The sequence below is a fragment of the Python bivittatus genome, unplaced genomic scaffold (genome assembly GCF_059951505.1).
Source record: "Python bivittatus isolate LINGU-HERP-01145 unplaced genomic scaffold, Pbiv_v1 ctg000060_np1212, whole genome shotgun sequence".
In the NCBI taxonomy this organism is placed as follows: Eukaryota; Metazoa; Chordata; class Lepidosauria; order Squamata; family Pythonidae; genus Python; species Python bivittatus.
In genome coordinates, this window is record NW_028277044.1 from 5,299,017 (window position 1) to 5,443,195 (window position 144,179).

Sequence of the window (144,179 nt, forward strand, 5' to 3'; positions counted from 1 at the left end):
AAAGAGAGAGAGAGAGCTCTCTCTCTCTTTATAACATTTTATATTGGTATCTGGTTGTTTTCCTATTTTGATTTTCAGCCATTCCAAGAACCTTTGGGGCTGATCTGTGATTTGCAGTGCTTTAGGTAGATGAATGAATGTATGCTCCCTTTTCATGCAGAGGCCCTACACAATGCAGATGATGGGCCCTGGAAGCCTCAGCAGTAGCAGCACTTGGAATGAGTGACTGAATCCAGAAGATTCTCAATGCTTTTTTAGGTGATCCATAAATGGCGGTCCTGGTAATTCCTCTGGATAGAATCACACTCCCCCAAAGGAATTGATTGTAATCTGAGGACTGGGCCCTCCTGGACTCACATCTCCTGTTTAAAGAACAGGTGAAGGCCATTACTGAGGAATCTTTTCCTAGCTTCATTTGGTGTGCCATTTGCAGCCTTACTTTGACAAGGTTCTTTGGCAACAGTAACTTACTCCTGGATCACAATGTTCTTGGAATATGCAACATACTTTGGCTTGTCAAGAACAAAGCAGACATGGTGTACCAAGGGCAGGTGGTGGGAACATTCCACCCTGAGTGCAGGCAGTATGGGGGTGCTGTTGAAGATGACAAGGAGGCTATCTGGAGGTTTGGTGGCAGGTATGGAGTCCTGTCATTGCTGATGGCACACCAGTCAGGTGTTTGATGGTTGGCAGCATGGCACTTCAACAGAGAAGGATCCAGCAGTGCTTCTGGGCCTCCTGATGTAATTCAGCAAGTACCTAGTCAAATATACTAGGTATGCAACTGAAAGTTACCAGACTGCTGATGGGACATCCCTGCACTGCAGATAACACTGATTTTGAGGTTGTTGCATTGTCTTTCCTATCAGCTTCCAGACATAATTCACAATGTTGGTTATTACTTATAAAGCCCTTTGTAGGGCAGCACCAGCTTATATCAGGCACTGCCTTGCCAAAGTCAACTACACCCATCTAATCAAATCATCTTGAAAAGGTTGGCTGAGAGAATGTCCTCATTGTGAAGTTCATGGGACTCTCTGAAGACCCTTGTAATATGAAACATACTTTCCCTGGCACCTCCCTTATGATATCCAATTGTTACAATCTTTCTACGTCGTCATACATTTACATCTACTTGATGGGCTATGAACACATATCTCTGTATCTTTCCTTGGGTAGCTGATTTTATGTAGTATTAGTCTAGATATTTTGTGTGGATTTTTTTTTTTTAATTGCAGATTAAAGAAGAAAATAGGTGGATCATATTTGAATGAACATATAGGAAATTAACATGGACCAGGAACAGACATTTATTCAGCAATTACAGAGAACCTGGGGGCATTTTTTTTCCTTCTTACCATTCTATTAGGGCCAAAACACAGATGGATGAAATAATATTAGCCAAGGGCACTTTTGACACAATTATAATACTTGTGGCAGAAGCCATTCTTTCTAGCTGTATAGGCAGTGAGTATCTAACCAAAACATAAAATAATGTAGTCAAAATGAGTGAGTTTTCCAAGTTCATTATGGAAGATGGTGATCAATTCAATTCTGAAATCTGCAATCCACATATATGTCCAGGAGTTATGAATTTCTCTCCAATCCTTAGATCCAATCCAAGCTGGGAAGGTGAACTATAGTTCATGAAAGCTTATGCCTTATAATGTGTTAGTCAGAAAAGGTGATACCATTTTTTCTGATTTTTGGCTACCAATATGGCTTTCCTTCTCCAAGGTTTCCTATAGGAGAAGAAAATTTCTTCTATAAGAAACTGTAGGGCAGCTTTTGGCATGATCCTACTCAGAGCTTTCACAAATGTTCCAGGTGATTCAAGCACTTGAACCAAGGCACTGCCAATGTTGATTCATCAACATATTCTCTCCACTCATTGTTTGCAAAGAAACAGCTTGATGAATTATCTTTTCACCTCTCACTTGAATCCCATCCAAAACAAAACAACACATTCCCTTTTCCCAGCAGCACATCATATTTGTCCTCTTCATGTTTGAAGGATTATAAACGGTCATGAGAAAAGCTGATGCATTTTGCACTAAGCCATATTGAGAGATGAAAGGCTTCACAGTGATTAACAAGATTTGCAATCATTTATTTGACAAGGGCTTCTCTTTTATTTCACTATATGGGCTCTATGGTTATTTAAGTGGGCTGGGCGAGGGTCCTCACATCTTGTTTATACTCACGCTGTCTGAATCAGACCTAGAAAGTCCAAAACAAAGTTTTATAAGCACCCAGAGAGAAAGCAAAGGAGGAAGTGATTAATCAATATTGGGCAAGCTGAAAGCAACTGTTAACATTTGGGACAATATATATGCTTTCTTCAATGGAAGAAAAAAAAACCCTTCATTAATTGGAAACTTCCTGGCAACAAGAACATGAAAATAACTTGCATAACCCAAATTAATGAATAGTGATCTGTGTACATGCATAAAGATAACTTACAAACCCCAGCCTAGTGGATGATGTTCTGATGTTCATGTGTTCTTTTCTCTGTAAAGGAAACAAGTGATCATTATCCACACCTTGGTGACATCCTGTTGTACAATTGTAACACACTCTTGAAAAGTGTCTAATGTTGTCGCTGGTGTAAAATATGGCAGCATATCATCCTAGCTACCATATTTCATATATCAAACCTTTATTATTGTTGTAAGCTGCCCAGAGTTGTGTTTCATAAGATGGGTGGCCAATAAATAAAGTGAAGCAAGGTAGAGTGATCATATGCCTGTGCTGAAAGATCTGTGATGGTTGCCAGTTGCGTACTGGGAGAAGTTTGGAGGTTCATGGAAGCATGGATCAGAGCTTCCAACAGCCCTGATATGGACCTGACTAAGGAGTCTCAATTTTAAGGTGGGCAGAGAGGCCCCAGGACAGGGCCTTTCCTGCATTGCTCCTAATCTGTGGAATACATTCCCCCAGGAATTGCATTTTGCCTTTAATCTGTTAATTTACCTGGTTTGTAGTTCTGTGGGAATCTCTGATTAGTGTTTACATTTTGATGAGAAGAGGGAAAACTTGAAGCAGAGATTCACACAGAAGATTCTACTATCTCTTCTCACTGAAAGTGACTGAATTATCTAAGAGCAACTCATACGAAACAAGGTAAAATAAAATGAATCTCTTTCAAATGAAGCAAATGAGAACTAAAACTTGGGCAGGTTTCTAAGGGAGAAAGTGCAAATCATGCAGAGAGGCAGTGGGCAGACTCTTGTACTGTATAGATGGGTAGTTCAAACTTATTGGACATTTTATAATGTTCGTAATTTTTTATGAGTTACACATTACTACTTTCAGATTTTCATCCTACAGATGGATGCTTATGCACAATTAAACCAAGACAGCAGAACAGAGCAAGCTGCTATGCAAAAATGGGAAGATATGTGAAGGTAAGAATTTAAATAGTACAGTATTCATCAAAGAGCATCCTTGGAAATAATTCAAACAAAATTTCAAGGCCCGCTGAGAAGAATGAAGAGTTTTCCAAAAGGGATATAGGCTAGAGCATGTGTTTGTATGCCAAAAATTCTAGGTTCAGTATTAGGCATTTTCAAATGCAGAGACCATACAGAGCTTCTGAATAATCAATCTGGACAATTGTGACCTTGATGATCCCTGTTCTGACTTGTTTCCCATGCTTCTATGTCAAAATGATGATCTTAGTTGTTTGAGATGCACAATTTGAACTCCTCTTCCAGCCAGAAGTTGTCTTTGATTAGAGCCAATTAAGATCTAATTAAACTACAATGGAATTAACTTTGAAGTATATTCCCAGTTTTGGCAGTTTCCTGATGTATGGAGTTCAACTCCCAGAATTCTCAGCAGTAATCATGATGGCAATTCAGGAAGTTAATGCCAGCAAATCTAGAAGTTGCCATGATTTAGAAACACTGAGACGAAAGAATATTCAATAAGTTTTATTTCAGTAGCAGAGAACAAGCTACATAACTCTTTCACTGAAATTAGGAAGATCATGCTCATAATACGTTTTAGTGAGCAAAAAAAGAGGGAAAAAGGGACAGAGTTATGACTGCTGTTTTTTCTCCTACCAGCTTTAACAAATCAACATCATCTTCAAATAGCTCCTTTTTGCATTTTGCAGCTAGCTGTCAGGCAACTAGTTACCTGCTCAGATAACAGAGCATGTAAAAATATGTCAATTTAATACTAATAGTAAGATTTAATCATCCACACAATCTGTCATCAGCTAGGAATCAGTAACTCTTACTTTTAATATTAAATTGTCATATTTTACATGTTCTATTATCTAAGCAGATAATCATGTCCCCCCCCCCCTTCTTCCTTCTATTGAGAAAAAGAAGATTGCCAATAACCTTTCAGTAGTAATGCTTCTGGAAAACTAAGTTACAAATCTGGGTTTGGGATAAGAAAATGAACACAATATTCTCAAATGGCTGCAGAACAGCTTTATATGACATGATCTCCTCATTTTTTAGCCCTACCACAACCAAGAGATTCATATCCTGGTTTTCTTTTCAATGTTTGTTTATAGTTTTGGCAAAAGCATGTGCTGCCCAATTCCAGTGGCTGTAGGCAATTTACAGAAATAAAACCAGAAATCCTCTTAATACAAACTTGAAGGAATGGTAATGTGGAAGCCTACATAAAATCCTTAGATTGCATGTGAAAGGTCCGTTAGGGCTGTACACCCTTTGCACAGGATTCCAAAGAAGTTCATGAGTACAGCATCTTTCAGCTGTTCATGGATGCCTGAAAAATACTGGGTAGCTCCAATGAATAGCAAAAAGGTGCTGTGCTCACATGAGGTCTAAAGTGTTTCTTCTAGACATTTTCTAATTATTATAGAATAGTCTGGAGTTATTTACAAAACACTGTTGTCAACCATGTGATGTATATACAAATATGCAAAACATCTATGAATACATGGAACCAGTCAAAACGTATAGTTTGGCCTACATACAACAGTAATGAAAAATATACTGCATTCAAATAAGCTAACACACATCAGCCGTAGGCAAAAAATTGTTTCTCATTTTCTAACAGCTTCTCCTATCTCTTCACAGTTTCAGCATACACAAACACACAAATATCCAGAAAGCCATGCTTGCTTCAAACCAAAAGACTAGGCTTATCAACACATTATTTTTATTTATTTATTTAATGGCACTTTGCTCTGCAGCATAATGACAGTTTTGTGTTGTGGTTGTTGTTCAAAATCTTGAGAGTGTGAAGAGTTTGATGAGTAAAAAGAAAGGACACCACACTGGAAACCCAAAAAGTTTCTGCCAAGGGTATAGACCATGCATTTTTATCTAATTTCCTTGTCAAAAAGGCTTATTTTGCATTTCTCTAGGTTAACAAGCTTTCATCATTTTCCTTCCTCTCTCTTCTGCAGTTCAGATACTACCTGAATCACTCTTTCTCCCTCAGGGAAGAGAACATGCTACAGGGCTTATGAATGTAGATTAACTTAAATAACCCAAACTTTTCTATCACCATATTATATCCTAAATAAAGCTTATATTTATTTTCTTTCAGGCAAACACGAACCTCAAGAGTACCTTCTTATAAAAGATACATCCTTAACCTTAGCATCTCTCTCTCCACACAGTATTTTTTCTGTACTCAGAAAAAGCAGATTCATCTGCTATCTAACAACATTTCTTTCACCATAAATACTTCTATTTATCTGAAGACCAAAGAATATTCAGTCAACAGATTCTTGTTGTATAATCCATTTTTCTGTTTCCATATAAATTACAAGTAATTACAAGTGGTAAGGTCTTTTTTTAATGCTGGTTCTCCAGAGGAGGAAATGAATCAAAATAGCTGGGTAGGTCAGGGTGAAACCTAATAATTCTAGAAAGATTCAGGCTGGAGGAGTCTTGACAGATTAAGAGAGGTAAGACTACAGTCTCTCTCTCAAGTTCTGTTATACTGCCTGATCGATAAATGGAGAATGCTAGGAGTGTATGCCAAGAGTAGACCCTCCCAGCAAGATTGCCCAATGCATGAAAATAATCCCAGCTACCCAGTTCAAGTAAGCAGACACCTCTATAGGGTAGCAGCAATAAAGGAAAATGCTGGAGGCACAAGATCATTTTAGTGACAACAGTGAAGGCATCATCTCATATTATGTGGGATCAATTTACCAAGGAAACCACATGGTAGACAATATAAAGTGAGTGAAGACAGAGTGCCATATGATGGGCCCTTATATAGCATTTCATATGCTACTGAGGGGGACCTGGGGATTTTTCAGATTACTAATGGGGTTCAGGATGTGATTAAAGCAAAGCCTTCAGGACATCTAGCTGCTGATGCTGACATGCGGGAGAAGAACATCTGAAGCTCCAAAGACAGTATTACAGCAAGAATGTGGAACTTAAGAAGCATGACCATGGGAAAGTTCAGCACTGGGAAAGATGAAATGAATTGACTACCTACTGACATCTTGGACATCAGCAAATCAAAATGGAATGGAATTGGACACTTTTAGCAGAAGATCATAATACTTACTATGCAGGACATGAAAAACAAACAAAAAATGTGTTGCTTTCGTAGTCAGGGAGGATATAGCAAAGATAGTTCTTAGGTACTATGTAGTCAGTGACCAGATAATAACACTTAGATTTCATGGACAACACCTTAATATGATGATTATCCAAGTTTATGTTCCAACAGCTGATACAGAAAAGAGTAGGTTGACTATCTTTAAATGTTTCATTACTTTTTAAAGCAACTTATTTCCAAAGGAAACCAGATAAAAATGGAAAGCATCTGACAACATGCAATACTCTGGTTTCTCTTCAGATCATATAAATCTTTCATAATTCTGACTTCAGTCCTATTCACTTTTACATTAAACTCAGAAGGATTTCATTATTAATAAAAATACTTAGAATTATACTTACAATAATGAGACTCTGTTGCTTAACTTCTCTGCTTAACAGTGCTGTTACTTACAAAATAACAGTATTAAGGATGGGAATGCATGAACATAATCTAAATGAACTTTTAATTCATATCATATTTTCTTTTTTAAAAAAGTTTGTAAAATTAAGCAAACACAACAAATACTTGCACTGTGAAGCCAAGGCAATCCACCATAACATCAGTCAGTGATTAGTTTTTTATTGCTTCTTGTCAATTTCTTACTTCAGAGCACAAAGTCACAACTCAGAGGCAGCAGCTGTTCCAAACACTGCAAGTAGTACTAATGAAGGAGATAAATCCATGTTTACTTGTAAATATGCTGAAAATCACCTGCTGAAATTCCCACCACTCCAACAAGAATCTGATGCAAGTCACTATTCTTTATTTTCATGCCCGGATGAGTCTTACAAGAAAAAGTACAATGGCACTACAGAAGTTTTTTGTTTCTGTTTTTATTTTATTTTTATTTTTATTTTTATTTTTTTGTTTGTTTGATTTATTTATTTATTGGTAAGACACCCAGAGTCACTTTGGCTGAGCTTGGCAGATGTGGGTGTGGGTGTGCGTGTATAATAAATAGCAGAATGTACCTGAAAAACAGATACTTGTGGAATATATGATTGGAGAAAGCAGATAATTGATGAATTCCTGAACTAATTAACCTCTCTAGCCATTGCTTAATAATCCAGACCAACAACTGTCAGTATTTTTTTTTTTTTAAGTGCAATTTTAGGCTGTATTGATAGGTACCTCCCAGCTAGATGGAAGGAGAGGGATCCACGGGGGAGTGGGGGTGTCAAAAGATGGCAGGCACAATAGCATAATTGAAGACCCACCCTTTTGTACGTATATTGATGCCACACATATAGAAAGGGGTGGGACTTCAATCACACTGCCACACCTACGATCTTGTCTCTTTTGATTTCCCTTACAGATCCTGCTAGGTATAAGCATCTATCTAATCTTGGCTGATTTTGTAAAGCTAAACCAGGTCAGACCTGGTTAGTACCTGGATAGGAAACCTTTGAGGCATAGCAGAGTTTTGTATGGTTCAAAAATGATTTGGGGGAAATATTTTCATACCTTTAATAGTAGAGAATATGTGTAGCTCAGGGTTAGATGTTGGGTTCTTGGTGTTCTCTGAGTCTGGTTGTTTTTCTGCAGACTTTTCATTACTAGGCTAGGTAACATCAATGCACAACCAACCTCAGAGAATGCCAATTTTTATATCTTTTCCAAGTATAATACCTCTCTGCTTTTTCATTATGAGAGATTATTTTTTCCCCCAATTCCTCAAAGCCTGGGCTGTGGTGGGGAGGGATGTAGTGGGGCTCTTCTGCTGCTTTAAGGAATCTATTCATTAAAGTTATAATGCAACTCTTAAAGCAGCAACATCTCTCCCCCCCACCCCCCCGTCACCACCACCACCACCACCACCACCACCACCACCAGGCCTGCATGGAAGCCTGAAAAAAAATTGGGCTGCTTTAATAAATAACTGAGCAATGCCGTGTTCATGCTAAGTCTGGAGCATGATTTCTGAATCTTTTTCAATGTATTGAGCAGAAACAGCATTACTACATTCTTCTATAAAAAAAAAGACCGTTGCTTCTATGCGGTAACTAAATGATATTTACCAAAGAAAGTTGGATGTGTTCAGTGTTCATTTCTATTCATATAATTAATTTGGTCAATTTGAATAAATAATTGTTGGTGCATTCAGTCTCAATAGCTGGTAGATTTTGGGAATACTTATAATCATATAATTTTAAACCGTGTGGTAAAATTCTTTAAATCTCAGGATCTTCAAATTACAAATTCTTGTAGTTATGACACTGATTAGAAGAAAGAATATAGTAGGAGGGAAGAAAAATATTCTAAACAGAAAATCATTAAAACCTTTCCAGCCCTGGTTTTACATTTATATTATATCTTTGGCCTGTGATGATGAAACCAATCAGGTTGACAGTAGGCTTTGAGAAACTGGGAAATCCTTTCAGTATATTTCTTTTTATCATAAAATTAGTTTCTCTGACCAATGCCTTCTATTTCCATTATTGTATAGCGTGTGTAGCAGACCTAATATTGATTATGAAAGGCCTAAATGGGATGAAAAATTGGGTGACAGAATGCCAATAAAAATCAGATTAAAGTTCTGAAATATGTATGGTTGGTCTCTCGTAAGAGTATTCCTCTTATATGTAAACTGCTATATAGCATTTCACAAATTTGATTCCCTCAAACTTCTGAAAATTTAAATCTGCTATGACAAGTATTATTAAACATTAGATTATTTTTCATAATTATCAAGTATGCTAATAAGACAAAAACTTTACTACTGAGGGAAATATTCCTCTTGGCAACTTGTAGTTACTGTACCATATCATAGTTCCTTTTGGAGACCAATGGCAGGGACAAATTATGTGTTTTTTCTATGAAAGAAGTAATAATTTAAAAAAATAGCCACAGAAACTCATCCAACCAATTAAAGCCAAAAGATTTCCCTGGAGAACTTTTACTTAAACTGTAATCTTAATGAACTGATTACTAAGAATGACTAAGAATGTCATTTCAGAATGGGATTAAGATCATATGCTTTTTTGATGACATCTACTCACTCATCACTGCAGACAGAGATTGCAGCCATGAAATTAAAAGACGCTTGCTCCTTAGGAGGAAGGCTATGGCAAACCTAGATAGCATATTAAAAAGGAGAGACATCACCTTGCCGAAAAAGATCCGCATAATCAAAGCTATGGTTTTTCCAGTAGTAATGTATGGCTGTTAGAGCTGGGCCATAAAGAAGGCTGAGTGCCAAAGAACTGATGCCTTTGAACTGTGGTGCTGGAGAAGACTTTTAAGAGTCCCTGGACTGCTAGGAGGTCAAACCGGTCAATCTTAAAGGAAATCAACCCTGACTGCTCATTGGAAGGATTGATAATAAAGCTCAAGCTCAGATACTTTGGTCACCTAATGCAAAGAGAGGACTCTTTGGAAAAGACCCTGATGCTGGGAAAGATTGAAGGGAAAAGGAGAAGGGGAAGGCAGAGGATGAGATGGTTAGATAGCATCACTGAAGCAATGAGCATGAAACTGAGCAAACTCAGGGAGGCAGTGAAGGACAGGAAGGCCTGGCGTGATATGGTTCATGGGGTCATGAAGAGTTGGACACAACTTAACAACTGAACAACAACAACTCACTCATCATATGAACCTTAAATCAAGCCATTGGTTTGAGTCATTGGTGATCTTTATAGAAGGCATATTCAGTGTAAAGTCTTAGCAGGATCTACAACATTTCTTGTTATTTGTGATTTTCTTGAATGTTCTGAATAAAGCAAGAATGAGAAAGATAATGTGGTAATTCTTTTGCCAGATTTTGGTCCTCAAACAGGCCATCCTCTATACAACTGGTTATTTTCAGTCTTATGTTACCTCCTTTATAACACAGGTAGTCCTCATTTAGTGACTGACTTGTATAGCAACCATTCATAGCTACAGCAGTGATGAAAAAGTAACTTTGCAACCAGCCATCACATTTACAACCTTTGCAGGCCTGTAAAGCAAAGGAAAAGTTCATAAGCACAGTTGTGGTTTCATTTAGCAACTGCTTTGCTTAACGGTGAGTTGCTGGTCCCAATTGTGGTCATTAAATGAGGACTACCTATATTGTGGAGTCATTTCTATGTTTATGCTTTGATTTTTTTAGTGCAAATCACTTGTAATGACCTATTACAAACAAACAAAAAGTTGCCTGGTTAACCATGACAGAAAACTATAGTAACACAATATTCTCCCAGTCACTGCCATGCCTCCTTTGGGCTGAAGAAGAAGAGGTGGTTTGTTTGTTTGTTTGTTCTGTTTTTAATAATTATTGGTGAATAAGGTGGAGTATCATCTCACATTTGCTGATAGATGAAGATGCTTTGGAAAAACAAAGGAATGAGCAAGAAAATTTGCTGCTGCTTGAGAAGAGCTGTTTGTCTCTTATGAATTAAAATACCTAAACCTTTTCTTTCTATCCTTGTCCAATTTCCTCTTCCTTCACCACATCTGCTTCCCATTTTGTCTCTTCTCTTCTCTTCTCTTTTCTCTTCTCTTCTCTTCTCTTCTCTTCTCTTCTCTTCTCTTCTCTTCTCTTCTCTTCTCTTCTCTTCTCTTCTCTCCCTTCCCCTTCCCCTTCCCCTTCCCCTTCCCCTTCCCCTTCCCCTTCCTCTTCCCCTTCCCCTTCCCCTTCCCCTTCCCCTTCCCCTTCCCCTTCCCCTTCCTTCCTTCCTTCCTTCCTTCCTTCCTTCCTTCCTTCCTTCCATTTTGGAAGGAATGTTATTTTGGAATGTTTTTGCATGTGTGTGAAAGAATTATCACTGCTCTGTTCTGGTAATTTTGCAAATGTACCTGATTTTGCAAGCAGTTCATTTTAATCAGTGACTATCCATTCCATTTATCTTCCTTCCTCCCTCCCTCCCTTTCTCTTTTTTGCTTTTTATCCTGGACCTGCCTGTTTTTGGAGCAGACCTTCTAGTTGATATACACAGACTCATACAGTATCTATATGCAGAGTCATATACATTGATTGGGCAGGGAATCTCCAGCATTAATTTCAGCTGGCAATAGCAATCCTAGGGGACATGTTGGTTAAAGTGGTCATAGCAATATTATTTTCAGTATTTTATCTTTATTTTGTTTTTTATAGGGAATTGTCTAAAATTTAGGGTCATCTTTTTGGATAAATGCCATGATAACTGAAGCCATAGTGTTGGTATAAAATATTGTGTGCTTCAATCCAGGGCGCATATTCTGTAGATAAAGTAGAAAAACCAAAAAGGCTATTGTTTGTTTGTTTGTTTAACTTGCATGCCACACAACTTCTTATCCCATATTGTATATCTTTTAATAAATAAGTTGCCTTCCTCAAGAAATCCATGTGTTCTTCATTTAAGTTGCTCAGTTCAGTTAGAACACTGAGAGACTATATTAACTGCACTTTCCAATCTTTTTGCTTTTCCTCTCTTCTATATGGAGTTTTTAGCATCTGCCCAACAAGTTCCCAATCATTAATAACTGTTCCCCATTCAAGGCAACAATCATAACCCCTCTCATAGGTAAAATGCCATAGGGTCCAGAATCTTGCACAGATATGATTTTAGAAATCATTAAAAAACTATAGTTGAACAAGGTGAAAATAGATGATTAGCGGCAAATTATAAACAAGAGGAAAATTAAAGCTAAAATTAAGCAATAGTGGCTACTTTCCAAAGTTTTCTTGATTGTTATGAGATTTGAATAAGTGACTTTCTTATTATAACAGTTCACTCTCTTTGAAACTCTCTTACATCAGCTTCCAAAATGTGTCTTCCCTGAAATGTGTATTACATTTGATGGCTTTCCAAAAGCCAAATTAGATAAAATGTTAAACATTGGTGAATGGGGACCACATGGGATTCTTAAAATTAGTTTCTAAAATAGCCATTCAGCATCAGCAGAATTGAGGCCACAGTCCCATAGAAAATTATCTATCACCACTGCTGCGCTTGCAAGCTTACATTCGACTTAGGGGAAAAACTCTATTAGCTCTAATGGAAATCTGCCTTTAGGGCTTAGTATTAACTTTAGAGATATTTTGGGGTGAGAAGACATCATATCAGGTAAGCCAGCAATTTTGTCATGGGCCTGGAGGGACTATGGCAGCGATGTGGCATCATAGATGGGGTTCTTGGCTATGTTTTTTGGCTTTTATCTTTTTTTGGGGGGGGGAGGGGGTTATTGTTTTAGGATTTGGTACTTAATGATGTCTGTTTTACTAGATAGTCTCCTTCTCATAAAAAATGCACTGCCAATTATCTGTGTTTTGCACCAAATTTCCACTGTGTGATCTAAACACAGGGGCTTCAGGAGCCATGTGGCCTGGAGACTATTGGTTCTCCTACCTCAAATGGTATTGATCCTGCTCTTTAAGGATGATTTTAAGGAATCAAAAGCATGCATATTCAATCCTTCTGTGTGTAATGTCATGTGAAGTTTGGCAAATGCTTCCCCTGTTTCTGCTTGTCAATGCTGTATTGCTCCCAGCTTCTTTTTAGATGCTCAGGAGGGCATTTACATTCCACTGAGTAACATACAGTTCCCCAGTGCACAAATAAACTTGAAAGTATCTAGTTCATGCCCAGGATGCGGTAAATTTTCTGTTGTGTTGTCCTGGTATGGACTCAAGTTGCATAGCTCTGTTCACTGTGGTCCTCTTTTTTTACATATCACATACATATTTAAAATAGCTGCCTCATTTCTCTCTTGGAAGAGATAGGAAAAAAAAATCAATTAGTGGATTTTATTGAGTACGAAACATACATGACTAAAGGCCTTGGTTTCTATCACTCTGACAATGCACAAGGGAGAATTTACATATAAGGCTTACATTGTCGCTGTCAAGAATCAGAATAATCAGTCTGTGCAAGCATCTGATAGTTACTCATACTACCTATATAAATTCCTTTCTCTCTCCCCGTCTCCACCATTTTCTCTTTGCTTTGTTAGTTGTAAGAACCAAGGTCTAAATCCTTCTAAATTTCAGGCATAGTAGATAGGAAGTGTTCTTCCAATTGAATGAAATGAAGCTATGTTAAATATGGCTGTGGTGCCTGAAAATTTGTACAGATACTGGGAATGGGGCTTGCAATTGTATTTAAGTATCCCACTTGAAATACTGATGGTACAGTGTCCTTATTTATTATTATTATCATTAATAATAATAATAATAATAATAATAATAATATATTCTTTATGTGATATATTAAAATGAAGTACAATGATAATTGACAGATCTAACAAACTCCCTTCATTACCAATATCCTTACTTTTCTGGGTAGACAGATATATTAATCCATTTAATTAACAGAATAAGCACTTTTATGTATGTGTGTATATAAGTACAGTGTGTGTGTAGGCATGTGTGTATACAGTATGTATATAAACTTAGGGGGAACAACTTTTTGCACTCTCAGAATAGTGGGTTTGACCAAAAAACAAATAAAAACAAAACAAAACAAAAGCCTAAATTATATTTTACTTAGGCTAGAAACCGGGAGACTGGGAGTTCTAGTCCTGCCTTGGGCACAAATCCAGCTGGGTGACCTTGGGCCAATCCCTCTCTCTCAGCCCCAGGAAGAAGAAGGCAATGGCAAATCAATCCCTCCCCCCCCAAAAAAAAATTGCCAAGAAAACTGCAGGGACTAGTCCAGGTTGTCGCCAGGAGTCAAAAGCTGACTTGCAGGCATCAAATAAATTATAGGATAGAACAGCTATTGGCAATCCTCTAGTATACTTGTTCTGCTTTTATCCAGCAATCTGTTGCTCCTCCAATGTATTCTTTTTCTTCTTTGTTTCAAAATACCAAAGCAGAAACCAAAATCTGCACCGATCTGACAGAAACAAGAGAATTTATGCAGTTGATTTGTTCGTTTGTTTTTAAGTTTAATTGTTGTTGTATTTGTTGTAATCTCTGGAAACTGTATCCACTGCAAGATCTATTTTCCAAAATGTTTGTATTAGAAGTTAACATATAAGTCTCCACTTGGTTTTTCCATTAGCTTTTCTTTCAGAGTCTCAAATACTCTCATATTATGATTAACTTACTTTAATAGCATGATATCACCCAATCAGTAATATTTATCAGTAGTAAAATAAAAGACTTGGGCTGGGGGGGGGGGAATATCCAATCATTTTACAAGCCCATGAGAGATATCACAGCGAGATAGACTGCAAGTAAGTCTAAGTTTCAGTTCAGCTCACCTTTAGCTCATCTTTGGCATTTCAGACTTCTTCCTTTCTCTTGGCATTGTGAATGGAAGAAGTGTTATGAAGCTCCAGTTATACATGGAGTGCCAAGACCCATGGAAAATGAACTTTCCTGGGGCTTCTGAATCTCTGGCAAACTGTAAAACTCAGAAATCCAGGTTCTATGTATATGTTCAATGACATCACAGGAAACAAGATGCTGTTAATTGTTCCTGAATATTTGGATAGGGAAGGGATGACTGGTGGCTGAGAGCTGGCAATTACCAAAGCAAAGTTCTGCTACTGTTATTGCATGTGACAGCTTTAGGAAAAGAAAAGAAAAGAAAAGAAAAGAAAAGAAAAGAAAAGAAAAGAAAAGAAAAGAAAAGAAAAGAAAAGAAAAGAAAAGAAGTCACATTCATCTCCCCTCTGCATCACAGATTTGAAGGTGACTGTTCTTCCTAGAAAAATACCAGCTCAGCATTAGCTGTATCAAGCTCAGTCCTTGTGACATTCAGGGAAACTTAATTCCTTCCTGCCAGGTGAAATGATAGCTGAGAATGCAGCGGGTGTATCTATGATTTCAGGCAACAACAACGACAACAGTTGGCTTATCTTTCTAGAAAAAAACTTGTCCAGTATTATTGGCTTTATATCTGATATGTTCCTAATAGGATTTCAGGAAATCTCCAAGTTCTATACTCTGCTATGTGGCATAGTAAAAGGTTGCTAATGAAGGATAGGCAAGGGATCTCAGTAGAAACACCGGCTTGAAAACATTTGTTCTAAGGTTTAACCCGCCTTCGTCTAATCAAGAAAACCAATGAAAAAGAAAGTCTACTGGTTTCACTTTGACTGTTTGATCAAGAAACACACATCTTTACTAGTTATCACTGAACAAAGGACTCTTATATTCCTGTTAGCCTTAGACTGGTTTTCAGCAGTGGTGCATTTCAGGCAAATAATTGTATGGTATCTAGGTTTTGGAGACTTTTAAAAACATTCTATAGGATGTTCTGTTTACAAATTATTTATTTCCAAGAAACTGGGGAAATCATAGACAGCTTGCCATGTTAATCACTTATAAACATGTGTGTTCCATGACCAAACTGTCAAGATGGCAATGGTAAACATTTTTTTTCTATTATTTTGTACAAAGATGCATACATACACACTCATCCCATTATTCCATTCTGCATAAGCAGCCTTATTCAGAGCACAGAAAATGACTGAGAAATAAGAAAAGTAAAAGCATGATATATAAAAAAGAAAAGGAAATATAACTAAATATATTTTACACCACACCATTCACTATGTCTCTCCATTCCTCTATGCCCATACAGTATACTCTTCCAAGGATTGTCTTTTGCTCTTTAAATTTCTGGCCTCCATCTTTCTTAGGATCTTATCAATTCCATACAACCACAACTTCCCCTTACTCTCAGTCTATTAACTCTTCCATCACACATTAGTTTTTCTTTTTCTTTTTTTTAATATTTGATCCTCATTCATTCTCTCTATATGGCCAAACTAGTTCAACATATTTCATTTGGGCAGGTCACTCACTTTCTCTTCACTCATCATTTATTCAATATCTATTTAATTTATGACCTCCTGCTCTCTTTTTTTTAATCACTCCATTCCCACTGCATTCACAGGCAGAAGATATTCTCACACATAGCCAGTTGGCTTATTTTAATAGACAGCCATTTCTCTCAACAGATCACATACTACTGACTATCTTTCTTCCACCATTTGCACATTTAAAAATCCCATTTCCCCATCTTTTAGTAATCATGTCCCCAAGGCTCACTAATTCATCTACTCTGATTTTTTTTTTTAACCATTTATGTATAACTGACTAATATTCATTCCATTTTTTCTGTCAAAAAAACCTACCTTATTCTTTGATACATCAATTTTCAAATCAGTTCTTTTCATGCATAATATAGTCTGTCAAGCAAATAATTTAGATTCTCAACCAGCAACACAACATCTGCATTCAAATGTATATGTATATTTATTTCCCCAACTGTCACATCTCAAATGCCACTGCAAGAAAATCCCTATATGCTTACTGTATCTATAAATATATTACACAACCGAAGATTCACATATCCTTGTTTTACTATCTGCTTAGGGTTTAACCATTTATTAAACATTCCATTGATTCTCATGCATGGTTTACTCTCATCATATACTGCTCTTAACACATTCAGCAACTGAACTTCAACTCCATATCCATTCAGAACATTCCATAATTCAATCCTCTTCACTTTATCATGCATTTTCTCTAAACTGGTAAAAGTTAACAAATGCACAATAAATGTTCATACATGCATTCATAGATTACTCAATAGTCTGCTGAAGAGCAAAACTCTGATATGTCCCACCACCCCATATAAAGCCACATTGCACTTTCCAAATGTTGCTCATGTCATCTTTCACATTTTTCCAAACATGCTTAACAAGCTAATTTTCTACTTGTTTTAGCATGTGCTCTCATTCCTTTTCCTTTCCCTCTTAAATGGGGGAACAGTCATAGCATTCTTCTAGTCACCAGACACAGACACTACCTTCACAGCTTTGTTAAACAAGCTGTACAAGCAAACCACATCCATATTTTAGCATTTTACTACTTAGATTATCTACACCACCAGCCTTATGATTTCTCAATATTATTTTGAGCTTTTATGGCTTCCTTTAATTAGTCCCCAACCCCTTAGACACTAACATTCTTAGCATTCTTTTTAATTCCACTCCTCAGTATATCACCAACGCTCCTAATCCAGCTTAACAACACTCCTTCTAGCATTCCCTCACTTCAGTTTCATCTTAATCATTTAATTCCTTTTAAGCTACCAACATAGATAAATGATTACTTCTACTAATATATGAACTTTATAGCAATACCAACCTGTGAGTAAGATGTGGTCCCCAAGGGCAGCTAACCAATTCAATTGCAATAGCACAGGGAGTAAAGCAAGGTTGTATTCTTGCTCCATTACTTTTTAATTTTTACATCAATTCAGTCACACTACACCACAAAAATGGCAGTTTTCACTCACCAAAATTAGCTGATAGACACCTCTCATTTCTCCTCTATGCCGATGACATGGTTGTTCTGTCATTATTTGTGGCAGGGATGTCAACAGCCCTTAGATCCTTTGCTCAATATTGTGAAAAAGAAAAATTGATGATAAATTACAACAAACAAAAATTCTGACATTTGACAAAAGACCTAAAATTCACAGTTGGCATATAAATAGCAACAATTTCAAGCAAGTCAAATGTTTTAACTGCCTGGGAATTATCTGTTATTCCTCAGGACACAGAGACCCACACTTGGCCCACATATCATAAGTTGCCCAGAGGAGTGCCAGAGCTACACTGTTCTTTTATCTCCCTAAAGGTGTCCATTACTTTCCAGCCACCCTAAAACCTTTTGAGGCAAAAGCTATGGCACAACTATCATATGGGATTCAAGAGGGGCCTTACACTAACCTAACTGCAGCTGAAAGAGTACAGTCCAAGTTCTTAAGATCAGTCATACCAGTCTCTAGATGTGTATCTAACACAGCTTTAAGATTAGAATTAGGAATTACAAGGATAGAAGCCAGGATCTGGATCATTATTTTTAATTATTGGCTAAAACTACTCTTTAATCCAACAGGCCTGACATCCCACAGTAACAGCAATAATTTGCAATCTACCTGGAAGATATCCATTAGAGAAAAACTGGCAGCCTGTGGCTTCTCTAATGAGGCAGTACAAAGGATGGGATATGGCCAAGCACATATGACTGAAGAAGAGGATCCTTGATACAGGATGGCAACATGACATTAGTTTAGCACCAAGGCTACATAAGTCTCGGAGACTGTCTTTTACCACCAAACCAGGTGATTGGTGGGAGCTTCAAACTTCTGTAAGAAACTTACACAAAGAAGGGAAATGAGAAGTTTCCTGAAAACAAAGCCTGCTAGGAAAGGCATTCTCTGCCAGGCAACTACAGAAGTTCAAGGCGTGAGCATTTTCAATTACACTTCTAATTACATGCATTAAACCAGGGACAAGCTAATCAGTTTCAGGCCTTTGCATTTTCTAGCTAAGCTGGTCTACTGGTCAATCAACTCATTTTAAAAAAGTGGGGGTAAAAAGTAGCAGTCCAAACTGGACTTCCAATCTCCCTCACAATGAAAAGATGGAACAATAGGGACTGGATAATCCTGTTCCTGCAGGAAAGCAGTAGAATAATTGGAGCCCCAAGTTTGCTGATGTGGCGTATGTCATCTCAGGCCACCTTCCTCATGTATATCAATGCCCACTTGCACAATCTGGAGGTGGAAAAAGAAGGAAAACGTGAGTTTAAAAATAGAGCATCTAAGGATACAGAGATACAGGTGGCGGCATGCAGGTAGGTCCTTTAGAAATGGTTAGTGAGCTATTTTTGTGCTAGGGCAAGGAGAATGTGTGAATTTGCCTTCAAAAGATAGAAAAGGTATTGGCTGGTGACCTTTCCCCACACCTCTGCAATGTGCCATCCTCTTCTCCTTGAGGAGGGAGAAAAGCATCTCTCTTGAGAGACTGCCCTCCCCACAGTGTTCCTCTTGCTGCACTTAGAAGTGAGGCTAGCAAGGTTGCTGTCTTCACACAAGGGGCTAGGCAAGGTCTTGAGCCCAGCAATATGTTCCAAATTATAAAGAGAAAACTAAAACATTTGCTATTGGGAACAGCTGTTGGGGAGTGAGGAAAAGGAATGGGGAAGGAAATTCTGCCTGCCACTCTCTCCTTCCTCCCAAAGCACAGATCTCTCAACTTCTTTACTCATCTCCCTTTCACTAACCAAGCACAGATCCTTCTAGCAATAGTAGCCTCTATCCCCAGAATTTCTAGAAAAAAAAAGTTATTCTAAGCCCTTTGGAAAGTATAGAGCAATAGTGACAATGTGGTTGCAGCAAGAAGCCCCATGGCTGGATGGGAGTGGGTCACCCTGCAATGGGCCAAATGGAGCCCAACAAGTCACTGACATCTCTCAGTCCCCCTCCATACTTCATTGAATGTCTCACAGAGGACTTGTTCTGTTTTCCACTGGAAAACGTCACTTTCCTGATGGACCTTCGATAAGGTCTCAGCCTGACTCAGCGACAGGATGGCTTTGAGCTGGAGGCTCCTTTGTGAAGAAAGGTCACAATGGTAAACAGCCCATCAGAACCAGGGCAGGAATGAACCTCATGTTACAGCCTCAATCATACCCATGCCACATGTACCATGCACCAATCTCTGCTAACAGTAAAGACAATACTGGTGTTGCTTTTATGTGGTGGTGCTGATGCTTCGCTATAGCCTCCTGGTGGAGATCAGGAAGGCCCCTCCTGGTTGGCTTTCAGGAAAATGGTTAAAAATGGAGTTACGTCAGAAGGCTTTCTCTTAAGCGTAAGCCCTGTACTCTGTTTTACTTTTTTTTTTTTTTTGCTTATTTGTTTGGTTGATTGGTTGTTTACTTGTTTGTATTGTTCTTTTAGTTGGGTGTTTTATGAAGTTATTTGTCTTTTTAATCCTAATGTAGATGTTTTAATTATTGTTATATATTTTATAAGCAGCTGAGGTTATTCAATTGATGATGATGATGATGATGATGATGATAATAATAATAATAATAATAATAATAATAATAATAATAATAGCAGCACCAGCACCAGCAGCCAGTATAGAAAATAACAGAAAATAAATGTTGCCTAACTTACACTTACTCTTTTCATGTTTCTGTAGAACAAAGTAACTCTGAAAGAGTAAACACTGAATTGATTTGAAAGTGAACTGAGAAGAAGAAGAAAAAAGAAGTAATCCTAAGTTTGCTTTGTAAATTGGAAGGAAAATTAATAGGGAAAAAAATAAACAAATGAAGTTGCTTGCAGGGAGATCTAGAAAATTAAATATTTACATTTTGGATGTGGAATACCTAGGGTAATTAACACCATGATTAGCTTGATTATAAACTTGTAAACATAATAGTGTGAGAATAATTTTATTTAGAAAACAATAGCAGATGCTTGGCAAAGTAACTGTGAGCAATATTATAACTCTTTTTTTTTTTTTTAATTGTGAAGATTGACTAGAAGGAGCTCAGCAGCATGTAGGTTAATATGTTGAACTCTTCCTAACATACTCACAGATGAAACTATCAGTTTTAGAGGAGCTGAAGATGGCTACACACATCGTGGAGGTTTCTTGCCCTCTTCACCCTCAAAGCATTCTCAAAAAATTCCTTCACCCATAAAGATACATTTATCTCAGTTTTCACTGCCAGCATTGGGAATCCTGGTTTTTGGAAAAAGAGAAGACAGCATGAAAAACAGGGTTCATAGTACACGGCTTGATGAAGAGAAGACTAATTAATGTTGTCTAAAGTCATATCCTTTGTCAGATCCATAATGAATCTTAGTTGAAGTGTGTGTGTGTGTGTGTGTGTAGGCATTCTGTTACTATAGTTTTTTTCCTGAAAAGGTTTTAAAGATATTAAAAACCCCACATAAAAGGAGAGAGAGAGAGAGAATTATTTTATTTTGGCTTCTGAGCCCAAATACTCAAAATATTCCAGGCATGGGAGCCAGAAACCCCCCACTGAGAAGTTTAGTTTCTTTTGCTTCATGGTGAAGATACTTTCTGCTCTCTTTCATGGGCTCTTTCCTGAGTTGGGTAGGAGAGTTGCAGCCAGTCTAGAATACTTTGTGTACAACCAGTGGGAGATGTGTAGCACTGCTCTAGAGGATATGATACGTGATACTTTCAGCCTCAAGAGCTTCTTCTGGTATCAGATGTGGGGCTTTGCAAGCATTGTATATGTATGTGCTCGCTAGAATTAGAAGAATCAATACAGCAATACAATGAACATGAGATATGTTTTTTTAAGTTTTCACCAATCAATCAAAATATAAAATATGGAAAATTGGCATATTGTAAAGTGAAATGTCAGCATGTAGAATTTTTCTTATTTCCAACAATGCCTCTGAATTCCCAAACGGATCCCCAAAAACTGGTGTGTGTGTGTGTGTGTTATAGGTGCTGCAGACTAAAACTTTGTTTAGTCGCATTTAGATTTTATAGCATTTCTAAATAACAAATCAGAGCCACTCTACCACACTAATTATTTCACTGGCCTTCAATGATCTTGAAGCAAATCAGTCATCTGAAGTGGTTCCCTTTGATGCTTTCAGCTGGAGGTGTCAAGGAAAAGTAACTTGCTTTACTGCAGAAAGATACTACCTCAGAGCAGATCACTTGACAGGAGTTGAAGTGACCCTGTGAACACTGGTAAGGCATGTGGAAGTGACTGAGGGCTGGAAACAGAAAAGATTAGTCTAACCAACTTGTATTCTCTCAGAACTCCCAACTAGTGTGGCCAAAGCACATGGTTAGGGAAGACTAGACCAATAAAAAGAAACTGGCTAACACAGAAAATATGTTTGATACACTGAAGTTCCTCTCACAATGGTAGGAAGCAATCTGGGTCTATGCGACCTAAGATGATGTAACCAGAAACTCTCTAAATGAAGCTATTGCCCTTCTTTTCACTTTTTTTTCTTTTTTACACTTTTTTTCAATCTAGAAGCCATGTAAAAAGGAGTTCATTATTAGTGTCTCCATGAACTTAGATCAAAGAATATAAACAGGTTATAATCTTGTTGATGAATGGACAAAGTGTATGCCACATCAAGTTGAGTTCCTGGCAATCCACATTTTTTTTCTTTCTTTCTCTTAAAACCAAACAGTATTAAACAAACCACCATCATCATATTTTTTAACACATTTTCCCCTCATGGTCTGTATCCTTTTCTTCCATTGCTGAATTTAAAACAGACTCAAAGTGTCCTGTCATCCAGGCACTGCCGAAACATTTACCGGCTTAGCTTTGCAAGATGGCTGCATTACGTGCCTTCTGAATGTGAAATGATAAGCTGACTTGTTCCACTGTGAGAGATGTAATGGTTTGTCATTGTGCATGGTGCAGTTTATATTCTTGTCTTATTTTGTATTAAAATAAACCAACAGAATCATATGCATCTGGTAGGCACATTGCAAGGGAAGAGAAGGGGGAGCAACACCATCACTGAGGATGAAAAGAAATTAAAATCATGTTGTGAAATGATAAAATACTTAAAGCTCATGGAGGGGGTGGGGGTGGGAGAGAGCATTCTTCTACAGTTTGGCACCTCTTGAAAGCAGACTGAAACCTGAAAGCTCATCGGGCTACCTGACACTTTACAAGAGACGGAATAGCATTATTTAAATACATGAAACAAAGGCAGATAATAAATTAAAAAGAAGGGGAAAAATAAAGGTAGCATGGCGAGGCTGTTCATTATCAGAATTAACACAGGCAGGCTCTTAATTTAAAAGAGCATGTTGATAGTCATTAACGCAAGCAATTATGGAAAGCTGTTTGCCTCCTCTCTTAACTAGGAGTTTCACAGGGAGTCACTACAGTGCAACATTATGGTTCGATTCTCATTACACTTTTTATTCTGAGGAACGAACTGGAGTACAGCTTGCCTGGTGTTGAAATTTGATGGTCCATAAATGGCTCTGCAGATTTTTTATTGACTACTAATTTTTACCTACCCAATTTCCACTCATAAACTCAGCTTTTACAGCCATGCTATATGCGATGGTAACAGGTTGTGCTTCGGGAAGAGGGCTGTAGACTGTAGAGTGGTAGAGTCTGAATAGGGCACAAGGGAAGTGATGAATTACCCCATGCTGACTGTTTTTCCCTGTCACTGTTTGTGTTGCCCGAGGACATGTTCCCTCAAGCTGGGCTCTGAAAGTGTAAGTGAGCAATTTGGAGAAAGTTGCTACAGAGAATGGCATTACAAAACTGCATGTTGAAGTGGAGCAAGGCATTCTCTGCTTTGAGTTTCAGATTTGTCCCCTCTCAACACATTTACACAAAGAAGCCACTTTACTCTAACCTAGAGGTCCTTTATACTTAGATTTACATATGGGGAAAAATGTGGCTGTATTATAGATCAGGGTGGATGAATTGTATGCAAGTTCATCATCCATTTGGGGTATCCAGATCTCATGACTAAAGCAATGTTAGAGAAGAACAAACCATTTCTTCTCATTAAAGTTAGAATGTTAGCACTGTGAAAAAAATATTAATAATAAATTAATTATTAGATTTAAAAAATTAAGGTAAATAGTATCAAGAAAACAGGTTGAAGATTTGGTGAGTGATCCAGATATTTAATGTGAAAAGCAGGAATCTCTAAATGTGTCTTGATATTTTAGCTGCAAGTAGATGGATACAGAGACAAGAAAATACTATGCTAAAGTACTAAAGCTTAGATGAAGAAATGACTGCAAATTAAGAAAGCAATTAAAATTCTGTATAATATTCAGGAACTTCCATACAGTGTTTCCATACCAGTTTCCTGTCACAAACCATACATTGCAAGACAAGAGAACCTGGAATTATGGAATGCTACTACAACAGTAGACCTAATGAGAGGGGATATATGAAACATATGAGGGAACTATGGATGGACAGGAGACTTACATCCACACTAACTGAGAAACAGTTAGTTACCCAATTCTTCAACATAGTGAAGAGGAAGCTGCTCTCATAACATGAGATAGACCAACTACACATTACATCCCAGACTCAAGAAGCCCTGGAAGTACAACTGGATGGGCAGCCAACACCTGAAGCTGGAACATCACTGCCACCCCCTCCATTATAGAGCACAGCAGCTGATATGAGGTATAAGAAACTAGCTACAGCTAATCCTCGAGACTGATTACCAAGGTTCAGTGGAGAGGTACCATCAGATAGTATGCTAAAAGATGCCAGTAGAGCCCTCCAGACAATGCCTACTACCACCATAACCCAAACCAATGAACTGGTATGTGCTACAGCCACTGTAATCCTTGAGAAGTTTGGCTACATGATCAAGAAGAACAGCAGTGCATACCCCTCTCCCCAGAAAATGAGGTTGGGGACTAAGATCAAGGCAACTCAGAGAGAAGTTAATCAGCCAGTGGAACTACAGAAGGATGTGGAGATCAAGGATAAGACTCAGCATGAAAAAATGCAAGGGACTGACTATATCTGAAGCCTTAGAGACTGCTAAATTAAAACTCACAGCAATGGCTGCCAGGCTAAGGAGATACACTAGAGAAGCAGAGGCCAAGAAGATAAATGCCCTGTTCTCCAAAGAACCATCCAAGATGTACTCCCAACTGCAGTGCAACCACACAGTAACAGCAGAACCACCAACAGAAAAAACTGAACAGTATTGGAAGAACATTTGGGAGAAAGAGAAGACACATAACACCAGTGCAAAGCGGCTGCAGGACCTGAGAGCAGACAATAGCAATCTCCCAGAACAAGTACCAGTCACCATAACAGTAGCAGACATCCAACAGTGGGTCAAGAACATGAAGAGCTGGACAGCACCTGGCCCGGACATGATCCACACCCACTGGCTAAAGAAACTAACAGCAGTGCATGAATGCCTAGCTCCGAGCCAGATAGGCTAACACAAGGAAGGACAGTGCTGATCATGAAAGACCTCCACTGTCCAACTACTGGCCAATAACCTGCCTCATCACAACTTGGAAAGTCCTATCTGGTATCATAGCTGCCAACTAAAGGACCATATAGGCTAGTACATGAGCACAGCTCAGGAGGGCATTGGGAACAACATCAGAAGCTCAAAACACCAGTTGCTCATAGATAGAGCAGTCACCCAAGACTCAAGGTCTAGGCAGACCAATATGAGCACAGCCTGGATTGACTACAGGAAAACCTATGATTCAATGCCACACATATGGATCTGTGAATGCCTGGCACTATACAAAGTCAGCAGGAAACTAGGGACCTTCCTCAAGAAGTCTATGGGACTGTGGAATACCACACTGGAAGTCAATTCAAGACAGCTCACACAAGTGGTCATCAAGTGTGCCATATACCAAGGTGATGCACTGTCCCCACTGCTGTTCTGCATCGACTTGAACCCCCTCAGCCAGATAATGACAAGGACTGATACAGATACAATTTCAAGAGTAGAACTACCACCAGCCACCTCTTCTACATGGATGACATCAAACTGTAAGCTAAGAGAAAACAAGATACTGACACGCTGATCCACCTGACGTGGAGCTACAGTGAAGACATTGGGATGTCATTTGGACTGGAGAATTGTGGCCAGATGGTAGTAAAGAGAGGGAATGTAGTTAAGGCTGATTTGGTGGAACTACCCAGTGGGCCATATAGCAGACATACAGACCAGCTACAGGAGCAAGATCCATGTACGCCCTGCCAGTCATCAGATACCCAGTGGGTATAGTGAGGTGGCCAAAGGAGGACATGGAGGCTGCCAATCTGAAGACCTGGAAGTCCCTCACAATGTACGGCGGTTTCCACCCCAGGCCCAACACCCAGACACTGTACACCAGCCAGAAAGTGGGTGGGCAGGGTCTGGTGAGTGTCAAAGCCACTGTCCTAGATGAAACCCAGTGCATCCAGGAGCACATCAGTAAGATGGCACCCAAAGATGAGCTGCTGAGAGAATGCCTGAGGCAGCAGGAGACATGGGAGGAAGTTCAAGTAGAAGAAATGCCATAGCAAGACAAGACCCTGCATGGGATGTAGTTCCAGTTCCAGACAGGCAGGTACAGGCCAATCAACCAGACACTGTGGTAGTAGACAAGGACCAGAAGACAGCAGTGGTGATAGATGTATCAGTGCCAAGTGATAGCAACCTCAGTAAAAAGGTTTATGAGAAGCTGGAGAAGTACCAGGGCCTGAAGGAGGAACTAGAGAGGATATGGAAAGTAAAGGCCAAAGTGGTCCCAGTGGTGGTAGGAGCACTTGGGGCTGTGAGTCCTAAGCTGGGAGAATGCCTCCGACAGATCCCAGGAACAACATCAGAGCTCTGTCCAGAAGAGTGCAGTGCTAGGAACAGCTGAGATACTACACAGAACCCTCAAACTCGCATGCCTCTGGTAGAGGATCTGAGATTGAGGAAGACACATACCACTGATAGGGATGAGAGGGATTTTTTTTTTTTTAAAATATATCTCAGTCCAAGGAGCAGCTATCACTGAGGAGAGAGAGAGAGAGAGAAAGAGAGATGTTTGTGTATGTATCACACACACACACACATACTTTAAAATCACTGGTTCAGATCAACTTATGTTCTTTCATTATAATTTATAACTCGAACCCATGAAATGTCCTTTCTTTGAGTCTATTTAATGTAGTACAATGAAATGATATGATTCCTTTATCTGGAATCCTGGACATTTCTTACCTTACAACTAGAACTGAATAGAATTTCAAAAGTTATATGTGCCGATATTCACCACATTCTTGATTGAATACTGCCACTTGGCAGGTGGAGATGTGAAGATTGTTTAATTACACATCTTTCAGCAACCAATTACAGTCTTTTGTGATTCAGATAAACCGAAGGATAATAACTATATGGTGACTTATATTTAATATAGGCTCATGCACACATATTGCTCTGCTATTACTACCTGCTGAGTTTTAAGCTCTACTATCTGCTCTATTTAGTCATAGTGGGTTTTCTTTACCTTTCAGCATGAAGCAGTCAGATAAAGAACCAATAAGTGTTCCTTAAAGTATTGTTGTATTTGCCTTAGCTTTTGTTACCACTGATTACATACTGTTTTGTGAATGTCCAACTATTTGTGACACTAACCACCCTACAGAACTCCTGGAATGAAACACTTGTCTGTAATATAACATAGTTTTCTCTGTCTTGATTACTTTGAATTAGTTTCGGATATGACAAATAACTTTAATGTTTCTTTAACAACTGGCTATAGCTTTCCTGAACAGACAATTCTAGGATGAAGTGTTGAGTATATGAAAAATAGCACTTGTATACAAAAAGAGGGTGCTGACTAAGGGTGAGACATTTTGGAGTTCCACAGCATTCCATGGGTCAGTACTGACACAGTGCCAAATAACTACTATTTTACTTCAAATATTTATGTCCCATCTTTCAGCCTTAGTTTCAAAGGCAACTACGCTAAATCCATGCAAGAAGCAGAACCGATAAAATTAAAACCATAATGAAAAGTAAAGCAAAGGCCATAAAATTGAAACAAGGTTGGGTTTTTGTGCAGTATATAACATAAACGTGAAGTGTGTCCTAAAGAGTAAGGCCTAGATCCATAAGTCCTTAAAAAGTCCTACAGTAGATATCCTTAACGTCACACATTAAATAAAATAGTTTCTTTAAGTGTCTGGTACTTTCTCATTCCCTACAATAGTGAACTTCTGTCCTTATAGATTTTATGGGCTTTGTAATATTTTCTTGCAAATATTCAAAACTCATGGATAAAGCGATTTTGATATTGGTAGCAATGATGCATTTGCACATGCTCAGCAACATTGAGTGCCTAACCAGCTGGTAGCACTTACAGCTTTCCTGCCTAATGGGCAATGAACAAGGATCATTTCTACCACCAGAACTCCCCTTGCAGTTGTGAAGAGTTTTTATTTTCATTTTCAGGAAAGAGGACAGCACTATTTTGAAATGAAGTCAGATTCACAGAATCAGGCATGGCTGTTTCGTGTATATGCACATGTATGCACATATATTGGTCCCCCCTCCCCGCCTTTTTCCCCCCTAACCCAAATTCTTGCCTCCCTCTTTGCTTGAAATATATCAAATTTGGGAGCATGATATATAGATAGACAAATTCTGTTTGCTTATACTGTAGCTACAGTGAGGACTGCCTGCTAAATGCTACTGTCCATCTCTTCATTAATAGTACATTATTGCTATAAGCATCCATGAGGAGAAAGACCAAGGGCAGAAATGATGAAAGACACATGATCAGCAAGATTTAATAAATGGAAATAATGATGAATTATATGTGGTTTTCCAAACCTGCCAGTGGGTGCGCAGAGCTGCTCAGCAAGGGGGGACATAAGGAAAAGTGCATAATGATCTCATCATGCAAATGCCACGATGTATGTACTTGCATGATACATCGGGAGACAAAGACATAAGGACAGACTTTTCAGGATGACATCACTGCAGGAATGTCAGTCTGGCATCAACAAGGTTTGCTGCGGAAGTCACTGATTATGACATCTGTGGTTATTTAGCTTAGATGGGCAGATTGATGGGCAGACTCAGTGTTGCCATTAGGATGGAAGCTACTGATTTTCTCTTGTTATATATCCAAATAGATACAGAGTATACATCTTGGCAAGTGTGCCCCTCCATAAGTCACGATCTGACATCAGGAGAAAGAGAAATGTTGGCATGCACAGCGCACTGCAGAGGGATATGCAAACCAAATGTCACAGTTTGATTCCTGGAGAGGAAAAGTTACTCAGCCACTTCCTGTGTGCTGAGTTATGATGCCTGAGTGGGGCTAATGTTTCTCTCCATTAGTCAGACCCCTTGAGGACAAGTCCGGTTCCAGACAATATATTTTCAGAAGAAGTCATATAGACCATAACAGGTTCAGAAAAGGACAGCCACATGATCAAGGGATTAGAAACTAAGTACTTTAAGGAGACACTGAGAGAAATTAGTGTTTTTACCTTTGAGAAGACAGCAGGGGAAAGAGCAATAACACTCTTCAAAGCACATAAAGGAGAGTTACTTAGAAGATAGCGGTGATCTGTTCTCTGTCATTCCAGAATGTGGGATACAGAATATTAGTCATAATTTAAAGAAAGGCAGATTACACTTAAATGTTAGGAATCGATTTAATGGCTATTTGTAAGGTATGTTTTAATTTTTATTAAAGCAGGGAGTTTGCTTGGAAGCCCTTCCAACTCTATGTTTCTGTAAAATGTACAGTTTTACCAAACAAATAATTAAAACACAACTATTTGTTTTACAAGATACAAAGATATTTTATCTCATAAGTGGAAGCTCTTATCTTGATCAGTGTCTTAGAAGGTGTACTCAGATCTGGTGAGTGCTGTAAAAGACCTCTGCCTCATCTTACATCACTGAAATGATATTTGTAGACATCTTTGCTTGCATGTTCCTTCAGGACCCTGGCTCATGGGGAAGTCAACACAGATGCAGTTGTTGATGTGCAGACTTTATGCATGTAGAGACATTTTCCTGCAGATATTAAAATTCAGTGTGCCTGAATGTCTTGTGGAGTCTGACATCACTTGAACAAAGTTGACCAAAGATAAGCATTTATGCAAAGCTTTCATATGATGCGTATTCTACATTTGAGAATATCTGTGAATAAGGTTATAGTAATGCTAGAATAGTGAGAAGTGGTGATGATAGCTTTTTCTAACTATCTGTAACTTGAGTACCAGAGTGATATTGGATTTCAGTTCCCTGGATTGTCAGTCAGCGATGTTTCTGTGAAAGCTCAACTAAACTATGGCATGTTGTAAAAAGGTAGAGCAGGGTTACCTTTAGAAAGAACCCTACAGAAAGACTGAGCTAGTGGAATAGATTAGGAAATTAAGATACAAGATCCAGGGGAGTCATGGAGGAAAGGAGGTTTAAGATGTTATAATAAACTAAAAGTAACTAATGTGAGGATTAGAACTTCAGAAAGAACACATTAAAGAGAAATTTAAGCATTTAAGAAGAATTTTGCTAGATCATACTGCATCTAATCTAATCCATCATTCCCACAGAGCTTCAGAAATGAAAAGCTTATTCCAGCTTCATGTGAACTAGAATAACAAGTTCAATCTGTGGCTTATGTGTAGTTTTAATGCTGTCGTCCTGCATGTAACACAAACAACAGTAGCTGAGAGGATTACTGCACATTTTCCAGCTTTTTTGCCCCATATTGGTATTAACATAATTACCAGTTGTATTGCTTCTAAAATCTCCACTCCTCTGGGAAGGCAGAATAGAGTGAACATTTCTGATAATGGAGCAGCTGTGCTATGTGGGACCAGGCCTAAAGGCACTCTACTCATAGGATAACTACCAGCAGGATTCAATGAACTGAAATAATTACTAATGAATTATATGTGATTTTCCAAACATTTATATTAGCATAGCATGCCAGTATGTTTACAAGGGTGCTTAATGCAATGGGAATGAGTTTATCACAAGCTAGGCACACCATCCTTTCCACAGTAGGCAACAGTAAATGGTTGCAGGCTTAGTTTCTGATAATAATGATGAAGCCAGGCCATCAGAAAAATAGTGAAGAGGGACGAACACAGAACAGCGTCTGTACTGTGTCCTTACATAAGTCAGTCCTGTTAACAGTATGTATTTCACTGCTTTAAGGTCTCCCCCCCCACCCCCCAAGTAGGACATTGTTGGTGTTAACAGTGATCTTGATGAAAGTCGTTCCTGGCTATTGCCACAATCTTGGAAACCAGAAGGAGTTCCAGGAGCAGAAGTACTCCCATACCTAACCCTTCTGGGGTTTACTCAGTTCGGGGAGATGAATTGTTTCTCTAGAATTATCTCTCTGACATATACTGTACACACAAAAAGAGCTCTTCAATTTTACCTAGATAGAGCTTCAATTTAGTATACTTCACCTAATCCATTACTATCTCAGGAAAGCTTTCAGGGAACCACACTATTACCTGGATTATATCACAGAAAAATAGCTTTAGTGCCATCAGCATACATATAACATCCAGCTTCAAATCATGATTAAATCAGTACACTGTCACTTAAATATATTGAAAACAAACCTTCAGTTGTTACTGTTGATGATGGATTTGTCTAGTTTGTTATCTGCTGTGCTTTTTCCCAAGTTCATTCTGTCCCAGGCTTCAGTCCAGGTTGGCCATACTTAAAAAGGGATACGCTGAAATGTGCTTAGTGGACAACGTAATCATGATTAACAAGACTTTTGATCTCCACAATCTACTGTAAGCATTAGTAATTAGTAATTCTGAACTCATCTTTCTGAATATAGCTACTGAAAATTGAATAGAATCACATTTCTTCCAATATTGAAATCAACAAGAGTCAAGCTTGACTTGAAGATGAAAATATACATATCTACTGTACATAAAAGCCCATTTCAGGGAGTACATTACAGGAAGAAGGAATTGGTGAAAAATGCCCTGTTTTGCCCATGAGAGCATTCCATAAATAAAATTCTGCTTGGAGCAGTACTCTGCTTCTGAATGTTTTGGATCTACCTTTTTTATATGTTATAGAGTTCTATTATTTATTTCCCTTATGAATAGCAAATATGGCAGAGAAAATTCTGCATAGATTTGGCTTCTTAAAAGCAAGGCATCAGCCTGCTATTATCAAAGTACAAGAGTGCTTGATGACACAATCAAGAATCTCCATAATTCATGTTGATCGTACTATTTAGAAGATATAATTATATGGAATACTGAAATAAATGATAGGAAATTGTCTGCTTAAAGCTCCATATTTATTTAAAATAGAGTGATCATTGTGCTAATAAACTAGCTCTATATCTTTGTGTCTTATTTTACAAGGAATTCTTATGTTCCTGTAATTTCTGTCATTAGATTGTTAATAACCTTTTTCTGGCATTATTTCTTAGCTCTTTAATAACCAAAGTGTTATGAATGCTTTTATTGGTAAATCAAAGCCAAACACAAATAAAGTGGCATACATAATTATTTCTGTTTAGTAAAGAAAGATCTTGCAATTCCAGAGCATATAAGCAGAACTGCTTAAGGGGTTAGTCCAATAGTGGTTTAATTTAACTAGAAAATTAAACTAGAAAATGGTAAAACAGCAACAGCACTTTAGATATACAATGTAAATTAAAACGTGGAGCATTCTCTAGTGCAAGGAGAAGTATATATGCTAATGTCATATCTCTCAACTATGTGCAGTTTAGACAACAGAAATAAGATACACTAAAAGTGTTTGTGATGGTGGTGGTGGTGGTATCGGAGAAAATTGACAGTGTTGATAGTGCCAAGAAGCTGCAAAGTATTTTATCCAGCAGAAAAGGATTGGATTTTTTGCTTTGTTTTCATAACAACAGTATTAGAAGTAAAATAGAGAGCTTTATTTTTTTAAAAAAAAAATAGAAACAGGTTCTTCATGTTGTAGAAATCTATGTTTTATCCCTGCCTTGGGCCCTTGTAAGATAATGGAATATCACATATTGGGGGTTTTATTGTTGGTTAGGTTTCTGGAAGAAGTAAGAAATTGAGAATGATAGAAGATGAACAGGAATCAAGGGATGAAAAAAATGGGTTAGGAGTGAATAAATGTTTGTATTTATTGTAACAAATAATAAAGTTAGTTACTATTTTTGAATAATATTACTGCTATTAGCATATTTCAGAAAGGCATCCAATATGTTTTAAACTTACACCAAGTAATCATTTTTATTGCCCATTAATCAGTGTTAATTGTTATGGATTTCCTGGCCCATGAAAACAGCCAGTTAATGGCTAACTTAACATCAGACAATGACTGGATTCACACACAATGGTAAGCCATTACAGCTAGTTTTACAATTCGTGTTAAACCAAATGGAAGGAAAAAATGACTTGGCATTGTACTGATAATCAGTCCATTGGATTTAGGGCAATAATTTATTTAGAGACCATTAGATGAGAATATAACCAAGCATAAAGTAACAATCTGCAGTTTGAATTGATTCCTTGTTTGACATATTCCAATCCCACACATTTATTATCTTATTGCTTCAGTGCAGTTCTGTAAAATAGTCTGATTTTCCATATACATGGGAAGTAGAACTATTTGAAAAGATTAGTCTGATCAGTACAGAATAGATTTAGAAAGACTTTGCAGGAATACCATCTGATATACCAATGAGTTTCAAATCAAAGATGGGAAATCTGTAGAATTCAACAGGCAATATGTGTAAGGTGTATGATATTGATTATCAATCTTTGTGGAACAGAAGACACATTTTGAAGAGTAAATTATTAGCATTCTTATGAAAAGGCTGCTAAAATAGGCATGGCCAACTCTAAGACACCTGTCAGCTCCACTAAGTAGACCAGACCAGAAAATCAACACCACAGAAAGAATAGAGCTCTACTTTATTGAGACTGGCTATAATTACCAAATCTTACACATCAGATTGTGCTTTACCTCCCCTCCTTCTTATATCCCAGAACTTCAGGGAGAAGCCTTGATGAGCTGGTTCAGAATTTTATCTTGCTTCCCAGGACTTGAAAAATGTTTCAGTCCTCTCTGCTTATGAAACAATTTTGGCATCTTTCTGTGAAGGTCATCTCCCTTATTCTTACAACACCTACTGATCTGGTCAGCATGCTTCCAAACAAAACCCAGCATTGTAGCTGTCTGCTGTTTTGGTTTTCTGAAAATCCTTCTGAATTATATTCAGTACAGGGCCAAATGATTTCTTGAAAATAAACCTATACTTGAGACTAGTGCTTTGTTAGTTTCTCAATTAAATTTGTTTTTAATTAGAAGAATTTTTTTTAACAAAAATCAGGTGAGCCATGAAATCTGTTTCATACAGAGGGAAGGTTCTGCAGCTGCGTTGGCATCTGAAAGCACCAACTGGGAAAGCAGAGTACTGTACACGATATTTTAATTAGATGTCCTAGTTTCCACACAGTGATGATAATCATAGGATTGGTCTAAAGAATAATATTTCGAAGAAATTTCAGAGATTAAGCTGATTATAGTGATTATAACTGATGTGTATACCATTGTTTATTGTTGATCCCCACTTTTGAATTAATCTCTGAAAAAAGAAAAAAAGGAAAAAAAGAACTGGTATCAGTTTTGTCAATTTAATACCTGCAAGAATATGAAAGAACTTTTGCTAGTCCAGGTTTTTCACCATGGTGAAGATTCTTAGTTTTTAGTGCCTGGTGAAGCCAGATCATCAAATCTGGTAAATGATTATGGGTCCAAATTTAGGCAGAGTTTTCCATCTTAACTGTAGTACTATAATGACCCATTTTTCAAATTGTAACTACAGAAATGGAAAAAATACTGAATACAAAAAAGAGAAAAGAAATGCATGAAAAACTATAAAAACAAACAACAAATTGTTCAATCCACAAGATCAGTAGTAAATGAGAAAGTAACTTCACAAATAATTTTGAGTAATTTGTTTAAATATTTAGTATAAACAATCTTTTGGTACTAATTATTTTAAGCCAGTATACTCTCCTTAGCAAACTCTTCATTGTTTGTTAGTAAGAGATGAATGAGTAAACAGAGGATTCTTTATTTGATTGAATAAATTAACTAACAGTGATTTAAACATGATTAATGTTGTACGTATGCTAACAGGATAATAGTGATTTGAAAGTCTTGTCCAAATCCCAGGAAGCAGGCTGTGACATAGAAAGAAATCACAAATATGGTGAAATATGTTCAAATCACTAGTACAGAGATGGAAATAGTACAGAGGATAAAATAATTCACCAGGTATACTGAATGGTATTGTTCAGTGAAAACCTAAAATATAGTCCTAAATACTAGGACAGGGTTCTTCAACCTCAGCAACTTTAAGATGGGTGGACTTCAACTCCCAGAATTCCCCAGCTAGCCAGGGTACGTGAGGCTAATGCTGATTTGGGCTGAGAGGGTCACCCAGTTCTAGCTTCTGTGCCTAAGGGAGAACTAGAATCTGGGTCTCCCTATTCCACCTGTAGCACCTTAATTGGCTGGCTGTTTTAACTATATTGTTGCAGAGGAGGTTAATTAAAAATGACTAATTAATCATTTAGTTGTTTTTATACACAATTGGAAATCAGCTTGATTCAATATGTCACATAAATGATTGATGGTTATACTGATGATAAGTGACACAGTCAGAGTACTATATAAGATTATTTTGTATGTGAGAGTTTTCTGTAGAATAATATGATTTGGGGAAAGGGCCTGGGTTTTAATTTGTACAGTTTTGTTATATTCTAAATAATAGGATTATTTCACTCATCAGCTAGTACACAAACATGAATGATTGGTTTAATCTTTTCCTCCTCTCAGATTCTGAGTAATTTCACAGCATTTTGAAATAAATAAAAGAATAATATCTAGATTTCTCTTCTAATATGTGTTTCTCTCATATAGATAGGCAACTATATAAATGTGACATATAAATAATATAATATTGTAATGTAATGTAATGTAATGTAATATTGTCTCTAATTCAAGAGGCTTTGGGGCATTTCTTTCCCTTTTAAAATTTTTGTGTGTTCCAGTATGCTCTAGAAATAATAGATACCCATAGAAACAACCAGCAATCCTATGTTCCACCAGCTAACTCTATATCCTTCTGTTAAGTGAAAAGCAGAGTTTTACTGTGTCAAGACTGAATGCATGGAGGACTGTTTGACAGCTTGGTCATCTGTAATAGCCATGCTAAAGATGAGACTGTGTCCTAGTTCACATATAATACAGCAGTTGAATGCTTGAAATCTCACAAGATCGAAGAGAAGAGAAGAGAAGAGAAGAGAAGAGAAGAGAAGAGAAGAGAAGAGAAGAGAAGAGAAGAGAAGAGAAGAGAAGAGAAGATTATTGTGTGTCACATGATGTGGCTTAGTTTATCAGAAGATTTCATGCAAGGACAATGAAATCTAATGATTTGTCAATTTAACAAACTTCTAATTAAAAAAAAAAAAAACCTGGATGTCAATGGATGCTGTTTAAGGTGCTGAGCTTCCAAATGCTGGCAGTGAAGCCATCATGATGTAGTGTTAGAGATATTTATTTTCTTAATGTGCTATGATCAAGACTAACTAAAAAAAAAAGCCAACTTGCAATTTAAGACAAATATAAAATCCCTCCAGGATACACACATACACACACACACACACACACAAACTACAGTAATCCTTCAATAAATTCTTATTAGCTTATTTGAAGTAATTGATAACATAAGATGACCAGCTCCATCTTCACATTGGTCTATGCATCTTTGCTGGATACTTATTTAAATTATTATTGTCATTGGTCACACAATCAGCCAGATGTTTAGACTGGATTTGGCATTTTTATCCACTTATTGAGTCCTTCCCAAGGACCTGGGATAGGCAGATGTTGTTTGATGGTGTTAAAGATATCATCACAAAATGTCAGCTGTTCCAAGTAAAGCTGCCTTTTGCAATTGACTGATGGTGATTTTGTCAATGTGGATGGTCTTCAAGTGGTGCATTGTTGTTGCTGTTGCCACCTCCAAGAGTCATGTTACAGAATAAAGGGATAATCTACATGGAACAGGCAGCAGAATCACACATGTGCCACAGTCTCCATTCCCCAATCTCATTAGGGTATGCTGTTTTAAATCTAGGATACTATATTTTTCTCCAAAAGCGCTGAAGGAAGGACATGAAATTGAGCTAAGGATAAAGCTCTTTCATGGGATACAGTGGTGATATTATACAGTACAACTAAAAAAATTTTGGAACTTCTGCCTGTCCTTTCTTCAGATTTTTAGCATTACATGACAGACATCTACAATAGTTTGAATTACTTCCCCACCATTGCAGAATAACAAGATATTATTAAATGTGTTAATGTGCTAATTATGTCTTGATTTCTACATGTATGAATAAAAACCTGGAAAAAATTAAAAGCATACAGTATGTATGTTTTCTACAGATAGATTATTTCATGGTACAGTCCCAGAAAGACAGCAAAGTGTATTTTTTTCTAGTAAGCCTCTTGGATTCTACTGAGTCGGTATATGATCTCCTGTAGGAGGGAGAGAACCAAAACTTCATTGTTTCTTTTCTTTCTTTTTTTTTAAAGAGACAGTTTGCCTACCCTTCTGAAGACAGGTCATTTAATTTTCTCAAGTTATCTGTTTCTTATCAAGCTTACCAACCCATACTTGGTTAACACGTGTTTTATTTGGAATCATTTATTTTCTCAGTGGAAGACTTTTGTTACTCAGAGAATGCATTATTCATGTTCTATTTCAATAGTGATAAAACAATGCTGTGATAGCTGTTTGTGAGATAAAAGTAAATACATGTGCTTAGAATTCTGAAAGGAAGAAACAGCTTTCTTTTTAGAACCATTATGAACTAAGACTGAAATCTAACACTTCGAAAGAGGCTGTTTTTTTCAAAGTTAAAGACTTCAAACACGCAGGTTCAAGTGGGTTCTCATCTATACTTTTAAGAAAGAAAGGGCAAGGGGGAAAAAACCCCACATATACACCTGTACCAGTGGTGAGGGATTAAAGGGATCAAATACTAGAACAATAGAATCATATTTATACTAAACTGCAAACTGAAGGAAAGGATGAAGAAATGAAGACAAGGTTCAGCGCATTAATGAGGATGTGTAAGAATATAATTGCTGACACAAATGTGTAAGTAGAAAGCATAGGACAGCTAAGGAGGTTATGAAGTATAGAAAATTATCTTCTGTACCTATTAAGAAGAACCAAGGGGATAAAGTTAATGTAGTGTGGAGCTGCTTAAAAATGAAGTTGGTGAGACCTTGGTGTAAGAAATACAACTGCATGAAAAGATGGGGAATATTTTCATAACATATTAAGTAAAAATATACAAGGTAAGGGTTACAACAACCTATATTAATTATTACCAATTTCCAGTGTACCATTTATCATGTCAATATTACTATCTCCATTGCCCATCACAGGTGAAATATTTTCCATCCCCTGGGTCTCTAGTAGCACCAGACTTCCTTCCTTCCTTCCTTCCTTCCTTCCTTCCTTCCTTCCTTCCTTCCTTCCTTCCTTCCTTCCTTCCTTCCTTCCTTCCTTCCTTTCCTTTCTTTGACAGTGGTTTTAATAACCATGTCATTAAACTGATGACAGTCAGAATTCAGAATAATTTACTGTAGGTCATTAATGGAGCCCAGTCACCAAGTAGACAAGATTTTGTCTTGTCCCTTTTATGAATATTTGTGCATATTTTCTAAATAAATGCTGTATTTCTCTTTTGTCCAGAGGTATCAACAGATGTTCTTGATTATAAAAAAGATATTGGAAGCTGGTGCTTTGCTTTGCAGTAAGCCAGCTTTTTGTTTATTGATTTAGCATTAAAATAATCGTTTAAAATTGGGTGTGCAGGGAACCTGGTAGGTATAAAGAAAGTAATTGTGGCACCATATTGCTTACCACTGGCCTAATGGGATCAGCATTCAGTTGGAATATTGGTTATACCCAGTTGCCTTTTGATAGTCCCCAAGATTGATCAGAATTTGATGGGGAAGGGGAAACTTTGTGTATCCATCAGCTAAATGTTGCACAAATGTCATCATGATTATATTAGAATAGGGGAGAAAACCAGAAGACTGGGCAAGAAAGTTAAACACACATAGATGGAATATTGCTGCCATATATGTAACAAAATGGTGTTAAGAATCACTATCTTATTGAAAGGTCCATAGAACACCAGTATGTATGTAATAATATTTACAGCATGGGTAGGCAGTCTGAAGGTTGCTTATAGTCTCCCCAGAAGCCCCCAGGGTGGTCAGAGCTGGACATTTCAGAACTGTTCATTAAAAAGCAAAATTTCCAATTCTGAGAGTTGCTATCCGCACATCTGGAAGTCATCAAGGTTGGAGGAGGCTAAGAAGACTACAGAAAAGAGATGAAGACTTCTGGAGAAAGCTGGAGAGCATGGGGACCCTTGCTTTTAAATTGTATATTTCTGATTAGACTGATCTTAACAGCTTAGGTTAGAGAAGCAAGCAAAAAGAAAGAAAGAAAGAAAGAAAGAAAGAAAGAAAGAAAGAAAGAAAGAAAGAAAGAAAGAAAGAAAGAAAGAAAGAAAGAAAGAAAGAAAGAAAGAAAGAAACTGTATGTATGTATGTGTATTCCAATGCTGGGTTATCAAAAGGGCAGGATGAGGGGGGGAAAAAAAACATTGAGAGACTAATTGCATGTCATTTTTAAGGATATTTATGGAACCCTATTTCCCTGTATTGGTGCATTTATTGCCAAAGCCTTGTGACGTTTATTGGATCCAATTATAAAAACCATTACAAAATAAGTCACATTCAGGACAAATTGCTTGCCCAGCCACTTTTCCAGAAAGCTGTGTGCTTCTACAGTAAATAAGGCTTGGAGCTTGAAAGTTTTGTTTTTCCATAATATACCATCTCATGGACTAAGAGTCCTACAGCGTATTCTGCATAGGCAAGAGGAGGGAGAGCTGGGATAAAGACAAAGCATCATCATTTTCAACCATGTGAGTGCGAGGAATAGGAAGAGCTAGCACTGTTGCCAGGATCTAGATCAATGTTTCTCAAACTTGGCCACTTTAAGTTGAGTGGACTTCAACATGCTGGCTGGGGAATTCTGGGAGTTGAAGTCCACACATCTTAAAATTGCCAAGTTTGAGAAACACTGATCTAGAGTCTCAAAATATGTGTAATTGCATATATAAATCACATATGCCTTCTTACCTTTGGTCCGATTCAGTTCTTAGAAGAGGAGGAAAGTAAGCATGAAAGACAAAACATGTGATATCAACACACAGATGCTGCACGTGCTTGTGTCAGATGGTGGGCCACAAATAAGATCTCACTGCAATCGTGTCACCATGTTAGCGTATTACAGTTTTCTGCAGACATCACTGTCTCTTAGCAGCGTAATATAACTCAAAATTGTATTATTTTAAAACAGTGTAATCTTCAGGATTTTTCTGTGATATGTAACTATAAACACAAGACCTTGTTATAGTGGGAGTTATTCAACCTGACCAAAAGGCTAACTGATGGTCAATAGTGCTCTTACATATAAAGAAAATCCCCTCTCACCTCTATGGGTGGTCTGTGTCTTTCCCAATCTCGGGTCCTCTACCAGAGGCCTGGGAGCTTGAGGGTTCTGCGCAGGATCTGAGCTGTTCCTAGCACTGCACTCTTCTGGACAAAGAGCTCTGATGTTGTTCCTGGGATCTGTTGGAGCCACTCTCCCAGCTTAGGAGTCACAGCCCCGAGTGCTCCTACCACCACTGGGATCACTTTGCCCTTTACTTTCCATATCCTCTCTAGTTCCTCCTTCAGGCCCTGGTACTTCTCCAGATTCTCATGCTCCTTCTTCTTGATGTTGCTGCCACTTAGCACTGCTACATCTATCACCACTGCTGTCTTCTGGTCCTTGTCTACTACCACAGTGTCTGGTTGATTGGCCAGTACTTGCCTGTGTGTCTGGATCTGGAAGTCCCACAGGATCTTAGCCCTGTTATTCTCCACAACCTTCTGCGGAAACTCCCGTCTGGACTTGGGAGGGTCTAGCCCATACACTGAACACAATGCTAGCTACTTGGTTGCACCATTCAGTGTATCATGTTTTTGCCTGCATCTTACACCCTGCCAGTATGTACTGGACTGTCTCTGAGGCCCCTCTGCACAGTTTGCACCTTGGGTCCTGTCTAGTGTGGTAGACTCCCGCTTCTATGAATCTGGTGCTTAGTGCCTGTTCTTGTGCTGGTATGATCAGTGCTTCAGTGCTGTCTTTTAATCCAGCCCTTTCTAGCCACTGGTAGGATTTCCCAATGTTAGCCACCTCAGCTATTTGTTGATAGTTCAATCCCATGCAAGGTCTTGTCTTGCTATGGCACGTCTTCTGCTTGAACTTCCTCCCATGTCTGCTGCTGCCTCAGGCATTCTCTTAGCAGCTCATGTTTGGGTGCCATTTTACTGATGTACTCCTGGATGCACTGGGTTTCATCTAGGACAGTGGCTTTGGCACTTGCCAGACTCTGCCTGCCCTCTTTCCGGCTGGTGTACAGTCTCTGGGTGTTGGACTTGATAGGCTCGTGTGTGTATTCAGTTAATGGATTGAAGATACTGAGTTTCAAAATGAGATGAGTCATGCCATAAGGATTCTGTAATGGACAATGGCAGTAACCTTGAACAGGAGGAAGAGCTGCAACCAAGACGCAAGAAGTTCGAGTCCGAGGCAGAAATGTAATTGAGAAAGCGACTCAGACTTGACCCTCCCTAGTCCTCTTGAAGATAAAGGGAGGGAGCGGGGAGGTACATTCAGACTTGCAAGAGTTTGTTATTGTAACATTATAATAAAAATAGTGTTAGCTTTGATAACTTTGGTTTCCTATCTGGTAGACCTTGAAGGGCTGACAAATTCAACGAACAACTAAAGAAACTTCACCCTGGCCAAAATCCAATCCTTGCTGCTTACATATTGTGTCATACTCAATAGTCCAATGTTATTCCTTCAGCAACGTTGGGGGTACATTTAATAAAACTTCATTATTGCACAGGTTTTACATATAGTTTATAAAGCAGGGTTTGGTTTGCTTTGCTTTGCTTTCATTTTACACCATGAAATTTACCGTGATATAACATTAAGGCTACTCTGGCTCAGGGACCAGGCAGAATGAGCACAGCTTATTTGTAACATTCAGACATCATTGTGATCTATAGTAGAAACAGCTCATGTGGGGCTAGTTAAGCTCTAGCCAGGTAACATACTAATCAACAGATGCTGGATTCAGTTCTGGATAGTCCAGGCGCTGGTCCCATGGTTGCATTAGGCATTTGTCTTGGGATCAGGAGAGGTCTTAAGAAACCAATCTGTATTTCTTCATAGGTTTTGAGGTTAGAACAAGGCCCATTTGGGCCCTAGATAATAACTGTTCAGGTGATTTCATGATGGATTATTGTATGGCAGATACATACCGCCACCAGGGCCACCAACCCATTCCCAAAGGAATATTAAGATGCCTATTATACTTCAGAATTGATTCTTTTCACAAGCATATTATTTCTGGACTTTTTAAACCAGGGAAGGAGAGAATGGTGTACAGTAACTATAAATGTTTGCAGTAAGCATGCAACAGAATTAAAGAAAAACAAAATAAAATAAGCACTCAACTGAAAGGTATGCTTTTTTTAAAAAAAGAAAGTGTGTGTGTGTGTGTGTGTGTGTTGTAAATGAGTATTTCTTTGATGACAGATTGCAGAAACTGGGACTCTTGTTTAGCCTTCAGAAAAGACAGCTAAGGGAGGTTCAAATACCTGAAAACACTAATAGAGATAAAGGCAGAAATTTGTTCTTTAGCACCTCAAAGTGCAGGAGATGAAAGAATGGATGTAAGTTATAGAAAGGCAAATTCTGATGGGACATTAGGAAAAAAAAAATCATAACAGTAAGAACAATTCATTACAGAAGCCAATCACCCAGAGATTGTGGGCTCCCCATCACTGGATATATTTAAGCAGAGACTTGACAGCTAATTCTCATTATGCTTTAATTTGGATTCCTGCATAAAGCACCAAATCATGTATGCCTGAGAAAAATGTGTCTAAGAAAGAATATATATTGGGAATCCTGCAATCCAAATCTATATGTTAGGGATATTTACATGTCTGAATCTTGGAAGTTAGGAAGAAAAATGTAAAACTCCATATATTAGAAATAAAACTGTAAATAAAACTTTATACATTAAACAAAGATGTGAATTATAAGTAGCAGGCACATTTCCATTGCTGCTTTTCTCTGTTTGTGATCTGGATTAGATTTACAACAGCAGTTAAAAAAAATACAAAAAGTTTAAAGATACAAATCATAAAAATATAGAATCAGAGTTGGAAAGTATTTTGGAATTTGTCTAGACCAGCGTTTCTCAGCCTTGGCAGCTTGAAGATGTGTGGACTTCAACTCCCAGAATTCCCCAGCCATGGCTTCTGGGAGTTGAAGCCCACACATCTTCAAGCTGCCAAGGTTGAGAAACGCTGGTCTAAACCAGTCCTCTGCTCAGTGTGATAGCCTGTCTGACAAATGACCATCCAGCTTAAGAACCCACCACTTCATGTAGGTAGTCTATTCTGACAGCCAACGAAGTTTCTCCTGATGTCCAACCTGAACCTGCTTCCTTATAGTTTTAATCTATTGGCTGTGATCCTGCTACATTTAATGAATAACATTCTGTGACATACATACTGGTATGATTTAAACTGATCTCCCTGTCCCTACTTGAAACTGTGGTGGAACTGAGAGGGACTCTGCTCATCCTGAATTAATGGGTCTGCATTATTCTTGCCTGGCAAAAAACATGCCCTCTCCTAATCACTATATAATACATTATATGGGACAGGCATTTTGGACCAGGGGCCTTTGATGTAATTTATTGCCATAGAAAGATGCAAGGGAATGTTTACAATTTGTATAGTCTTCCTGGAAATAGCGCTCCTTTTTACTCAGTCTTTGAGATGGCGGTGGTTCTCCATGACATAAGCCAGAATTTGTGGCTTACTGTGAACAGGCAGCAACTGGCGAGGATAACTATTTTGCTACTCTTTGGGCCAGTGGTATAATTCATCTGGAAGGGAAAATTTAATCATGATGTCTGAACCAGCGATTGTCAGGATCCTCAAAACAGCCACAAACCTGGCTGAAACCTCTATGCCACTTGGAACAACACAGCTAGGCATTAAATCTTTATTATAACTCTGGAACAGTACCTATTACAAACAGCTGACAAGCACCGAATGCTGCAAGTCCTCTTAATTTAAATCCAGTGCCCTCTTTTCTACATCCCTACCCATATAACAGACGGGCTGCCTTCTGGTTCTCACAGGTTCTTATGCTCACTTGTTAGCATTTCTCACACACAACTGTATATAAACAGCTACTTGTTTACATTCTCCACACATTTGTCCTGAGACTATTTTGCCACTAGCAGACTCCTGACAGTGATGTTCTTTACTGATCTCAAGAAAGCCAGGATTCATAAGCTAAAAGCAGCTGTTAATATACATCAGTACAGTTGATAACTGAATAACTTTTCTAATTACATGGCCTATATTCACTTGACAGTTACTAATGATTATTTCACCTTTCTCACTCTTTCAGTTTCTTCACTTAGGTCTGAAACTGAAACTCAATCCTTAGTTTTTGTGCTAGTTCAAATTCAGCCTTAAACTATTTTTTTAAAATAACTGTTAAAAAAAAAAGTCTTTAAATTGGAGAGAAGAGGCTGAGGGAAAGAGATAGAGAAGAGGAAATAACTGGAAAACTGATAAAGCTGGGATATATTAACAATCTCACTCTGTATCTCACCTTAAGGGGACAAGGCTGAAAAATAATGAAAAGCTTCCTAAAAAAAAAAAAAGTTTTCCCAAAGCCTTTTATTTTATAATCTCTTTCTGATTCAGGGGTGTTAATCTACAAGAAAATTAAGGTTGTTAGTAAGGAAAGTAGGTACTGATGGGAAACTTTTTAAAAATATGCTAGTGCAGAGAAGATCAGAAGTACCAAAAGACTATTCTGACCATTGTAACATACTGAGAATGAGAAAAAAGGGAAGCAAGCAAGCTTCTATTGTAATGGCCTGAATACAGCAGTCCTCTTGTAATCCATTGCTAATTTGCCCCCGGAGGTGTGAGTGGCCCCCTCACTCCTGGCCTTCCGAAGGGCCTTGAAGACCTGGCTCTGTCACTTGGCCTGGGGTGGGGAAGGAATACTTCAAGCAGGGGGATGGCTAGCCCCATAGTGGCTGGCTGTCCTCAGCCCGATTTTCCATCTTCTTGGATTTTCCTTTTTTAGTACTGTTTTTAAAATTTTAGATGCATTATGTATTTTATATATATTTATGGTTTTAATGTTTTTTGTAAGTCGCCCAGAGTCCCCCAGTGGGGGGAGATGTGTGGGGGAGTTTAAATAATAATAATAATAATAATAATAATAATAATAATAATAATAATAATAATAATTTGGAGAAACAGTTTCCAATATGATTTGCTTACCCTGCACTGAATTGCTAGGAAACTAATAGTTGGCAACTGGTTTGAGATTTTTTTTAAAGACAGTCATTTATTTATGCATTAATTTTTCTGTAAGTAGCAAGCTGTATGTTGAAGGAATGGAGGCTATAATTCCTGCAACCCTGAATCAACCCACAGTAAACAGCAAAAGTTCAATGGCACTGCTTTTTATTGTATATATCTATACTTACCTTTTTTGTATAATAAACAAGGCTGGAGATATCCTAAAAGTTCTCCTGTCCAGTATAACGACAACCTGGATGTTTCTATGTAAATTACCATTAAGTGGTAAAAATTGAAAGATAGGACGTGCATGACAGTTGGACTTTAATCTCAAGCACCTGCAGCTGGGCATTATGTCAAGCTGGTTATGAAAATTTTCATAGCTCAGACGGAGAGCACAGACTATGCACAAACTCCTAGATCAATTTCAAATTGCAATAGTATGACTGGACTAGAGCAACTATAATAAAAAATATTCCTTTCTGGAAAGCTAATCAAGTTATTTGTATTGGTATATTATGGAACCTTCTGGCCAAGATGGCCATGGAAGAAGGAAGCATCTAGTCAATCTGGGGTGATTTTCATAAAATTAAGCAGGATTGGTTATAGACTGGACTGGGAAGTTAAAAAAGAAAATTCTGGAAAAAGGGAAAGACAAACCATTTTTTAAAAAACTTTTGTCATAAACCTAAATAGAAACATCCATGTACTGAGCAGGAGTCATGCTTGACTTGAGGGAGATGTCTTAATAAAGGTAATATTTGGCTAAGTCAGATTAATATGCTATGTTTGCATGAAATACTTAACCATCTTTTATGGAACTAATCCAATTTTTTGTATTCACACAATGCAGTAAACCATAAAGTAAACACCCTGTCTGGTTCTTCAAATCATGCTAGGCTAAAATATGATTCAGTGATTATGGTTTGTTCTGTTGTATACTGTCCTCATTTTTCTAAACTAGACTATACAATTGTGAAGGAGACCCGTCTGGTCTTTTGAGTAACATATAGGGAACTGAAATACAAAAATTAGCAGTATGTAGGATCAAGACCTATACATTTATTTTATACTTCATTAAATTGTAAATACAATTATTTAGTTTTGACTACTGGGAAAGAAAATGGTGAACTGAAGATGGCTCAGCTAAAAGTGGAGCTGATGACCATGGCGGAATGAAGAGCTGGCGAGTAGACTGGCTCTTCATAATTCCTCTCTGGACAAGGAGAGGACCTGAGATCACCCACAAGTGCCCCATACAGTTGCTCCACACAAGGAGGCCACAAGACAGCAGTTTCTGGCTGGTTTAGAGCTCTGGGAGACAAGGGACTAGCCATCTTTTTGCTCAAACTGCAGCCAATGCCTTTAAGGACACTGGGTTCGCAAACTTCCTTTTCTAATCACTTTCAGAAATTGCTTAACTGCTTTTCAGCTATTAGGAACCTTTGGATTGACAAGTTTTACAGCACTGGGTAAGTTTTCTTCAATCCTTAATGAAAGAAGTTTTAAATACAAGTTTAAAGACTTTCCCCCCCCCTGGAATAAACAGCAAATGGGTGATTAAAATTTTGGTTTTAGAAATTTACAAACAGACTCAGGGTCCAGATGGATTTGAAATAAGATTTTGGAATTAATTATAAGAATCCTTCCTGTGGGAAAATAAATGATAGGATGGACTTTGAATGTTGGACACTAGAAGGAACTAGAAGGGACTAAAGATGACAATTAAAGGAGAAGAACACTTAAATTTGACTTACTAATGCAGAATGGAGCAAAATATTTTAACATTTGACATGTTGAAGGATATTTTTGAACAATGGACCCAGAAAGTTAATTTTAAGAGTGTCTGCGTCTATAGATGACTATGTTTAAAAGATGTTATGGAAGAGGAAGAAATTTTACAGACAAGACTGATCTGAAAATAGATTTTAAAATGATAGACTGATATGGAAAAAGATGCTACACTGCACATACAAAAGAAACTGGCTGATGTCTTAATAATTAAAAGGGATATACAAATAACAAACCAAGAGGATGACCTGGATAATCTCCCTATATTGGATTTACAAAAAAGGCTTGTTAAAGCTTTCAACAATTTTCTGAGAAGGGACAAAGGGAAAAAAAAAAATGAAAAGAAATCAAGTTCTACAACATTATTTGAAGGGAGATGAAGATGATTGTTAAAAGTAAAAGGAAGGAATATAAATTTGGTTTATTTGACAAAGGTTAAAATAGATATGTTGTTATCTCTGGGAACCCTTAATGGGCTTTTGCTGATCAGGACTGAAATGACAAAGTTTTTAAGGATTTTTGTTTTTTTGTATAGATTAAGGGGTGGGATATGGGAAGAAGAGATAATTTGTTGTATTTTAATGGAAGGTGATAAGTCGCTAAAATTCTTTATACGTGTTATGATGAAGGGGAAGTCATTTCTTTATATATTTCTTTTCTTTTTCTTTATTATATCCTTATTTTTTTCTTTTCTATTTTTCTTTTCTGTACCTTCCATTTTTATCTTTTTAGTTTGCATTAGTTTTTTATCATAGTAGTTGTAATTTTTAATACAATTACTATTAAAAATGTAAATACAGTTATTTTGTTTACTTACTACATAATTTTCTCTTTCATACACATTAAAATTTATTATTCGGAGGCAATTTTAAGAGGGGCTACTTTATCCAGGGCTATTGGAAGCCAAATGCAGGGTTGGAACTTCAGGTTATACATCTGTGTTCTCACCCAAAAAGCCTAATTTTCTTTAAAATTTCCACATAATCAAAGTCTATTATTTTAATTTCCATTTTTTTTAGATTTTTTAAAAATCTCTTTATTATTTTTTATAAATAAATCAAGGCGGCAAACATACCTAATAGTCTTTCCTCCTCCTATTTTTCCCACAACCCCATACTCTATAAACCAAAGCTGTTTCATTTCTGAAAGCCCCCAGAAAGAAGCAAAAACAAAAACAAAAACAAAAAACAAAAACAAAAAACTGAGCAACGGCTGTGGCTAACTCATGTTCAGCAAAGGCCACCAAATGTCACCCTACCAAAGGCAAAAAGACTCATGTGTTTAACAATTTCAGTGGTTATGAAATGACGACTTTTGGCCAATTCTGCATAAAACACCAGTGACTGATTGAGAAGACAGGAGATGCCAGGACAGAGGTATGGTCTGGTTCAGTCATTTAAACCCACATACACACATCAAACCAGAATCCTCTAGCTGTTCCAGCATTGCATAAAAATCCTCTGAAAGTCTGGAGCACACAACTGAGTCTTAGCCTTCCCAATTACACTGTATTTTTGCAGTACGAGATGCACCGTGGCAAGTGGTAATGCCTAACAGAATGACTGGTTCCAAATTCAGGGATAATATGCAGACCATTGGGATACAAATTCTGTCCAGTATGGAGATTGAAGAAGATGCATTCAGAATGGTTCTCACGCCTCTCCTCACTCCATTCACCCAAACAGATCTTCAAGGCAATGTCAGTGCAGATGCTGACAACTGTAACATTATGCGGGATGGAAGCAGGTAGTTCCTAACAGATGAAGTGCCTCATGCAGCAGTTCCCAGTTCAGTCACTTTGCTTTTCTTGAACAAAGGCATTTGGTTTTTGAGCAAAAGTCTCTGCAACTAGCAACGGGAAAACCAGGGAAGCATCAGCATAAACCTGTAGGAGAAGAACAGGATAGCTGAGACTACTTCTCCAAAACATTCATTTGCTTGTTCTAAAATGCATTCCCTGACAGGCTGGTTATGATGGCAGTCATGGAAATCATGTTCTATCCATGCCAGTACCACGATCTCTCAGTCCTTTCTTGATCTGCACATACCTTGATAGGCTTGGCATCCATGCGGATCTTTCCCCAGGACACTGCCTCATCAGGCCGAGCTCCTGAATCTGAACCATCAAACTCCTGTGCAGTGTTGATGTATACTGAAAAGTCAGCTCCATTTCTCTGGAAAACCAAAAAACCCTGGTGACCTCAGCAATACAAGGCTCAGCTGATTCAGTGACAACTGAAGATCTGCTCAGCATAGCCCTCATACATTTAATCATTCTCAAGACTAATATGTATGAACAAGTGCTTTAGACCAACTTCAACAAATAGTTATTCTCCACTTTGGCAGAAGAACATCAAGATACCCTATAGAAGTTCTTCCAAGCCCTACTAAATACAACAGTGTATATGAGAATGGCCAAGGGCTGACCATTCAGCATACAAGGCATGAACTCATAGCATGGGCTCTTCTTAATTATCAAGAATTACCAGGACCACAACTGGAAACTCCAGTTTTGTGGCAATGTCCTGTCAGTTGAACCATTTAGAGCTATACATTCAGCCACTATGCTTCTCTGTGGGACTACCCAATATATGAATGCTTACCTTCTGCATTCTCATCTGGTGTAATAGATTACTATATTGCCTTTAAATATCTATATTTTGTTTCATGGCTGCAAAGCATTTTGTTAAAATAAGAGGAAGTGTGGGATACTAAGTAACATGACACCATATCTACATATTCATTTTGCTTAAACAAATGTTCATCTCACACCATAGTCTCTCCCTTCCAAATCAATCCTGCCCGTGTGCCTACTACACACCAATCTCCCTCACCATCAGATTTGCATTGGCAATGTGGTGCTTAACAAGGCCTCCACCCAAGATGATCATTCCTGTCTTCCGAGCAAAGATGGACTGGGTGTTAATTAGTCTCAGGTCTATAAGAGAGATAACAATAAAGGTTATGAGGGAAGTGCTGCAGATACATTACACGTCTGAACAATAAACCCACAGTTGCTAGCTTTCAGTATATAGCATCAGCTAGCCTCAGCTTCAGTACAAGAACTGCAGTAGAAGATTATGCATCACTGGCATTTAACTCCAGCCAGATTGGCACATAGATATCAAAATCATTCTTCCAAATGTTGGAGAGGTTGTTAAGAAAAAACAAAAAGGGGAGGGGGGTCATTCTTCCATTTGTGGTGATCATGCGATTACACCCTTTTGGTGCAAATGTTTTGGGGAGATACTACTAGATTACTAAACAAAGAATGGAACGCTCCCCAGAGATAGGCTTACTGCACTTATTTACAGGACATAACATCAAGCCTGAAAATAAGGAACTTATTATCTGTTTTATTTTAGCAGCTAAAATGATAATTGCCCAACATTGGAAAACTCTAGATAAAATAACAATTGAGATGTGGATTAGCAAGGCCTCTTCAATTGCCACATTAGAAAAAAAAATCACAAAGTTAAAATGAGATATCAGAGGAAGGGGTCACAATTCTATTAAGTTTGGATGAGTGTTATGGTTTGCCTCAATAGCAATAGAGCATAATATGGTAATACTTCACATATTGCATAAGGTAAATTTGTACATGTATAGCATCTGCCTCTTTATTTACTTTTTAGATTTTTTTTTGAATTTTCAATATTTTTTTCCTCTGTGCATCTTGGATTAATGTTAATTTAGTTTGATGTTTGTTAATCACAGTTCAATAATTTTTTTATAATTAAAAAAAAAAGCATATAGCATCAGCTCATAACCCACTAGCTGCCTTTTCGTCCTAAAGCAGAAGTTGCAAGCAGATTACAGAAGATTATTGTGGAGTCAGATTGGTTGCAAATATCCTGATTCACCTTCTACGATGTCCAGCACAAGACCTGGTTTCTTATAGGAATGGAAGAAAATCATATCTCCCAGGGATCCATCCGTTAGCGCTGGGCTCAGTACAGGAATGTTATTCTGTTGAGAAAATATAAGTAGCACGGTTAACAGAAGCTGCAGAGGGTACATGCATTTATTCATGTTTATATATTAAATATTTATTTTTCTTTGCTTGGAGCCCAATTTTAAAGAACAATCTAATGGTGGGGGAAAGAACAAGCTATCCACTGGGAAGCGAATGGGACAGCAGTATCACCAAAATAAAACCTATGCAAGATCATATGAATACAAGATTATGTCCTAAGATTATCAGAGATTAGGGGGGGGGAAAAAGACATCCCATTATGAAGCAACAAAGAAAGAAGAACACTTATTCCTAAAGTAGTAAGATAATGAATTAGATATAAATTCCTTTCTCAGCCTACCTTTTGTGCCCAATAATAGACTGATTCTGGATTGTTGATTTCCTTGCCAAGCCGAGCAATGAGCTTTGACGGAGTCCATTTCATACCCTGAAAGGCAGGAAGGATCAAAGTAAGCCTAGACAATGGTTTGTTCTCCACAGATGGGTATGGGAAAAAAAATTAAGCATAAGGATGGGGCTATGCTGTCTTAATGTGAGAAGTTTCAAAGATAAAAATAACTGAACCTACTGAACAAAAATATAGCTTTGGATCAGAGTTAGGATTTAATCTTATTAGGACTTGGCTTCAATGTTGCATTACCCTCCGCCCCTTAGAATATTATATTTTTCTGTCTTGGGAGATGAAGGCAGAACCCAAAGATTCAAAATTAGCACACACATTTTGCAATTACCATACAGAAAAACAACAACAAGAACCTAGACTTTCCACCCTTAACATTCCAGCTCTCACCTCGGTGTCCTGTTCTGTCACCATCTGATCCAGAATTGGCATTAGCCAGTCCTCAAACTTGCAGTAATTGTCATTGGGCACCAAGAGATTCCCAATCCTGGAGAAGGGGAGAAGGAGATAGCTAGGGACCTTGATGTTGCATTGTTTTTCTACACACCACAATTCATACAGCCGAATTACCTTCTCACTACTAAATGTGAGATAGTTTGGATCATTATATAGGCAAAAACCTGAAACTGATACATCTCCTCAGTCACAAAAATAATAAAAGATATGGATTCCTGTTGGGGTCAGACCATCCTTCAACACTATCAAAGGAAGTACCTGTTAATTCCATTCTGCCGTAATTCTTTCCCTTTCAAGCTAAAGTCTCCAATGTAGGTGGGTGCCAAGCATTTGATCAGATCTTCCTCCACACCACCTGCTGTGGTCACTAAAACATCTACCTATAAGAAAAAAGATGTATATATGTATGTATGTATGTGTGTGTGTGTGTGTGTGTGTATAATAGCATTCAACAAACAATTCAAGTGTGTTAGCCATTAGCATCCTTGAAATTAAAGCTCTGTGAAGGATTAATTTGGTTCAGTTTTGTCATCAATCATACAGCATCAATGGCTGATTATCTCTTTTCCACAAGTCAGAGTGACTGAGAAAGTATTTCCCTTAAAGTTCTTTCTAGATCTTGTGTGCTCAATCAGTGACCATATCCAAATGCTAGAGAAATGTGTGCCATAACACTGTAAAATACCCATAATTCTTTTTGCCTGCAACACCCTCTTCCTTTTCCACCCACAGAAGCTCTCACCAAAAAAAAAAAATCCTTAGAAATCAAAGGCAGAAACATACTTCTGAGTCAGGCCATACCATATTATGTTGCACCAGATAACGGATTGTCTCACGAACACCTGAGCTGATGAGGTTGGAAGTGAAGCCCAGGAAAATTGTACAACCAGTCAGGCGGCGAGAACAGGGATTCAAGTCAGTGTGGTTTCCTTCATCCTCACCTAATGGTGTCAGTTTTGCTTCTATCTGCAATGGAGAGCCCAATTATTTGAATAAAATTCAACCCAGATGCAACACTGTATTTCAGAGCTATAGTATGAAATATAAAGAAGGCCAAACAAAATAAACAGAACTTGTTTACAAAAACAAATCTTCTGGTTGATCTTTTAGGCTACTTATAATGTAGAATAAATGGGACAAAGTAGCAGGGAACAAGTATATTTGATTAAAAATGTTTTGTTTATCTCCAAATCAGATAATCTAAAATGAAAGATGACATGAAGAAAAAAATGTAATTTGCAACTATTGAATATTCAATAGCTAATGGGAGAATACCTTCCTGATTTCTAACAGAATAGTGATGAACATCTTACTTCCTCAGAATTATATCATACTTTGCTTGCCAAAAGTCTAAATCTAAATGAATCCTGTTGCTAAGAAAGTTTAAAATAAAAAAGTGCCAAAGATAATGTGGCTTAGCTTATGGGTAAAAATAGCTTAGTTTTAATATGTCTAGAAAATAAGAAAATGTTTGCGGCTTTGAAGTCTGTAGCAGTCAAAGCAGGATCTGAACACAGAAGAAAATATGTGAGGGAGAGAGGTTTTCTTGAGACTAAGTCAGCTGGCAAAGATAAAAGAACCACAACTGCATGTAGCTTTTAGTTAGGCTTGAACCAAGGCTTGAACCAATCAATATCCTTACAAGCTATGCTTCACAAAGAGATGCCTTTGCAATGGAGACTGTTATTGAACATCTGGTAAAAGATCAGCATACAGACCTGCAGTGTGTGATCAAGCTCATGAAAACAATGACCTTGTTCAAGGCTTGAACCAATCAGAGGTAGACAAGAAGTCAAAGCAGAAGCTACCAGCATAAAAAGGGTCCTTGAGGCAGCCACCACTTTGAGATGATCCCATCCAAAGTGCATCTTCTTCAGTGCCTCAGCCTCATTATATTACAGATTGCCCATCAAAGTCCAGACCATCATTGATCTTAACCAGTTCAATTCGATGCAGCAATGATGACATAATAAAATTAAAATTCATCATAGCATAACAATACTCTTTCTTACTTCTGCAGAGTCATATTTGGAATTGGGCAGCCTAGACATTGGACAAATAAATAAAACTGGCTTTTACGTTCATTTTGTGGATTTTCAATAAATATTGCATGCAGAGTATTACCAAAAAGTTGAGTGTACTTGAGTCTGAATTCCTATGATCCAATTGTATCTTAACATAGACAAGAATAGGGTAGTGTGAGAATGTGAGCAAATAAAAGATACATAGTATAGACAAGAATTTACATTTGCCAAAGTTCAGGTATAGTTATGTGATATAATTATTAAGCACATTAAGGGATGAAATCCACAATTTTCCTTTCCATCTGATCTACTGTCCCTTTTCCCCATCAGGAATCATTCTGGCCACTCACCATACGATTGATCTCATTCACAGCCTGTCCGAAACTAGTAGCCTGGAAACCAGTAGTGAGATAAGACTGAAGCAAGGCATGATAGTTTAATCCATTGTCAAAGTCATAGCCATGTACAGTTAGGCTCCCTTCAGGAAGTTCAGCACTGGGTTTTAGCACAGCAGCTACTGCTCCAGCAGGTAGGGCACTAGTCACATTCTCCATCAGGTGGACAGTGAAGCGGTTCGTAGTCTAGAAAAATAAAGTCACACATAAGATTTGGGCCTAACAGATTTTCTACCATGAGACTATTATTACAGAGTCATGGATCCATTTTTGTGCCCTTACAGGTTGATTTTTCCTATAAAAAGTCATTTCCCATTAATTCCCCATTTTCTGGATGGCCAATTCTATACAAACAATGACAATGAAGTTACATTAGCAGTTCATTCCAGTGAACCATTTCTGTCCAAGCAATTCTGGATAATGACATGCATACCCCCTCCCCCCCACACACATGTAAATTATCTTGCCTCAATAACCACCAGGAACCTGCTAAATTGGTACAATGATAACTTGGAATAAACTGTGAAACAGTAGGCAAATTTAGCTACTTTTTAGGTTTAACCACTTTCCCAGAAAAGCAGCAGCTAGAGACAGAAAGATATTTCTGAGAAGGACCACACTATCAACCATATAAAGGGGAGAATAAAAAGAACTCTGGGATTATAGACTGGTTTATCTCAAGTGATTTTCTTTTTAAATGCTACTTTAAGCAGCTCACAGCAATAACATACATAGAATATCAACAAATCAATCATAACGGCAGCATGAGCAATTCTGAGGACTGCTGGGAGTTGGAGTTGGAGTTGAACATCTGGACTCCCTGTCGTTGCTCTATTGCTCCAGATTACCACGGGAGGTACAAGTCTGCAAATATTCCTATTCAGGCATTTGACATCTGTGGTCATTTTTTTACTCGCTGAGTCTTTACAATAGGAAAGCAGGGCTGTTTAGCGCTCCTGGGGACTCCCGATCCCATAGCCAGAGGCACCTGAGAAGGAGGGAGCGTACGTGTGTGTGAAACAATGAAAGCAACGTTGCAGGGACGCAATGCAAGCCCCCCCCCCACTTCTGTAAGTGCACTGTGAGGTCACACACACACACAAAGGGCAGCACTTGTGCCATGACGACCCTGGTTTTGTCAGAAGCGCTCAGGAGACGGCTTTCAGACAGGGACTTCGGGGTCGATCTACCGCACAGGGCGGCCGCCGCAGCCATCAAACGAGAGGACCAACCCCCTCCAAACAGGTCCCAGTGAACCCCGAGCAGGGTGAGCAGTCAATGCAACGCAACGCATGGGTGGGGGGGATCCGTGCCACCCCCACTTAAGGCCTCCTCTTTTCCTGCCCCTTACCTGGAACCCGAAGGAGCCCCGGACAGTGCCGAATCCCTTCGGGGGCAGCTCCGGAGGAGGCGGGAGGGCAGGCAGGGGGCTCCTCTCGAGCTCTGCCGCCTCCGGGGCTCGGGGGACGTCGGCGAGGCAGGGCAATTCCGGGCAGCCAGCCAAGGGAGCGCCGCCCCGCGCGCCCGGCGGCTGAGCTGCACAGCCACGGAGCAATGAGCGGCGCCGGTTCCGCTTGCCCCGCCCAGCTCTCAGCGGGGAGGGGGCGAACTTCCGGCAGGAGGCGCTGCCCTTCTTCCCCTCGCCGAGCCGGGGCAGGAAGTCGGCTTCGAGAACGGGCGGAAGTTGGGGAAGGTGGACGCGTGCGGCCGCGCGGGTCCCTCCAGGGTAGTTCTCGGCCGGAAACGCCTGTCTTCCTGCGATCTTGTGTTTTTCCGAAAGGGCCATGCGGGAATGCTGCGAAAGCTCTGCGGGAGGTCCCCCGGGTGCCACGGACTATAAATCCCATCGCTTCCAACCGGACTGGGAACTGGCGCAGTATCTGAGTCTCAAACTTGGCCACGTTAGGAAGTGTGGACTTCAACTCCCAGAATTCCCAAGCCGGCACGCCACACGTCTTAAACACTGGGGGACTTTGAAAAGGACACAGTTCTGGCATCCACCAGATACGGGAGGCTGTGCTCCCCAGATCTCCAACCAATCAGCTCCTGTTGGCTGGGGGTGATGGGAGTTGTGCGTCCACACTTCTGGAGGGCCCAGGCGGGAATTGCCAGGGCGTTAGGTGGTCTGTCCGGGATGTATTTCTGCTGGAAGGACAAAGAGTTGCCTCGCCTTTGAGACTTCACTCACCAGCGTTGCACGTTTTCTCTCCCCAGATCACCCGTGCATTTTCTCTTTTTCAAGCCTGTCCCTTGTAAAATGAGTTCATGAATCAGGTGCAAAATTCTTTTCAGCAACGCTGGAGAGATTGGGAACATGTCCCGAAGTCCTTCTGTGTGATTCACATCTTAGAGAAAAGAGTTGAAGTCTGTTTGACTCCTGAACTCGTGGTTTTCTTGGCTATAATATGGAGGCAGTTCATCGCTGCCTTCTTCCAGGGCTTTTGTTTGTTTTTGTTTCATTTGTTTGTTTTAAACTTCTGGCCTTCTTGGTTGTTTCTTATCGAAGCACTAACCAGGTCCAATCCGAGGTCAAATTGGTGCTGCTGCCCAGCTGAATGAGGGAAGCAAAGTGGCCATCATGCCACATATTTGCTGGGGGCAGATTATGTTCCTGTAAGAAAAAAAAAAGGCTTATTCATGCTGAAAATGTGACAAAGATGTTAAGGTTCAGTAGGAACCTTGCCAGGATTTTTTTTTTTTTTAAGATAATTATGGGGTCAATTTTTATAGAGATAGCTGCATGTAGGAAGGAGGACTACAGTCTTTCTGGCTCCTCCCTTTTGTTCCTGGTGCTCTCTCTATGCATATGCAGTGTTAGAGTTAAACCATTATGGTCTCTGTATGGATTTCTTGCTCTTACACTGCTTTAGTTTTTATTTCAGAACCACATTTCTTAATAATACATTAGTGTTAGCATTGAGTTTGGTTCTAGGAAGGGTGGAAGAAGGATTTGGGAAGAGGGTATCCTCATTATCTTGTTTTGATATGTGTGTGAGGCATATTCTGTGGTCCAGCTCAGGTCACAGCACCTATCTAACCCTGGCTGATCTTGAAAGTTAAGCAAGGTTAGAACAAGAAAACATTAGGATAGACTTGGAAATCAACAATACTTCCAGGAAAAATGCAAACCACTTCTGTCTGGAAAAAAAACTACAGGAACCAGGAGTGAAGCTCAGCCTGAGGAATACTTTGCCTTTATTCCTATGTAGATTTATGACAATATCCTATGCCTGCACCAGATTAGGAACAGCAGTGGCAAGTGGAGCCAGGATAACTTCTGAGACTTAGTCAGGTGGAACTACAATTCATCTACTACAATTGTTGTTTCCATAAGAATTAGGGATTTGGGACCTGTGCTGCTTAATTCAGTCTTCTCATAGAGTTGCTGTAAAATGAGAGGGAGACACTCATACATATCATACTTGGGGGGGGGGGAGGCAGGATATGGATAGAAGAAAATATAAATAGGATCTTATATGGAGATGTATCGGTAACCTGGGGTTCAGTGTCATCTCTTTGTCTCACATCTTATGAATACCACCAGGAATTTGAATTGATTTTCTGAGAGTTTACCAGGTTAGATCTTCCTCCTTCCCCCCCCCCCCCCTTTTCTCTCCTTTCCCTTTAATGCACAGTGTGAAGTGGGGAATGTGGAGCCTGATAGTATTGAATGTGCTTAGTCATATCATGTAACCAGCAAGCTTTAAAAGCTGATCTTTTCATTTTTGTTCTATTATTGTTAATGCATGTAAAATGCCTTCCTTGGAGCAGAATAACACGTCTGATACTCTGCAAGAAGGTGGTATAGAAAGAGAATGGAACACACACAGTTATCCTGAAGCACTTCTATAAAATGGCACGGCTGTCTTCTGTATACAAAGGAAATTATTTGTGCTTAAGCAAACTAATACATGGAACAATTTTATAGTATTATCTTCCAACTAAATATTTAAAGTAATGTACAATAAAGCAAGCTAGTATTGCTGAAACGTTTATCAGCTAGAATTTGATAATGACAGGGATAGCATTGAGGAATGTATGCTTATCCATAGTTTATTGAATAAAGCATAGGCTTGCATAGCAGACGTATTTGGAGCAGCATAGATATACGAAGTAAGCATATTAAGCCACGATCTGCAGGATTAGAGACCAAGGTGGCTGGTTTCACATACTGTGCTATGTTGAAATCAAACCACATTAAGATTTAATGTGTGGGTGAAGGCCAATATATCTAGCTTCTCCTCTTGATCCCAAGCTTATCCCTTTTGAAAAATGCTTCCCTTGAAAGAGGTTGTGATGGAGAAAGAAACCAAAGAATTTTTTTTGGGGGGGGGGGGAGGTTCATTTGAACCAAAGAATTTGGCTTCTACAGTTTTAAGTTCCTCCGGTTTGCTTATTTTTTTTGGGGGGGGGGGGACAGAAGTGGGAGATAGTCTTTGATTTATCCTGGCTGTTCTTAATATTTGATAAAAATATGTGATGGTAGAACATGCAGCCACCAATAATTCATTTGCTTGAAATGGTAGAAATAACATCAGTGTGTGTTAAAGGAAACTAGTGTGATAAATGCATATGTGTGTTATGTGGGAATTGTTACAGGGGAGTAATGATACTTTTTTATTACTTCCTTCCTACCTGCATATTCATTTTTTTTCAAATTAACTAAGTAAAAAATAAAAAGAATACACAAAATTGTGAAAAAAGAAGACTAAAAAAAGAAACAAAACCATACAAAGCGTATGTTCACATGCATACAGACATACATATGCAAAGTTATACAATCAGCATTTCAATGAATTGATGTCATAATTCATTGCAATCATCCATTGCTAATCTATATTGATAAGTTATTGGTTCATAAATTGCTGGTTACATGAATTCTGCAGACCACTGAATAGTTGGAGCTACATCTTTCCAATGTTGAACAGTAAGTTTTTTAACTGTAAGTAAGGTTCAGAAAGGGGGACGTGGTGGCGCAGCGGCTTAATGACGCTGAAAGTTGCTGGCCAGAAATGGCTGATGCTTCGGCGGTTCGAGTCCAGCCTTCGCGTTAAACAGGGTGAGCTCCTGTTTCCTCCCCAGTTCCTGTCAACCCAACAGTTCGAAAACTCACGTGAGTAGATAAATGGGGACTCTCACTCCGGTGGGAGGAAAAATGCTGGCGGCGCCTTGCAAAAAGGAGTTGGGAGCAGTTGCCGGTAAGCGCGAAAAACCGCGCGCGCCTGAAAAGGGCGCGAAGCAACAGAAACCCCGCCTCCTGCGCGCGCCAGCTGGGCTCTGCTCTAGGAAGGAGGCTCTGGCAAACCACTTCCAAAACACCTTGCCTTGAAAACTGCAAAAAGGACTCGTCCAAAAAGCAGTCACTGCAGAGTCGGTAACGACTGAGCGCAGGCAAAATATATATATATAAGGTACAGAAAACCCACTTTCTTTGTCCAGGTGTCAACTCTCATGTGATAGGAATACATTTCAAAAGAATGTGAACATCTGAAAATACTGAATCTCAAAATTGAGTTAATTCATGTAATAATTTCTCTCCCAAAAAGAACAATTGGGCATAAAGCATTGATTTCACTGCATCTCCAACAACATAACCATTTACTCCAGCCTTTTCTATATAAATGCAATGATGTCATTCTCACAATATTATTTCTTGTTGAAAAAAAACCCCAATACAATCTAAAATCTATTAAAGTTTTTAGTATTTTTAACATTTTTTAATTAAGTAAAACTTGCAAGTATTATAAAAAAAGATATTTTTAAAAAATTAAAGCAAAACAAACACAAAAAAAGATTTTTTTTTCCTTTTTAAAAGACATTCTGGTAGCCCCCCATTTTTTCCTCAACCACTAATTATTATTTGAATATTTTTATACTATACTTTGGACATTATTTCCAAGAAGGCTAGACTTCTGCTGTGAAAATACACAGTCAATTTTTCATTCTTCAGTGTATTCTTTAATTTTAGTCTTCCAATCCTGTACTGATGGCAAAGTTTCTCTTTTCCAGTGTTGTGCCAGATTTACTCTTGCTGCTATCAGCATATATCTCAATAAATTGTGATGCTTTTCATTTAAATCCTCTGGGATCATACCTTATAAAAATATTTGTGGTTTTAATTTAAATTTTATTTCAGAATTTTCTGAACATTTTGGTGTATTTCCAATATATTTGAGTCTTTTTGTATAAATATCACATATAATAAAATATTCCTTTTTTGTTATGGCATTTCCCACATTTATTGTTATATAATTTATCCATCTTGGCAAGCATTGAGTTATATACAATCTGTGGAACATTTTGTACCAATTTTCACTCCGTTTGTAGCTTGGTGTAAATTTTATTGATTTTTTTCCCCCCACAGATCTTCCCATTGTTCCACTGTTATTGCTTCTTGAAATGTTGCATCCACTTTATCAGGAAATTGTTGATTTCTTTTGTGTCTCTGTTAAGTAACAATTTGTAAATCTGTTATAATTATCTTAATTCTACATATGTATTTCAAAATCGGTCATCTTTCTTAAGGCCTCTCCTTCTTCTTTAAGATTCCTTTTTATTTTTCCAGTTATTTGCAAATACATTGAGCATGGTAGATTCCTTCCTTCATTAATTTTTGTTGTGTCTTTAGTTAAGAAATAGTCCAGGTCTTTCTTCCTGTAATTGTCTTTGAAATTGGAAGCATTTGACAGTGATGCTAGTGGTGACATTGTTGGACTTATCCTTGATTTTAAGGAATTGTCCAGATCCTCCCACCTCAAAAACTGAAATTGATCCAACAAAGCCAGATAAGATGTGGCACTGAACACTTCATTTGAATTTGTATCACTGTGGCATTCAGATCAGCAGAAACAGATTACTATTTTAACTTCTATAACCACCTAGAGTCCATGAGTATTGAGCCTATAAATTAATCAATTTAAATGGGATAACCCCCCCCCACCCCGCCAAAAAAAATAATCACAGCAAGTACCAATTGTTAGGGCTCCAATACCCCATTTATAGCGGTAGATGTTAAAGGCCACCAAAGGCATTCTCAAATAGCTGTTATTCTACAGCTATTTAAGAATGCAATGACATAAAATCCTTCTGCTATTTTCATGAAATGTTCATTCATGATCCATGTTCATTCTTATTAATGGCAAGATTCTTGGAACTTCTGTTCCAGCTATCTCTCACTCTCCTTCATTGCAAGGATTCTAAAAACCTAGGGGCTTTAAGGTTGCTTAAATGCAAAGAAAGCATTCAGGTATTTGCATCATAATCCTGCCTTATTTGCCATTCAATAGATTAGGATTTGACTGCACCCTCCCCCAGCCCCTCGGTATTTGTGCTGTGATGGCCACTCATGCATGCCCGCACACCCTCCTGGAGCCTTGCTGCACCTGTCTCACACTCTTGCACACCACCTCACATCCCTGTGCACCCTCCTTGAGCTTTGCTGTGCTTCTCTCGCATGCTTGCACCCTCCCCCACCCAGTAGCAGCCACTTACCTGCCTGCCTGCCAGCCTGCTTGCAAGCTGCCTGGGACTTGCAACTTCCTGCTGGCTTCCCCACTGACTTGGAAGTTGCTTTGCCTAATGATTGTGGGATTCAGTTAACAACAGCAACTGGGGCTGCAGGGATTGCCATCCCTAAGCGATGCAGTCACATTTTATGACTGCATCATTTAGAGATAGAAATTCTGGTCCCAGTTGCTATTGTAAGTTGAGGACTACTTGTATCCAATCAAAAGTATGGCCTGCTATACGTATTGAGCCCGCAATGTACTGAGAGAGCTCCAAAGATGGCCTAGAGGCCACAGCATTGGCATCAACTAAACCAATTGTTGAAATCATTTTGGAACACCAACTTCTCATTCTCCAGTACCACATCAGGAACCATCCTGGCCAGCTGTTTATACATCTGGATGGGCCATTCATGTGTATGGGGAAAAACAAAACAAAACACACACTCCCTTCTATCATCAACATGCACATACCCATAGGTTGCAAAAAGCTGAACGATGAAAAAGGTTGTCACAGCATAAATGTACTGTACTTGCATATTGCCTCTCTCCTTTCCCGTTTCTTCCCTAAAGGACATTTCTGGCCCTGCCTTTGTGTCTCCATATTACTGAGTGGGGAAAATGAGGATGGTATAGACAATGCTATTTAAGAGGGAATCCTCTCAGATTATGTGATGTGGGGATAAGAAAACAGGTGCCATATTGTGTTTCAGGAAGAAAGAGAGATCATGGAAAGAACAAAGGCTGGAGAAGTTGATGGGCATGGAGACAGGAGGATGGGATATTCTTTTGAGTATGCTAGTTGCTGAGCCAGTCACAGGAAGAAATAGAATCAGAGATAAGTAGTTTCATTTCCAGAGTCCTTGACTCAGCAATGGTGTGATATAATAATGATTTAATTATTTCACAGCATTTGTAGATTGACCCAATTTAGCTGACTCTGGGCAGTCTACATGAGCCAACCAGAACAATCTCAATAACTGAAGCAACAAAGTTCAGTGATTTAACTATAAAAATTAAAAAGAAAAGAATAACAGAACAGATCTATACTTCTAAGTACTTTAAAATCACGGTAAGGGCTTTTTTTTGAAGACAAGTGTGTGTGTGTGTGGGGGGGGTAACAATCAAATCTGTAGTCTCAATTCCTTTAGCTTTTCAGAGGGGAGGGATTTTGTACAGACCAGATGTTTGAACTGGACAGGCAGAATTATACTTGGTAAAGTGGTCCTTAATGCAATGTTGAAATTCAGTGCTCCAGTTAGCAAGTTAGCATCTCTCAGCATCATATGGTACTGAGGACTGTTGCAAGGGGAAAACAAAAACAAAACTATATATCCCTTTAGTATTTTGAAGGAGGCTTTGGCAAAAAATTAAAATGCAATGATTAAGAAATATAACAGGGAAGGAGGAAAAAGAAGTAATTGGACTCAAATGTGCAGTGAAAAATGATTGAGTAGTCTGTTTTAATATTTGTTTCGAGTTTGCCTGGAATCTGCACCATCTGATTGCCAGTCTTCCTGCCAATTCCATTTTTTTGATGGAGGGGAGACAGGATATCAACAACAGAATGGAGAAAACACAAGTATTTGCTCTGTAGGACTACAGTATCTAAGGCCAGAACCTAATAATTACATCCCAACAGATCAATTGAGAGGTCCATGTAATCTGGTTTCCATGCAACCATCTAAACATGGCATTTGAATTTACATGAGCAGCACTGAATGTTGATATCATTGCCTGAAATTAATTCTGGAGACTGAAACAATTCTTAAAAATGGTAACTTTTGTTTTACGCATGGGTCTCTCACACAAATAGCTCAGATGAGTCAACACGAGGTAGTAAACTCACTCTGTAGGCCTCCCCAGAAATAAATCTATGAGCTGTCTCCTTGTACAGATGGTAAGTAAATGTGTGGAGGTAGAGGTTGCAAATTAAGGTGAAGAATATAAAAGTAGTGTGTCTAAAATAAGACAATATTTTATTTGTTTATTTAAGCTAACAATCCAGCCTGCCATCTCTCATGGCACTTGATTCTTGATTTTGCTTCCTTCTTTCTTCAGGCTGCATTGTGTAACACATTTAAGTGTTTCAGCCCAGCCTTTGTTTGATTGAAAAATAAAAGAAATGTTTGGGTAAACAATTATTCCTCTTTTGTGTCTCTGATCATGTGTTTATGTCTCAGGAGTACCTTTTATCTGGCTAGCTTACAGAGTCTACACACTGAATAAATATTGTTATAAATTCAATTGAGTTTATGTGCTATAAGCACCGATCTTCTTTCTTTTTCCCTACCAAAACAAGGAAATTTGTCCTAGATGATCATATTTTTGCAGTCATTAAGGTTAGGGTTAGGTTCCTTAGCCAACCTCCAGTCTTTATATAATGCATAGACGCTTTGGAAAATTAACTATTTGAAATTTAAAATGTGCATATCATTTCCACACCCCTTCATGGATCGCTGCCTTGTCGTGGCGAAGGGGCTTGCATAACTCAGTGAAGCCATGAGCTATGCCGTGCAGGGCCGCCCAAGACGGACAGGTAATGACAGAGAGTTCTGACAAAATGTGGTCCACCGGAGAAGGAAATGGCAGCCACTCCAGTATCCTTGCCAAGAAAACCCCATGGACAATGTCAAAAGGCTAAAAGATATGATGCCAGAAGATGAGCCCCTCAGGTCGGAAGGTGTCCAGTATGCTACTGGGGAACAGCGGAGGGCAATTCCAAGTAGCTCCAGAAAGAGTGCAGTGGCTGGGCCATAGCTGAAAGGACATTCAGCTGTGGATGTATCTGGAAGTGAAAAGAAGGTCCGATGCTATAAAGAACAATATTGTATAGGTACCTGGAATGTAAGATCTATGAAGCAAGGCAAGCTATATGTGGTCAAACATGAGATCACAAGATTGAATATCGACATCTTGGGAATCCGTGAATTAGAAAAGACGGGAATGGGTGAATTTAATTCAGGTGACCATTATATCTACTACTTTGGGCAAGAAACCCTTAGAAGAAATGGAGTGGCACTCATAGTCAATAAGAGAGTGGGAAAGGCAGTAATGGGATACAACCTCAAAAACGACAGAATGATCTCAGTGCGAATCCAAGGCAAACCATTCAACATCACAGTAATCCAAGTCTATGCCCCAACCACTGATACCGAAGAAGCTGAAGTTGACCAGTTCTATGAAGACCTACAACACCTTCTAGAACTAGCACCCAAAAAAGATGTCCTTTTCATCATAGGGGATTGGAATGCTAAAGTAGGAAGTCAAGAAATAATCAGAATAACAGGCAAGTTTGGCCTTGGAGTACAAAATGAAGCAGGGCAAAGGCTAATGGAGTTCTGTCAAGAGAACAAGCTGACCATAGCAAACACTCTTTTCCAACAACACAAGAGATGACTCTTCATGTGGACATCACCAGATGGTCAATACCGAAACCAGATTGATTATATAGTTTGCAGCCAAAGATGGAGAAGCTCTATACATACAGCAGAAACAAGACCAGGAGCTGACTGTGGCTCAGATCATGAGCTTCTTACTGCAAAACATAGGCTAAAATTGAAGAACGTAGGGAAAACCGGGGGGACGCGGTGGCACAGCGGCTTAATGACACTGAACGTTGCTGGCCAGAAATGGTCGACGCTTCAGCGGTTTGAGTCCAGCCTTCGCGTTAAACAGGGTGAGCTCCTGTTTCCTCCCCAGTTCCTGTCAACCCAACAGGTCGAAAACTCACGTGAATAGATAAATGGGTACTCTCACTCCGGTGGGAGGAAACATGCTGGCGGCGCCTTGCAAAAAGGAGTTGGGAGCAGTTGCTGGTGAGCGCGAAAAACCGCGCGCGCCTGAAAAGGGCACGAAGCAACAGAAACCCCGCCTCCTGCGCGCGCCAGCTGGGCTCTGCTCTAGGAAGGAGGCTCTGGCAAACCACTTCCGAAACACCTTGCCTTGAAAACTGCAAGGACTCGTCCAAGCAGTCACTGCAGGGTCAGCAATGACTGAGCGCAGACAAAAAAAAAAAAGGAAAACCACTAGACCACTCAGGTATTACTTAGATCATATTCCTTGTAAGTACACAGTGAAGGTGATGAATAGATTTAGGGGATTAGATTTGGTAGACAGAGTGCCTGAAGAACTATGGATGGAGGTCCACAACATTGTACAGGAGGCAGCAACTAAAACCATCCCAAAGAAAAAGAAATGCAAGAAAGCAAAATGGCTGTCTGATGAAGCTTTAGAAATACCTGTGGAAAGAAGGTGTGCGAAAAGCAAGGGTGAAAGGGAAAAATATAAGCAACTGAATGCAGATTTCCAGAGAATAGCAAGGAGAGATAAGAAGGGCTTCTTAAATGAACAATGCAAAGAAATCGAGGAAAATAATAGGATGGGGAAGACTAAAGATCTCTCCAAGAAAATTGGAAATATCAAAGGAATGTTTAGTGCAAAGATGGGCATGATAAAGGACAAAAAAGGCAAGGACCTAACAGAAGCAGAAGAGATTAGGAAGAGGTGGCAAGAATACACAGAAGAACTGCACAAGAAAGATCTTAATGTCCCTGATGTCCATGCTGGTGTGATCATTGACCTTGAGCCAGACATCCTAGAGAGTGAAGTCAAGTGGGCCCTAGGAAGCATTACTAACAACAAAGGTAGCAGAGATGACAGTATTCCAGCTGAGTTATTTAAAATAATAAAAGATGATACTGTTAAAGTGCTGTACTCAGTATGCCAGCAAGTTTGGAAAATGCAGCAGTGGCCACGGGATTGGAAAAAGTCAGTTTATGTTTCAATTCCAAAGAAGGGCAATGCCAAAGAATGCTCAAACTATATCACAATTGCGCTCATTTCACATGCTAGCAAGGTTATGCTCAAAATCCTACAATCTAGGCTTCAGCAGTATGTGAACTAAGAAGCTACAACATGGCAGCTACAAGCTGGGTTTCAAAGAGGCAGAGGAACTAAAGATCAAATTGCCAACATTCGCTGGATCATGGAGAAAGCATGAGAAATCCAGAAAAACATCTATTTCTGGTTCATTGACTCTGCAAAAGCCTTTGATTGTGTGGATCACATCAAACTGTGGCAAATTCTTAGAGATGGGGGTACCAGAACATCTTACCTGTCTCCTGAGAAATCTGTATGGAGGCCAAGAAGCAACAGTTAGAACCAGTCACGGAACAACCGATTGGTTCAAAATAGGGAAAGGTGTACGACAAGGCTGTATACTGTCACCCTGCTTATTTAACCTATATGCAGAGTACATCATGAGAAATGCCAGGTTGGAAGAATCACAAGCTGGAATTAAGATCACAGGGGGAAACATCAACCATCTCAGATATGCCGACGATACCACCCTCATGGCAGAAAGTGAAGAAGAACTAAAGAGCCTCTTGATGAGGGTGAAAGAGGAGACCGCAAAAGCTGGCTTGAAACTCAACATTAAAAAAATTAAGATCATGGCATCTGGACCCATCAATAGCTGGCAAATAGAAGGGGTAGAAATGGAAGCAGTAACAGACTTCATTTATTTGGGCTCTAAGATCACCGCAGATGGAAACTGCAGCCATGAAATTAAAAGACGCTTGCTCCTTGGGAGGAAAGCTACTGTATGGCAAACCTAGATAGCATATTAAAAAGGAGAGACATAAGCTTGCCGACAAAGATCCACATAATCAAAGCTATGGTTCTCCCAGTAGTAATGTATGGCTGTGAGAGCTGGACCATAAAGAAGGTTGAGCGCCAAAGAATTGATGCCTCTGAACTGTGGTGTTGGAGAAGACCCTTAAGAGTCCCCTGGACTGCTAGGAGGTCAAATCAACCCTGACTGCTCATTGGAAGGATTGATAATGAAGCTCAAACTCAGATACTTTGGTCACCTAATGCGAAGAGATGACTCTTTGGAAAAGACCCTGATGCTGGGAAAGATCGAAGGCAAAAGGAGAAGGGGACAGCAGAGGATGAGATGGTTAGATAACATCACTGAAGCAATGAGCATGAAACTGAGCAAACCCAGGGAAGCAGTGAAGGACAGGAAGGCCTGATGCGATATGTTTCATGGGGTCACAAAGAGTCGGACACGACTTAACGACTGAACAACAACATCATTTCTACAACATGAAATTTAGCAAAATTATAGAATGATTGTGGATAAAAAGTTTATTGTACAAATAATATCTGGAAATAAACATATAGATGATCCCAGATAGGAGCATAGAGAAGAGTTATATCACTTTTGCAGAATAATCATCAAGCTTCAGATCTAATCAAGTGAATATAATAATAAATAGTTTCTAGTTGTCGATGAAGGCAGTTTACAGTGGATATAGATGTACATATTTCCTTGAGGAAAGAGAGAGAAAGAGAGAGAGAGAGAGAACAAATAAGTTCTTTAAATAACCAAGTGTTTTACATAGAATATTAACTATTTGGAATTCCACAGTATTAAGTCAAGAATGAGACAACAGAGCATATGAAAGGGAAATAGAACATTATTTTTCAAACTGAAAGAACAGTTTAATGGTTTGTATCAAGAAGAGCTGCCTTGTTCATCCTCAAGGATTCTGGGCCTTGGCAGTTGACAATGTAATTCCAGCCAACAGATTTCTCCATCATGGAAGAAAGGAGCTGTAGATAAAGATTCTACACCACAAATATGTTTCTTTAATTGATCACAGTAGAATAAAGGTATAGCTGTGTTGAGTCAGACTTTTCTTGTTCCCCCTGTCTTTATTTTTTCTTCTTTAATTCTTCAATCACACAACTCAACTCTCATTGTTTTCAGTTTTTCAGTTGCCAGTTTCACAGCCTCCAGTCTTAAAGCAACAAGCAATCCAGACCTGATAGTATACCAACTCAGTGCAGCTCCTTAGTGTAGCCTAGCAGTTGGTTGCGTGTTCAGCACCTTGGAAGCAAATGTACCATTCTCTGTACATAGGTAGGATTGCTGTTTTAGGATGCCTAAATCTTTGCCAGCTCCAATGAGAACCTACTGTAAATAATATCATAACAGAGAAAAGGCTTTAGCCTCTATCTTAGTCATGTTGTGAATTCAAGCACTTTGATTTTATAATACAACGACTCTTTCATTTCACTTCCACTATAATATCTACTCCACAGTGAAATGAGCATTAGACTTTATTTTATAACTATGTATTTCATTTACCTCCTTAGAGATTTCAATTGCACTAGTCAAATCAGTGCTCAATCAGGCACAACCCAGAGCTAATTTTGAGGTCAGGACCTATAGAATTTAGTCTTTATAAAGACAATTTCGAATACACTGGAATTAATGGGTTCTACCTCTAAGAAGATACTGCATGCACAAGGTTGAAAGTGTAAAAGTTCATGGGGAGCCAAAACCTACTGTAGAAGACATATGTATCATGTTTATTGCCTACTGTAGAAGACATATGTATCATGTTTTGATTAAATATTCTTTTAAGTTCTTCAAGCTGTTGTTTTCCACTCAGTACCACTCAATTAAGAGTCTTCAAAGTGAACACGGGTCTGTGTTTAAGAACAGAAGATACATTAACAACTTTGCTTTAAGCATCAGCAACCATAAACCACAAATATTTAGTGAACCCATATAAGCCAAGAGACTCAAAATATTTAATGGATTGTCTATACATAGCTGGAAGGGAAAAACAACGACAAGACAATAGCAGAAATCTGTATCAACCATCATTGCTTTGTCAATTGCTATTATTCTGCATTTGTTTTGTTTTTGTTCTGTTTTTTTTAATGATCCAGCTCTTAAATCTTTTTCATCTATCATTTTTCACTCAAAATCAGAAAATAGATAAATCTGAGGATATCTCTACAATGAAATATTCTTTATGGCTCAATATAGTAGATGATCTGTTGTGTCAAATACAGTATATATGACATTGTGATCCTTGGTTTTCAGTATTTTGTATTCTCTTGCCTTTCATATTTATTGTAATCAAAACTGGAAACCAGTATTTATCTATATTAAAGGATAGTGAAATTTATTCCTCCTCTTGCTACCCAATTTCTTTGCAATCAGGAGGGCACATGTTCAGCTATACCAAGATTAATTTGCTTCCATCGCCTGTTGCGTTGTTAATTATAGCAGAGGCAGTCAACCAAATCATCAGCAAGGTCAACTTATATGGGTTGATACACTAATCTGCTATAACTTGTAGCATTTACTTGAGCAAATAATGAACACCATTATGATGTCATTGCCTCTTTACATCTCAAGTGGAAACATGCAACTCGATTGAATGCTGGAAATGTGAGAAAGTCATGAATCTCATTAGTCACATACTACTTTTACTGGCATTGCTACCTATGCAGGGTGTAATAAGATTACTGTTTTCCAATTATGACTTGATTTAATTCTAAGCTATTTAGGCTTAACAGGTAGCATGAAATAAAAGTATGCTGTAGTTCCAAAATTACTAAAACAAGTTGTATTTTTGCTCGGCATCTGAAGGACATATCAAACTATTTAACAGTTAGAAAAATTATATTTAAAATTTCAAAAGTGTGTTATTGTCAATCTAAATTAAATAATAATTAAATTAAATAATGATACACATTTATCCATTACTTATGCACAAGGTTGGATCCAGAGCTAGTAAGGCTTAGAGTAAGCCCACAGAAATCAGTGTCAGACTCAGTGACTGAAATAATTCTCCTGAAAGCCTGACTGAATCTGAATCCAAATTAAAAATCAGCTATTTGCTTCAATAAAAACTAAACTTTTTTTTCAAGAAAAGTTCCTCTCTTTTTGCAACTAATAAAGTATGCCTTCCTACATTTCCGCATGATATAATAGTTGCTAAACTTTTGTGTACTTACAATGTCCTTGTTTTGATAACAAGGATCACTACTAAAACCTGACTCCTCAGCCCCATACTATTACATATTGCATCATGCTCCTCTTCTCATTGTGTTGCGGCATTTATTTGACCTGCTCTATGAAGCTGGTGTGCTTTCAGATGACTACAACACTCTCTGTTCTTAAACTGTAAGGATGATTCATAGAATATTTAGTCCTGTGATTTATCTCATTACCCTTCTTATGGAACAGCTACAAAGATGGATTCTTATTCAGTAACTTTTTCATTCATGATAGACATTTAAGGCCTAGTCAAGTGGCTAGCATACTGCTTTGTTGTTTAGTTGTGTCCGACTCTTCGTGACCCCATGTACCATTTTGCGCCAGGCCTTCCTGTCCTTCACTGCCTCCCTGAGTTTGCTCAGTTTCATGCTCATTGCTTCAGTGATGCTATCTAACCATCTCATCCTCTGCCGTCCTCTTCTTCTTTTGCCTTCAATCTTTCCCAGCATCAGGGTCTTCTCCAAAGAGATCTCTCTTCGCATTAGGTGACCAAAGTATCTGAGCTTGAGCTTCATTATCGATCCTTCCAATGAGCAATCAGGGTTGATTTCCTTTAAGATTGACTGGTTTGACCTCCTAGCAGTCCAGGGGACTCTCAAGAGTCTTCTCCAGCACCACAGTTCAAAGGCATCAATTCTTCGGCGCTCAGCCTTCTTTATGGTCCAGCTCTCACAGCCATACATTACTACTGGAAAAACCATAGCTTTGACTATGCGGATCTTTGTCGGCAAGGTGACATCTCTGCTTTTTAATATGCTATCTAGGCTTGCCATAGCTTTCCTCCCAAGGAGCAAGCGTCTTTTAATTTCATGGCTGCAGTCTCCGTCTGCGGTGATCTTGAAGCCCAAATAAATGAAGTCTGTTACTGCTTCCATTTCTACCCCTTCTTTTTGCCAGGAATTGATGGGTCCAGATGCCATGATCTTAGTTTTTTTAATGTTGAGTTTCAAGCCAGTTTTTTCACTCTCCTCTTTCACCCTCATCAAGAGGCTCTTTAGTTCTTCTTCACTTTCTGCCATGAGGGTGGTATCGTCCGCATATCTGAGGTTGTTGATGATTCTCCCTGCAATCTTAATTCCGGCTTGTGATTCTTCCAGCCTGCATTTCTCATGATGTACTCTGCATATAGGTTAAATAAGCAGGGTGACAGTATACAACCTTGTCGTACACCTTTCCCTATTTTGAACCAATTGGTTGTTCCATGACCGATTCTAACTGTTGCTTCTTGGCCCGCATACTGCTTACCCTTGGCTAATTTCAAAACCTATGCAGGATGAGAACTGGTTAGTACTAGGATAGGAAACTATCAGGGAAAAACAAGCAAAACAAAATAAAACAATACTAAAGTTAGTGAAGAGTAGGAAGGGAAGAAGGGAAAATAAAACATTGGAAGAAGCAAATAACAGATTGCTTCTGTGTATTGTTGCCAAGAAAATTACATGGGCATTTTCATGTAGTCACCAGGAGTCAAGCTCAACTGGAGATTTTATTTTCACTAGATATTTTAAAAGAAATAAAGGAAGCAGGAGTACTATAATGCATATCAGTATGTACAAAAACACAAAAGAAACATTGTTATCATTCTTGGCACAACTAGTTTGTTGCAGTTGTTTAGTCATATATTCTCTTCAAACACTGTGAATGATGGATCTCATTTTGCAACCAATGTCAGTAATTAATGTAGCAGAAAAAAATGTATCAGTTTGCACGTGTTATAGATTGCTGATTAATTATGAGCACGCTGTGGCTCACTTAGCTTTTTAAAAACTTTTTATATACAGTGCACATTTACTGTTATTGTTTCACAACACTTGGAACAATTTTGACAAAATCCAAGTATGAGTTACATTGCATTGACATGAATCAGTTGGTTTGAAAAAAAATGAATTGGGTAACACAACTGTATTCCCAGATACACAAAGATCCAAACAGCCTTAAAGCACACTACTGACTTCAAGGGAAAACAAAGTCTTCCTAAAAGAAGAACTAGAGTTATTGGTGATTCTCTTTGGACTGGTTTCAGACATAGGAAGAAAACAATACAATACAATAAATATGGAGACTTGGAGTTTAAGAGATATTTATCTGTGGCTTCTTTTCTTGTCAAAAAAAGAGTTATTCATGATCTATGTAGCACACATAATCTCTCTATTTTTATAGAAATGTAACCTTGCAGAATCTATCCACAACCAGAAGCTGCTTTTCCATTGGCCTTTACTACTTAGCCATCTGGATAACCTACCAATTTTAGATAGATAGATAGATAGATAGATAGATAGATAGATAGATAGATAGATAGATAGATAGATGTGTGTATGAGAGAGAGTGAGTGTGAGTGTGAGTGAAAAAATTAAAAGATACCAAGAGAAGCTAGTTAGCATCTGTTTCACTTTAAGGGCATGTCAGTTGTTTGACATCTGTCAGCTGAAAGAAATATAATATTGCATGGTGATGTTTTATATATAACAATCTGAATTTTTTTTTCTTGCTCAGTACAAGCCATACTGTATTCTGCCCAGACTGTTTATTTAACAGGCATTCTAGTCCCTGCAGACAGTAGTAGAAACCATAATAGAAGACATAGACTCCAAACTCTAAGTTTCACCTGCTTATCAAGGCACAAGGAAGAAGCATAACTCAGGATATTTTTTTTTCCAGATATTTGAAGGATGAGGATATGTATGCTGAACCAAACATTGGCTGCTGGGGAATTTGAAAAAGGTGAGGATGGAGATTAATACCAGAATTCTATGTGCAGTCCTAGCATCTCCTAGTTCAGTTATCTTAAAACAGCAGCAACAACAAATCCTCAACCATTGTTGTGCATAGGAATGGTGCTTCCACACAAGTGAACGTGAACAGCATATTAAGGGAAACAGCCAAACTCCCCAAAATAGTTCTTCCCCACCCCCCTGCAAAGCAGTGCAACAGATGTATGTTTTCTTTCAGATTTTATCAATTTCTTTGATAAGAATGGTTTCAAGTGGGTTCTCTGACTTCCCATTTTGATAGGGAATTTGATAGTGGGATGGATGGGGTTATGATGGGGCAGGGTGCTGAGGGCAGTCATGAGGCAATCCTGCTGTAAGGTTGTATGACACAACCTGGCTGGTGGGGTAAGAGGGATGATGAGAGAGAGAGAGAGAGAGAGAGAGCCTGTCCAGATGCTAATAATGTTCTCCTGTTGTATAGTATCAGAAGTTATATATAATAGTGGGGAATAATGGGACGGTGCTGGTCTTCTGCTTGTTGGTTTGTCTGGATGGGTTATCCACTGGACTTGTATGTAAACTCGTTAGCCTGGCTAGAGCTTTTCCTTCTGAATCCCTTTTGCTCTAGGATTGCTTTGCCAGTTCAAATATTAGTTGGTTAACAGGTAAGAGCAATATTTAATCAGCAAGTCTGGAAGTTAAATACGTGTTTATTTTTAGGAGGCTTTTTAAAATTGTTTTGCGGTTACGTTAATGTGGCATATATGTATTTATTATGTATTCCACTGCAAGAAGATACCGTTTGGCAGTCTGTGGGATCAAAGCATTAGAAGTCATGTGCAAAAAAGTGTTTCGTCAGCCACCAGTTGTGCAGGTTCTCCCACTTAAAAAGACGAGAGAGGCCTGTAATTTTCATCATAGGTATACCTCAACTATGAGAGACAAAATGGAGAAAAAAATCCAGAAAATCACATTGTCTGATTTTTAAAGAATTTATTTGCAAATCACGGTGGAAAATAAGTATTTGGTCAATATCAAAAGTTCATCTCAATACTTTGTTATATATCCTTTGTTGGCAATGACAGAGGTCAAACGTTTTCTGTAAGTCTTCACAAGGTTTTCACACACTGTGCTGGTATTTTGGCCCATTCCGCCATGCAGATCTCCTCTAGAGCAGTGATGTTTTGGGGCTGTCGCTGGGCAACACGGACTTTCAACTCCCTCCAAAGGTTTTCCATGGGGTTGAGATCTGGAGACTGGCTAGGCCACTCCAGGACCTTGAAATGCTTCTTACGAAGCCACTCCTTCATTGCCCGGGCGGTGTGTTTGGGATCATTGTCATGCTGAAAGACCCAGCCACATTTCATCTTCAATGCCCTTGCTGATGGAAGGAGGTGTTCACTCAAAATCTCACGATACATGGCCCCATTCATTCTTTCCTTTACACGGATCAGTTGTCCTGGTCCCTTTGCAGAAAAACAGGCCCAAAGCATGACATTTCCACCCCCATGCTTCACAGGAGGTATGGTGTTCTTTGGATGCAACTCAGCATTCTCTCTCCTCCAAACACGACGAGTTGAGTTTATACCAAAACATTCTACTTTGGTTTCATCTGACCATATGACATTCTCCCAATCCTCTTCTGGATCATCCAAATGCTCTCTAGCAAACTTCAGACGGGCCCGGACATGTACTGGCTTAAGCAGGGGGACACGTCTGGCACTGCAGGATTTGAGTCCCTGGCGGCGTAGTGTGTTACTGATGGTAGCCTTTGTTACTTTGGTCCCAGCAATCTGCAGGTCATTCACTAGGTCCCCCCGTGTGGTTCTGAGATTTTTGCTCACCGTTCTTGTGATCATTTTGACTCCACAGGGTGACTTCTTGCGTGGAGCCCCAGATCGAGGGAGATTATCAGTGGTCTTGTACATCTTCCATTTTCTAATTATTGCTCCCACAGTTGATTTCTTCACACCAAGCTGCTTGCCTATTGCAGATTCAGTCTTCCCAGGCTGGTACAGGTCTACAATTTTGTTTCTGGTGTCCTTCAACAGCTCTTTGGTCTTGGCCACAGTGGAGTTTGGAGTGTGACTGTTTGAGGTTGTGGACAGGTGTCTTTTATACTGATAACAAGGTCAAACAGGCACCATTACTACAGGTAACGAGTGGAGGACAGAGGAGCCTCTTAAAGAAGTAGTTACAGGTCTGTGAGAGCCAGACATCTTGCTTGTTTGTAGGTGACCCAATACTTATTTTCCACCATGATTTGCAAATAAATTCTTTAAAAATCAGACAATGTGATTTTCTGGATTTTTTTCCCCATTTTGTCTCTCATAGTTGAGGTATGCCTATGATGAAAATTACAGGCCTCTCTCATCTTTTTAAGTGGGAGAACTTGCACAACTGGTGGCTGACTAAATACTTTTTTGCCCCACTGTATATTACACTTTTGGTGATCAGTTTCAAAGAACATTCTTTACGTTATGATTGAATCTTGGAATAAATTGACTGGGCATTTGAAAATATCTAGAATTTGTAAGGTTGTGTTTTTTCTGAAAGATAGGTAATAATGTAGACCTTTAAAAGCATTTGACTTCCCAGATTCCTTTCTTTCAGCAATCTGTTCTGAGAAAATATGAACATTGCTGCATGTCAGTCTTCCCTCCTGGCAGTCTGAACTGGAAACTGTTAATCCAAGGAGTGAGAATCTAGGTGCTCTGATTAATGACCATGATTAAAATAAAAAGTTGATGTTACAACACAGAATTCCAGCAGGTACCCAGGGTTGCTTTTGAATAAGCCATTGCTGAATAGGCAGTTGGGTTAACAAAGCTTTTGTCCATTTTCTCCCACTTTCTCTGTGTAGAAGGCATGGTAGTCGGGGCAGTCTGCATCTCTTCACTGTTCTGATAACCATTATTCAAATTCGTGTGAGAAACAAACTTTCACACTGTATTTTCATTTGATTTGTCTTTGCTAAAGATGTTGGAAATGTGAACGCTTTCTACATGGTATGGAATCTTTGCTTCGTGCATATTCCCATCTTTTAACAAGGGAAACCTCAATTAGTAGCAGCAAATAAGAGGCCTCAAGATTATCATTAATCAAGATGATAATGATGAGGGGTTTATATGCTATTTATTATGAGGCACATATTCTTTGTACTCCAGTTTCAAGGCAATCAAGCATGGCAATCAATAAATAACCCCTTATGCAATAGCAAAAATCTTTCTATCCAGTTTCAGCACTGCTTGCCTCAACAACAACCATAGAAAGTCTAAATTCTGCCTTTATCTTTAATTTAACTACCTGGGATAGGGCAGAGGCAAAATGTTATATTGGAAAATTGAGGACAATAGCAGATTTAAAGTTTCAAACATTTTTTTCTTTGCCTGGAAGGATACTCAAAGGGGTTGCTCTGTTATGAAAAAAACAAGCAGGTAGGCACAGAGTTCCAGCAGATGGTTTAGCAATGCAACCAAACCAGTACTGTAAGCTATGAAAGTTCACTATTAACTTGTGCTTAGAGCACATGCTTAACATGGAAATATTCGAGGTTCAATCTCTGTTATTCTCTGCCTCCAATTTTGACAGCAATTGCAAATCAAGGTCAATGATACTATTTCATTGTTCTGAATTAGTTGAACATATCTCCCACAGTCTGCTTTCTTTCGGGAGAAGGGTGAGATGTGCAGGAAATGAGTCTCTGTCATGCCTTCGGGATTTAGGTACAATACTTCATTAATGAAGAAAGGGGAATACCGTTGAGGCTCTGATATACTAAATGTGACTTACTTGGTGGAACATGAGGAAAATATAGAACAGCACAGTCATATTGTTTAAAAGATTTATGTAAGGAATAAAATCATACAACCCTTTCACCCACTGTTCCCAAATCCCTTTCGCCTGTTTCCTCTTCCTCAAGAATATAAAGTGGGAGAAAGCACCCTGTATACTTTGAGTGACATTTCTAATACCCATCTATCAAAATGTCAACCTCTCAGAGCAGAAAGATGCAGATGTTACATTATGTCATAACATCATGTATGGAGTTTTATATGACTTCTGCCCTCCCTCTTGGAGGAGGGGGAAATTTCTCTGTTTTTACACAGTATTTATCCTGTGTGATATTTTTCAGTTACATTGACCATTAATGAGACAGGCATTATGTGACCGGTTTTATCCTGTTTGGGACTTGTCATATGTAATTAGCCAGATATTATTCTTTGGGGTTCAAACACTCTACTAGCAATTGAACTCAAGGACCTTTGTACTTTAGATGACTACATACTGTGCATTAGCTTTAGGAACTATCCAGGCCCTGGCACTCAGTGACGACAAGAAGGGATTAATAGACTCTATCTGTAATTCTATTATTACATGTGGGCATAAACCAAAGAAACAAACAAGGTTGTTAATACTATGACGCTGGATAACATTTAAAACTTTTTCCCCCATTAAAGGGGCATCTCAAATGAAGATGCCCCCACACAAAAGTGCTTGGACTATTCATAATTCCTCAAACTCCTCCAAGTATACCTTGGCATTATTGGATTTATTAACCCTGTAGTGTTAATGATTATTCATGTTATTCATATGGTGCTACTATATATGTTTGCCAAAAGTTTTCATGTCTATCCTCTTCTGAAAGCCACAGTAGACCTCTGTATTGCCTCTAGCCTCCAAGTGGAGAAACTAATATGAGAAACTTTGCCAAGCTTACCTAATAAGCCCACAAGAAATATTCCATCAGTATTTATTTATGTTGGTTTTTTTTAATTAGAGTTCTTTTCACTTTGATTCAGGAACTCAGTGTGACATACTGTATGTGTGTGTGTGTGCGTGTGTGTGTGTGTATGATATTCCTTTCTCCTATCTTTTCCAAGAACAACCCTGTAAAGTAGGTTGGGCTGAGAGGGAGCCTGGCCCAAAGTCACAACTGAATTTCCATGGGTGAAGGTGGATTTGAACCTAGGCCTCCCTGATCTTATTCCAACCAAACTATATGTGATGCTCAAACCTACACACTTTGGAAAAGAGATTCAAATGCCCCTGGAAAGGGACAAAATAGCAACAATACAGAAAAAAGTCTATTTTTTTTTTTAAACTGTCATCTAGTGGCCATTTGGCTTCTTGCAAGCCAAACATGATAGCCGTATCTATTCCAGCATACTATTTGAAACATTTTATGTCCACATTTTTTTTTTTTTTTTTATAGTGGCTGACTAACCGTCCCAGCTTCTCTAACCAACAGGGGGAAAGCTCCTTCCCTTTAATTCAGAAGACTGTACTTCCTGTTGGTATTTTTTATATATTCATTCTTTAGTCCAAACTTCCAGAACTGGTAAATCACTTATTTTCTTCTCTGGAAAGAGTCACAATTAAAAGAAAAGAACAAAGTGTGCAAATCCTTGGTTAGTCCTATCTTGGAGTGGCTGGAGGCAGTACCAACTCCTATTTCACACTCTTCTTTCTTTTGCTTACAAAAGCTCCTTTTTGCCTTTCAGTTTCATTCCAACTGGGTTGCTAAAAGCTTGAAACAATACTGTCTCTCAGTCATTTCCTCCCAATGTTCAAGCAAAGCCCCAATTACGAACAGTGTGTTTGAAAATAAACATGCTCCCAGGAAGTTTTACGTCAGCTACTTAAGAGGAGGGGGAGCAAGAATAAGAACATGAGACCTACCCGGTAAATTAGAACTGGAAAATTTCACTATTTGTGTTGAGATCAATATATAACGAGTACAGCTTCTTCCTCTTCCTCTTCCTATCATCATCATCATCATCATCATCATCATCATCATCATCATCATCATCATCATCATCATCATTTTAATAGTTAACAAATGACAATCACTATTGGATCATACCACCAAGCCCAGCATCTTTCTAAAAGACAGATGCTTCCGTGATTTTAAAGCTCTTCTTGTCATCATTCTTTATTCATCAGTAGCAATTGCTGTTGATGGACAGCACTTCCTCTGGGCATGGAGGCTTGGTTTCATATTTAGGCTATTATCAACTAATCAACCAATTATCCTCATATTTATTTTTTTAAAAAATAATTCCAATAGATCTCTCTCCCTCTCTCTCTTTCTCTCTGAATGGAGAGGGAGGGAGGGAGAGAGGGAGGGAGGGAGGGAGGGAGATAGATAGATAGATAGATAGATAGATAGATAGATAGATAGATAGATAGATAGATAGATAGAACTGTTTCCAGGATTGCTGCATTGAATGGCAAATCCTATTCATATTTTCTTTAAAACAAGAGAACTCTGCTATCCTCTTTAGTAGCCATCTTTAACTAGTTTTCCAAATCAATAAGGGTTCTACTTCAATTCAAATAAATGTGAATAGAATCCACTACAGACTTTCTGCTCACTTTGGGACACTGGGTGGATCTATCACCCAGAAATGTATTTGAATACTTGGGCATATAATTCATAAACAAGGCATGTATTTGGGTGCTGTTTTCTCTAGATCAATCTCCAAATAAGATGGGTAGATGATGGTGATGGTGATGATGATGATCATGATGATGATGATGATAATGATTTTTGCCAGTAATCATCTGGTGAGAAAGGATAAAATTGTGGTGATGATGATGATGATGATGATGATGATGATGATGATGATGTAATTTGAAATAAAAAAGAATAGATTACTCTAAAACATGAAAAGTGCAATTTTCAAGCAATGTTCAGTAGATATATTTAGAATATTTAGATCTGTCCGAGATAGGAATGGGTTTGAATTAAAGAACACATGGAGTGCATAAGTGCTATTGTACCATGAAGTTCTCTAGTTACTATGATTTTCACTTGCCATGTAAAGAAGGGTATTTTGCACTACAACTTTTCCAGGTAAGAGAAACCCCATTTAACATAGGAACTTCTCTATTTTCGAGTGTAGGCACAGCTGATACAAGTGCCAGCCAGGAAGAGCAAGGCTTTGCAGCATGTCCTTGTCACATCCTTTGTGAACTTGTGCATGACTTGGTCACATCCCTCTGCACACAAAGGACTTCATTTGACCCATTATACACCTCTACCAGTGTATAAGCTCTTAAATCCAAGGCAACTGACTTTATTCACAACTGAGATTTCTCAACTGCTGTCAGGAAATTGAAAGTTCCATCCAAGACACAAACCATCTTGGCACTATTTATTAGTAGAAAGCTAACATCCAAACTTATTGCCTTTGATGTTAACTGTCCTGTGATGAATCACAGGATAGAACAATGCCAACACACCAACCTTGAATGTAATGATGTTTTTGTTGTCTTTCATAAAGTTGTATATATGTGAATTTATTTTGTTGAAGTTTCTGAAGAACTGAGCTATCAAAACAGAAATTATATTTAATATGGAACTTGTGGGGGAGCAATGATGGGTTGAAAATGACTCCACTTTTAGCAGAGCTGACAACCACAGTGGAACAAGGGGCCAGTGTATGGATCAGTGCCTCAAAATCTCTCTCCAGATAAAGGGGAGGACCTGGGATTGCCCATAAGTCCTCCATACAGAGGGTCCCCCTGAGGAGATCATAAAACAGCGGTCTCACGTGAGTTTTAGAACTCTGGAAGTTGAGGGAAAGCCAGCTTTACCCAAGCCATGGTTTGGAGTCTTCAAATGGACACTGGATTCTCCTACTTCCTCCCTTAATCACTTAGGGAAATTGCTTGTCAGTGGCTTTTTGGACATTAAGAAACTTCAGAATGACAAGTTTCATCACACCAGGTGGTTCTCCTTCAGTCCTCAGGGAAAGAAGTTTTATGTAAGTTTAAGTACTTAAAAAAAAAACTGAACTAAACAGCAAAGGGGTGATTAGACCGTTGATTTTGGAAAGTTACAAATTAACTAAGGGGCCAGATGGACTGGAAATAAGCAATTAATTATGAGAAACCTTCCTGTGGGTTGTTTAAAATCCTATTAAAAATATATGAAGATTTTGAATCTAAGTGTAAAAAGTCTTCCCATGGGAAAATGTTGTGGATTAAAGAAAAAGAAGATAAGAGGAAACTTTGAAGGCTGGATGCTAGAGGCAACCAGAAAGAATTAAAGATTATAATTAAAGGAGAAGAGACCCACTAATACAGAATGGAGAAAAGTATTTTAACTTTGGAAGAATTCAAGGATATTTGGGAACAATGAACTCAGAAATTTATTTTAAGACTGTCTGCTACTATAAAAAATGAGTTTAAAAGAGAAGAGGATACAACTGAGAATCAGGCTGTTTTGGATTTGGATTTAAAAATGAAAAGCTGCAAAAATGATATGGAAAAAGATGTTATACTGGATTTACAAATGAAACTGGTTGATGTTTTAATAATCAAAAGTGACACACAAATAATAAATCAGAAGAGTGACTTGGACAACTGTCTTATCCTGGGCTTAAAAAAAGAGATCTGTTATACTTATGAAGGAGTTCCTGAGAAAAGACAAAGAGAAAATGAAGTCAACTTATGGGATACTATTTAAAGGGAATAAACATCAATATTTTTAAAAGTAAAAAGAAGGAATATAAATATATGTGATCAAAGTTAAAATATATATGATGTTCTTTTAGTAGCTCTTAATGGATTTTTTCTTGACCAGGACTGAATGATGAGGCTTTAAAGATTTGTTTTTAGATAAGATATAGGAAGAAGAGGTTTTTTGCTGTATTTTCAGAGAAAGTGATAAGCTATGGTGTTAAAAATAAAGGAAATGATTACAAGTTGGTTTATTTGATTAAGGTTAAAATAGGTTGGTTTATTTGATTAAGGTTGTTATTTCTGGTATGTGCTAAACTTGTGAAAGAGTTTCTGAGAGGACACAAAGAGAAAATGAGATGAAATTAACTTGTAGGACACTACTTGGAGAGATTAAAAATCATGATTCTTAATATGTTGTTTCTGGTAGCTCTGAATGGATTTTTCTTGATTAGGTTCTAATGACAAGGCTTTAAAGATTGGTTTATAGATAAGAGATAAGATATGGGAGGAAGATTTTTTTGTTGCATTTTTAGAGAAAATGATACTGTGTTAAAAATGAAAGGAATGTGTAACTAATTCATTTCATTAAGGTTAATACACACAGATACACAGATACACACACACACACACATAAAGTACTGTGCAAAAGTTTTAGGCAGGTGTGAAAAAATGCTGTAAAGTAAGAATGCTTTCAAAAATATATATTGAAATTGTTTATGTTTATCCATTTACAAAATGCAAAGTGAGCAAACAGAAGAGAAATCTAAATCAAATCAATATTTGGTGTAACTATTCTTTGGCTTCAAACCAGCATCTGTTCTTACACTTGCACACTTTGTACACTTGCAAAGCAGACTGGGGTTTCAAGATGTGCTGTTCAAGCTCTTTTGAAGAAGCACAAAGAAATGGGCAACGTTGAGGACCATAGATGCAGTGGTTGGCCAAGGAAACTTAATGCAGCAGATAAAAGACACATCATGCTTACTTCCCTTTGACATCAGAAAATGTCCAGCAGTGTCATCAGCACAGAACTGGTGGAAAGCAGTGGGACCCAGGTACACCCATCTACTATCCAGAGAAGTCTGGGCAGAAGTGGTCTTCATGGAAGAATTGCGGCCAAAAAGCCATACCTTTGACATGGAAACAAGGCTAAGTGACTCAACTATGTGCAAAAACATAGGAACTGGGATGCAGAAAAAATGGCAGCAGGTGCTCTGGAGTGATGAGTCAAAATGTGAAATATTTGGCTGTAACAGGAGGCAGTTTGTTCGCCGAAGGGCTGGAAATCAGTACAATAAAGAGTGTCTGCAGGCAACAGTGAAGCATGGTGGAGGTTCCTTGCAAGTTTGGAGCTGCATTTCTGGAAATGGAGTTGGAGATTTGGTCAGGATCAATGGTGTCCCCAGTGCTGAGAAATACAGGCAGATACTTATCCATCATGCCATTCTGCCAGGGAGGTGTGCGATTGGCCCCAAATTTATTCTGCAGCAGGACAACGACCCCAAACATACAGCCAATGTCATTAAGAACTATCTTCAGTGTAAAGAAGAACAAGGAGTCCTGGAAGTGATGGTTTGGCTCCCACAGAGCCCTGATCTCAACATCATCGAGTCTGTCTGGGATTACATGAAGAGACAGAAGGATTTGAGGCAGCCTACATCCACAGGAGATCTGTGGTTAGTTCTCCAAGATGTTTGGAACAACCTACCTGCTGAGTTCCTTCAAAACCTGTGTGCAAGTGTACCTAGAAAAAATGATGCTGTTTTGAAGGCAAAGGGTGGTCGCACCAAATATTGATTTGATTTGGGTTTCTCTTCCATTTGCTCACTTTGCATTTTATAAATTGATAAACAATTACAATACATATTTTTGAAAGTATTCTTACTTTACAGCATTTTTTCACACCTGCCTTAAACTTTTGCACAGTACTGTATGTATATATATTTCTGGTAATTCTTACTGGACTTTTGCTGATTAGGACTGAATGACGAGGGTTTATAATTTGCTTATCGATAAAAGATGAGATATGAGAAGAAGAGATCTTTTGATGAAATGTTAGAGAAAGTGATAAATTACTGAAATTGTTTATACTTGTCTTAAAGGGGGAAGTAATTTCTTAATATATACATTCCTTTTTCTTTATATACTGTATTTTTTCTTTTTCTCTGCACTTCCTTTTTTCTTTTTATATTTTTCTTAGTTTGTATGCATTTTTTATCTTTGTATTTTAAAACCTTAATAAAAATTATTATAAAAAGACTATATTTAATATATCACTAAATAACTGAAATAGTTACGTAAATGAAAATGACATTTCATTTTCCTGTTTGTGTTTAATAAATTATTTTTATTTATTTTTATATATGTGTGTGTGTGTGTAATGCCATTAGGTAACTGTGATTTGTGCCCTAAAAGCTATTTTTATGTGAGCATAAAGGCTGTGTCCATTCCTCCTCCTCCTCTTCCTCCTCTTCCTCTTCTGAGTGAGACCAAGGATAAGCAGGTTGTATGCTCACTATCGGCTATGGATCCATGATCTCGTGATGCCCCCATGCTGCCATTGCTTCAACTGCAGATTTGACCCATTTATTCTTCCATACTCCACCCATTAGATAAATAAAACTCGTTTCTCACAGGTAATTCGCTCTTCCCTCTCTCACTAAAAGGACACTGTGATAATGCAGCACATCAACCATTAACAGAGCCCTAAAAGCTTTTACATTTCTTCAGCCAACTGAGTAATTTTATCTGCTACACTTCTGTAGCTTTTTCATAGCACATTTGGCAGAGGCTCAATTTCACTCTGAGACCTTTTATTTAACTTGCTTTTACCAACTTCTCTATTTATCTGGCCATTTGATCTAAAACCCATGCAGATCAAATCAATGGGTGTAAACTGACCCCTTATTTCTAAAAAACCTATCTAGAAAGTGCTGTTTGGAGATACAGGTTTCATTTCTTGACCAATGCCCCAAGGTATCCCCTAAAGGATTGAGCCAATCCCCTCTTATTATCTAACATCTCCATGGAGTTGTTTGTCACCAATATGCAAGTGACATGCTACTGTATTTTACCAAATACTAACAAACAGAGACAAAATGTACGTATACCTCTGGTAAGGTCAAAACAGCATCCAAACATAGTAAGGTTTAACTAGTTACAAAATCAAAAGAGCTCTTTTTCAAACATTTTGCATACTTCTACCAATGAAGTTTTGGGGATTCTAAAGTAATGCCCAGACTTTAAATTCTAACAAATGTAAACTTAGTTTAGGCTAGAAAGATACGCTCCTGGTCAGAAAAGACTCTGGAAGAAAGATTCAATTTGTTTCCTGATGGGGCTAACATTCCCTTGAAAAAATTATGTTCTTGGTTCTACATGTTCCTAGATTTGACTAGATTGCTAGATGGTAGAATAGCTAGAAGCATCTTTGCCCAGGTTTAGGTGTCTTCCTTCTTCAATAGATTAGTCTTGCCTGCAGGAGGACATATCTTAGTTTTATCAAGATTACATGCTTGCAAAAAACACTACATGCCACTGGCACTGAAATATACTTGGCTGCCACAGGTAATCCAATATGCATATATAAAGATATTTATGGGCACATACCTGTGGGATTGAAGTTAAAGCTATGAAAAATTGTTTGTGCTAGTTGCCAAGTTTGTATCCAAGATGTCTGAGAGACTGAGTCTTCCCAGTTAGTTCAGCTGAGGCATTCTCTAAGTGTCCTCTAAGGTTAGTCCATCTAACTATTGTTGATGGGCCCAGGAAACAAGTCTTTCTCAAAGGCAGCACCTGGTTTATGACATGCAGGTGGCCTTTTCCTGGTTGGTGAAGGCAACTTATTCTGTTTTATTTAAAAGTGGTGGATTCTGCCCTGTTGTAGCATGTGCTTGTCTCTGTCTTTCTCTTCTTATGTGTATTAATGTATGTGTGTATGTATATATGTGAGAAAGATACTGGATATATCTCACCCAAGGAATGAGTGAATGGATGGATGAAGATAGATGGTGTAATAGAAGGAATAACCTTGAGGAACAGAAGGAAGAGTCGCACTAGGGCAATGGTCAACTATAAGAAATCTGAGCCTGGGGCAGTTTTGTAACTGAAGTAAGCATCTCAGACAAGACTGCCCCCCCCCCCCGCCCCCAGTTCTCATGAAGATAAAGGGAGGGAGGGAGAGAGGAAGCAGATTTAGACTTGCAAGATTCTATTACTATAACCTTATAATAACAGTAGTATTAGCATGTGCAGCTTTGGTTTCCTAGTCTGATCTACCTTGGAAGGATGACATTTTGACTTCCCCATCCTGGGCTTTCGTAGTGGTCTCCCATCCAATTACTAACCAGATTCAGCCCTAGATTTTTCAAGATCAGGTCAAAATTGGCCAGGGCTGACACCTGCTATGATTCAAATCACTTTAAATAGCTTTGAGTAGTGTACAGCGGCTTGAAGGATCAGAACATCAATAAATAACATTACTTCAGATATACACAGGTAGCAAGGAGAAATTTTCAGATAGTTGCATTTTTCTAACTTATGTGAATAAACTTCCTGTGTATAAATTATGGCCTATGTGAATTACCCCACTTCACTTAATCTACCCCTTAAGAAAAAAAGATTTGATGAAGATTTAATCATACATATAACGAAAGTTCCCATCACATGGTCATTTGATTATATTCTCAGTCTGGACACCACAGCAAGCCAAAAAAAAAAAAAAAAAGCTTTACTTTGCTTCTAATTTTTAAACAAGTTTATAACAGCAGGTTAAGCTTGTAATTAAGCAACAGTTATTGAGCCTAACAGAAACGCTGCATAAATGAACACAAAAATGACTGCTAATTATAAACAGCTTTTAGTACCATCAATAAAAATGGGGGGTGGTGTGTAATAATGGTGATTCAGGTTTCCACATGTGTAACTACTTTGAAGTACCTTGGCTTTTAAATTGTGCATTTCAGGACTTTTTTTTTTTTTTAATATCTCCCAGTTAAGTAATCAAAATGATATCTCTTTTAATAAAAAAGACTTTAACATGGTTGACTTTTCAGAAAAAGTTACATTTATACTTATTCAGCACCTTTATGTTGGGAAAACCTTTTCCCCCCCACTTTCTAAAGTGAAATACTGTAGATGTATCCTGACTAGTTCAGGGCTCTGTGATATTTGATACACACATGCAAACACAATGTGTTGTAATGTGTAAAATTCATTTACTTCTGGTTTTTGGGGAGTCCAAGTAACGTCATCATCAGTTTGTAATTCTTCTGTTTTATATTGTCATAACACTATAATACAATATACTTTTTCCATACTCGTTTAATGAAGTGATGAATGGTAATCAGCATTCTTTTTAATATTATAAATCTCTATTATAGTGACAAATTCATAGAACCTGCTTTGAAAAAGATGAATTGCATAGCATCATTAGGGTATGCCACGATGTCTTTATAATGTTAATAAATAAATAAATACTTTCCGGACATATCTATTTACTCTTGCTTAAATAGCAATGTTCTAAAGGGCATTCTTGAGCCTTTTGTAATATTTATATCACATAGCAAAACTTTTTATATTGCATTATACTACTAGCATTATTAAATATAACACATTGTATAACTTTGCAATATGTTACACTTTATTGTAACTGGAAAAAAGGTTTTAGCTTTTCTTTTTTTAGTGCTGAAAACATCAGTTTAACATTTTATGCTAAAAATGGCATTCATAGCAAAGAGGAACAATTAAAGTTGGCTGAGCTGTGCTGGGTTCAGTTAATAGATTTGTCACAAACCTTGCCACACATTATGTGTATTGTTAATAGACAAATCTATTAACTGAGCCCAGCACAGCTCACCCAACTTTAATTGTTCCTCTTTGCTATGAATGCCATTTTTAGCATAAAATGTTAAACTGATGTTTTCAGCAATATATATATATATGTATATATATACATATATACTGTATGTATGTATGTATGTATGTATGTATGTGTGTGTGTGTATGTATATATATATATATATATATATATATATATATATATATATACTGTATGTATATATGTGTGTGTGTATCTATATCTATATCTTGCCAATTTAGTGTAGTGGTTAAGGCATAAGGCATCAGGTTAGAAACCTGACGATCATGAGTTCTACTCCTGCATAGGCACAAAGCCAGGTGGGTGACCTTGGGCCAGTCACTCTCTCTCAGCCCTAGGAAGGCGGCAATGGCAAATCACTTCTGAAAAAGAAGTGTTGCCAAGTTTCTTGGCACTCCAGTTGCCAAGAAAACTGCAGGGACTTGTTCAGGCAGTCTCCAAGAATTGAACACAATTGAACACACACACACACACACACACACAAACACATGCATACATGCATACATGGGTACTACTAAAAACCCAGATGCAGGCAGAACATATTGTAATATAGAAATTAAAACTCTGGAAGAGCAGTAGGGAGTTCAACCATGGACCAGTGCTTGGTCCTACAACATCTAATTGAGAAATATATACTCCCCACTAGGGGAGCTTTGTTTGTGGCTTTTACTGATTTTAAAACAGCCTTCGACTCAGTCTCCAGAGAATAACTATGGTCGAAACTGGAGAGATCTATTGATAGACACTTGTTAGCACTCATTAAAATGCTGCATAACAATACTTATATCCAAATAAGATTTGACAATCAAAGACATCTTTCTGACCTGGTAACAATGCATAAAGGTATAAGGCAAGGTTGTATTTTAGCCCCCTTATTATTTAATTTCTACATTAATGCTATGGTGACTCATGAAATTTGAATATCATCCTGCAAACCTAGCTGGAAGGCCCATTGCACTTCTGTATGCAGATGATGGAGCCATCATTTCTACTTCACCCATCAGTTTGATGAGAGTCTGAAAATCAATTGCCTCCTATAGCATAGACAACAATTTAATTATTCATTATGAAAAAACAAAAATTATGGTTTTTTCAAAGAAGCCTTCTAGACACAACCATAGGTGGCAAATAAATGGGAATGATATTGAACAAGTTTAGGACTTCAAATACCTTGGAACTGTTTTTCATACCACTGGCTCATGGAAGCTCCAGATTCAGTACCTAAAAGAGAAGGTCAGAAGAAGTGAAGCTACCATGTTAAGATTTTTTCACATAATAGGAGGTAATTATATACCTGGTGGACTGAAGCCAAAATAATATCACAGCTGTCCTACGGCTTCCAAATATGTGCATATAGGAACCTGGACCATTAGAAGCTGTACAATCAAGCTTCCTAAGGAATCTGTTTTTGGTTTCTTGTTGTGTTCCTAACTCAGCCCTTTGGGATGAAGCTGGAATGGTTCCAATTAAAACTCATGCCAAAATAGCACATGTTAGTTACTGGCTCCAATTAATTTTCAACCTAGCTTGTCTGGCTTCTTTGACTCTTCAAGACCAATCCCGGACTTTGTGGCAAAAATTACTTGGTGCCACTCTAAGCCATTGTGGATTCTCCCCCGATGTATTGATTCCAATGGGATTTGATCAGGCCAAAGCATCTTTCCAGCAATGTGCCAGAGATATGGCCCCGCAAAATGATGTTAGCCAGACTCCACCATATATTAATTCAGTGAACCCCCCCCCCCAATCATTGCTCCTGCACATCACCTCTACAGTATTGTCCCCCCAAACACCAGAAGAGCTTTTACTCTTGCTCACTGTAATGTCCTCCCCTCCACCCTCTTGCTGTAACATAGCAAAAGAGGTACAGCTCTGATCTTGCAGCAAAGGGGAAATTGAAACTGTGGGTCATGTGTAATTGCATTGCCTTTTTTATAGAAATCTATGAGATATGTACAGTATATCTCCCCATGTATAACACAATACCTGGGCAGGCTGGGGGCTGATTACCTCAGTCTCCTGCTAGCTGAACAGGAGGCAGGGATTTCAGTCAATGCAGCCCAGGTCTGTGTCAGAACTATGATCAAACATAAATAACTCCTCCAAGTGAAGTGAGGCTGGGCCTTAACTAAGCTTCCATAACTCAATATATTTTCTCTTCTTTTCCCCCTCTTTCCTTCTTCCACTCCTGCCCCCCCCACTTTTAAATATACACAAACCACTTTGTGTTTTATTTTGCTATTTGATATAATTGGTTGGACTGTCATTGTATTAATCCCAACGAACCCTAGCAGGGCTCCAGCAAGTGTTAGACTTAATATAAATTAGCATAGCTTGACATTCTCGTAGTGTTTTATAAATTCTAGTATTACTTATGTCCATTTATAGTTATCTATCCTAGTTATTTATAGCATTTAGACTATTCATTGTAAAATTAATTGTAATTTATAGGATTCTCTCACATTTTAATTCCTGTATTCTGTAGTTCTACATTAATAATTTTATCTTTACCTTATTTTATTCTACCAATATGATTTTTTTAATTTTAATTTTAATTTTAGAATAATTGTTATGTTATTAGTTCTATGCTGGTCTATGACAAAAATAAAATTGAAATTGAATATAGAATTTTTTAAAAAAATCACAATATTCTGAGAATGAATGTAAAACCAGCTGCTGTTCTAGTTATATCAGGGAAAGAAAGAAAGAAAGAAAGAAAGAAAGAAAGAAAGAAAGAAAGAAAGAAAGAAAGGGAAAACCAGTACTTTGTTAGAATAAGGAACCATTTCTCTTACAGAGTAGAGGAAAAATAAATTATTAATGTTAGGAAACATCTGCCTGGAACCACGTTTAGGCTTTATTCCTATATCTACTAAAGTGATAGTAAACTGCACTGAAACGTATTGAAATTAGTTGTCAGTTAATATTAAATACATATACTAAGACCTAACCTCTTCAAGTGCCCAGTACTATCACACAATGTTGTGGATGGTGCAAGTAAAAATAAATATGATTGTCTCATTAAAAGCAGAAATCTCACAAGATTGTCAAATTCCATGAGAATCTGGCATTTTTGCTCAAAATTTCATGAGATTTCAAATAAGAACACTGAGGATTTGGTGATATCATGGAATTTCACCCATGAATACATTCTTTTGGTTTTATTTATGGTTCCACAGATGCTATCTGGGGGATGCCATGAGTGTTACAGCACTTGTGGATGTGCCAATGCTAACTGTGATGTCTAAAATTGGACTATTAAAGCTGTTAAAAACTTAGCAGAACTGAATATTCTCTAATATAGATGCTGCAATGGTTATCTGCTTTGCTTTCTCTTTGGATGAATTTATATAGCCTTTTCTAAGATACAAAAGCCCACTTCAATATCCCCAAATAAAATTCTGCAAAAAAGTCATCCTTGGAAACTTGCCATTTTATCACATCAGGTTGTGACTATTTGATCGCATGCATGTAGACATGGGGTGGTGTTAACCGCAAAAGGTGTCATGCAAAAGAATCAAACCAGAAAGCCTGTAAATTGGATGGATGGATGGATGGATGGATGGATGGATGGATGGATGGATGGGCAAACATACAGATAGATATTGCATCAAAGAAGGCAATTGCATTGCATGATACCACATCCATGTTAGTGTACATTCCAAAATTAGAATTAAAACAAGAAGTTTCACATTGGTTACTTCTTCTTGGAGAAGAAAATAATCAATGAAATAGCGTGGACAAAATGTTTGAAATTCAAAACAGTTGTTTGGAGCCCCAAGTGGGTTGTCCCAATCGTCTGAAAGATTTCTGAGTTCAAAATAGCTTTGTGTGAAGTTTGAAAGGGATGTTGACAAGATTTAATATTCTCAGATGTTGCTATTCTTTTGAACTATATCTCTCTGGCATAGAAACTGACATCTGGACAAAACAACAACAACAAAGGATCCTCTGTGCTCTACTTATAACTAAAAGAGATTGGATGAATAAATGCATGGTCCCAACTAAGCAATGGTTTAAAAAATTGATGTTATTAGGAAGATACAAACAATCACTTATATCATAGATCAGCTATGGATAATTATAATGAAACACAGTTATCCTTTATTGAAAGGTTTATGTAGAAGGCGTGTGTGTGTGTGCGTGCGCCCACGCTTTCTTTGTTTTCATTTCTTTTTAGTCTTCCTTTCTTTTTGTTTTCTTTTTTATAATTTGGTGGGGTTTTTTTCCTCCTCTTTTTGTTTTATTGCATTCAATTAATAAAAGCAAAAACAAACAAACAACAACCATGTTTGGAAAGGATATATTAAGCGCAGATGGAGTCATTTTGAGTTTGGAATGCTTCCAAAATTTGCACCCCCATGATTAACACTGACCTGATTTTGTTACTGTCACATGAAGGGGACTTTTTCATTTGCAGCTCTGTTTTGGAAAACGAAAGACTGTGGTTCAGCAATTCGAAAGAACTAAAAACCTGTCTATTACTTAGAATATGTTTTCCCTTTATATTTCAAAGCAGTTTATAACTTCTCCTGGAAAGCATCCTAGATGGTCATATGTGTTGTTTTATGTTTTCTAAATATGAGCAACAATTTACCTTCTCTCTCCTTGCCTTCCTTCTGCTCCTTTTGTCACAGTTATACATTATAGTGGGAGCACCTTTGCCTGGGTTTGGATGCTAAGCAGCGTTGGGCCTTGTTAATGCTTGGATGGGAGACCACCAGGAATGCTAGGGTTGTAGCTACTCTGGAGAGTTAAGAAACACCCTTGAAGAAGGCAGTGGAAGGCTATATTGGTGCCAAGAAACCTGTGCCCATGAAGTTACTAGGAATAAAGCTCAACTCGAAAGAGACATTAATATTTTCTTGCATACAGGAACAGTCTATTTTACAATTTATAATAACAAGTGTACTCTTCTTTCCCTCTCTCTCCCCCTTCCTTCCCCCTCAGGGGAAAAAAAAAAAAAACTACTCCAAAAGATGTTGGCAACACATCAAGTATAAAGTGTACTTTAATAATTAAAGTTTTAAATCAGAGTTGAACTAGATTAAGCATCAGGGGACCTATTAACTCTTGTCTCCATTTTGCTTTTTAAAAATTTATAGATCCATAAGAGATAAAAGGGTGCTGGCAAATCCACTCAGGACTGTGGAACATTTAAGAGGGAATTTCATTCTCATTTTCCTGGACTCTCCTGCTCTGCCCTCCCCCGCTCGCCAATACATCAAAGCTGCTTGTTGCTCTGAAGGGTGTGTGTGTATATGTTATATTATATACAAACTAACAGGAATCAGTGTAAATCACAGCTTTCCTGACATTTCATGGTTTTTATTGACTCCTTGACTAGAATCAATAGAAGACTCATAGACACAACTTGGCTAAACTGGAATCTTTATTGCAGACAAGAGTGAAGTCATACAAGATAGCTGATTGTCCACAGCCAGTGAGAAGATTTTTTTATTTTATTTTTTAATATAGCTGGAGAGTTTAAATTTGTGGCTTCTTCCTATCACTCTTTCAAAGTAGCAAATACTTGGTATGGTGTATTGTCGAAGGCTTTCACGGCCGGCATACGATGGCTGGTGTGGGTCTTCCGGGCTGTGTGGCCGTGGTCTTGAAGTTTTGTCACAGGTGCTGGCGAAACGTTAGGAAACAAAACTTCAAGACCATGGCCACACAGCCCGGAAGACCCACACCAGCCACTTGGTATGGTGTTTGGTGGCCTTGAGACACAGCAGTTGTAATGACCATATATAGAAACTGCTGGTTCCTGCTTCAGCCCTTAACAGTGATTCACAGATTGCCCGTCCCCCCCAAAAAACAAAGCTCACTGCCTTGAAACAAAGCCTCATTTAATCAATGTAACTTTTACTCCAATTAAATGAGTTTAGATTTTAGGTGCCAATGTACAATGCGTAGGCCAATATTACCTCTGTATAGAAAAGGCTACCTCCAACTCCCACTGAAATTAATTGGGCATTTGCTATTGATTTCAAAGACATCCAGAATTATATGCACTGTAAAGTCCAGTTTAAATCCAATTTAAACCAGAGTCATTGAGTTTCTTTTATGAAGACAAACCCGTTGTAATTTAATGGGAAAAGTAACATGCTGAAGTTTAAGCAAGCTTTTCACACCATGCCACCATGCTGTAGAGGGTTGAAAAGCCGCTCTTTAACCTGCAAATTCTAATAGCTATGCTAATACTGGGGGCAGGGGAAGTCCCCTTAGTATAAATGAATGACTTGAATGAAAGAGGTTATTATCTGTAAAAAATATTCCAGGTTAAGAATATTGAATAAGAATGTGGGGATCCTCAGATCTGCTTCTTTCTATTGCCAGTTGTGGCAGAGCAGTTTTCAATATGGCTTTTATTTTCTGTAAAGTTTTGTCTTAATTCAAACGGGGAAAAATACAAAAATGGACAAGGTCAACTGAGAACTGCACTTTGTGTTTTAATTCATTACTTGTTTGTTAGACTGATTTCCTGCTTTTCCTCTAGCAGCTCCAGGAGCTGTATATAACACATCTTCCTCCATTTAAGATGGCTTGAGAGATAGTGATTGGCAAGTCATCCGGAAATGTTCTGGGGCTTAGGGTGAATAAATTGGGTTTCTTCAGTTCTAGTCCAACCCATCACACTGACTCACTTAAATGAAAAATGTGGCCAAGAGATCTCGTTCAGCTTTGCTTAATTTTCAGAAAGTCTTGCATGTTTCCAGCAGTGGCAGGATCTTTGCAGTGAAACTTCTCCATCATGTCCTGGAATGTCTACATGACTTTGCAACCTGCACTTTTCATGCTCTTTTCCTCAAAAATCTATTTCCCCTCCCTGGCTGCTTTATGATTGGGCTTTCAGCCAGTCACAGCTTTCATATACAATTGAGTTAAGTATTTTCTAGAGTTATGGAATCAACAATTTTACTCACAGAATGCTGCTAGAGGCAAATGTACTGCTAGAATACAAGCTGGGAAAATCAAGCCAGGGAATTTTCTGTGAACCTTTTGAAACTGACTAGAAGGGTTTATGAAGTAGTTCAAGTTGTGAATTTTTACCAAAAAATAGACAATTCCAGGGGACATTATAGAAATCATAGATTAATTTGTATATGGAAGTGTTGAAGGGCAGCTTGTTTGACAATGTCTACAGGCAGAATCTGCAACATGTTAATTTTTAAAGAGTGCTTTTATATACCTCTGCAACATCACAGTCAACTACTGGATTCCCTTCCCTTCCCTTCCCTTCCCTTCCCTTCCCTTCCCTTCCCTTCCCTTCCCTTCCCTTCCCTTCCCTTCCCTTCCCTTCCCTTCCCTTCCCTTCCCTTCCCTATCAAATTAGAGTCCACTATTGTGATGCTGTAGCAGAATGGCTGAGCCTGTAGAGTGGAAGGGTGGAATATGGTGTGTGGGGGTGGGGCTTAGACACGCTTTGCTGGACACCCCCTGAATCTTCACACCTTAACCTCCTGCTTTGGTGTAGCAGCTTGGTAGTTCTTACTGTACCACATAACTTCCAAGGGATGCCTCGCTTGATATACTCCTCCTAACATCCATATGTGAGAGAGTGAGCGTTCTCACAACTTATGCTGCCTTTCTAGTGATTAAAAAAAGTGTGTTTGTGTGTGCATGTGTGGGTGTGCATGTGTATATTGCTATCTTTTAGAGGTGTGCATCTAAAGGTTTCAGCCCTTCCTTCCCTCTTTTGGGAGATAGCTCTATCTCCTCAAAGATGTACCAAATTAAATGTTGTTTAAAAGAAGAAAAGCATCCAATTTACAAAAGAAAATGCAGTACTCAGGCAGACCAAAATATGGTTCTGGTCTCTACAAATGAATGCTTTGTCACTGTGAGATAGGAGAGGATACAATATAATATATAGACTGTCATAAGAGTACAAATACAATTAATATTTTCCTAGTCAGCCTGAAGAATAGTTAGTGAATTCTGTATAATTTAAATTATACAAAAGATGCTGATGCTGATGATAGCAACAATAATAACAGCAATAACAATGAGACTTGCCTTAGCATCACATAGAATAAAAAGAAATTGTCATATAAAATCTTAGCTAAAACATTTGCCTCTTTCTACAGAAATGGTTTTTTTTTTCCTTGAAGCAAAGAGCCTCCCCCTATGCTGGATTCCAGAGAGAGCATTGGCACCCAAAATAATACCAAAATGATAAAAGAGGGATCTACTGGCAAAATTAATCCATTATTCCATTGATTGATTGATTATGTGCCATCAAATCAGGACTGACTATCAGCAAACACATAGATACATTTTCTCCATGACAGGCCATCCTTAACTTGGTCCTTCAGCTCTTCCAATTGTGCACCCATTGCCATTGTAACTGAGTTCATCCACCTTGCTGCTGGTCATCCTCTTCCCTTTCCTTCCACCTTTCCCAGCATTAGCATTACAGATTAACATAGCAGAGGTAAGTGTTTGTGTAATGTATGTAAGGTAGGATATTTGGGCCTGGTCATTTGAGCCTCAAGTGAGAACTCTGGGTTGATTTGTTCAATGATCCATTGGTTTGCTCTCTTGGCTGTGCACAGCATTCTCAGGAAACTTCTCTTTTGAACACCAAAGTTCAAAAATGTCAATACTCTTCATATCTGCTTCTTCAAAGTCCAACTTTCATTTCCGTAGCATGTCACAGGGAATACTATGGCTTGCACAATTCTGAACTTTGTAGGTACAGTATAGAGACATCACTACAGGCGTCTGAATATCTTCAGTACCAATACCTTCGTAGCTGGTCTGCCAAGTACTAGCCTGCTGTCTGTTTCTTGTTTCTTTACTATCAATAGTTGATCCTAAAAGATGGAAGCAATCTTCACTGTAAATTCTAAGACTGGTTGTTTTTTTTCTGTTGTCATTATTTTGGTCTTCTTTATATTTAATTTTAGCCCCAATTTTTCATTGTTCTCCATGATATTAGCTTCTTCATTTTCTATTACTTTGTCTGTTTTGTGGCCCCACCAGTTCTTGCTTGTAGGCAAATGGTATTTCTTGCAGATATTCCAATGCACAATCATTGCTACTTTGTCATGCCATTGTTTGTAGTCAGTCTGTGTGATCTTCTTGCAGCAGCTGACTAGGTGGTCCACCGTTTCTTCAGCTTCTTTGCAAGAGGTGGCATTTGCTGTCTGTTGCTGTCTTCTTGATTCTGGCTTTGTATGCATTTGTTCTTAAGACTTGATCTTGTGCAGCCAGAAATAGCCCCTCTGTTTCTTTCTTCAACTCTTCTACTCTTAGCCATTGCCAGATCTTGTTATCTGCTTTGCCTGCTAGTTTTTTTTTTTTTTTTTTGGTATACTGGCCATGTAATACGTTGCCTTGCCATGTCTCTTTTCTATTCTTCATTAGCTCTTTCTTGTAGGCCAGTTTTGTCTCTTCAACATTCAGTAAGCCTTCATGCTGTACTAACTTCAGTGCATTTTCTTCACTGTCCTTCAGATATTCTTCCAATGCCCTTTTTTCTTCTTCAACTGCCTGGTGTACTTGCAACATTCCACACCTGTCTATGCTCCTTGGCAAGTAGAGTCTGTCAACATCACTGTGTGGATGAAGGTCATGATTCATTATCATTATTTTTCTGGTCTTCCTATCCAGGGCTTTTAGTTCTGCTTGAGTTCAGTCCACTATTCCAGCTGTGTATATAATGACTGGAGTTGCCCAGGGATTAATTGCCTTTTCTCCACTGAGTTTGGACTTTAAGATCTTCTTCACTCTCAAGATGTCTTCATTAGTAATCTTCTTCTTGACTTCAATGTACTTGATATTGTCATCTTGAAGGATACCCAGGTATTTGTAGTGATCTTCTTCATCCAGACTCTTGATGTTATTTCCATAGGGCATCTTGATTCCTTCAGTTTTCACTATTTTTCCCCCATTGATGATAAGGGTGGCAGATTTGTCCAGTCCAAACTCAATTGTAATATCTTGGCTGTATATTCTGACAGTGTTGAGCAGCAATTCAGTTTCAGATGACATTTTTCCATACAGCTTCAGATTGTCCATGTAAAGAAGCTGGGATAGCCTAGCAGATGTTTTTGATGTTTGATAGCCATGGCCTGACTTGTTCTGTGTTGTTGATAGAGGAATCAATGCAATCACAAACAGTAGTGGTGATAGTGAGTCTCCTTGGAAGTTTCCTCTGTTGATATTAACCTCTCCCAGTTTTATTATTATTGTTGTTGATTGCACAGTCAGCCAGATATTTAGACTGGATTTGTCATTTTTATCGACCTAGGATACAGGACCTGGGACTGTTGTTTGGTGGTGTTAAAGGTATTGTTGCAGGATGTAAGCTGTTCCAAGTAAAGTTGCCTTTTGCAATTGACTGATGGTGATTTTGTCAATGCCAATGGTCTTCAAGTGTTGTTGTTGTTATTATCATTATCGTTATTATTATTTTCAAGCATCTTTCATCCCACTAGGCATAGTGTTTCCAACAAACCCATTTTATCTGTATAGTGAGTTTTTTTTCCCATTACTAGAAAAGCAGTCAATGTAAAATATTATAGCAGTTTTCTGCAAACAGTCATTATGAAGAAGGAGGAGGGAGTGCCACTGAGCTGTGTCAAATGATTATTATGTCAGTTGCAGTCAGCGCCATCAGTGTTATTGTGCCTAAGGGATCCTAAAGCCACAGGAGAGCTTGACAAATGTGATAGCATGCCATTTAGGAACATTGCCCAAATACTGTCCTGAGGGAAGGCTCCATTTGGCTATAGCAGCTTAGTGAAATCTAGTGAAACACAGGTTACAAACTTAACATCCCATTATACTTTATAATAAGCTGAAGCACCTTTGTACATTGCAGCCTTCCCAATCATTGTTCTATCTAGTTACATTCAGAGCAGTGTCTACTTAATGCAGACATGTTTATTGAGTATAGGTGAGATGGATGCAAGAATGACTAGTTAATACTACACATGAACATGTCTTTATATTTTTATATGGCCTATAATTGAGAATGTGCAAACCCTCTGGCAGATACTTTGCTAGCCAACTGTTAAAGATACAAATTCAGTGTCATTCCTTCAGTGCAGACCTGCAGTAAATAAGTCAGAATATATTACATTGGAATTCAACAAGAAAATATCACCAAAGCATCTCATAGCTATGTGTGGTTGACAGGAACAATATTTACATCTTTCCAGCTGAACTACAGAGAAGACCTATAGAATTTACATGAGTATAGAGCCCATAACAAACAACTATGGCATCAAAATTACGATACATACATGATCATGTCATCAATCAGATATCATTTACCCCTCTTGCCACCTCTGGAGACACCCACAAACATTTGCAATTTGATTTTCAAATCCTGTTGTTTCTGTTGTTATCTATGTAGACTGTGAGTTCAAGAATTTTCAAGCTAGAGAGTGTGAAAGAATTACAGGGGAGTGGGAGGAAAAGAAAATGTAACAAAATATTCATTTGGGCAAAGAGGAACTTGGAATTAGAATAGAAGGTTTATGCCAAAAGGGCTATGAAGGAGAATTGAAAGGAAGAGAGTGTGTGATGAGATCATTTCGTATTTCTGGCTACTCGTAAAACATTATTAAAGCTTAGCAAAACTGATCCAGATCCCCTTATTGAGAAATGTAATAAAGAGATTTCAATTATATTTAGGACTCATCAGTATTAATAGCATTTGACACTATTTTTCTCTGCCATTCCTTCCCTGCTTCCGCATTTTGCAGCAGCCCAGCATCAGTTATGGTTGGACCATTGTTTGATGGCTACATTCAAAAGGAAGTAGAAAATGAAATAAAAATCAAACCAGACAAGATGGATTTTGGGGAGCAAATGGTAAAGTGGGGAGAAACAAAGGAAATCTCCTAGCGGTCAATAATTTTGTTTGCTTGCTCTGACAGTTTGGGAATTAGTCTGGATTCAATTTTGCTGTGCAAAGATTAATTCAAATGGGATTTCTATCATTTTTCCTCCAGTCCATTAACATGCATATGTGTATTCACAAGATAGAGAGAGACAGAGTCAAACTGCAAAACCAAATCAATCAATCTGTAAAGTAACATGGCTGGGACATATTTACTCTGGAAATAATTTAGTGCTGTTGGAATCTTGCTGTTTGCTGAGTTTTCTAATTGCAATCATTTAATTACTAAACTAGATAATATTGTTAGTGCTTTGAGACAATGGAGTGGTGTTTGCTGGCTTTTTATGTGTAGCAGTTTGTCCTACATATCTTAATCACAGTTGTTGAGTGGCCTACCTGGCTTGGTTGGCTGCATTGTGTCATCTTTTGTTGCTCCAACCTGTTGCGTTGGTTCTTGCTTCTCTGAATTTTGATTGTTGGGTATCACAATGAACAATGTACTCCTTCTTGGGCCTTTGTCTGCTTTTTTGAACAGTTTGTAGACCAGGTTTTTCTCTATGTTCCTGTTAAGGGCTGATCTATCAGAGTGCCAGGCATCTAGAAATTCTAGGAGTTCTCTTACATTCTTGGATTTGGCTTAATATAACATGATTACATATTCTCAGTAAAATTTGTGGTTAAATTTGCCGCTGCATTGTGAAATTAAAGGATTTTCATCATGTCTTCTGACTACCAACTGGTGTTCATGGATACATTCTGTTACTCTTCTGCCTCTCTCTTCTACACAATGGCTTTCCCCATCCTTGCAGTGTATGTTGTAAATAATTCCTGTTCTTTCTTCTTTATTTGTTGGTCCTTTAGGTTTGCTTAAGATGTTTTGGAAGGATTTCATTGGTTTGTGAGCTACTGTGATGCTGAGTGGTTGAAGTAATCTGCTGGTAGTTTGTATACTTGAGTTTCAAGTCTGTCATTGTTTCCTCTGCTGATGAGAATATCTAGGAAAAGTAGCCTGTTATTTTTTTCTTCTCTTGTGAATTTGATTCTGTTAAAGATGCTATTGATTGTGTTATGTGTGTTCTCTGTCATGATGATGATGATGATGATGATGATGATGATGATAAAAGTTATGCACTTAACATACCATATGAACACCTTCAGTTTACACCAACATACCACATCTGGCCCAGGACACAATTACTGCTGCCATTGCCCCTGTGCAGAAGAATGTGGTGAAGTGAACTAAATGTTGAATTTATGTGATTTTTATATCTATCTATCTATCTATCTATCTATCTATCTATCTATCTATCTATCTCAAAAATCAAACACATAACACACTTCAAAATGACCAAGAACATCTAGGGGAAAAATATCTCTAAATAAGCTTGATTCCATGGAGAAATGGGTTTCTTGGCAACAATCTAAAAGTGATTTGTCATCCCTCCCTCCCAATTCTAATCCAAGGACTAACCACATCTGGCTCTGCTTAGCTTTTTCAAGATCAGCCAAAATCAATTAGAAACTGCTGTCCCCTATGAAATGGTGGAATAACAAAGTAATTTACCAGGAAGAAGAAAGTTTCTCCTTTCTTGCAAAAGATTTTAAAACATATTTGTCCACACCTTCCTTAGCCCCCCAAAATCAGAACGTATCTTCCCCTACTGATTCTTTATTTTATTTTATTTATGGCTTTCTCCAGTTGGAAAATACTTTGTCTTATTTATGAATACTATTGATGCCCTCCAAAATAAGAATCTCTGGCCTTCCGAAAAGGTGTAAAAAATGGCTATGCCAGATGGCCTGGGGCCTGGTGGGGGCTCACATTCCTGGAATTGGCTGGTGGGATGATTGGTACTGCTCTCCCATCATCTTGAATTGTATACTGGCTTTTATAGAATTGTTACTTGTGATTTTAATTGGGGGATATTTATATTTTTATTGTTTTTATTGTCCTGGTTTTTAACTGTAAGCTGTCCAGAATCACTGCAGCATATACATTTAATAATAAATAAATAAAATAAAAATAAATAAAACGTCTTTCCAGTTAGTCAGTTGGGGCCCAAAGTTAGGATGTTAAACACTGTGAAGAACAAGAACCTACAAAATAAATACATCCAGTTAGAACATATATGGTGCTTTTAATAGCTCAGACCAGATGAAAGAAAAAAGTAGACCTTTCTTTGACCTCCATTTTCTATCATAACCACTTGCATTTACAAATGACACTTGGGGTCTCCAGGCGACACTTGTGGTGACTGAGAAATGCTCCTGGGAGTGAGCAGTTGAAGCTAAATAGGGATGTTAAACAGATACATAGTACATGTGGTGCTATTTAGAAAGGATTTTACATTTTTTTCTAGCCCAACTGTCATTTCTTAAATGCAAGAAAATAAAGTATTTGTGTCAGAGTTTGTTTTAACTCCAAGACTTCCTAAGGATGTGACAGACTGGAAAGCTGTTTTGTTACACTGAGGTTTTTTTTTTTTTTTTTTTTACTAGTTATCATTGAGAAAACTTTTCCCAGTTTGTGAAGGCCTGACAGAAATGTAAAGATCAACTCTTCAAAAGGAAATTTACAGCCAAACCAATGAGGTAATTGCAAATAATGTATTTTACTAGAAAAGATTTTCCGTAGTAACATTAAAGCCTCACCAAGTAATAATTTATAAGCAGCTTGCACAGTGTTCTGTGCTTGTTTTATTAGACAATAAAATAAAATCATAGAAGTAAGGGACATGAAATTCTTACTCGATTCATGAAAACTTAAAATAGCCCTTCTGCTAATCAGTTTGGCTGGCACAACAGACAGGAGCCAATTTCCTTTATATGTTATGTATGTACTTATATGTATGTGCACACACCCACTCACTAATTTGAAATGAAGGTGATAGCAATAGAATATATTGCTTGTAGATGCAATCTTAATGTACATTTTCATATTGGGCCAAAAGGTGCCAAGATAATTTCATTATCATTAAAACTTGGAAATACTGTACCTACTAAGCCAGGGAAAACCAATCATTACCTTGTCTCTATCCCCTGAAATAATTTGAGCAGTGCTGTATATTCTTCTGCATAATTTGGCTAAATAACAAATAAAGGCCACATTAAAAGCTGGCAGAGATGGCACATCTATAACTTGAAAGTCAGCTGTTGGCCAGAAACAAGCATCAACTTTTAGAGTTGATGCGGGAAAGAATTTTTATCCCCTTCTAATTCGGGAATAAATGAAACAGTTGACAAGGAAAGCAATACTGGGGTGATCTATTTGTTACCATCACAACTCAAATTGTGATTTTTCAGAAGTGAGAGATTGTATAACTCATGGTCTTTATGATGAGAAGTCCATAAAACCAAAGCACTAAAGGCATAACACTTCCCTTTGACCTGGCTATATTGAAGAAGAAAGTGAAGCTCAAGGCGGATAGGGCAGAATCCAATTTAGAGTCAACAAAAGTTGTAGGATATAAATCTTTGCAATAAATGTCCAAAAGATTCTGATACATGCTTTGAACCTGAACCTCAGCAGCAACTGCTCAGAAGAACAGCTCCTTCTTAAAGTATTCTTTACCCTTTGATTACATTTCTGGGGTAGTTAACAAAATAAATAAGAAACACTGATTTGGCCCAATTAATATGACAAATAAATATGGATCCATAGAAAGCTTTAGTCATGAAGTAAATCACATTAATTTCAGAGAGTCCGACTAAATGAAGAAAACTGCATTAACCCTGCTATAGAATGTGGCCCGAAACAATCTAAAAACTGATGTAAAACATGCAGTTTCCCATGGTATATAAAATCTGTGGGGAAAAGATGCAGGAAAGTTATATACTTTGAGTATCTGGGGGGCCTATCTTAAACTGAAAAAGGATAGACTTTTTTTAAATGAAAAGCTCTAAATCATTGGTTCTCAACGGGGGGCGGTGGGAGGATGCTGAGGGGCGGTGAACTTGTTTTGGGCGGTAGGGGGGCGGTGGGCATGTTTTGGGCGGTAGAGGGGTGATGAGCATGTTTTGGCATTTGAACTTAATTTTAAAACTCCAAAAAAAGTTTATTAAATCGATTATCCGGTTTACACCATTTGTACCAGCAATAAAACGAACTTACGCGACGGCTGCCCTCACGCACTTCTAAGAATGGTGAGACGAATTTGTATTCTAGGTAGGCTGACCTTGAAGAACTCGACACTACGATTCTTCTCCGATCCCAACGAGCACAGCACATGCGTCAGCTGTTTTCCCATGCGATTAATCGCAGTGCGTGCGTTGAGCGTCCTTTCAATATGAATGTTTGATTTGACCCGTGTTTCTTGAGTTGCTTTTCATTCGCTTCATTTCTGTTTTTTCCCCTCAGTTTCGATTTACTTTCATTGTTTATTTGCCAGTCGGCTAGGTAAGTGCGCTTATTAGTTCTTTATCGTGGTCGTGAATTATTAATTTTAAGAAAGAGCATCCAAGCATTTTTTTTGCATTAGTCATTTTAATTTTAATAAAAGGAATGCAATTACCTTCCAGGGCAAAAGTATCGAGTTAAATCGAACAAATTTGGTGTGTAAGTCTACTGAAAAAAAATACTTAAAATTTTTGCCTTTTATAATTCAGTAACTCCCCCCCCCCCATACCCTAAATTACAGGATTTTCACAAAGGGAGGGCGTTGAAAAATTTTCATCTCCTTAGGGGGGTGGCAGCTTCAAAAAGGTTGAGAATCACCGCTCTGAATGGAATAAGAAAGAGATCTACTAAATAGACTACTGCTGAAGAATTGGTATTGTCAATGCTTTATTTCTTTGTACTGCAACATGCAGTTCACTCAGATGTCACAAATACGTTCCTTAGCTTACGTTCACACTTCAATACAATTTTCTCCTTGATTCATCATTTTCTCCTGATCATGTTAATTGCTTTGCTATGGTTACTTGAAATTCCATGGACTGACATTGAAGGGATAGGGAATGGCCTTGAAGGATAGGAGGAAGAGCTGCTGCCAAGGCGATGGTCAGATAAGCGGGGCTTGAACCCATTCCAAGAAACTAATTTGAGAAAAAATCTCAGACAATCCCCTTCCTAGTTCACATGAAGATAAAGTGAGAGAGATTTGCAAGGTTCTGTTACTATAGGTGTTTTCTAAAAAAAAGTAGTCCTGGCCTATATAGCATTGGTTTCTTAGTCTGATCTACCTTGTATGGCTGACAGCTATGGAGCTACAGTATCTAGGTTCTATCAATACTATAATTCTTACTGGTGCGACAGCATCCAGTCCTATAGAAGTGTTCTGCATTATTTTTACTCCATCACTGTCTCTGACTTGAGTGTGGGGTGGGGAAAGCCTTTGCAGAAAGGAAATTCATGATTGTGCTCCAACATTCTTTATTTTTCTTCTTCTTCTTTGAATGCCTTGTAATCATGTGATCAAGGCCCCACACCTTTTTAAAGTGCATTATGACATATTTAAAAAAGGGGTAGATTTTTGATCACATGGCCTTGGATGCCATTTTGACTTTTTTAACACACGCACACATATACACACCCAAGGATGCCCCATTCTTAAAAGTGATCTCTTCTCTTCTCTTCTCTTCTCTTCTCTTCTCTTCTCTTCTCTTCTCTTCTCTTCTCTTCTCTTCTCTTCTCTTCTCTTTCTCTTTCTCTGATTCAGTTACAGGTACTTCTTTAAAAATAGCTTTAAATAAAACAAATACATGTACATCGATGTGGTATCATGAGTGTTTAATATATCATAACTTTACATATCTCTATTTTCTAATTCTGCAAGTATTTTTAACATGCAACAGATTTTATTCCCCTTGTCTATTATGGGAAGAGTCATTCCTTTAGCAATATAATTCTCAAAATTAATTGTTTATTTCTTCCTTAATTCTACTAAGGTCAGACATTATTCCTTGTCAAAGTCTGGCTGCCAAGAAGGTGCACATGGTTTAGAAAAGCTCTGCAAAGAGTTTTATTAGACTCCAAAGAACACAGATTAAGAGCTTCCTTAAATGAATATAGTCATTATATGAATCAGACAGTTAGCATCATTCTCAAACTTCAGAAAATCCTCCTTTACTGAGGAAGAGAAACATATTAGACAGAATGCTTTTGAAAGGTAAATTGCAGAATTAAATTATAAATTGAAATTTTTCACTGCAACAAATAAGTAACATCCTAGGCCTCCGTGGGAGAATGTTCAAATGATGAAACGTGTGTCACAATGTTGCAGGGCAAATTCCACCCATTACATACTTGCATATAATATGACACAAACATGAATGGTCAGAGCTTGCATCATGACGTCATGATGCATGTTGTCTCAGTTTGGTGTCACTGTGGTTAGCACCAGACATCTATGTGCCTTTTTTGCATTTGTCTTTTTAAAGGATTTGCCCAAGTACTGTAATTCTCCTCTTCTTCATATATTCTGTATGTTTTTGAGGTAAATGTTACTTGTTATATTTAAGATGTCCCAACTACCGTCTCAGAAGTTTGCCAGCATTTTTTTTTCTTTTTACAATTTTTGATCTGTATGACTATTTAGTTCCTTTCTCTCCTGCCTTGCTTCTGTTCCAGATCCACTCCACACTGTTCTTTATCCAATGGCATAACTCCTATCAGCTTTGGGTTGTTTTTGTTTTTCCTCCATAGGGCAAAAATCAGTTTGGATAGATGAAGGTTTGAATGGAAAACCAAGCCAGGGATTATGGATGCAACAACACATCTCCAGCTGTGATCCAGGGTATGGGACTCCACCTTACATAATACAAAATAGGTCCTTAAAAGAAGGAAGAAAATTGGTATTGCTTGTAATTTCAGTTCAAGATACTGTGCTCTTCTACTTTCTCCTGGCCAAGTCTGTAAATATTATTTCCTGGGCCAGGACAAGTAATGTCTGGATGCATATTTTAGAAAACAGCCTTCCATTCTTGCTGCAGTTTAACATCCCTAAATGTCTCCATTAAAGCAAAATGTTTGGATAGAATCTCCTATTCAAAACAAGTTTGGCTTCAAGTTCTTTTGGAATGTTTTGAATCAGTTGCATTCTGATACAACAGAACTCAACTAATCAAATATTCCTGTGAGATAAAACAATGGGTACTGGAGACAAGATGCTTGCTTTTTTTTTTTTTTTAACCTCAACACAAGTATATGTTACTATTAAACCTCAAAAATACAAGTATATGTTGCTACCAAGCATCCAGCTTGTATAAAAAGCCAGGTATTTAAAGTGTATTATGCTCACAAAATGAATAAACTGTGCAAAATGAGTATATTCCTATAAAAAACAAAGATTAAGGTCTGTCTACCTATCTATCTACACACACACACACACACACAATTATATTGTCAATCATTTAATTTTACTTGATTTAATTAGTTATGTATTCTAAGCAGGTTTTATAGGGTCTACTTTATCTTTTATTTTATTGCAAGTTATTGTCTTTTTGGTATTTCTCTATTTCCTTAGAGTTAATTATTTATTTATTAAAAGAATTGATATAGCTGTTTATCTCATCACAAGTGGCTCTAGGTGGTTTACAAAAAGAAAATAAAAGAACTGCTTAAGTTTGTTGTGCAGCTACTTAGTATTTTTATATATTCTAATTTAATTGATATTCCTTTATTTCTGTTCTGCACTTAGTTTTTAAAACTAAGTTGTTTTTATTAAGAAAAGTGCTAAATAAATGCTCAATGAATCAAGCTTTTACATGGTGTGGGAGAAGTGTGTGTGTGTGTGTGTGTGTGTGTGTGTTTTAAGGGGACTGGGGAATTTTTTAAGCAGTGGCAGTAGTACATAACTTAACTACCGTTCAAGAAGTTCCTGCATACTTTTTAAGCAAAAGAAGTAACACTTTATCCTCATCTGACCACTCTCTGTAGACCAATTTAGCAGCATGGAGGCTATTTGGTCTGAACATCAGCCTGAGTAGAAAAGGCAACACAGTAACACACATTATTTATTTTTAGGACTTGAATCATAGATTTTATATGAAAATTAAATAAGAGGGGAGGAAGTATACCCCCTTTTTTCACTTCTTTTTTTTTCCCAATGGGAATTGGATGTACATCCTGAAGCATATTTAACCTGCATCTGAGTGTGTTTGTGAAATTTCATGAAGGAAACAGAAACCTTCTTCCCACCTTTGTCCTTAGTCCATCTCTGGGAAGAAAGTCAAAAAGCCATTTTAAGTCAATACTACTACATTATCATTGTACAGTGCAATGTTTTTCCTCTAGGTGGTTTTGTACTAGATAGTGATCTAGAGCAGATCATCCTGACCTCAGCTATAAACCTTGTGGATCTGCAAGATGGTGAGCTTCCACAGAAATGCCTGGCATACAGCTTGCTGTGGGTATTTAGAAGATTGATTGGGCAGAAATCAGCTGGTTTGTTTTTAGCTTCTTTCTTAAAGATTGAGAGGGTTGGTTGTTTTTTTCCCCCCTTACACCAGTCCTTAGGTTTCTGGAGAGAATGGTCAATGGAAAGGAATAAAGATGCCAGTACTTTAATGGGGAGATTTAAAAACAAAATTTGCAAATCCCCCATTGATTGAACTGAAGCAGTGATTAAATTTGCTATTGTTGTTGTTGTTCTTGTTTTCAACTGTTAAAAATCAGATTGCCCATTGCTGTGCAGCTTATAACTCTTTCATTCATAAACAGGACACACACAAATATACAGACTATTGCCCAGATTCTACATCCAGCAAGCTAAACAAGTACATTCTAAAGAGCTCAGAGTAGGAAACCGTCAATCACAAACACCCAAAGCTATGTCAGCAAAAGTTAAACAACCAAAACTCAGTGCAGTGCAAAGTAGTACTGGTCAAAAAGAATACAACTTGTTCACAGTCTCAAAACAACATAGATGGACTACTCAGATGACAAATCCCTTATCCCTACTATTTATATCAAACAGAATATTTTGATTAGACAGAATAATCTTATCTATGTTGACTTCAAAGTATGTCCCATTGTAATGGGAGAACCATTTTAGTCAGGACCTAAACCAGTGTGCATAGGATTAAAAAGTACCCAAATTGTGAACAGGCATTTGATTTTGTGCCTTATTGTTCTATTACAGTGTTATAAACATATTAGAATATCCTAAAATACTAGACATAATGTGAGTTAAATTCAGTTATATGAATGTACCAATTCCATATGTCTTTGTGTTGAAATGTAGGTAATTTCATTTACAGTTCCCAATGATACTATGCAATATTTCTCTGACATTTGAAGGAGAGGGGGGGAACCTCTCCAAACAAAGCAATGGTCTTGGAATAAAACTAAAAATTAACCCAAATAAAACTAGTCTGCTTTTCAGAAATACTGTTTTGGACTAGGGCTACTATATCTGGGCTGCAGAACTTTGGAGCACCATTGGATGGGAGCAAGGAAATGCAGAAAGTTCTAACTCATGTGGATTATGCAGCCCAGAAATGGACTGGGATGGGGCTGAACTCCTTCTGAAGAATACATATTATGTGATGTGTGTATGTGTAGGGGCATTCCCAAACCTACTTACAAATGTACTAAATACATCCAGTGTAGACCACTAGATTATCTCTCATGATGGCCAGTCCTTGGGAGATGAGACAGATTAAATATTTATTGTTTCCAGCTACCCAATCATTTCCAAACTCAATTTGAATTGGCAATATTAAGTTTTAAAGCCCCTAAAGTTTAGGATCAAGTTATTCAAAGGGTCATACAGTACCTACTCATGACAGCTTCTTGCACAGTAACTTTTCTCTTAGAATTTCTGATCCTGGTCAAGTAAACATTAGCAGTAGGGGCTTCAGGTGTCTTAAAATTAATTTTATTTCTATCCTTTATACATGATATTTCTTGAGGGTGTATATGTGTATGTGGTGCTTTGCATTTTACATATGAATTGTTATATGGATTAATAGGCCATTTTATGGCCAAAAACAAAAAAAAAGTAGAAACAGAATGAACAGAAGCTACAATATGAAGTAAGAGTGTATATGAAATATCCTCCGTGTAGGTAGGTAGGTAGGTAGATAGATAGATAGATAGATAGATAGATAGATAGATAGATAGATAGATAGATAGATAGATAGATATTTAAACTGGCCTGGAAAGATAGGAAAGTATTTACGCTTACAAAATGCAAGCTCTATTTTCTGTTATAAATTAATAGATGGATAGTTGGTAAATATAATAATGATATTATTTTATTATCTATGCATAAATTTGCATAAACACAGAGAAAATATTATGAAAGTAGCTGCCTGTAATTGTAACACACTGTGTCATCACTCTAATATACTTCCCCATGACACAAAGAAAAGGAAATGACATTTCAGAAAACAGACATGTCTCCGTGCATGGGAGCCTCTGTGTACAAAAATGGAGGGAGATAGTAAAATAACAAACAATTCTCTACTGATTTGATTGACATATTGAATTCTGTACTGATTGGATTGACATATTTAAGTGCTCTCTTTCTTCTAAGATAATCTTGCTTCACGTTGATTTCTATTTGTTATATAGAAATGATGTGCATAATTTTACCAAAATGATATTTGACTGCACCTCAAGAAACATAAATGTAGCAGAACTGTTCATTCCCCTCCACCCAGTGGCAAAATTCTATATCTTGCATTAAATAAACCCAGTTTGATCCAGGTTCTATGGGAATTAATGAGAGTCACCAGATTATGAGCCTTACCTTACTCTGAGGTAAGATTGCTGTCGCAGCATTGCAATCGCCCTTCTAAAAGAATCAAGATACACAGGGATCGGCTGCTTGGATGATCTCAGGGTAAACGTGCGAATGATGTGGCATTATTCAGTCTTGTTTCACGAGGCATGGCATTTCAAAAGTGCCTTTTTTGTTTACTCATTTTCCCCAGGTCTTATTTCCTGGTAAGTAACTTTAGAACTGAAGCCCAAGGTGGTATGGAAATATCTAATGTGCTGGTTCACTGGCTCTGAATACTGCAGTGCAAACAAACATCAGGCTTAAAATCTCACTAAGTCCAATCAGAGCTGGTGTGCAAAGCAAACTACTGTTAATGCAGCCGCCTTTTCCGAAGAGAAGTTACCTGCAATTCCTCAGAAGAGTTCCTATCACTTCCTTTAAAGCATTAAAAAAAAAGTAAGAAAAAAATAAAATAAAATAAGGTCCCATTATCCAGATAAGGCTTAAGTGACATTCACTGGTACATCTACAAAAATAGTAATCCAATGAAAGTTTTTCCCCCATTACTCATTCTCCCCAAACCTGCCTTTGTCATTTACTGCACTGACATTATGAATACTATGAAGAATTCCTTAGCCTTTTAATTTTGCTGCTTGTCAGAGATTGCAGAATCTGGCTTGCTATTCATCAGGCAGACAACTATACAAAGCTTTTAAGTTTGGTTTGGCCTGGTGGGTCAGAACTTAGCCAGGATTTCTTTACAGAAATGTGGAACTTATCTGCATTGCAGTAAAAGAAAAACAGACAGAGGGTCACTCTGTTCTCAGCAAGAACAACAGGTCACCCAGAAAGAGACTACATTTAGAATTTAGAAATGTTTTAGAGTTGATGGAGGGTTGATTGTATTCATACTTGGATATTAATAGCTGCTCCATGATTATTGTTCAAAGAGTTTTATTCTTCATGATATACAGTATATGAGGATGGATGGATGGATGGATGGATGATGGATGGATGGAGACAGATACAAACAGTAGATTATTTTATTGTTTTAAATCATATTCCCTGGATCTTCTGGTGAAAAGGCTACTAGAATGGCTTGGATTAGGATTATAACAATGGTGACAACAATTGCAAATATTTTTTACCTTTCCTGCTTTTCCTATTCTAAAGGCTTCTTTGTATAAAGGAAAAACACCGTTATTGCTGGTGAAAATGCAACAGAAAACAGAAAAGATAGCAATTGAAATGCAGCTGACCTTTTCTTCCCTACTTTCCCCTACAGCAGTTAGATAATATTTATCCATCCCGAACACATTTGAGATGACTGGGCTTCAACTTGCCAGGATGGCAAAGGCTGGCTTAGATTATTAAACTTGGTCATAATTATCATTTTTCCCATCTAAATTTTATTTCAAAGGGAAGACATAACAAATCAAGCCATCATTTTAACTTTCAATCCTGTATGTCATCTTAAACTCACTTACCTAGGAGTTAAGGGTGTTTGAACCCAACAGGAATGAATTCTGAATGCATAAACATATAAAGAAGTGTGGACTAATCCTTTCGTTTCCTGTTTTAGTGTATGGATTTAGTGCCAGGTTAGAGTTGTCTTTTCACAACTCTTGGATCATTTTAGGACAAAGAGAAAAAAAAATCTGTAATTCCATTCCATTCCACTCCATTCCATTCCATTCCGTTTATATAGCCCATCTCACATTCATGAATCTGGGCGGCTTACAATTAAAACATAAACAGTACCAAAAACTAAAATAAAATAAAACAGCCATACAAACCATACAAATATTAAAAGCAACTAAACAATTAAAAGCCATACAATACAGTCACCAGGAGAACACAGCCATTCAAGAAGAGTACAGCCAATTTATGGGCTCCACACCACTCTCTCGTCCCCAGGCTAGATGGCAAAGCCAAGTCTTCAGGCCCTTCCTTTGGGCTAGACCAGAAGATGCTAAAGAAATTTTCAATATGTGGCAGATGGCTAACTTTCCTTACCAGACAAAATAGTTCTATTATCTTTTCTTTACATTAAATAAAAAAAATCTGTTGCAATCAGTAGCACCCAGTCTCTTTCCAGCTTTCTGACCTGGTGTATTGTTGTTTTGTGTCATATTGCCACAAAAATAACATCCACTGTTTACAGTTGTTTGTTTGTTTGTTTTAAAGGTGGAAATGACAAGGAAAGAAAATCACTTTTTTGTTTGTTTTTTTAAATCTTGGAGGAATTTCTGTTTCAATTAATGATTTTTTTCCCCATTTCTATTATTCATAAATTTCAAGGAAAAAAAAACATGAAAAGAACATTGACACAGCATCATTTAAACTGTATTTGGACAAAGAATAGAAATAGAAATATGAATAGGCACCTGCTAGGTATCTCCATAAATTAAAGCAAGGACTAAAGGAATAAGCAAGGGAAAATCGAATATGGACATCTCTAAACTAAACTAAAATATGTTCTGAATAAAAATAGTGTTTCATTTCTTGAATTTGTGGAAGTCATCCCAGAGAAAATACATTTGTGTGAATGTGCATAGATAGAAAGATAGAAGGAACGATATTATATTCTATATTCGTAGAATACATATAGTACATACTGTATGAGACAAAGAGAGAGAGAGAGAGAGAAAGCTACTTATACCTTTTATTACAATGCAACATATAGGATTCACAGAACTGAGTTTTAAAGCTTTTGTTAATAGTAGAAAAAATATATTAATGCCTCTGAGGGAATTTTTTGGGGCTCATCTTTGGATTCTAACTAAATCAAGACAGATCAAGGAAGATGCAGGCTTCCTGTTTGGAAGCAATTATCTTCACAGCATTTCACATACAGGCATACATTAAATTACATGGAGGATGTTTAGAAAAGTAGTCTTAAGATTTATGGACAGCATACTAGCAACAACCAACTCACAGTGTTAAAGTGACTTTTAGCGTGATTAGTGGACTTGATTAATACAGCAGAAGAAGAGTGGGTGAGTTGAATGATTTGTCTACTGGATAAGTAATATAAATGAATAGAAATAAGCATATATCTTTCTGAATGAACTGCAATCATTTGGAAATTCTTATAAAGCACTCTTATTCCTGAATATCTGCAGAACATTTGTGCATCTTGTCTAAAGATAAAAACTTTTGCCAATCAATGCACTGATAAGATTCATGGTCCTCTCTGAACTTTCACATTTACACATTTGATGATTAGAAATTCAGAAGTTCCAACATTTACAGTTCTCACATGTGCTAATGCAAGCAGTTCTATGGGGGAAAAAAAAAGCATAATTAAGAAAACACTAAAACAGCCAATAAATCCTATTGATCTAGAGTTCTTGAAAACTCAAGGAAGACAAGAGCAAAAGTAATTCTCAATTAAGCTTTGGCGAATAATGAATTTACTCCTTGCACAAAATCCTGCAGTTTATTAAAGACTGGTTTCTGGTACTTATACAACATAATGGACTCATTATTTGTATTTATGACAGTGAGCAATTAATTACTAGAATTCTTAAGACCTAATGCCAATTAGGGTGACAAATTAATGGATGTGATCATTCTATAAAGATGTCATTAGAAGGCTTTTTTAAAGTACTCTTTTGATATCTCGTTGAGACAATATGACATCTACTGTCCTGAATGCCACTCAATGCAAGTAAATCCTCTAATTCATTTGTGATCCCCATTATTATCATCAAATCAAAATAAATAACCTTATACTGCATTCTTCAATTAAATAATTAACCTATTATTACTTATAAACCCAAGAACCTGACATATATAGGCCAAAACGTGGCCAACATGGATTAGTCTACATGATATTGCTATCTTCTATTTTGGGAGTTAACAAAGCATGGTAAGTCTGGTATGTCATTTATACTTTAACAAAAAGAATAAGTGGGTTGTTCTACTTTTCTATTTTTCCTTTGATCCTGTCCATCCACCTTGCCTCATTCTTGCCAAGCATAGTCGGCTCCCTTCTCATCCTAAATCTATCATCATGGATCACTCACTCATACCCAAAATATGTGGATTTGTATTTACTAACCACTGCCTCAAGAGAACACTCTTTATTTGGACTGATTGATTGGTCCTTCTTACATCTCAGAATAATCTTAATGATTGTCTCCAAATCCATAATCGGAAAGTGTCTGTACTCTTACTTTTTCTTAATGTCCAGCTTGCATAGTCATATACTGGGAAAAATGTTTTAATTATTATGATCTTTGTTGTCATGGAAATATTCTTCAGGATCCTATCTAAATGAACACTGCTTTCCTTCTTAAAGTTAATCTCCTCTTTATTTCTTCAGCACATGACCCATTTTTAATCTATTCTTGAGCCAAACAGAACAAAACTATCTACCACCACTTTGTTGCTGTCAACTATGAATTCACAAAGCATGCTCCTTGATACCCTTTCTTCTTAATATTCAACTTTAACCCATATATTTTCACCTCCCATTTTTATTCTCATAATAAGTACTTCTAAATCTACTTTACCTTCAGTAACAATGTAGCGTTATCGGTATATCTCAGATTGTTAGGGTTTGAATCACCAATTTTTATTCAAACTATAACCTCTTCCAATCCTTCTACTCTTCTAATATATTCACTGTACAAGTTAAACTGAATACGGTAAATATGCATCGTTGTCTCATATTCTGAACCACTCTGTTTTTTTTTCCCCCCTTCCCCCAAGCATAATTCTTACAGTAGCATTTTGTTCATTGTACGAATTCCTCAGAAGGATAATCTGGTATTTTAACACACCCACTGGCTTTAATGTATTCCACATTCTTCCATTATCCACACAATGTGCTTCATTACTGTACTCCAGTGTTTCTCAATCTTGGCAACTTTAAGATGTGTGGACTTCAACTCCCAGAATTTCCCAGCCAGCATGTTTGCTGGGGAATTCTGGGAGCTGAAGTCCACATATCTTAGAGTTGCCAAGTTTAAAAACGCTGCTGTAGTCAATAAAGCAAAACTAAACCTTCTTAAATTCCCTTGCTTTTTCCATTATCTGTATACTGGTTATTCTGCTTTTTCTGAAGCCTGTCTATTCATTTGTTATTTATCTTCTATCTATAGCTATACTGTTTTCTTTGTAAGATCTTAGCAAAACCTCATTTGCATGAGCATTTAGTGCAATGATTCAGTAATTCACCTATTCTCTTGCCCCTCCCTTCTTTGGTAGTTATATACATCCCTTCCCTCTTTTTTTTCCTACATCACACAGTCATGTTCCTTATTTGGTTACTTAACACTGTTAACACTTTAATTGTCTCTTCTCTTGTGGCTTTAAACAGTCCAATGGTTATTTCATCTATGCTGTGCTCTTTTATGTAATAGCCAGACCTCACATTCTAGTGCAATCTAGTGAAAAATATATTCTCTGTCTTTATATCAATCAATACTCCTCTTTATAAAAGGTTTCAATATATTTTAACTCAAGTATTCTCAATATTTTCCCTCAAAAACTTAATATTTTGTCTCAGATTTCTTCAATGGTTACTCTTGAAGAGCCTTATCTTATCTTTAAATTCTCTTGTAATTTCTTTGATATTTTTTTAAAAACTCATGTTTTAATTGTTATTTATTTGTTATCATTCTTGATTGAAATATTCTTCTTTGTCCTTTTTTATTTTATGTTAAAGTTTGTGTTCACTAATTGCATTGCTTGTTTCTTATTGCCCAAAGCTTTCATTCTTTAATGTTCTGTGGCTGCCAGGATAATTCTTCAGAAAGCTGCTTGGATATTGTCTTCTTTTTGAATTTTTGGAAATATTTTTTATTCTATTTTCACAATATTTATTTATTTACTTTTTAAATTTATATGGCTGCCCATCTCAAGTACATGACTCTGGGCAGGTAACAATTAAAAAGAATAAAAACAATAAACAAAAGTATAAGTAGAATATCTCCTCAGTTCCTCATTTCTTTTTCACATAAGTTAAGATTTTTTTTAAAAAAATATAATTTTTATTGAAGAAATTTTTAACAAGACAAAAGCAATACAAATATTAGAAAAGAAAAAAAGAAAATAAGGAAGAATAGTGAATAAGTAAGAAAGAAAATAGAAAAAGGAAAAAAAAAGATTATAAAGAAGCTGCTTCCAATCTTTTTGACAGTGGTTATAAATGCATTTATATTTTACCCTTTCTCTGTGTGGTTACATCATAATTTCCTTCTTTCCATAAGCTACCTTTTCTAATCTTCAAATCCGTAAATCACAAGTTCGTTTTTCTCTTGTTTCGGCAAAAAGTCCATAAGGGGTTTCCAGCTACTGATAAGTGTAGTCGTTGATCTTCCTCAAATCTAAACAAGTTAATTTTGCCATCTCTACCAGTTCTGTCATCTTCATCAACCATTCTTCCATTGTGGGTTTTTCAGAATCCTTCTATTTTTGTGCATATAATAGTCTTGCAGACATAAGCTAAGAATACTAAATCTGTTCCTTACACTGAATTATTGCCGGCATACATGCCTTTCTGACTTACTAAATTTATCCCATACATCTAAGATTCCAAGCCAGTGAAGTCATTGCCCACACTAGGTGTTATGCTGTTGTGTTACCAACGCATCTGAAAAATACCAGGTTGGCAATGGAGCCAGGGACCAGAAGGTCAGGGAGGAAGAAGACAGAGCCGGAGGACCATGCTAGGTGCATTAAGGCTCACTGCTGGTAGAGCCAAATAGACTTAGTTAAACTGTAATCTTCCTAAGACACAAGCAAAATGCCTCATATTTATATACCATCAACAGAAATGGAAGAATAGTGTCCTATTAATTTTTTATTATTAATTAATTAATTAACTCAGAACAATAGGCAGCTATTACTTGTGTTCCAAACAGGGATTTGTATCACTGCCCTTGTTAAGAAACTGTTAATACCAGTTGGTAAAAGTCACTATGTGTTCTATTCTGTTCTGTTATTTTAGAGTTCTGGTTTCACTAGATTTTTTTCCCCCCCAAATTGAACTACGAAATTTGACCACATTCATATCATATAAAGATGCTGTTTTATAAAGTAACATAATTTGTTCCTTTTCTCTTTAGTTATGCAAGATATGTCTTGGACTCAATACCTCAATGTGTTTTAGATTTGTTTTGGCCCCATCCCACAGTTCAAATGGCGTTTGTTTTTTAATAGTAGTCTCTTTTACAAATATGTTGCTGCTTCTGTCCAATATTGCTTTGCTAGTCCAGCATCATGAAGCTTGCTTCTGGTCATGTGTGATACAGTCCACACACACACCACTTCTTTTCAGCTATATAATTTTGTTCTGGGTGTAAGTAGTTGTTTTCTCTTAATTTATTCCTTGTGCTTTCAGATATTGTTCAATTTCCACTTTTGTGTATTCACAGTACACAAAATTTAGACCCCCTTCCAGATTTATTTCTTACTCTTGCTTTTTTCCCCCCACAAGTTCACATTTCTTTTTAAGTAGGTAGATCAAAAATAATTTGAAAATATATCAATAAATGTAAGAATATAAGAATAATTTTCTGGAGTTAGTTTCTGTAAAAATCTAAATGGATGACATTTTCTAATGTTTTCCTTTACAAGACTGGAAGTGACTCCACTTGCATTGCTTTAACACCATGCATTTTTCTTTGGACTTGTAAGATTTTATTTTACCAATACCAATACCAATACCAATACCAATACCAATACCAATACTTTAATGGGCAAGTATAAAACATACACAAGGAATTTATCTTCGGTGATAACAGCAAAATCAACGGTGCGTTTGGATAAGAGCAAAAAAAAGATCACATGGTATTCAGCAAAGCAATGGCACGAGGGAAAAAACTATTCTGATGTCTGGATGTTTTAACATAAGGAGCTCTATGGTGCCATCCTGAAGGAAGAAGCTGGAACAGATTGTACCCAGGATGAGAAGAGTCTGCAGATATCCTCTCTGCCCTCCTTTTGACCCTCGCAGTATATAGTTCTTCTACAGAAGGCAGATGGATTGCAATGATCCTTTCTGCAGACTTAACTATTCGTTGGAGTCTGAGTCTGTCCTGTTTGGTTGCAGAACCAAACCAGACAGTTATAGAGGAGCAGATAACAGACTCAATGATTCCCCTGTAAAACTGCACCAAGAGCTCCTGGGATAATTTAAACTTCCTAAGTTGCCGCAGGAAAAACATCCTTTGCTGTGCCTTTTTAATAATGGCTGTAATGTTATACGTCCATTTCAGGTCTTGGGAAAGTATAGAGCCCAGGAACCTGAAGGACTCTACCACTGATACTAGACTGTTAAGTATAGTAAGGGGAGGAATAGAAGAAGGATTCTTCCTAAAGTCCACAATCATCTCCACGGTCTTAAGTGTATTCAGTTTCAGGTTATTACTACCACACCACAAGACCAGCTGTTGAACCTCCCATCTATATGCTGACTCATTTCCATTTTGAATTAAACCAATGACAGTTGTATCATCTCCATATTTCAAAATTTTAACAGAAGAGCCCTTTGAAATGCAGTCATTGGTATAAAGGGAAAAAAGCAGTGGAGAAAGCACACATCCCTGAGGGGCACCAGTACTGATTAACCGAGTACTGGAAATAATTTTGCCTAACCTCAAATTCATGAGTTCACATTTCCTTTCATTAATTTAGAAATACATTCTCTATTTCTATGCCCAAATCCTCAGTGCCACAGTTTCATATAATCTTTATGCAAACACTCTTTGACTGTGTTTAATTTATGTTATATGTTTCACTTGATAAAGGCAATCCCATCCCCAAAAAATCACTTTCTGGAGCTTATTGTCTTGCCTAACTAAGTAGTAACTTTCATGGACAATTATTTTATATTCTCAGCATGTGAGTTTTCTCACACTTAAATGACTAGTTTTCAAACATGGGACATAATAAGTTTCATCAATTAGTATTTCCATCATTTTGAGGATTTCTCTATTTCCAAAGTAGACAGGAACTGTATAACTTGTATCTAATTCAGTGAATTAGAAGTTATTGAGATGGTTGAATATTATAAAGATTTACTCCACAGATTCTTTCTTGGACAAAACAGAGTTTGGAATTTGTTCCCCCCCCCCTTTTTTTTTTTGTTTCTCTTCTATTTTCCAATCAACTTTCCTGGCCAGTCATTCATCCCTTTGGAATTTGCCTCTGGCATCCAATTTTTAGGAAGGGTCTCTGGTTTTGTTCTTCTGTGGGCAGCAATAGTTCATACAATGGCTGGTGTGGGTCTTCCGGGCTGTGTGGCCATGGTCTTGAATTTTTTTTCCTAACGTTTCGCCAGCACCTGTGACCGGCATCTTCAGAGTGCAGGAGCACAGACAGGAGCAGTTCTCTCTGTGCCCAGGGTGATGTGACCCTTCTGTGGGTATTTATAGAGATCTGAGGGGGGGGGAGGGGGGATTGGGGGTGTGTGGGGGGTTGAGTTACTGAGTGGCTGCTTGTTTTGGTGTCTGTGTGTATCTTCCTGGGGATTAGGCAGGGTTTTTTCTTCTATTGAATTGTTAACGAGGGGCTGCTGGGGGTGATTAGCAAGTTCATTGTGTGAACTGTTCACATGTCCTGGTGGTTGAGCTGAGTTCGTTGACCTTTTGCAGGCTGTATTTTTCAGGATTGGTAGCCAGGTTTTGTTGATTTTTAGACTCTCCTCTTTTTTATTGAAACTGTGCTGGTGTTTGTGAATCTCAAACACCAGCACTGATGCTGACACCAAAACAAGCAGCCACTCAGTAACTCAACCCCCCCGCACACACACCCAATCCTCCCTTCCCCCCCCCCTCAGATCTCTATAAATACCCACAAAAGGGTCACATCACCCTGGGCACAGAGAGAACTGCCCCTGTCTGTGCTCCTGCACTCTGAAGATGCCGGTCACAGGTGCTGGCGAAACGTTAGGAAACAAAACTTCAAGAACACGGCCACACAGCCCGAAAGACCCACACCAGCCATTGTATGCCTGCCGTGAAAGCCTTCGACAATACAATAGTTCATACACATTCTGTGTTTTCAGGAAATGTACTTCCTGCCAGCTAATTTGCCTCTGATTTTAATTCTTTTTTTCTGTTTGCTTTAAGCAAAACTTACTGTTATGTTTTATTTGTTTGTTTGTTTTTCATTTCAGGAATATGAATAATCCCCTGATATTCTTCAGGCAGACTGTGAAGAAATAAGGCTACTTTAGCTACTTCTGGTAACACTGCATTCTGATTTTCCAATTGTAAACTTTTCAGAAAGATGTCCATAAGAGCTGATAATCCATCTCAACTTTATTTTTACATAGTTGCAACATTAAAGACATTTGAGATGTCATATTGTTCCTCTGAAATAAGCCTTGATGTTTACTCCCCATATCTTTTGCTATTTGTTTTCAGAATGAACCAGCAAAGAATCACTGTTAGACATATATATCCCATTGCTTTTCTATTTGCAGTATCCTATTCTTTTGGCTTCTTCCTGGGTTTTAGCTATCTTTGTTCTTCTAGGAAATGTGCTACCCTAAAAGTATTCAGCAGTATTTTTTATCTGAAAAGACCACCTTCTGTAGTTCCTCCTTTCAGCATCTCAAAAGAGTCAGCTCTCCTTGCTGGATTATATGTGGGCCTGTCTGCTTAATTTACCTGTTTTGCAGGTTGACAAGCACTCTTTTAGAAAACACAATTCCTTTCTCTTTCTGCCTAATCTTCAAATCACTTTCTGCTCTGGCCCATAATCTTTTGTTGGTCAGCCTGTAGCTTTGCTCAGGGGAAACAATTCACGAAGAGAGAAGCACTAACATTAGGAATATGTGTGTGTATGTATGTATGTATGTATGTATGTATGTATGTATGAGAAGAGGCTGGTGCTTGTGTGAGAGTAAATAAAGATAAACTTTATTTAAGAAATAATAGAGTGACAGGAAAGCCAGAGTTACTTAAACCTATTGTTTCTACAGCTAAGAACCTATAGTGTGTTCTTCTCCTTTATGGAGAGACAGCAAGTCAGATGAGAACCTGAACTACGCAGATCACAGTCAGAGGAAGACAAAGTGATAGAAAGTGGTGGAAAGGGAGTGATGACAACCCTGAGGGTGTGTCTAACCAATAAGAAGCATGCTATAAAGAGAAATGCAAAGTAAACCTTTTAGACAAGGAAAGGAGATAGAAGTACAGAGTTCCTCTGCTAACTATTTCTATAGGAAAACTTACATAACATCTGTTTGTAATTCCTTAAAGCAACTGAGTCTTTTTTCTAAGGGAAGTGTAGCTGACTTCCACAGCTGCAGCAAAATCCTGGAAAAGATGTATTTGGTTTAAGGAGTTGCAGACAGGTGCTACCTGCACACCCCTCCCCACTCTAAAGCACCTTTTCCCTTTGAATCCAAACACTGTACAGCTGTAGAATATTCATATCAGTCAACACATGTACAGCCTCTTAAAGCTTCCTCTAGATCTGCCCCATGCAATTACATTATACAGTAGTTACTGGATTCTAGTTTGCATTGTATATATAATAAACTATCTAAAGGGGATTCTGGAGTGATCCTTTTAACTGTGATATAAATTAAACATTTGTTCAAGTTCTACTGCTGTTGCAAGGCTGCATACCTTTTGGGGAATTGAGGTCTGCACTTGCCCTTTGAGTGACATATCAAGAGTGTCATTTAAAAAAAAAAGAGTAGGTGGGGCCAGAGCAAAAGCTGAATTGACACTTACATTTAATTGAAATCAATTGTGGTTAATATGGCTACTGTACAGTCATGCATTTAATGGGATTGCTGTCTGCCACATTAAATTTTACTATTGGGTAACATTTTGGAATAATGTAAGAGAAAGATTCAAGGCTGTACACCCGCATTAAAAACAAACAAGCTCCAACTTCATTAGCCTTCTCTCATGGGAAAGGCCAAATTAGAGGTGACTTGAGTTTTAAGAATGTAATCCCCACCATCCTCAAATGACAGTACAAAGGAAGTCTATGCAATTTGTACACTATGGTGGTTGGGGGTTATAATGTAAACCTCTCTCTCCTTCTCTTCTTGTTATTTTTTAAGTTCAAAGCTTTATTGTTGTTGTTGTTGTTGTCTGTAGGTCTGTGCATCAAAGGAAGCTTCTTTCCAAGGGAAAAGAAAGAGTTAAGTTTCCCTTTCCCAGGTCATCAGTTGTAGGCTGCTGTTGCCATAACAACAAGAAATTAACTACCTTCATAGAACTGATGTCACAATTTATTCTAAATAGCATATCATCATTAGCTCTAAATTGGGGTGGACCCTTTGGTGACTGAAGGCCTCACTAAAGACTTTTTTGGGAGGGTGAAGACCAAAAGAAGAATGGGGCCACATCATACATTTTGGGATGTGTTTTTTTGAGGTTTCTTTGTAAAATGTACATATTTTAGGGTTTAAAGAATGGTTTCCAGGAGTTTTCCACTCAAAAGTAGGAAACTATGCTATCATTTGTCAAAAAATTCCAAAATTGGAACTTAGGTGACTTAGGGGTTGAATACCCCAGAATGGGAAGGATAAAAGGAGATTGGCGTTTTTTTGGGGGGGGGGGTTCCTTTTTTTTTTTTTGGTAGATTTTCAGTAGAACCACTTGATCACTCACCACAAAGAATTTCCAGTCCCATCAACCTGTCATTCCATCTGCTGTTCCTGGGAATACCAATTTCTCATTCTTCCATGTGTTTCAGGAACTCAAGAGATCAATATTCCTATGGCTTGAACTTCAGACAAACAAACCCTACCCTGAAAGAGTCCATCTGCCTATGTGGTTACTGCACTTCAGAAACAAGTTGATAGACCTGCCAGATATTTTCTTCTCTGTTTTTGTGGAGAGGTTTAGCTGGGAACATACATCTCCAAGGAGATCAACAGGCATGTGAAAACAGTGATGGAATATAAGAAGGATGCAGAATGGAGCAGGAAGGAACCCCAAACCCACCCTTCTACACATTCAGAAGGGCAATTGGTGGTTGCTTTTCCCATTGGTAGGCATACTGGGTAGGAGGAGAAAGCCTGACAGGGGATCCGCCAAGAGCTTTTCTGAATCTGTCCCCCAATAAAGACAGATTGCTGAAGCAATTAAGCTTACACATAGAACCAGCACAGATTATGTCAACATGTTTTTCTGCTGATTTAACAACAGGAGAAGAACACATTGAAGCATTTCTCTGGATGGAGATACGAATGTAGTAAGCCAGAATCAAACAACCCACCTTATGCCTTAGTGCAATGTGTGAATCCTTCTGTGACATTGTTGTTTTCCTCTCAAATCTTTCAAGTTGAAAGGCTGCAATCAAAAACTCACATAATCTCATGAAACTCAGTGGCCCTTATCTTCTGTTTAAGTACATCCACAGCATCAAGGTGCCCATGTCTGTTTTTCTTTCTCTTTCTTTCTTTCTTTCTTTCTTTCTTTCTTTCTTTCTTTCTTTCTTTCTTTCTTTCTTTCTTTCTTTCTTTCTTTCTTTCTCTCTCTCTCTCTCTCTCTCTCTTTCTTTCTTTCTTTCTTTCTTTCTTTCTTTCTTTCTTTCTTTCTTTCTTTCTTTCTTTCTTTCCATCTGTGTGTCTGTCTGTCTTTTACCAGACTATAAACCTTACTTCACTATTTTATTACATTATTTATTACATAAAAATAGAGTCATCCGTACACAAGTCTTCCCATTCAGTCCCTGTTATAGATGCTGACATACAACTGTGGATTGCCCCTGAACTGCAAATTTAATTGTTACAGATTTTTTTTTCTTTCAAAAGAAAGGTAGGGATAAATCATGGAGGAAAAAAAGTCCTTTCTGAACTCATTATGCTCCACATCATGACCTTCTCCTGTTTAGAATGCTATCCATGCTTCTCAAGAGCTTTTTGGCATGCAGAAGCAGAAGGCAGGGAATGATAAGCAGCAGTAGTGTCTGAAAAAAAGTACAGAAGAATGATAGGGAAAGCAACAAAGGAATGCTTGTCTGAAAACACTTTTTGCTAAAATGATGATGGGTATACCTAAAGTGGCTTGGAGACAGAAGCCATCTTGAAAGCTGAGATGACTTCACTGTGCATTGAGATATGGATTTTTCAAGTAAAATCCCAGAGGCACAGCAAAAGTCAGTTGAGGATAGAGGAAACAGTGTCTTTTCAAATGTTGTTGAATTACAACATTAAGCATCCCCAGGCAGTTTAAGCCAATGCTGAAGAATGCTGGGAGTTGTAGTAATTCAGCACGGTCTGCCTATTATCTGGAGCTTTCTTATCCCAACTCTAGTCTGTTGCAGCTCAATCTAGTGCATGTTAATGCAGAAGAAAATGCACCATGTTCAGTGAGGATTACCCTGAAAAGTTTTCTTTTATTTTTAATTTAAAAAAATACAGATAGATTTTTTTTTCATGCAGCAAGTAAAGAGAAATCAGAACACAGCTGAAAAAGAGAACCATAATCAGCTGTATTCTGCCAGTTCCATAGTTTTAATAGCGAGAAAGTATTGCTAGTTGTTGTGTCCTGAGTTGGATTTTGTTGAAGTATTTAAGCAAACACATGCAATTTAAGTTCAAGACATTTGCTGTTATGATTCCTCTGATCCTTTTGTGGTCAGGTCAGTTTATTTAACTCTGCTTATTCCAAGCTCAATGTGTCACTCTTTTAACAGCGGTAGCTGAGAACTCTTCCATTACTTAGCATAATAATCATGTAAAATAATACAATTTCTTTGTTTTTATGCACTTACCCCTTTAACCCTGTTAAAAATAACCAATATATCCAATGCCTTTATTTCCTCAAAGATGGCATTAGCAGATTTTAATATTCATTCTCAACAGTCCATAGTTGCAGCACAGAATCATGAACCTTCATTCTTGATGAAGACTGAGCAGCGATATGATAGCACTTTTCAAGTCTCTTAAAGAATTATATTCAGAAGTCTACCATCAGGTGTGATGTGGAATGAAGGATTTAACTTGCAGGAAGTCAGATTCAGATTGAATGTTAGGAGAAAATCCATAACAATAAGAGAAATTTAACCATGGAACCAGTTACCCAAACAGATGATTGCCTTTCCTTTATCGGATGCATTGAAGCAAGAAGTTGGACAACCACCTGTGAGAAAATCTTTAATTTGGGGTCCCAAGGAATGGAGGTGATGACCTAAATAATCCACTCCAATTCAAGAGCATGTGAAATAGGCAATATTATATACTCGGAAGTTTATGATTACAATTGCTAAAATTCTCAGATAGCATACCTAGAGATCATCAAAGGGTTGTAGTCCAAATGGAACTTATTTTAAATTATATTTGAAGGTTTTGACTCTGCTATGTATTTACTATAATCCCTAAAGGGCTCATTCTTGTTTGTTTGTTTTAAATTCATACCCACCTTTCTATCTAGAGGGCATCAGCTAAACATAAAACATCAACAGTTACAATCTGCTGAAAATATCTAAAATTATTGATCCAACTGCCAAAGGCCTCTTTTCCATAGAGACCACAGATTGTAAATCAACCAAAGTATGATGTATTTGTGAAAGCACTTTCTGTTGATTAGAAATAATATGTTCAAACCAAGTCTTTAAGGTTTATGTGTTCTTTTCTCATCAGTCTTGTTAGGTACATTAAAAAAAAAAGTATCTGAACTCTCCAATATCTTTCTAAGATTAATCAAAGGATCTCATCTATTCATTTTGCATCCAGTCCTTGCGGAAGATAATACAAGAGATTCAATGACTGCCATTCTAAGGGGCATGTATGGGATCTCCGCATTCTATGTAGGAGTTCAAAAATGTAGTTAGAGTCACAGGAGAAGGAAACAGAGATAGTTTAGCTAGCTCACTGTCCCCCTCCTTGCCATCTGGTCTCACCCAATGAAACGGCTGATATAAAGTGTTTATGCTTTCTAAGTCCCTGTTGGATTACTGCAAAGCTTTGTATTTGGGGTCTACCCTTGAAGTTGGTTCAGAAAATTGTTTAGTAAGTCAGAACCATAAAAATCAAGCTAACCATATGATACTAGACTCTACTGCATTTCCATGCCCAGTGTAAAGTGTGGGTGCTGACCTTTGTACCTCAGAATGGTGTGGGGCTAGAGCAGTCTTATTTTGACACTGGACTCTCAGCAATGTCTAGGTTTAGTTGGAGAATTCTGGAAGACCAACTCCATGCCTAATTGTTCAGGGTTTTCAACCATCTTCCTAGTACTCCATGGAATGATTAGGGGAATGACTGAAGAGAGAAGGTCCTATTGGTTGTAGCGACTTGCTTTTGGATTGCCTTCTGAAGGAAGCTTGCTTGGACCCTCAGATGATACATTTTAATTGAGATATTTATACCCATTTTATTGACCTTATTTTCAATAGCTTTGCAATCTAAAGCTGTTTGTGGTTGTCATTGTCTTTAAATTCCTGAAGGCTGCTCACCTGTGCTTTGCCCTCCCTCCCATTCCTTCAACATTAGAGAACATGTAAATATCTTTGCTCATTTTTAATTGTTAAATGATTTTAGTATCTACTTTAACATGTGATCTTAAGTTTTTATATTTTGTTTTCATTTCTAAAGTTTCATTAGCCACCTGAGGACCTGCCAGAGTAGGGAGGTGGAAAATAAATCAAATCAAATCAAGAAATAAATTAGGTGGAGGAGCTGAATGTAGAAACAAACACAACATTTTATTAGACAGAGTAGTGATGTGATGGAATGGAATTATGAAGGCCAGACTCAGGGAGAAAAACATTTTCTTTCATCTCCTGAGGTGCGAGGGAGAGATAAGAGGATGCGACTGGCACCTCCCTGAGGAATTCACAATGTTGTGGCTGGCATTACTTGGGAGCTGGGGTTTCAGTCTGGGAAGATTCTTGTTAGAGGTTGTAGCTAATAAACATTGCTGGACTGAATTTACATGGTCTCTTGGAGTTCCTTGGGCTAGGCCTGACAAGTGGGATAGTTAAGCAGTACTTAGTAACATCCACAAGTTTTGCCTATGTATATATTTCTTTTATTTTTAGCAACTGGTAATATTGTGAACAGAGGAGAAAAGTTAAGAAGGAATATATAAAATGGCCGTATAGCAAGTCAGATTATTAATTTATCTAATCAAGGTGTTTTTTTTTTTACAGTCTGATTGACAAGAGCTCTCAAGCACTCCTTCTCCATCATCGTAAGTACTTGATTAGGAATATCCTGCTCATTTTAGAAACAACATTAGTGCGACACTCTCCCAACTATCATGATGTGTGTGTATCCATGTCTGTAAAGAAAAACAATCTGTAAAAAAAAAAAAAGTACTACGTTTACAAACAGGTGGAGTTTTTGTATGTAACCCCCCCCCCCATGTTTAAAAATGTAAATTCCCCATATATATTTTTTTTATTAAATATTCTTGATGTTCTTTCTGATGTACATTTCTCCCATGCTAACTTTTTAAACATAAAGTAAACCTGTATTTTTCGAAGTGTGGCTTCAGAAATATACATATAAGGATTCATTTATGGTGCATCTTTCACAAACCCATGAAGTTAAGGGACACCGTTTTTCATCAGAGAAAGATGGTAGCTAATGGATTCCACTCTATTTCACTATCAGTGGAGCATGTTTTTGTGAATCCCACATATTTGGACCTAAAGAAAGTTTTGGAAAAACCCATCCAAATTGGTTTACATACTTATATATCATTCTTTCTGCATGCAGATTGTATGTCGCATCACAACACTAATGGTTATGGGTAAGTAGAATGCTGCCTGTGAATTACCTGATGAATAATGCTCTAGGACTAAATAAGGTATGTAGTATTATATACAGCATTAAATACAGACATATTCACATTGTTGGAAGAGCTGGTTCAGACTATCTGTCTTTTATGGTACAGGGGATATTACAGTGTATCTCTTGATACTCCTTCCAATGTTTCATATGCTTCAAGGTCAAGATCACTATGAACGTCCATCTCTGAGGTGGAGCTACTTGTGTAAGCAATGATTCATATGATTCAGCATCTCTGACAGCACCTATGATTTCTAAAAAGCCAACTCCAAACTTACAATATTAGTAGTTTCATTTAAAAAATCTATCATCTCTCTCTCTCTCTCTCTCTCTCTCTCTCTCTGTCTATCTATCTATCTATCTATCTATCTATCTATCTATCTATCTATCTATCTATCTATCTATCTTCCTTGACTAGGCTGATCTAGTGTGGAACTGACATATGTATTCTCCTGGGATAATACATTTGAATGCAAGACAAACTCCTGCTTCAGGAAAATAAATGTTTCTTTGTGGTAAAATATAACTAAGCGAGCTTCATTTTTATCTCATTTTCAAGAAGTGCCTTGAAGGGTTTTCTCAAATGGAATTGAAGTATGGCTAGATTAATCCTTTGACAGTAAAAGTTACTTTTCCTGCTCACACTTCAGATCATGCTTACACTTCAGATATCCCAACCCAAGCCTTTAGTATTAATAGAAAGAAAGAAAGAAAGAAAGAAAGAAAGAAAGAAAGAAAGAAAGAAAGAAAGAAGGAAAGAAGGAAAGAAGGAAAGAAGGAAAGAAGGAAAGAAGGAAAGAAGAAAGGAAAAGGGGGAAAAAAGAGAAAAAGAGCAATATATAATTCCAACCAAAGATAGTTATCTCTTTCTAAATGTGAACTCAATCTTCACACATAACTACGGAAGATGACCTTTGACATAGCTTATAAGGAAATATTCCTTTTATTAGGATTTTCCCCTCGGTAAGCAGTTTGCTATGTCATGCTAGGAGATAGGACATGATCTAAGCAGACAATAAGTGCAGAAAAAACTACTGTCTTACATGGTGTCACTGGCAGCTGTGGAACCATCCAATGACAAACAGCAAATTGATGTATTGGAGGACACTCTTGTGCTCAGAAGGGTTCCAATGCATCATAAATGTATGCTGCTCCAAGAAACAACAGCTCAGACCAAATTGATAAATTTAATGCAGTACATTAGATGCTACCAGAAACAGGAGCAATGATGAGGACTGTAGTCAAAACTGCTAATCATTGGATAAGCGGCCTTCAGAATCTGAGGTATGAATCCTGCAGCTAAAGCAAAATTAACTCAGGTTTAGCCTGGAACAATTTGTCAGTTTTACAAGTGCTGCATTTGAACATTTGAAAGATACAGTGCTTTTACTCATTGGCTTCTTTGAACATACATCTCGTGATTTCCAAATGTTTGGAGTTATAGGACTTTCAATCTTCCATCTCCGGCCATGATGATCAAGGCTTTAGAATCATAGAATTACAGAATTTGAAGAGTTCATTTAGATCTTTGAACTGAACATCCTGTTCCATGAAGGTATACAAATTAAAGCAAGCCAAATAGGTAGTTGTCTAGTGTATTTGTTTTTGTTGTTTCTGTTTTCTTGTGCACTTCTAGTGAAGGGTAGTCAACAACTCTTTGGTTAATTAGTTCTATCAGTCAAATTTTACTTACTTACTTACTTATTGGAAATTCATTTGAAATCTACCTTGCTGTGACTTAAGTCTCTTGTTCTGTGTCCTGTGCTCTGCAATAACAGAGAACAGGTCTTGACCCTCTTCCGTGTGATGTTCTTTTTTCTTTGAATCCTTCCCGAAATGTGTTCAGAATCAGGCAAAGTACTGAAGGTAGGGATCTGACCAAAACGTAATATGGTGGAACCATTATTTTCTGTGATTTAGAAATTGTATATGTCCAATAATGCAGCTGAAATTGCATTTGTCTTTTTATATTATATTATATTTATATGTAAAGTTATATTCAGTTTGCAATAAATTGTTATGACAAGATCTCCACCCCGCCCCCCCAGTACTATTATTAACCCAGGCATCTTCCATCCCATATCCATGCATGTGATGTGTTCTCTATTTGAGGAATTTTCCATTCTGTTAAATTTCTTTCAGTTACTCTCTATTCATTTCTTTAGCCTATTGAGATTGGTTTGAAATAGTTAGCTATCCCATCAAGTTTTGTCTCATCTGTGGATCTGATAAGATTCTCTCTATCTCTTCATCCAAGCCATTGAGAACATTTTGAATCAAAATTACTTGATGTCCCTCTCCAATCCAATGAGGAACCATTGATGCCTTGAGTATGATTTGTGTTTCTTTTTCTGTCTCCAAAGTCTTGTCTTGTGTCTTTTGCTTTACACTCACATTTTACCTTAGTAAGAGGAGGGCCTCGTACACAAAACTCTTAACTGTTAACACTCAGAAGAATTATTGTGCTGATCTCTGTCCCAGTATGATACTGTTGTGCTATGCCAGGCCACTAATTACCATCTCCATGACAAGAAATGGCTGAAAACAGCCATAATAATAAGTTGAGATAATTTCAGACAGTGGCTTCATGAACAGCGGGAAAAACAACATGCTAGCAACCCCCACAAGGAGCATCCAGGGGTTAATGACAAGCACATTTATCTTTTGGATCCTTTTGCTGTTGAACAGCAGAATCATTTGAAACAAAATCTCTATTACCTGTCACATCACACAGTTGCATCAACCCCCTTCTCTACATCAAGGTTAACAGGATTCAGAAGGTGCATTTTTTCTCTGCCTCTCTTTGGCCACAGCTACAAACACAACCACACAATGATTCTTATGGTTTAGTCACAAGTCCTTCTCATTTAAGATTACCACCTTTCTGTAACCAAGAAACCAATCAGCTCTTATTAATTCACTGAAAGCATTTATATGCTTGCTGGTCTTCCTTCCTTGTCGCTTACTTGCCTGCCTGCCTGCCTGCCTGCTTTCCTAGGGGGGGGAAATGTAAATGGTATGAGTGTTCTAAAACTAAAGGTACTTGTTGCCAGATAAATTGATGATTTAATTACATTGTTCTAGTGAGAAATAATCTCTGCAATTTTTGATGAAGAAGGCTTTTCCACACCATCAAAGACAATCACTCTTGAGCAATGCTATGAGAAAATAACAGGTAACTTATTTTACATGTCTGTAAATAGTTAACTATAGTGTTCAGCTTTTCAAAATTCAGAAGGTAGAGAGACTTCTGGCCTCAATTCACTCCCTTTAAAATAAAACAAAGGATTCACTGCACGCCACCACTTCTATTTGAGAGTAAACATCTCCCTCTACTGGCCATTATGTGAAATTGACATAATGCTGCATGGTTCATTAAGTAGCTACTTTACAATATTATTAATTATTGTAAATCCAATCTAGAGTATCACACTTCTGAGAAAACACTCAAGGCACCCTTCCTCGCACCAAAACACATTCATTTTCTTCATAGATTATGCAGTGTAGGGAAGAACATTCTTGTTGCTAGAATGCAAGCTATAAATATCTCAATTCCACATTGTGCATACAATTTCCTAGGATATCTTCATAGCTACCAAATTATTATTGCTGCACTGCAACTTCTCTGCCCATTTTCCTTTTTAAATAATTAATCATATCAATACCCAACGTAACCTTCTCCTCCTTTTATCCATCAGCTGTAAGTAGTTCCAATTTTGGTATGTTATTAATAGATGTTAAATTGGGTAGAAAGAAAATCAGTTCGTATTTAAAGAATTATGGATTACAATCAGAGCTTTCTGGTATCTTCTTTTATCTGAAGAAAGGAAGAGTACAGAAAAATGTGGAAAAATACTGGTTATGAAACCCAAAACAACACTGCTTTTTATAGACCAGCATTCAAAATGTGGCCAGATACATTGAAGAACGAAAACATCACGGTGGCTTAATTTGATTAGCCAGACCTATTTTTGACTCACATTACCTTTCATTCATTTGCAGCAAACCTAGGATGCAGTTCACTTACTTGATGGTTGGAGCATTTGGGTCAGCATGTGCTAATGCTCCCCAAATCACTTTGGAACCACAATACTGTCACTTAAACACACTCGAGGCCATATTCTGAGTGCTCTTTCATGCAGAGGAAGCAGTGGATTCTGCTCCTGCTCCTGCTCCTGCTCCTGCTCCTGCTCCTGCTCCTGCTCCTGCTCCTGCTCCTGCTCCTTCTTTCTCTCCATTAGAGACTAAAGTGTCCCCGTGTGAAGGGAAAACTTGGTAGTAGAAGGAAGACTCTAGTGATGACTGGAAAGTTGCAGTGGGCAACAGTGGCTATGCCCTCATCACCTCATGTTTAATAATATTGTCTACGTTGGGCTTCACTTGAAGATAACTTGTAAGCTTTGACTAGTTCAAAATTGGTGGCCCATCCCCCCTGCTAACTGGGGAGTAGCAGATTCAGCAGTGTTACACAAGTGCTGTTGTTACTGCTTTGTTTTCCAGTCTGCTTCTGGGCCCATTCACAGTGTTAGTTACCACCTTTAGAAACCTACATGGCTTATCATCTGCATAGCTATAGGACAATATTTCCCAAGTCTCCCAAGGAGACTTGTCCCATTCTGATCCATCTCTAACGGAAGGGAAATTGAGGGTCACCACCCTGTAAAAGGTAAGAGGGGTTCTGGTCCGACAATGCATCTTCTCACTAGTGGTCTCCACCCTACGGAATACCCTACCCCCAAAGAAGGCTTTGTACAACTATATGGAATATAGTTTTCAAAGCCTTCTTTGAGCTTTGTAGGGTATTCCATAGAGTCTCAAGAATACTCTAGAGACCACTCCACTCTATGGAATACCCTACAAAGCCCAAAGAAGGCTTTGAAAACTATACTGTCTTACAGGTGATATCAACATGGTTGGTACAAGGGCTGCCTGGGTTAATTGCATCAGGTAATTTAGACTGCTTGTTTTTTGTTTTTTAAATTATTTTATTGAAAACTTCCCTGAGTCCTTGGTTGAAGAAGTCTATGTATGGGGAATTCCAGGGGAGGAATGGCAAACTAGCCCATCTCCAAATGAGCAGAGACGATGACCATGGCAAAGACCAAAGAACCAGCTGGTAAACCAGTCCTGCAGAACCTCTCTAGATAAGAACAAGATGGGAGATTACCCACATATGCTCTAGATGGCTGCTCCTTGTGGGAACAGCACAGAACAGCAGTTTTCTGTGGGTCTGAATGCCAGGAGAGGAATAGAAGCCATCATTCTCAACTGTGGCAGAAACTTTTAAAGGACACTGAGTTTGATAACCTCTCTTCATAAACACTTTCAGAAATTACCTATTTAACTATTTTAAAGCTAATAGAGATCCTCAAAACAACAGATTTGAAAAGCCACCTGGTGAGTTTACCTTCATTCTTGAATAAAAGAAAATTAACTATAAGCTTAAGAATTTAAAGAATTGATAATAAACGGCAAAAAGCTAAATAAGAACCTGATTCAAGAAATTCATAAATTAATTAAGGGAGGAAACAAATTTGGAGTATTAGGACTTTTACTACAAGATCTTGGAAATAATTATATAAATAAACAGCTTTTCATGAGAACTAAATTGTTTAGTTTATCCTAAGTCATAACAGAAATTTGAGACTTTATGATTTCAGAAACTGGACACTAGAGGGGACTAAAGATTCCAGGCAGAAAAAAAAAAAAGGAAAAAAAGTGAAAGCTTTATTTTTGGTTAGTATTGCAATTTACAAAATGACACAAAACATTACGACATTTGAAATACTCCAGGAGATTTTTGAAGAATGGGGTCAGAAACTAGCAGCTACAATGTCAGCAATGATGTCTGTTTCTATGGATAGACTATGTCCAAAAGATGTTAGTGAAGGAATGGCAGATGTGAAATATGATATTTTGAGAGATTTACAGAATAAAGAGGTGAAACAAATTTTGTCTGATGTACGTAGAAATATTAGAACCAGAAATAATGGAAAATTTAAAAAGTGTCAGTTATAACATAGAGAACACAACTAAAGTGGAAGCACAAATGACGAGCCAAGAGAATGACCTGGATAAGAACTTTCTACTGCATATGCAAAAAAGAAAAAGAAAAAAAGTTGGTTAAAGCCTTGAAAATTAAAGTGGAAATACAAATGATAAATTAAGAGAATGACTTGGATAATAACTTTTGATTGGATTTACAAAAGAGGCTTACTAAATCCTCAAAGAAGCCTTTGGGATGGGAAAAAGAAAACAGAAAAAAATTGAAGAGAGATTAAATCCTACAACATCTGAATGAATGAAAGCTCAAGATTGTTAGAAGTAGAAGGAATGAATATAAAGTTGGTTTGCCTGACCAAGGTTAAAATAAGACATGTTTCTATAAAGCTCTGGTAACTCTTTACAGACATTTTGCTGACACCAGAACTGAACAGTTGATGATTTATGGATTTGCATATGGATAAGGATGGGTTATGGGAACAGGAGATATTTGTCTATAGCCTTATAGGGGGTGAAGAGTCATTAAGTTTGTTTATACTTGTTGTGATGAAGTTCAGAAGTAACTTCTTGAAATATTTCTTTTTTTCCCCTTACTTTCTCTTTTTTTCCCTTTTTCTTTCCTTGCACCTTTTATTCTTTCTTTCTCTCTTTTTCTCTCTGACTTTAGTTTACATTTGCTTTTACTACTGTAATCAAAATTTTCATTTTTTTTAAAGAGGTCTATGAATGAATAAAAAAAAATGAAATTTTTTTTTAAAGAGGTCTATGAATGAATGGGACGCGGTGGCGCAGCGGCTTAATGACGCTGAAAGTTGCCGGCCAGAAATGGTCGATGCTTCAGCAGTTCGAGTCCAGCCTTCGCGTTAACAGGGTGAGCTCCTGTTTCCTTCCCAGTTCCTGTCAACCCAACAGGTCGAAAACTCACGTGAGTAGATAAATGGGTACTCTCACTCCGGTGGGAGGAAAAATGCTGGCAGCGCCTTGCAAAAGGAGCTGGGAGCAGTTGCCGGTAAGTGCGAAAAACCGCACTCACCCAAAAAAGGGCTCAAAGCAACGGAAACCCTGCCTCCGGCGCTCGCCAGCTGGGCTCTGCTCTAGAAAGGAGGCTCTGGCAAACCACTTCTGAAACACCTTGCCTTGAAAACTGCAAAGGACCCGTCCAAGCAGTCACTGCAGAGTCGGTAACGACTGAGCGCAGATTAAAAAAAAAAGAAAAGAATGAATGTTGAATTAATGGTTTATTACAGTCATAGACCAGCATAACCAATTATAAATAGAAATGCAATGCCAATTGCAAACAGATTGATAACAATCAAATGCATATACTCATAATGTATAAATATAGATAGTCAACTGGATAAGCAACTGCAACTAAAATAGGTGATCAACAAAAGCAGATGACAAATATCTAAGAGCTATTTAAAGAAATATTGTGCTGTGTAGCATGACAGTAGAACAATATTTAGCAAAAATAGTCACATTGATTTGATAGGAACATCCCAAGGTAAGACAAGTCAGAGTGACCAGGATGCTTAACTAAAAATGGAGATGACATCTCCTGCCAAGCAGTACAATACAACATGGTCCAGCATTATGGTTGCCTCTGCACCACACAAGGAGTAATTGAAACTTTTGTTATCTTTGGAAGACTGAGTCAGCTGCACTGAATTTCCCCCAGATGCAGAATAGCTGGGTCACGTAAGTGGTCCTTTTCCATGAGATTGGCTGGGCCCCAATCCTCATTTCAGAGAATGTCCTACAGAGTCTACCAAATGCAAAGCAAGATCACTGTGGCATATTTATTGAATAAATAAATAAAATATGATTAATCTATTAATAAATAGATTAATATTCTGCCTTCCTCCAGGAGCTCAAGGCTGTTTATGCATTTTCCTACAGTCCAGTGAGGTAGGTCAGGTGGAAAGAGGTTCCATGGCTGAGGATGGACTTGAGCCTGGGTCTCTCTTGTCTGACACCTTAACTACTACACCAGATGGGCTCTCCTGCATAATGAGGAAATTAGGAAATCAATATTTTGTTTTAATGTTGCCTTTTAGCCAAAATTCTAAGTCTGTAAGTGCTTTTCCTAATTATCCTGATATTGTCAATTTAGTTTGGGATATTTTGGATATTTGAATACCAATTTCTTTGGGTTGGTTAATGACCGCAATTTATGTATCTATCTATGTATGCATGTATTTATTTATTTACTTTCCTATATTTACATTTTAAAGTTGAAGCAATGCAACTAAATCTAGATGATTGTTGATTGTTTAAAATTAATTAGGGTGATGTTTAAGAGATACTAGAACATTAATACACTATTGTCTCAATTTACATTGGCAAGAATCTAAGGAGACATGTGCATTGACAAAAAATATTGTCTCTCTCTTTCTCTGTATTATACCTCACTCAGGTTTCATGCTGGTATCCTTGGGGCAACAAAGATTGCATCAAAAACTGAACTTAAAAAACTCCTCTGTGTGCCAGAAACATGTGCAGGGTACCATGGATCCTGACTTGATAAGTTGGGACTAAGCGGATAGCCTTAGACTGTCAAACCAAGATGGAAAGAAAGAGCCTTGCATTTTTATATATGTTTCTTCCAAAAGTGACATTGTCTCCCCAATACATATATGCAGTATGAACCACAATGATGAATCTGATAAATTAGAGTTCTAGCTTGATACATTTGTTTATTGGGCTACAGTTTTTCATCAATTTCTTTCTTACTTGAATTTCTGCCATAATTTACAAGGCATTTCATCTTCTCGATGTCTGACTTTCCCACTTCCTCACATATGTCTGAGATGTGCAGAGGACAGTGCGAGGCTATTTATTACCACCATTAGGATTCTGTAATATGTTATGGAAAATAACCTTTCCAGTTTCAGTAAACACTTTTATCTCTTACCACAAGCCAGATTTTTCTTAAGTCACAATTTAGATTAAAGTGATTTTTTTTTTTTAATGGGACATGGGACTAGACCTGTGGAGGTAGGGTAGATTCCCCCCCCCCCCCTTGGGTGGATGACTAAAAAAGATAAAATGTAGATCAGAGAAAAAGAAGTGAGCAGCTGGATAGCATAGTGGTTAGCAATGCTCTGGAGATAAGCGGAGAAAGCTGGCGCATCCCTAAACATTCCAGAAGATAGTAGAGACTTATGCCTGGGAACTGCTGGTCAGTCTGAGAAGATTTTCTGTAAACAGGTGCTGGCAAATAAACCTTGCTGATTGAACCTGCATGGTCTCCAGGAGTTCTTTGGGCTAGGCCTGACAGATCCACACCTATTGGCTAAAGAAACTAACATCCATGCATGAATGCATAGCAGCACAGCTGATCCAGCTGCTAGCAGCAGGTTCCCACCCAGACTGGCTAACACAAGGAAGGACAGTGCTGATCACAAAAGACCTTCACAAGGGAACAGCACCATCCCACTACAGGCCAATAACCTGCCATCCCACAACATGGAAAGTCCTTTCAGGCAACATAGCCGCCAAGCTACAGGAACATATGGGCCAGTACATGAGCACAGTTCAGAAGGGCATTAGGAACAACATCAGAGGCTCAAAACACCAGTTGCTGACAGATAGAGCAGTCACCCGAGACTCAAGATCTAGGCAGACCAATCTGAGCACAGCCTAGATTGACTACAGGAAAGCCTATGACTCAATGCCACACACATGGATCTGTGAATGCCTGGCACTATACAAAGTCAACAGGACACTAAGGACCTTCCTCAATAACTCAATGGGACTGTGGAAGACAACACTGGAAGTCAACTCAAGACAGCTTGCACAAGTGGCCATCAAGTGCGGCATTTACCAAGGTGATGCACTGTCCCCGCTCAGCCAATAATCACAACGACTGAATATGGGTACAGGTTCAAGGGTGGAATCACCATCAGTCACCTCCTCTACATGGATGACATCAAGCAGTATGCTAAGAGTGAACAAGATGTTGCCTCACTGATCCACCTGACACGGATCTACAGTGAGGACATTGGAATGTCATTCAGACTGGAGAAGTGTGTCAGGATGATAGTAAAGAGAGGGAAAGTAGTTAAGACAGATGGAGTGGAACTACCAGTGTACCATGTACACTACATAGCAGACATACAGACCAGCTACAAGTACCTGAGTATTCCTATGGTCATATGGGAACCACGATGAAGAGGCAACGAAGACAGCAACATCCAAATACCACCAAAGGATAAGACAGGTCCTGAAGAGCCAGCTCAATGGGAAGAAGAAGATCCACACCATCAACATGTATGCCTTGATCAGATACCCTGCTGGTATAGTGAGCTGGCCAAAGGAGATGAAGGGTGCTGATGTGAAGACCTGGAAGCTCCTAACAATGTACAGAGGTTTCCATCCCAAGTCCAACACCCAAAGATTGTACACCAGCTGCAAAGAAGGTGAGCAGGGTCTGATAAGTGTCAAAGCCACTGTCCTAGAAGAAACCCAGAGCATCCAGGAGTACATCACTAAGATGTCACCCAAAGATGAACTGCTGAGAGAATGCCTGAGGCAGCAGCAGACATGGGAGGAAGTCCCAAGTGGATGAAGTACCATGGCAAGACAAGCCCCTGCATGGGATGTACCATTGACAGATAGCTGAGGTGGCTGACATTGGGAAATCCTATCAGTGGCTGGAAAGGGCTGGACTAAAAGTCAGGGTCAAATAGATGCTGCTTCCTGCTATGACATACAAAAGTATGGGGACCATCAAATTATCTTTGTGAATTTTGAAATCGGTGAAAGGTAAGACCAGGATCTAGGGAAACCTGTCATACAGGTAGAGGTGGACTTCATGAAAGTCTTAAGTAACGTTTGGAACTAAATTCTGGTTGATTTCTTCAGTGACAGAAGAATGTCAGAAAAATGAGTAAAATTCTTTATTTCAAGCAATAATAATAATAATAATAATAATAATAATAATAATAATAATAATAATAATAATAATAGTGAAATAAGAACCATTTGCAGCTTGTTGGATGGAGTGATCAGCCAACATAGAATTTTTGTGGTATTAACAGTTATTTGACAGAGTCTACTAAAGTCCATCTCAAAATATATCTTGGCTGAAAAAATGCACAGATGTGAGTAGCGGCATACAAAAATGAATCTGGTTTGAAACATTTGCACATAAAATGAGCATAGTTTTGTCTAAGTTGTATTCCAAATGAATACATTAGGGAAAGCTTAACATAAACTGTCTGTACAAAGTACATATTAGGCAAATTCACAACCAATTCAGATTTTCTTTTTCTTTTCTTTTCTTTTCTTTTCTTTTCTTTTCTTTTCTTTTCTTTTCTTTTCTTTTCTTTTCTTTGTATTTTAATGCCGAATTTTGATGGAATGGATTAATTGACTCTATGTGTTATTGTGGTGGGCCAGATGTACACCCATTCATACATTATTAAACATCATCTTGCCTAAATTCTTAATGAAATGTATTTACCATCTCAATCTGAAGGACTATAGGTGGTGTTGAGCATCCAATTATAGAATAAAAACAATAATGCAGTTAATAATACTTAATATAATGAATACAAAGTCTATAAAGCCATCCCTGGCTAATGGCTCCACCAGAAGCTTACCAGAAAAGCCAGGCTTTATAAACCTCCAGAAGGCTATGAAAGTAAAAGCTGCAATTGATACATTAGCCAGAGCTGGACAAAGACCTTTCTGGACACAGTCTCTATCTGCTCTTCCAGCATGAGAAGAGGGACTGACAGACTGGAGCCAGCTTTCTCCAGAGGAACACAACCAGTTGAAAATCAGGGGTTGTTTTGCTCTGGAATTGGTAGCTTTATGGATGAACAGCCACTCCGTCTTGCTTAGGTTGAGTCTGCTTCTTCCCATCCAAGCCCTGACAGTCTCCATATGCTAGGTCAGAAGTTCTACAACATCTCCCATTCAACTTCATCTCAAGGTAAAGATATACAAATGGGTATTATCCAGATAATGATGATATCTCACTCCTAAACAGTGGATGTTGGATGACCTCTATCAGTGGCTTCATATAGATATGAAATAGGATTGGAGTGAGGATACTAACTGGACCTGCCTAATCAAGAAGAAGAAGAACTACTGTAATGCAGTACCTCCAATCCCAGCACTCTCAGATAGTACAGAAGGATACTGTGGCCAACAGTACTGAAAGCTGTTGAGAGGTCCAGAAAAACAAGGAAGGTGATGTCCCTACCATTCAGGTTCTACTACAAGTTATCAGTGAGAGTAACCAGTGTAGTTTCTGTCTCATGCCCATGCCATAGGTCTAGATAATCTGCATCCTCCAGAGCTTTCTGTGATTTGTAATCGTTGCCCCCTTCTTTCTCAACAACCTTCCCAAAATAGGGAGGTTGTAGATAGGACAGTAGTTATCCATTACCACTGGAACCAGGACTGGCCTGTTAAGGAGTGGATATACCAGTATTTCTTTCAAAGCCGTTAATGCCTCCCATTTACCAAAAAAAAAAAAAAGCATTGCTGATCCTAGTCCCCTTCTTTGGCCAGTCACATAGAACAGGAGTCCAATGCCCATTTCTTCTTGGAACCAACAGACTCAAAAACCTTCCAAATACCCTGGCAAGATGCCACCTCTGTTTGAGCTTTTTATCACAGAGTTGTTTGTGTGACCTTCTAGAATGCTTACAGATTTGGCTTGTGCTTCCTTGCTCATGACTCTGGCATAGGAAAATGCCAGGTTTTTGTTGCTCAAGGAGTATTAACTATAACTTGCTTCCTATATGTTCTGTGTAAGCTCACTGAGCTAGTATACTCTGAGAGCTTTCAAGAGCCACAGCTCCGGGGGGAAAGAGTGCAATAAATGTGGAACAGCTATTGACACTGACTTTCTATGTGCCTTTATTTTATGGATTTGGCACAAAAAGACATACTGATGTTAAAAGGGCACTCTTGATAGCATTATGGTTTGCAATAGCACATAATATTATTGCAAGGATAAAAGGCTGTAAGCTATTTTACAGAAGTGAACTGCTGAGTAGGTAATTTAGGCTGTGTAAGCATATTACTATACATTAAAAAAAAAAGTTAAGATCCAAATACATAAAGGAAGTTCATGCATAGGGGAGAAGAATCACGGGAGGGGGAATGGCTGCAGCAGAGGGAAGCTATGATGTCATATTCCTGCTTCCCTCAGGGACAGAACAGATTGACAAAGACAGTCAAATCTCACAATGGCTTTGAGGCTTCCAAGATATCATGAGACTTCAGGAAAGACATCTGGATGGTGGCAGATGGGAGAACATGAGACTAGACCTTTAGGTTCTTAGTAAGTTTGGGCTATAACCATCAATGCAGAATTGTGCAAGGGCAACTCTGAGAAGAAATGGGAACAACAACTCATGTGCTGAATGTTACATATTAATTTGCAGTTAGCTTGCTTGTGTGTTGATTTTAAGCTTCTAATTATTATTTTTCTAATTATTATTTATTTGAACATCTTGATCAGAGGCAGGTACTCCCCCCGCCCCCGTAAAAGACACATTCTATCAGTGGTAATCTGTTAAAATGGTAGACTTGGATAAGTGGGCAGGGTCAAAGCTGAATGTGAGTTGGGGTAGTCATTCTTTCTCTGGTACCCCCTTCTTTCCCACTCAAGCAGCAGTTGGCATGGAAGGAACTTTTACTGCAGGGCTGAACATATCTCCTTAATAGGTGGTTTCAGATAAAGCCAACATCTACATAAAATGGATGGCAGGCAGTGGCTTTAATAGTGACATGCACACACAGGTTGCTTTGGCTTCAGCCTCCTTCAATGTGGGGGAGATATCTTGAGATTTGTAATGCAAAGTATCTGATCCCAATTTGGAGAAGGCTCCTTTGAAGAATCATGTAAGCAAATGATAGGTTCCTAATGTAGTTGACTTCACCATCCACATTCAGAGTAAAAGACAAAAGAGGGAAGGGAAAGAAGAGGAAACAAAGGCATGAAGTTATTATATTCTGATGCTTTGTTTGACTTCTGCTGGGTCAAAGGTTTCTCACAAGCAGTTGAACTTGAACTCAAAGGGAGCAGAATTTACTAGACAGGGCAAGGCACTCAATTGACAAAGTTATTAATTAATTAAATTGGTATCAATTAATTAAAGTTATTAATTCAACATTTATTTATTTCCACTCAGCAAGATTTATTCTGGACTTCTCTCTCTCTCTTTTATTCTGCACTCTCTCTCTCTCTCTCTCTCTCTCTCTCTCTCTTTCCTTGCTATCTTCAGTATTTATCTATGTTTACTAAATTACAAAAACAGATGGGTTTTGGATGTCTGAGAATGAAAGATCACAGGCAGAAACAGATTGAGAAATAAAGTAGATTGACACAGAAGGAGGAAAGCTATAGCAAGATTTTGAGCTGGTTATAGAAAGACAATCCTTCATGGATTATGACATGATGTATTGCTTCATGTCATTGGCCATCTCACTGTAGACTGAAGGGGAGACTGAACATAAGTATATAAGTTCTGGATTGAAACTGAGACATATTTTAGAGTAGCACTGTTTAAATAATGATTTAAGTCCCACTGATTTGGACATGGCTTCTCCAAGTAGAACTAAACTGGATCTAATACTTTGACTCTCATCTTAATGTATAATAGAGGCTACTGACTTCCCTCACTGGATTATTGTTGGAGAATCTATATATAGCATAGACCAGTAGATACAGTAGATAGCACAGAGTAGTATAGCACAGTTACGAGAGGATATAATTTACAGTACAGTATATGTTTAATTTATACCTGACCTTTCTATCTAACAAAATATCATTAATAATAATATTCTAATGAGAAATAAATGTGTAAAGATGCTTATTTCTATCTGCCTAAATATTTAAACAGTGACCCATAACTACAGTTGGTCCTTTGAAACCCATAAAGACAAACAGATTGAACAAAAACCCTACCTTTCTTTTCAATTGGTCGGTACAATTAAGGAATAATCAAATCCTCTGCAGTATTGAATTTAGGAGACTCCCAGAATGGGGGAAAACAATAGGCATGCTGAGAATATTCCAGCTGTCCTAACAGGAAGCCAAAGGAGCCACTTTCACATTTCTTCAGTTTGGTTATCATTTTGGAAATTGTTATACCAGGAAATAATGGATTTGTATATAATAAAATATTAGACATTAGATTAAATACTATTTCCCATCCTTGAAGGGAATCGTGCATGGAATTAGCACTAGTTCATGTTTGTAGAATATAATCTTCCAGACATGGATCAACTATTAGATTTATTTGATGAACTTTGCCAGTCATTATTTCTTAATGCTACATAGATTAATTTTCCTGCATCCCCCACCCCCACCCCTGATAACTCTGTTTGGTGCAGCACAGTAGTCTTGCACTTATTTCATTGTGAGGTGGGCAAAAGGTGTGCATCCTATCATCCATTGTATAACTACCTCTCCAATGGTCTGCACCATCCCTAATTTCCAGTGCTTCAATTAAGGTAAGACATCCTGAGGGATGTCTCACCATTTCAGTCACTGTTAGGGGAAGTCCATCCCGAGAGAAATGTTGGGGAAAGTCTCGTTTCCTGGAAAATTTCCACCCAATTTCCCTGCCTGCAAATTGCTGAGAATGTCTTGAAATGAAATTTCAAACTATCTCACATTTTTAGACCTTATGTAATTAACGGGCCTACTTTCTCTTCACCCTAAAAGAACAATAGTATTCTTCTTACTATTTCAAATGTTAAAAGAAAACATTTTATTTTAAAATTATTGGGATTGTGTTAAAACTATTGGGTTTTAGAGTTTGTTTGTTTGTTTTTTAGTTTGCAGTTACTGCACATACCTTGAAATAGCTTGCAATATCCATTATTCCAATATTCTTGCCTGCAGTCTTCTGCCTTTTATGGAATTGGAAATCATAGTAATAGACGCCCTCATCCTTATTCCCACCCCAACCTCCACATCTTTCTCTCTCTCTCTCTCTCTCTCTCTCACACACACACACACACACACATCTTTAAACTTTTCAGAGACCCCCACTCTCCTTCCACAGTCACAAGTCTGCTGTATTAGA

At 37.9% G+C, this 144,179-nt stretch overlaps 1 protein-coding gene and 1 long non-coding RNA gene across 2 annotated transcripts; one reads left to right on the forward strand and one right to left on the reverse strand.

Annotated features, from left to right (window-relative positions):
* Window positions 1-43,306: 43,306 nt before the first annotated feature.
* DHPS (deoxyhypusine synthase) lies at window positions 43,307-56,023 on the reverse strand. Its single transcript, XM_007425563.4, has 10 exons — window positions 55,783-56,023; window positions 54,387-54,617; window positions 52,814-52,978; window positions 52,271-52,392; window positions 51,947-52,043; window positions 51,497-51,583; window positions 51,044-51,149; window positions 50,015-50,118; window positions 49,229-49,354; window positions 43,307-49,065 (listed from the first exon to the last, which is right to left on the reverse strand). Exons 2-10 carry the CDS (start codon window positions 54,588-54,590, stop codon window positions 48,970-48,972), a joined length of 1,107 nt encoding a protein of 368 aa, XP_007425625.1. The 5' UTR covers window positions 54,591-54,617; window positions 55,783-56,023; the 3' UTR covers window positions 43,307-48,969.
* On the forward strand, window positions 55,555-104,123 carry LOC148216422 (uncharacterized). Its single transcript, XR_015795376.1, has 3 exons — window positions 55,555-55,698; window positions 102,226-102,318; window positions 104,084-104,123. It is a non-coding gene; the product is annotated as an uncharacterized LOC148216422 (long non-coding RNA).
* Window positions 104,124-144,179: the final 40,056 nt, after the last annotated feature.

Bases quoted from the DNA above. Each gene is read 5' to 3' on its own strand.
- DHPS (XM_007425563.4), bottom strand. From the start codon at position 54,590: ATGGAGAATGTGACTAGTGCCCTACCTGCTGGAGCAGTAGCTGCTGTG. The intron at 49,355-50,014 runs GTGAGGGAGATT...TTGGTTTTCCAG, and splicing joins TTGCCAATGCAAATCTGATG to AGAAATGGAGCTGACTTTTC. The intron at 49,066-49,228 runs GTATGTGCAGAT...CTTCTCCTACAG, and splicing joins TGGATGCCAAGCCTATCAAG to GTTTATGCTGATGCTTCCCT.